The sequence below is a fragment of the Hypanus sabinus genome, chromosome X1, assembly GCF_030144855.1.
Source record: "Hypanus sabinus isolate sHypSab1 chromosome X1, sHypSab1.hap1, whole genome shotgun sequence".
NCBI classification, from domain to species: domain Eukaryota; kingdom Metazoa; phylum Chordata; class Chondrichthyes; order Myliobatiformes; family Dasyatidae; genus Hypanus; species Hypanus sabinus.
The window spans coordinates 43,062,081-43,206,259 of NC_082738.1; the positions used below are offsets into that span (position 1 = coordinate 43,062,081).

Sequence of the window (144,179 nt, forward strand, 5' to 3'; positions counted from 1 at the left end):
GAGCAGTTAAGACCATTCCTCTTCTTCCTCAAGGGAAAGGTTTACATTAACACTTAAACCTATTACTCTTACAGGGGCATAGGCCGCTGACAGCAGCTCATCAGAGTCCTCTGTCCTGGGCCAATCTTCCAAGTTGTCCCCTTTTGTAACCCATCTTTGAAGATCCTTCCCCTCCCAGGGATGAGGTCTTTGGTGTTTCTGTAGCTCTGGGTCTTTATGGGATGGGGTTACTAGCTCCGTGCCCAAATCTTCTCCTTTCACAGCCAGGCTTGGAACCATCCATGGTGAAGTTAAGAGAAGGATTTGCTGTGTTATTATTTGTGACAGCATCCTATCATGTGCGATATGCTTGAATACTTTAAATTTGTTTACAAATAAGGATCAAAGTCCTGAGGTTGATTATTCCTGTCTGGGCAAGGGATAGTTACATTGTCCTCATCGTATGGGCCACCCACACAGTTTGATTTTTGATGGCTTAATCCATGAACAAGGCCTTGGTCTGAGGAATGGAATTTGGAGAGTGGAGCACATCTAAGGACAGCCGGGTAACAAATAATTGGTACAGTGCTGGAAAAAGCATGGGGGTAGAGGGGCCTCAGTTAGCTTTACCTTACTGTTTGTCTCCTGGTGTGAAGGGTCTCAATTCGCCAATCAAATAATTGTCATGGATGTGCCCTCCTTTGAAGGAATACAGTGAGGAAATGATTACCTGAATAAAAAGAAGGTATGAAAAACAGAATTTAGAAGAGATCCCCATTCGAGCAGGATAGACAGGATCAGTACTTCTGAACAGGGGAGATCATTAAAATCAGCAAATGTAGACAGTGTTTCTCTTTGGATGGAAGAAGAACTAGATGCCATCAAGATAAGAAAAGGTCTAAGATTTAGAAAGGTCATTAAAAATTAATTCTTTCCCAGAGAGTGGTGCGGATGAGGGCCTCTGGATAAAGTGAATAGCATTGGTCCACAGAAGGGTGGGCTGGATAGACACTAGAAGTGAAGGCTCATACACACTCAGTGGCCACTTTAATAGATACACCGGTACACCTGCTTATTAATACAAATATCTAATCAGTCATTAATCACCTGGCAGCAACTCAATGCATAAAATCACACAGACGTGGCCAAGAGGTTCAGTTGTTGTTCAGATCAAACATCAGAATGGAGAAGAAATATTATGTAAGTGACCTTGAACGTGGAATGATTGTTGGTACCTGATGGGGTGGCTTGAGTATCCCAGAAACTGCTGAGCTCCTGGGATTTTCATTCACAACAGTTTCTAGAGTTTACAGAGAGTGGTGCAAATAACAATAAACACCCAGTGAGTGGCAGTTCAGTGGGTGAAAATACGTTGTTAACGAGAGAGGTCAGAGGAGAATGGCCAGACTGGTTCAAGCTGACAGGAAGGCAGTAACTCAAATAGCCACACGTTACAACAGTGGTGCACAGAAGAGCATCTCTGTATGCACAACACGTCGAACCTTGAAGTGGATGGGTTATAGCAGCAGAAGATCACAAACATACACTCAGTGGTCACTCTGTTAGGTGCAGGAAGCAGGTGGTGCTGGATGATGAAAGATAGCTAGAGGCTTGAGTTAATTCCAATTATCAGCATGGCCTGGTTCTGTGAGTTCCACCTAAAACTACGACGGCAGAATTTGAAATAGCTTCCTGCTCCTTGCTAGCATAATAATGTTCCTGACACCTTTGCAAGACCAAACTCTGCTCTGTGCATAAAAGTCCCAGAAAAACATACAAGGACAAACAACTGGTATTGCAGGGGGTCATTCATAATGAGGTTATCACTGTTTTACAGAACAATAGCCAATAGATGAGCATCAATAATTAACACTGAGAATGTGTGTTATTACCTCACATTACAAAAAACACTTTTGTTGCTTCTGTGTTTATTTAACATTGATTGCCAATGTCACTGGAAATCAACCTACCCTATCATTTTGCCATTCCTCTGGTCACACCATTTATCAGAGCACACTAAACATGGACGAGCGCTGCAGGGATTTCAAGCCCTTGGAGTGTTGGGAACTGAGATATTTTGCAATTTAAAAAAAATTAAATTAATAGGTTGACTCAACAAATGTTAATCTGTTTCTCTGTTTTCACAGCCGCTCTGACAAGATGTGCTGATGTTGGATGGTGGAAATTTTCCATAGTTTACAGTTGTCAAAAGGGTAATAGTTCCAGAGGAATTCTTCTAATATCGCCAATAAAACTGACATAGTGTCCCCTATAGGTAGTTGATGGAATCAGCAACAGGCAGCTACAGTTATTAACAAAGGGTTGAAAATGATCTATTTCATGATCAGTGTTGCACATCAAAGCTGAGTCAATCAACATGCCAATTCGAAATATAACTAGTGATAAAGACAAGAGATTCTGCAGATGCTGCAAATCTTAAGCAACACACACAGGAACTCAGCAGGTCAGGAATGAGAGCAGAATAAACAGTCAATGTTTTGGGCTGAGGCTTGATGAAGGGTCTCTTAAAATATATTCAAAGCTCGGGTAGATTGTTGTATAGAGGGGAATTAAGGGTTATGGGGAAAAGGCAGGTAGGTGAACCTGAGTCCATGGCCAGATCAGCCATTATCTTATTGAATGGTGGATCAGGCTTCTTTTTGGGCCAAATGGCCTCCTCCTGCTCCTATTTCTTATGTTTTCCTGTACTTGTTGTCTCCACATTTGAAGGCTTCAGTTCTGTTTTACTGTGCTGTTCCTCTTTTTGCAATCATTCTGCTTCTTCAAGTTTGGTCTGTTACTTGAAGAAGCAGAATTATAGGCCTGGTGGGATTTGAGTGAGCGACAGCTCACTACATCTGCATTCTTGCTTGAGCTTCTGACTGGACCGGGTAGAATTGTAAATTCTGATTGTGTCACCTGGGCTTCATTCTTCCACTACTTGTCCATCCTCCATAACGTAGTATTTGATTAAGAAGGGAACAGATTATTTGAGGGAAATTTTAATATATGTAGTTGTTTGCATAATGTCAGGTGTTGGTGGGGATTGCGTGAAAAGGAGGGAAATTCCAAATGCATCAGTGTTTCCAACTCAGCAACTTTGATACTGGCAAGTGGATACGAGTGGGCTGCCAATCTGTGCCCACGAGCCAAGGTAGAAATTTAAAGATGTCAGTAACTTCTGTTTCAACACAAGCCTCAGGAATTCCAGCATATGAAAGGAGGTGAGAATAGTCTAAAGTTGAAGCTAAGTGCCTTTTCAGCTGTGTTTGTGGCTCAGAAAGAGTACGACTCTCTCCTTCCTACTCCCCCAAGCTCTTCTTCATCATAAACCCACCAGAGCTGTCCTGTGGTCCCCCATGAGTCTGGAATTGCAGTCCAATTGAAAATGTTTCTTCCCCTAAGTCACAGACTAGGCCTAAATGGTCCTAAATCTGTACAGGAGTCCTAAACCTGCCAATCATGCTAACTTTCAGCTGGGTTTACCATCTTCACTTCACAACATTTGCGGAAACCTGAAACTTACTCCCCATCCCATCATCCAGATAATTTGGCCCATTGAACCCACCATCCCTCTGCTACCCAAATAAATATCCAGGTCATTGGAGCCCTTGTGGATTAATTGTGACCATTAATGAAGCCCCTCTTTCCTCCACCATCACCAACATGTTTGCAATTGGCCCAAAATAAATTCTCCGAGATTTACTTCCTGAGTCACTCAAAGCAATTTTATTCCCAGAGACTCCAAGATATTTTGCAAAATTCCACATGATCCCACATAACTTGATAAGATACAGTATATGCATGGATGAGGTTTGCTCTTGCTGTGATGACAAGAACCAAGGTTTGCAGACTCAAAATAAGGAGTCAGCCAGTCAGGTCTGAGAAACAAAGACGCTTCTTCGCCGAGAGTGAATTCATGATCTTACTGACTGACCAAACTAGATGAACAGTGCGGACCACTGGCAAAGCTTAGATAAGGCTTGCTAGCTCTTGACCCTTACAAAATATAAAGAGATTGTAAATTCATCTTAAGTGGCTCGTATACTAGAATCCCTGACTACTCAAAGTTCAAAGTGAATATCAAAGTATGTATACACTCATTGTCCACTTTTATTAGGTAGAGGAGGTTCGTGGTCTTCTGCTGTTGTGGCCCATCCACTTCAAGGTTTGCCATATTGTGCACTCACAGATGCTCTTCCACACACCACTGTTGTAAGCTGTGGTTTCTTGAGTTATTGTTCAAATTAAATTTATTATCAAAGTACATATACTGTACATCACCATACACAACCCAGAGATCAATGTAATTGCAGACGTACACAGTAAATCCAAAAGACATAATAGAATCAATGAAAGATCGTACCCAACAGGACAAACAACCGATGTGCAAAAGACAACAAACTGTGTAAATACAAAGGGAAAAAAATAATAATAATAAATAAAAAAGCAATAAATATTGAAAAAATGAGATGAAAAGTCATTGAAAGTGAGTCCATTGGTTGTGGGAACAATTCAATGATGGGGCAAGTGAAATTATCCCCTCTTGATCCTGTTGGCTGAAGGGTAATAACTGTTCCTGAACCTGGTGGTATGAGCCCTGAGGCTCCTGTACTTTCTTCCTGATGGCAGCAGCGAGAAGAGAGTATGTTCTGGGAAGTGGAGTTCCTTAATGATGGATGCTGCTTTCCTGAAACAGCGCCCCATTTCAATGTGCTCAGCTGTTGTCTTCCTGTCAGCTTGAACCAGTCTGACCATTTTCCTCTGACGACTCTCATTAACAGAGCAAATCCAAGGAGATCAGCAATTCCTGAGATAGTCAAACCACCCTGCCTGGCACCAACAATGATTCCACGGTCAAAGTCACTTAGATCACATTCCTTCCTCATTCTGATGTTCGGTCCAAACAATAACTGAACCTCTTGACCATGTCTGTCTGCTTTTATGCATTGAGTTGCTGATGCATGATTGGCTGATTGGATATTTGCTTTGTACAGGCGTACAAGTGTACCTGATAAAGTTGCCACTGAGTATATGTTACCATATACTACCTTGAGATTTATTTTCTTCTAGGTACTTATAGGGGAAAAAAGAATTTATGAAAAGCTATTCATAAACAAAGACTGACAAACAACCAATGTGCAAAAGAAGACAATCTGTGCAAATATATAAAAGATAATACTGAGAACATGAGTTACAAAGAGTTTTTGAAAGCGAATCTGTAGGTTATGGAAGTAGTTCTGTGTAGTGGTGATTGAAGTGATTCACACTGGTTCAGGAACCTGATGGCTATAGGGTAATAACTGTTCCTGAACCTGGTGGTGTGGGGCCTAAGGCTTCCGTATCCCCTTTCCAATGGTGACAGCGAGAAGAAAGCATTGCCTGAATGTTTGGGGTCCTTGATGATGGAAGCAGCTTTCTTGTGGGAGCACTCCTTGTAAATGTAATCAATGGTGGAGAGAGCTTTGCCTGTGATGGAGATGAGCTGTATCTGTCACTTTCTGTAATCTTTTCCATTTCTGGGCATTGGTGTTTCCAGACCAGGCCGTGACCAACCAGTTAGGATATTCTCCACTGTGCAGCTATGGAAGTTTATCAAAGTGTAGCAGCCTGGGAAAGATTTCACTGCTAATGTAATGGTTTTTCTGTAGCAGCAGTGCTTAGGTTATGACTAGAGGTAACGGGGGCTTTGGAATGTGCGCTGTCCAATGAGGGGAGTGTTTTTTTCTTGTTATGTGCCTGCGACCAAGGTGATCTGGGTCTTTTGTTCGGTGGAAGATGGGGAAAGAGGATGCCAGAAAGGAGAGGTCATAGACACCAGAAAGGAGTGGACTTGGAGTGGGGTCGGGAGTCGATGAAGCCTGGGGAAATCGATGGGGGACCAGCGGAAGGGAAACTGTGAGTGCCAACTTGTGCACGTTAGACTGTTTCATTGAAATGGGCCCTTTTCTGTTTGTTTTTCTTTACTAACCCTTTGGTCAAATTAAGAGTTATAAAGTTAAATCATTTAATTGCATATGGTGTACTGTCTGTGACTTTGTGGTACTGTTGTGTAACAGGGTAACACGTCACACAGCATCCACACAGACTGGAGGTTTTGCATCTCAATCTCACACGTTTGGTGAGGCCAGAGATTGCCTTCTCTGGCTTTCCGCAGCTGACAGAACTGTTTACAGAAGTTTTTGATGACATGCCGAATCTATGCAAACTTCTAAGAAAGAAAAAGCACTGTCATGCCTTCTATATGATAACACCTAAGTGCTGGTCCTCGGACAGATCCTCAGATATGATAATACCAAGGAATTTAAAGCTGCCGATCCTCAAACAAGAAGGGGTATATCTGGGAAGGTGCTAAGCATTTTGTGTTTTTTTTTCAATGAGATGAGGATTAAATTAGTACTAATAAGTGCCCAAGTTCTTTTTGCCACACCTGGGGAAAAAGGTCCTACAGACTCCCTGACAGATCTCATCTGTCATCTCAGGTGACTCTTATCAACTCAGCTCTCCTATCAGCTCAGGTGGGAGTAAGTTCAACTTAACCATAAGGGGGTATCAAAGACAGAGAATTAGCTCCACTCATACTCACCTTCAATTTGGTATTATCAGCTTCAGTAAAGGAATGGTAGACCAGCACATAGAGAAAAAATAGTTTTGTAGAGATGAACAAAAGTTTTAAGAAGCATCTTGAAGGAGGAAGGAGAGCTGGACAGGTTGAGAGTTTTAAGAAGGGAATTCCAGAGCTTTGGGCTGTGGCAGCTGAAGGTTTGGCTGCCAGTAGTAGAGACATTAAATACTGGCATCAGTAAGAGGAACGCAGGTATAGGACTGTGCAAAAGGCTTAGGCACATATACTGTATATAGCTAGGGTGCCTAACACTTATGCACAGTACTAAATTTATCAACGTGGAGTAGAACACCAAGTTTGTAAATCTGGCGGAGAAAAGGATGTTGAGAATGACGAGTGTGGGGCAATGTGGGAAAGGTGTAGGAAGGTGGCAGGGAAGGAGTGCCAGGGGCGGCAGTTAGCATGAACACAGACACAGCCCACCACCTCCTCTCTCCCTTTCTCTTTTCCCAATCATGATTCCCCTCTCCCTGCCCCCTTCCCACTCTCAGTCCACAATAGAGACCCATATCAGAATCAAGTTTATCATTACTCACATATGTCTTGAAATTTGTTTTTTTTTGTGTCAGCAGTACAGTGCAATACATAAAATCAGTACAGTACTGTGCAAAATTTTGAATCACCCTTCCTATATGTATGTGCTTGAGACTTTTGCACAGTACTGTATGGGTTAGGGTTAAACTGTGGGCATGCTATGTTGGCACCAGGAGCATGGCGATACTATATCTCAGACTGTCCTAGAAATGGAGGAAGTATTAGGCACAAGAAGCAGAGTAAATCTGAAATGGAGCAGGATCCAGTGAATGGGGCATGTATCTGCTAAGGCTTCACAGCAGAGTTTTGGATACATGGTTTGCTGGAGAGCAGGACAAGGGAGCACAAAAGATACAATATCATATGGGCAAGATTTTTTGCTATCACAAGGTTGCACAACTATGAGCCTTGCTACACAGAGCAATGGACAAAATAGTTACCATTGTGATCAAGGGACTGGTTGGCAGATGACGAAATGAAACAGAATAAATGTCACCCATTCGGGACCGCTAGGTGGGTTCTGATTCGGGTGAATGTATCTGGGAGGATTTGTAGTTAGCTGATCTGGAAAACCCACAGGCCACTGGTTTCAACTTGTCATAAAAGCAAACCACCTCACCAGGTATGCTTGGAGGAGGGCATTGCATCCTTTGAACCTGGAGAGACCTGGAGGTTCAGATCCCCAGAGCTCTGGAGATTATCACAAGAATCCAAGTCAAATCCCAAGCATGTGGCTCATGACCTGGACTTTGGAAGTCTAGTAACGGTGTCACTGCAAAGTATTTCTCTTTTAATTCACAATTACCACATGAATCCAATCTTAAGCAGCAAAATCAAACATTGAATTCATTGGAAAAAAGTTGTATCTTATGGAATGCATCATCAAGCATATCTGACTAATTTTATTTCAGTCAACACTGTCTACAACAGATTCAACAGGCTGTTGAACTAAATATTGTTGCTCTATTTAATTGTGAATCTGAGAAAGGTAGGCATAAGATTTGAAGCTGATTCCATCATCAATATGCTTGCGGTGAATCTATTAGCAATTCTTTGCCTCGTCAACATAACATAGCTTTTATTTTTTAAATTGCTTATACAGCAGGCAGTGGAAACTGATTTCCTCTACTTCCTCTTTGCTGCTGATGGATTAACCTTGGATTAACGTCTCTTCCTGTCCTGAGTTTTGTAGGAAATGTGATCAGCTGTAAAATCATGCTAATCTACAGAACTGACACACAGAGAAAATGATGAAGTAAGTATTTAAAATACTCCCAACAAATGCTAACATTTTAACTGGAACATTTTGCAAAAACTTCCTTGCTGCATTGCACCTCTGTTGAGTAGATTAAGATTTTATTTCCTGGAATGTAGGAAAATGAGGGGAGATTTGATAAAGGAATGCAAAATTACGAGGGGTATAGATAGGGTAAATACAAGTGGTCTTTTCCCAGTGAGGTTGGGTGAGACTAGAACTGGAGGTCATAGGTTAAGGGTGAAAGGTAAAATATTAAAGGGGGACCTGAGGGGAAATTTCTTCACTCAGAGGGTGCTGAAAGTGTGGAATGAGCTGCCAGCACAAGTGGTGGATGTGGATTTGATCTCAATATTTAAGAGAAGGTTGGATAAGTACATTGATGGAAGGGGTATCAAGGGCTATGTCCAGGTGTGGCCTGATGGGATTAGGCAGAATAACAGTTTGGCTCGTCTGAACAACAGAAGATGGGCAGAAGGGCCTGCTTCTGTGTTGTAGTGCTCTATGACTCTGTGACTTTCTGGGTACTCAACTAGGAAATCCAGTTCCAGCAGAGGGTCTAGGACCTGACATGTTCATTGTTTTCTCTCCACAGATGATGCCTGACCTGCTGAGAGTTTCAAACATTTTACGTTCTGGTTTCATATTTTCAGGCTCTTAGTTTTTTATAATATTCATTTACTGCTGGACAGTTTTGCTGTTCTCCCTATCACCAGGAGAGGGAGATTTCACACCTCTATCAGCTGCCATAATTTATAACAAAATGTTTATTTGATTAGGTTTATTACTAGCATTGTAATATATTTCTTTAATCTTCAGATTTTCTTGCATTTGGAAAGTAGTTTCTACTACAATCCAACTCAGTGATGGATAAATAATGTAACAGTTTCTAAATATACTGAGTTAATTATAACCCTAGTGTCAAATTCTGGACTGTGATAGTGATTCTTGGAGTAGTTCAGCTATTAAAATCTTCCACATCATAATGTGAAAAACTAATTTCCTTTGGTTCTTCAGATAGCTCTATTAATTGGCTAACAATTCCTTTGTGGAGGGATTACCCAAGTGGAATAACAAAAGGAAATTAAACAGGTAATTCATGGCCACACAACAGAAGGCGATCACCTTATCTGTGTACAGGCAAAGCCACTTATCATTTGTTTACCTTTCAGTTGACCTGGAAATCTGGACTCAAAGCTCTGTTGTAGTTTGTATTAGTCATCTGAAAATTGATTTCTTCTGGAGTGGAAACTGATTGCATACATTGCTGTTTGAATTGCACCTCTATGGGAACTCAACTGGACATTTTGGAGCAGATTCTCGCTTCTGTATTTGATGTGATTTCTATATCAAACACACATCGAATGATAACATACCCTGAGCAGTGCTCGAGGAAAATTAGTTCTTATTTTTCCAAGAGTGTCCAGTGATGGGCCTTCCCAGGAAAACCTGATTTTACTGACACTCTTCTGGTCTGAGATCTTGTTCAGCGTGGTTGTCCTTTCCACCCTCAGCCTTCATATTTTACAAATCATCCTCTGCCATTCCCAAATTTTCACTGAAAAAAAATTCTTACCACTCCCTAATAAACATCCAGAAGTGGGTGGTTCCTCCAGCTTACTCCGCTAAACTCCTTATTCATCACTGATGACATGGCGCTGATGACATCACAGGTGCAACCCTATTGGTTAAATGTGTGGGGGAGACAGAGTCTGCAGGCAATAGATGTTGTGGAAGAGTAGTCTGTCAACTCAATTTATGACAGACCCCTCCTGTAGACTCCTGCAAATCTCAAGTTGCTTTGCAGTGATCTTTTGCTTCTTCACTTGTTATACTGTTATCTTCTTTGGCCTTGTACTATTAGAACTGAAGTCAGTGGGTATCACTGAAAAAAATAATTCAAATGGTTGGAATCAAACTCCATGCAGAGAAAGGTGGTCTGTGGTTGTCACGGGTCAATTCTCCCAGCCCCAGGACTTCACTGCAGGAGTTCCTCTGCCCAGTATCTCGGGTCTGACCATCTTCAGCCACTTCATTTGTGACCTACCTTCCATCAAGGCCAGAGTTGGGAAATTTACTAATGACTGTACAATTTTAAGTTCAACTCACGATAGGCAGCAGTTAGCATAGTGACCGGGTTTAATTCTGCCACTGTCGGTAAGGAGTTTGTACGTTCTCCCCGTAATCATGTGGGTTTCCTCTGGATACTCTGGTTTCCACTCATATTCCAAAAAACTACAAAAAACTGGTCACATGAGCGTAATTGGGTGACAAGGGCTCATTGGGCCAGAAGGGCCTGCAACTGTTCTGTATTTCTAAAAATAAATAAGTTTCTCACAATTCCTCAGCAAATTAAGTGCCCCATTACTGCATATGGCAAGCCCCTGCAAACATTCGGGCCTGGGCTGAAAAGTGGCAGTAACAACTGCAGGAAATGGACATCTTCAAGGAGGGAAGATCTAACCACCAAACCTTGGCATTCAATGGCTACCATCACTGTGTCCTCCACCATAATATTGTGATGAAAAGAGTAGGTCAGAGGTTGTCTCCTCCTCAGGGCCTCTCACCATCAACTATGCGAGAGCACCCTGGATGAATGCAATACCAATAGCTCTCAAGAAACTGTCACATTATCCACAGCAAAACAGCCTTCTTGATGGGCACCCCATTAATCACCCTAGAATATTTATTCCCTCTGGCTTGGCCACTTGGTGTGCACTGTCTACAAAATGACCTACGGTTACCAGCTCAGACTACTCTGATAGAACCTCCCAAACCTATGACCTCTATCACAATGAAAGGCAATGGCAACAGCCAGATGGGAACATATCTTCCTCCAGGCGCCTCTCCAAATTGCACACCATCCTGACTTGTTGCTAAATCACCTCTCATTTGCCCTTGCACTGTAGGGTACCTTCAGCAAAAAGGAAAACAGCACTTTAAGAAGGCAGCTCTCCATCACCAACTCAAAGGTGATTAGTCTCACAAAAATTATCTTATGCAGTGTTCCACTCCTTACAGACCTCCTTTTATGTTCTCCCATCAACTACCTTCTTCCTTTTCACATTACCACTTGGTTTGTTTCTAACTTTGCCAGGCTTTGAAGAAAAGTAGCTGGCCTGAAATGCTAGGAACGCACACAAAATGCTGGAGGAACTCAGCAGGCCAGAGAGCATCTATGGAAAAGAGTAAACAGTCGATGTTTTGGGCCGTGGTCCTTCATCAGGACCTTCTCAAAGGTGAGAAGTCAGAATAAGAAGGTTGTAGGGGGAGGGGAGGAAAAAACACAAGGTAGTAGGTGATAGGTGAAAATGGGAGGGGTGAAGTACTGAGCGAGAAAGTCAATTGGTAAAAGAGATAAAGGGCTGGAGAAGAGGGAATCTAATAGGAGAGGACAGAAGGCCATGGAAGAAAGGATAGGGGTGGAGCACCAGAGGGCAGTGATGGGTAGGTAAGGAGATAAGGTGAGAGAGAGAAATGGGAATGGTGAAAAAGAAGAGGGGAACCGTTACTGGAAGTTCGAGAATTTGATGTTCATGCCATCAGGTTGGAGGCTACCCACTCAAAATATAAGGTATTGCTCCTCCAACCTGAGTGTGGCCTTATTATGGCAGTAGAGGAGGCCATGGACTGACACGTCGGAATGGGAATGGGAAGTGGAATTAAAATGGGTGGCCACTAGGAAACCCTGCTTTTTCAGGCAGACGGAGCATAGGTGCTCGGTGAAGCGGTCTCCCAATCTATGTTGGGTCTCACTGATAGACAGGAGGCCACACAGGGAGCACCAGATACAGTAGATGACCCCAACAGATTCACAGGTGAAGTGTTGCCTCACCTGGAAGGACTACTTAGGGCCCTGAATGGTAGCGATGGAGGAGCTATAGGGGCAGGCGTAACATTTGTATCGCTTGCAAGGATAAGTGTCAGGAGGGAGATCAGTGGGGAGGGATGAATGGACAAGGGAGTTGCGTAGGGATTGTTCCTCTCCTCACTTTCTGTTAACTCAGTTTACTCTCTCCACAGATGTTGTGTAGTTGAGTATACAAGCTGGGATGTTATGTTGCAGTTGTACAAGATGTTGTTGAGGCTGCATTTTAACTATTATGTTCAGCGTTGGTCATTGTATTAGAGGAAGATGGTATGCTGGAAAAGAGTGTGGAAGAGATTTATAAGGATGTTGCCAGAATTCCAGGGATTGAATTGTGGAGAGAGGTTAAGTAGGTAGGGACATTTCCCACTGGAATGTAGGAGTATGAGGAGTGATTTTATTGAGGTTTATGAGGAGCATAGATCTGGTGAATGTATATAATCTTTTCCCAGGGTTGGAGAATGAAGAGCTAGAGGGCATAAGTTTAAGGTGGGAGGGGAGAGATTTAATTGAACCTGAGGGGCAACTTCATCCAGAGGGTGGTCAATATATGCTGGAGGGAGTGGTTAAAGCAAGTACATTAACAATACTTTATAGATATTTGCATAGATAACGGAATAGGAAAGGATTAGAGCAGTGGTTCCCAAAATACTTAGGATTAACATCCCTTTGGCTCCCAGACCACATCTCCAGTGCCCTCTTCTCCCTTTCTGGCTATTACATAAAAACTAAAGAATTTTGATTTAGGATACACAGAGAAAGAAAATAGGAACTGCAAATTCAAAGCAGCGACAAATACAGGTGATTGTAAAAATTATTTAAATCTATTTAAAGCTGCAAATAAAGTTATTTCTTTATTTAATTACAGTAAAAGCAATTTTCTTCAACAATTTTAGAGCATACATTAGTAGTCCAACTATTCACTACTTTATTGCTTTTTCACCTTTCAATGAGACGGGTGGGCTTGGTGCAGTGATATCAGCTTCTCAACATCAGGCTGAATGTCACTCAGAAGGAGTCTCAGATCCCCACGTTCAGTAGTTTGTAGTCTGTTTCGTTGCTTTGAAAGAAATTGGGTGACTGCCCTGAAAACGCACTCCACTAAATATGATATTGGAAAGACAATAAAGAGCATCTTGACCTTTTGCCACAGCACAGGATAGCGTTCAGAGATCTGTTTGTGCAACCAAAAATCTCAATTTGACTTTTTGAACCTCAGCTTCAGTTCAGTCATTTTATAGCAAGATCAGTTCTTCCTCTATCCTTCCTGTTAATTCCTCATTTCAAGTGTTTAGGAATGCATTTATTACCCAATCTGCAATTTGGATCGAGAGAAGATCCTGAAATCTCTCTGACATATCTTTATGCTGTTCACCCAGATGGACACAGTATACTTGAAGATCATCATCTAGTATTTTTTTCTTGCTCTTTCAACTCAGAGAGGCTTGGAAATTGAAAAAGGTTGTGACAGCTAATTTTGCGCTTAATTGAATTATACAGTGAATGGTAAATATGTTGGGTACAGCTTTTATTCAAGAAAGTAATAACCCAATGGTAGCATCCTGTTGTTGATGATGTCCCATATGTTGCACAAGACCATAAGATATAGGAGCAGCATTAGGCTATTTAGACCATCGAGTCTACTCCATCATTTTGTCATGATCAAGACCATTCAAAAGGGCAGATTCTGAATGTTACCCCATTGAATGCCATAATTCTTTGGAATTACGTCACTGTGTGATTAGAGTGTGGGAGTGTACATACTAGTTAACAATGTACTACATTAGTGAACAGCAATAATGTGCAGGTATTCAGTACAGATTACTTATGTTATGTCAAATACAGAAGAGTCGCATTGATTTTCAGCAACTATAATGTGCCTCGAGCGAGGTCTCAGAGAACAGTGGATTAGCAAGAGATGAGGTAATTACGTGATCATTGTAATCAATTATGAGGCAGAGGATAAGTAATTTATTTCTTAAATTAAGCCTGTAATCCTTCACCTGACTCCCTTGCTACTGAGCGACCCACTACCTCTTTTATCTTTATCTTTTAGAAACTCTCACCGCCCCGGGGGGGCGGTGTGATACCCATTTTGGGAACCACCATTTTTGAGGGATAAGGATCAAACACAGGCAAATGGAACCCTCTTAGATGGGAATCTTGGTCAACATGGACCAATTAGGCTGAAGGGCCTGTTTCCTGTTTCCGTGCTTGCATGCCTCCATGACTCTCTGAGATGACCTGCCAAGTATGTCTGGCACTGTCTGTATTTATATTAGGTTCACAGTATCTGCAGTATTTTGCTTTGGGATGGAGTATTTAAGATGTGTCTCACGATACATGTAATATTTTAAGGACAGTGATGTAAGTAACATGGCAATTAATGACAAGAGTATCTAAATGCTTGACATATTCATCTTGTGAATGAGGAGGCCAGCTGCTCAGCTTGCTTATGAGACAGGTACTAAATTTGGCAAAGAATTATAACACATTCAGTGAGAGAAGCCAACCCCTGCACTGGAGACTTAGCTAGCTAACAGCAGTCATCTGAAATACTTGCTATGCTCTACCACAAACCGTGCTCTCACTACCATACTTCCCTTTTGTTTTTCTCGGCAGTTTAACTAAATGAAACTCATGCCCTTGCTAATCAAAACCAATAAGTAAGTGAACCTCAATCAGCCAGTCAGACCTGAAACAAAACCAATGTCTAGGCAGCCTCATTTCTGACTAATCTTGAACCTATTTTAGAGCTGTGTTCTTAAAGAGGCATTGAGTACGTCATTAACTTCTGAAAGTGACTGGTGAGCTCTTTAAGATCACTGACAGAAGCGCGATAACATCATGTTTTTGTACAGGATATTGCACTGCTAAGTTAGACATTTTCTCTTTCCTTCATAGCCACCACTTCCACCGCTGCATATCAGTTGCACACCTTCATCCTGTTGCCATATGTAAAGTTGGAAAGGTTGGGTACGAGCCAAAACAAGGCAATGTGGTCCAGGCCCAGAGCTATCGATGTGATAGAGCCCAGGTCTTCGAGCAAGGAACGACCCAATGTTTGGATGATTTAAACGCTGGGCCAGATGGATTGAAAAGGCAGGGTGTTAGGGCCAGAGGTGAGGGTCGAGCCAGTTCTTCTCGTTGCTCTGTGACGTTTACTCTGCTCTGAGCTGCACTGAAGCTGAGGCTGAGGCTGTGGCCTGCCATGGCTGCTCTGGGCTTCGTGTCTGAGGACTCACTTTCATTTGTTTACTTTTATTGTTTGCACAATCTTCTTTTCTCTTTGTTCAACTGTTTTCTTTTTATGTGGGTTCTTTTGGGTCTCTTTGTTTTGTGACTGCCTGTAAGGAGACGAATTTCAAGGTTGTATAATGTATACATGCGAAGATAATAAATATACTTTGAACTTTAGTGTAGGTCAAGGGCTGAGATCATCATTGTGATCTGTCCAGACCAAGGACATATCATTTGGTTCATGTCCAGTGTGTCATTTGTGATGTGAGAGAGAAGGGAATGTTGCGCAGTTTATATTAAATTTAGACTTATTGTACCATTTTGTATCATTCATTCACAAAATTTGGAGTAGGAAATCAAAAACACAAGAGATTCTGCAGGTGCTGGACATTTAGAGTAACACATACAAAATGCTGGAGGAACTCAGCAGGTGAGGCAGCATCTATGGAAAGGAATAAACTGTTGATGTTTCGGGCCAAGGCCCTTCAACAGGACTGGCTGAAACATCGACTGCTTATTCATTTCCATACTGGCTGTTTGACCTGCTGAACTCCTCCAGCATTTTGTGTGTGTTACTTGGATTAGGCCCCATTTATTAGCCATTCAGAGCTCAATGTGAACTGACTGACTGTAAGTCATTGCAGAGGGTAGTTAAGAGTCGGTTTGGAGAAGTGGATCGGCCAGACTCTGAGGACACAACACCCGACCTTTTATATTTTCGCTTTTTCCTTTCTCATTAACCAGGGAAGCAGCTATTCACTTGCACGTCTCCCAATCAAATGCATTGGATTCAATGTTCAAGATGAGGTCTTCACTTCATTGGAGAAATCAAATGCAGATTGAGTGACCAGCATGCAGAACACCTTCATTTAGTCTGAAAGGAGAACCCAGAGCTTTCATTCACTTGCAACTTTATTTCTCCACTTTTCTGCCTTCATCCTCCTACGTTCCTCAAGTGGTGTACTACCTAAGCTCAAGGAACAGCATTCCTCTCTCTGCGGCAAATGCTGACATAATACTCTATTTAAAATTGTCAGGTACCACAACTTTAAAAAAAATAATTATTATCGTGACAAATTTGGTCAATGCCCTCTAATGCTAGAGCCATTCTATCTGTTTTCTCACATCCACCATTCTGTATAAAGTAAGCATGCACATTTTGCTCACTTTCCCAGTTCTGATGAAGGGACCTTGACTGAAACATTGACTTTGCTTCTCTTCCAGTGGCTACTGCTTCACCTGTCATATGTTCTCATCATTTTCTGTTTCTCAGCATCTACAGCTTTTTTGCTTCAGCGTGTCTATTAAATGTATATCCTTGTACCTTACTAATAAGGGAAAACGTGATCAGAAAAACAAACCATTTTAGAGCATAAACTCACATGCTAAGAATGCATTCTAACTCCATTGAGATAGCCATAAAATTATTGCTGTACCGTTTGCCATTTTGAACTCTACTTCCTCTGTCACACTGTTTTTAATGGGTCGAGTGGACCTCTGGTTGTGGCTTCAATCAATGTACGGCCTTTGAAGGGCAGAGAAAAGAAAGCATCATACACAATAACCATTGTATTGACATTCAAGCTATAAATCCCACTAATCCAATGAGAATGACTTACACAGCCTTTGTTGGTGTCATTGTGCCACTTGGTCTTGATGTGCACAAATGTAAATTCAATATTATTTCTTTTGTGCCCAATACCTAATACATCTACAGAGATGACTTCTGTATTGTATTTAATATTTCAGCTATATTTGAGTAATATTGTAAATATAGTGTTTGATTAAGCATTCTTTGTTTTCATAATTCATTATGGGTTATATTCATTGGGGTGGAACAGTAGCGTAGACACTTTACAGTACCAGCAACTCGGGTTCAATTGCCTGTAAGGTGTTTGTATGTTTTCCTTATGACCACGTGGGTTTCCTCTGGGTGCTCCGGTTTCCTCCCACTGTCCAAAAGTGTACCGGTTGGTAAGTGATTAGGTTAGGATTGCTGGTGGCTATGGCTCAAAGGGCCAGAAGGGCCTATTCCATACCGTATCTCAATAAATAAATAAATTTGTAAGAATTACATGGATGGCATATGTTATTACACCTTCAGTTACCTTGTTGCCTGTGAGTTTAGCATCTGTTCTTCCTTATTTTGTGGCTCCTCATGGCTTGTTATTTTGCAGTTGGTTAGTAAAGTTATCGCTCATCACTAAATTGTCCCTGCAGTTCCTCATTTGGATCAAGCCTCCTCTACATTTCCTGAAAGGATGAGTGAGCCAATTTGACTGACCCAGCAGAGTATGCTCACCATCTGCTTGCCAATCTCTTCAACTCTCTGTCTCGATACAGCCAACCTGTGACCATCCAACTGCTCCATCAAAGCCCTGGTTTCCGGGGCCCAAACACTTTGATGGATCCCCAAACTGACGGCACAACTTCCCATCATCGTGCATCTTTCACTTCAACCTTCAGCTACCTCTGTATTTTATAGACTGAGCCAAGGTTGCCTTTGTCATCTCTCTTCCTTGATTGGGTGAGCTCTGACCTGGAATGCTGTTAACTGGGACTATAAGACCACCATTTACAATAAATGTGAAGAATTCACCATGGAGGTGCACTGGATTTTCGGCCATCTGGCAAGTGGAAGGGAGGCAGCAGATCAAGGCTTACTCTTGGTGCTGAATTGCACCATGAAATTCAGAACCCTTGTGGTAGAGTACGGCATCTCGGAGACGAATCTCGGCGCTTGTCCCTGAGGAGAGCTGCCAAAGCAACCTGCACCTTAGCCCTCTCTGAGGCTGAAGTATGCAGGTGTTTCCAATGAGTGAATAGTCATAAAGCTGCGAGACTAGACGGCATCCCAGGGCGAGTACTCAGGATGTGTGAGGTACAACTGGCAGGAGTGTTTGCAGACATTTTTAATCTCTCCCTCTCCCAGAATAGAGTGTCTTCATGCTTCAAAACATCCACCATTGTCCCTGTAGCTAAAAAAGACCAAGATAACATGTCTGAATGACTGGCGTCCTGTCGCACTCACCTCAATAATAAGAAAATGCTTTGAGAGGCCAGTCAAGGATTACATCTACAGTTTGCTGCCACTCACACTGGACCCCCTACAATTCGCCTACCGACACAATCGATCGACAGATGACGCAATAGCCACAGCTCTACATACCATCCTTACACATCTGGAGAAGAAGGATGCTTATGTGAGAATGCTGTTCTTGAACTACAGTTCAGCATTCAACACCATAATTCCATCCAGGCTTGACAAGAAGCTCAGAGACCTCAGCCTTCACCCTGCCTGTTTAGTTGGATCCTGGACTTCCTGTCAGCTCGCCAGCAGGTGGAAAGAGTTGGCTCCCTCACCTCTGACCCTCAATACAGGAGCCTCTCAAGGCTGTGTCCTCAGCCCCCTCCTTTGCTCTCTGTATACCCATGACTGCGTTGCTACCCACAGCTCCAATCTGCTAATTAAATTTGCTGATGATACTACACTGATTGGCCTAATCTCAAATAATAATGAGGCAGCCTACAGAGAAGAAGTCATCACCCTGACACAGTGGTGTCAAGAAAACAACCTCTCCCTCAATGTCGCAAAAACAAAGGAGCTAGTTGTGGACTACAGGAGGAATGGAGACAGGCTAACCCCTATTGACATCAATAGATCTGGGGCTGAGAGGGTGAATAACTTTAAGTCCCTCAGCATTCACATCACTGAGGATCTCACGTGGTCTGTACATACCAGCTGTGTGGTGAAAAAAGCACAACAGCACCCCTTTCACTTCAGACAGTTCAAGAAGTTTGGCAAGGACTTTCTACAGGGGCACAATTGAGAGCATCCTGACTGACTGCATCACTGCCTGGTATGGGAACTGTACTTCCCTCAATCGCAGGACTCTGCAGAGTGGTGTGGACAGCCCAGCACATCTGTGGATGTGAATTGAGGACTATATCCACTATTGAGGACATTTACAGAGACAGGGGTGTAAAAAGGGCCCGAAAGATCATTGGGGACCCGAGTCACCCCAACCACAAACTGTTCCAGCTGCTTCCATCTGGGAAACGGTACCGCAGCATAAACACCAGGACCAACAGGCTCCGGGACAGCTTCTTCCACCAGGCCATCAGACTGCTTAATTCACTCTGATACAATTGTATTTCTAAGCTATATTGCACATTCTGACAGAGATGTAATGTAAAGATTTTTACTCCTCATGTATATGAAGGATGTAAGAAATAAAGTCAATTTAATTCAATATACTGCATACATACTTTGGCAATAAATGTACTTTGAAATTTTGAATCATGGCCATTAATGGACATCCCTTGGGGTCTGGGATGGTCGGAGCACACACACGGCCTACGAACAGGAGCATTGGAGAGTACCATGAGTCCTCAACACCCCTCTCATCTTGGGTTACCCCTGGCTCTCCACTCACGGCCCTCACTTCACCTGGTCATCCGGTTCTCTACTAAGTAGGGGACCCATCAGCTAGATCATCTGCCTGCAACCTCATAAATCTGTGGAGACGGAGGAAACTCTTGACCTCAGCAAAATCCCATCGGAATACCACGACTTCAGTAAAAGGGAAGTCACCTCATAGACTACACAACAGCACTACCGACCTCCTCCCACGTATCACCCCTCCCTAAGGTCATCTGTTCACCCGCTCCCTTCCTGAGATTGAGGTCATGAGTAACTATATCACTGAAGCACAGCTTCATTCGATCACCTTGTCCCCAGCCAGTACAGGATTCTTCTATGTCAAAAAGGAGGATGAGGGTTATTGTCCCTGCATTCACTACCATGGACTCAACAAAATCACTATGAAGAACTGCTACCCTCTCTGCTTGATGGATGGTGCATCTGAAACACTTCGTTGGGCCCAGATAATCATCAAACTGGATCTGCAGAGTGCGTACAATCTGATCCACATACGTAAGAGGGATGAATGGATGACGGCATTCAGAACACCCACTGGCCACTACAAATACTTGGTAACACACACAAAATGCTGGAGGAGCTCAGCAGATCAGGCAGCATCTATAGAAATGAATAAACAGTAGGCACTTTGGGCCGAGACCTTTCTTCAGTAGTAAGAAGGAAGGCAGAAGATGCCCGAATAAAAAGGTGCAGGGAGGGGAAGGAGGCTACCTGGAATGTGATAGGTGAAGCCAGGTGGGGTGGGAAAGGTCAGGGGCTGGAAAAGAAATCTGATAGGATAGGAGAGTGGAACATAGGAGAAAGGGAAACATAGAAACATGGAAACATACAAATCTACAGCACATTACAGGCCCTTCGATCCGCAATGCTGTGCCAACCAAGTAACTTACTCTAGAAACTGCCTAGAATTTCCGTAGTGCATAGCCCTCTATTTTTCAGTGCTCCTTGTACCTATCTAAGAGGCCCTTAAAAGACCTATTGTATCCACTTCCACCACCACCGCCGTTAGTGCATTCCACGCACTCTGTGTGAAAAACTTACCCCTGACATCCCCTTGGTACCTGTTTCCAAGCACCTTAAATCTATTCCTCTTCCTGCTAGCCATTTCAGGCCTAGGAAGAAGCGTCTGGTTATCCACGTGATCAATGTCTCTCATCATCTTATACACCTCTATTAGGTCACCTCTCATCCTCCGTCGCTCCAAGGAGAAAAGGCCGAGTTCACTCAACCTGTTCCAATCCAGACAACATTCTTGTAAATCTCCCCTGCATTCATGAGGATTTTTATTCCTCATGTATGTGAAGGATGTAAGTAATAAAGTCAGTTCAATCCAATTCTATAGCCTCCACATCCTTCCTGTACTGAGGTGACTAGACCCGAACAGAAGTCTAACTAAGTCTTATATAGCTGTAACATTACCTCACGGCTCTTGAACTCAATCCCATGGTTGATGAATGCCAAAACACCATATGTCTTCTTAACAACACTGTCAACCTGCGCAGCAGCTTTGAGTGTCCTATGGACACGGACCCCAAGATTTCTCAGATCCTCCACACTGCCAAGATTCTTACCATTAATAATATAAATTTGACCTACTGAAATGAAGCACTTCACACCGATCTGGGTTGAACTCCATCTGCCACTTCTCAGCCCAGTTTTGCGTCCTATCAATGTCCCGCTGTAACCTCTGACAGCCCTCCACACTATCCACAACACCCCCAACCTTTGTGCCATCAGCAAACTTACTAACCCACCCTTCTACTTCTTCATCCAGGTCATTTATAAAAATCAGAAAGCGGAGGGGTCCCCGAAACAGATCTCTGCGGAACACCACTGGTCACCATCCTCCATGCAAAAGGATTAGGGGACTCAGGGGGAAGTGATAGGTAGGTGAGAAGCAGTGGAAGGGGAATAGAGGAAAGGAGGGGTGGGGATATTTTACCGTTTTCCAAGCCTTTGTTAACAAGATCCTCTGAAACATGCTACACAGGTATGTGTTAGTTTACCTCAATGACATCCTCACCTTCTTCAAGGACCCCCAAGATCATGTCCATTCAGTCCTTCAGTGTCTCCTCAAAAACCAATTCTACTGCAAGTTAGAAAATTACCAGTTACACCCCAGTTATTTCCTTCTTTCATTATGTCCTTTCACCCCAAGGCTCAAGAGATGGTTCACTACCACTCCAATTCTCCACTATCTGAACCCCTTTGGACCTTTTGTGGTGGAGGTGGCTGCATCTGACACGGGTGCTGGGGCCATCCTCTCCAGCAAGGACCAGACAATACAGACCCGTGTATCTTCTTCTCACATAAGTTTAACTCAACTCTGTGCTGTTATGGAGTAGGAGACAGGGAGCTACTTGACATCAAATGGGCCTTGGAGGAATTGAGCCTTTCCTGATTTGGACTGGTCACCAGAATTACATATCCATCCAACAGACCTACCAACTCAAGCAACATCAGGCTTATTTGACTGTCTACTATGAGCAATTCAACTTTATCTCCTACTGACCCGGCTCCAAGATCACTAAGGTGGACTCCAGCTCAAATGGAGATCTACCCTCAGCCTATCATTCCATCCTCGCAGATCCTCACTACAATCATCTAAGATCTTGAGAACCAGATCTGCCTAGCCATACAGCAAGTGCCTGCACCAGCCAACACACCTGCCAACTGTACCTGCAGCTGCGCACTCTGAGGCACTCTAGCCGGCTCACTTGTCACCACTCTCTGGCCATCCAGTTGCACAATGGACCCTGGATTTTTTGTGACACCAGTTCTGGTGGCTTACCATGATCACAAATATATGGTAGTTCGTTGATACCTGCTGTCAATTTTCCCAGTTGAATTCCTCCGACCAGCAGCTCTCTGGGTTCCTGTGGCTCCTACTGATCCATCGATGCCCATGGTGCCACATCACCATGGATTTTATCACGGGTTTACCACCTTCCAATGGGGCCACGGTGATTATGACAGTGGTGGACCAGTTCTCCAAAGCGGCCTACATCATTGCCCTCCTCAAACGTCTGTCATCCACTGAGAAGGTGGACCTGGTTCTCCACCCTTTACTTCGCCTTTACGGCTTCCCTCAGGATATTTTCTCTGACTGAAGTCCACAATTCATCTCTCGCTTCTGGTGAGCCTTCTGTTCCCACTTCCGCACCTCAGTGAGTTTGTCCTCTGGCTTTCACACATAGACCAACGGTCAGTCAGAAAGAGCCAATCACCAAGTGGAGATGTTTCTGTGATGTTTCATGGACTCTAACCCTTCCACTTAGAATAAATATTTACTCCGGGCTGAACTGTCCAACAATCTACACACCTCCTCTTCCATGGCTATGGGTATGTCACCCTTAGAAGTGCTCCATGGCTACAAATTCCCATTGTTCCCAACAGAGGAGTCAATGGTGGAGGTCCTCTCCACCAGGGTCCTGGTTCGCCAATGCTGCAATGCTTGGAAGAGGGCACGAAAGCCAACATCCTAGCTGCCAACCATGCCTACTGCCACCAGGCTAACAGCTGTTGGTGCCCAGCCAGACTACTACAGCCTGGGGACCATGTCTGGCTGTCCACCTGAGATCTGCACCTGCACAATGACTCCTAGAAAGCACGTGTCCCAGTTCATTGATTGATTCATTCAAGATTACAAATTGTATCAATCCAGTCACTTACCATCTCCAGCTGCCACCATCTCTCAGGATCACACCTACCTTCCATGTTCCTGCCTCAAGCCTGTTGTCCATGGTCCACTCAACCCACCTGAGCCTGCACCTCTGGATCCTAGGATGGTGGACGGTGGTCCAGTGTACATGGCTTGTCAATTGATGGATTGGCTTCATCCTGGACAGGGTGCACAATACTGGTCAACTGGGAAGGATATGGCCCTGAGGAGAGCTACTGTGTCCCATTCAATTACATCTTGGATCCATCACTCATCCGAGGAGTTTCACTGGACCCATCTGGATCGTCCTGGGCCATTAGGTTCTAGCAGTGAGGGTGGGCAGGGTAGGGGAAAGAGTCCTGTGAGGCCTGCACATGTAGGCTCATCTCAGTTGCTACCCAGTTAACAGGACTCAACTGCCACTTGTTTCCAACTCATCACCTGTAGCCCATTTAAACCCGGCTCTTGTCCACAGTCACTGTTCACTCATATGAACCAGTTGCTCTGAGCCTTCAGTTACCTTGTTGCCTGTGAGTTTACTATCTGCTCGCTCTCATTTTGTGGTCACTTGTGGCTTGTTATTTTGCAGTCGATTATTTCAGTTATCACTCACTACTAAATCATTTCTGGTGTTCTATTTTAGGTGACACCTCCTCTACATTTCCTGACAGTTCAAACATGACTGTTACTCAACATGGGCCCAAAGGAACATGTGAGGACATTAAATAACTGGTCAGAGGACAATATCCATTAGAGTGGCCATTAATGTCTAAGCTATATCCTTACCATAAGGAGGAAACAGTACAGAATCCAGAAAAAGACAATTTTCACTACTAGTCATTATATTTCCAATTTATATTAAGGACTTAGGTGATTGAATTAAAAACAATATACAGCGGCATGTAAAAGTTTGGGCACCCCTGGTCAAAATTTCTGTTACTGTGAATAGCTAAGTGAGTAAAAGATGACCTGATTTCCAAAAGGCATAAAGTTAAAGATGACATATTTCTTTAATATCTTAAGCAAGATTACTTTTTTATTTCCATCTTTTACAGTTTCAAAGAAGGAAAAGGGCCCGAAGCAAAGGTTTGGGCACCCTGCATGGTCAGTACTTAGTAACACCTCCTTTGGTAAGTATCACAGCTTGTAAACGCTTTCTGCAGCCAGTTAAGAGTCTTTCAATTCTTGTTTGGGGGATTTTTGCCCATTCTTCCTTGCAAAAAGCTTCTAGTTCTGTGAGATTCTTGGGCTGTCTTGCATGCACTTCTCTTTTGAGGTCTATCCACAGATTTTCGATGATGTTTAGGTCGGGGGACTGTGAGGGCCATTGCAAAACCTTCAGTTTGCACATCTTGAGGTAGTCCATTGTGGATTTTGAGGTGTGTTTAGGATCATTATCCTGTTACAGAAGCCATCTTCTTTTCATCTACAGCTTTTTTACAGTTGATGTGATGTTTGCTTCCAGAATTTGCTGGTATTTAATTGAATTTATTCTTCCCTCTACCAGTGAAATGTTCCCTGTGCCACTGGCTGCAACACAAGCCCAAAGCATGATCGATCCACCCCCATGCTTAACAGTTGGAGAGGTGTTCTTTTCATGAAATTCTGCACCCTTTTTTCTCATTGTGGCCAAAAAGTTCTATTTTAACTTCATCAGTCCACGGTACTTGTTTCCAAAATGCATCAGGTTTGTTTAGATGTTCCTTTGCAAACTTCTGACGCTGAATTCTGTGGTGAGGACGCAGGAAAGGTTTTCTTCTGATGACTCTTCCATGAAGGTCATATTTGTGCAGGTGTCACTGCATAGTAGAACAGTGCACCACCACTCCAGAGTCTGCTAAATCTTCCTGAAGGTCTTTTGCAGTCAAACAGGGGTTTTGATTTGCCTTTCTAGCAATCCTACGAGCAGTTCTCTCGGAAAGTTTTCTTGGTCTTCCAGACCTTAACTTGACCTCCACCGTTCCTGTTAACTGCCATTTCTTAATTACATTACGAACTGAGGAAATGGCTACCTGAAAAAGCTTTGCTATCTCCTTATAGCCTTCTCCTGCTTTGTGGGCATCATTTATTTTAATTTTCAGAGTGCTAAGCAGTTGCTTAGAGGAGCCCATGGCTGCTGATTGTTGGGACAAGGTTTGAGGAGTCAGGGTATTTATAAAGCTTTGAAATTTGCATCACCTGGCCTTTCCTAACGATGACTGTGAACAAGCCATAGCCCCAACAAGCTAATTAAGGTCTGAGATCTTGGTAAAAGTTATCTGAGAGCTCAAATCTCTTGGGGTGCCCAAGTTTTTGCATGGTGCTCCTTTCTTTTTTTTCCCACTCTAAAATTGTACAAAACAAAAAAAGAATACACTAATCTTGCTTAAAGTGTTGAAAAGAATGTTTCATCTTTAACCTTATGACTTTTGGAGTTCTACTCACTTAACTATTCACAGTAACAGAAATTTTGATCAGGGGTGCACAAACTTTTGCATGCCACTGTATCTAACACTGCAGACAGCACAGAAAATGTGTTATGTGTGGAAGATGCAAAAAAGCTCCAGTGGGATTTGGATAGGCTGAGAGAGTATGACAGATGCAATATCATGTGGATATATGTATGTGAGATTATCCACAATTTTCAATAAGATGGGAAAGCAGATTATCATTCAGGCAGTAGATTAGGGAAGAGGGAGGTAAAGAATGTAAGCGTCCTCATACGTTAGTGGTTTAAAGTCAGTAATCAGGTGCAACAGGCAGTTAAGATAGCAAATTGTATATTGGCTTCCATGGTGAGAAGATACAAAGGAGAATCAATTATACTGGGTCTCAGTGAGATCACACCCAGGGTATTGTCTCTGTATCTGAAGAAGGATGTTATTTCTATGCAGCTTGGCCAGCTAAAGTTTACCACAATGATTTCTGGGATCGATCTATGAAGAGGGATTTCATCAATTAAGACTATGTTGCTGGTGTTTTTAAGAATGCAAGGGTATATCAGAAACACCTAGTAGGACTAGACCAGGGGTCGGCAACCCGTGGCTCCGGAGCCGCATGCGACTCTTTCATCTCTGTGCTGCGGCTCCCCGTGGTTTGTTAGTTTTTGAAATGTAATTCAAAATTTGAAGATTATGGTGATCTTGTACAATCTAAATAAAATGTGGCGACCCCATTTCCTGGCACATCCGAACCGGCTCACAATTAGCCACCGTTCCGGCTAAGGGAGATAGCGAGATAGCCTACGGGGGTTTGTGAGTACGTGTCTTTTGGAGCATCCGCGCCCATGGGGACGGGTTGGGGGAGGCTTTAAAGCAAGGCTGTTTAGTTCAAATAAAGTTATCTTTGACTGCAGTGTCGTTATTTTAGCGCTGCGAGTAGCACACCGCTACAACGTGTTTTTTTATCGCTATTAATATACATCACCACTGCCAATGCCTGACACCGGCCAGTGCGCGCTTTCTTTTAATTCTTCGATCCAAGGTAGGCTAACTATGGAGTAACCTTCAACCCAACGTCTTTTTTTCGGAGTTCAAAATGTTTTTGTTGCATGCAGAAATGTAATTTCGTTTTCTCTGCAGGAGTTCATCAATTTCATAAATGCAACACATTATAGTTTGTTTATACATAGCATAAAGGCAAAAAAAACCGTTGTATGCAGTGTTATTTCATTTTAAATGTCAAACGTGTTTTGTGGCTCCCAGTGTTTTCTTTTCTGTGGGAAATGGGTCCATATGGCTCTTTCAGTGGTAAACGTTGCCGACCCCTGGACTAGACAGACTAGCTGCAGGAGGGATGTTCCTAATGGTGGGACAATCTCTCCTCAAGGATTCATGCTTAGCCCACTGCTCTATTATATCTACACCCATGACTTTGTGGCTAGGCACTACTTAAAAGCCACCTATAAATTTGCTGGTGACAGAACTATCATTGGCAGAATTTCAGGTGGTGATGAGGAAGTGTACAGAAGCGAGATAGATCAGCTGGTTGAGTGGTGTCACTAAAACCTTGCGCTCAAGGTCAGTAAGACCAAGGAACTGATGGTTGCCTTCAGGAAGGGGAACACACACCAGTCCTCATTGAGGGATCAGCGGTGGAAAGAGTGAGCAGTTTCAAGTTCCTGGGTGTTAACATCTCTTAAGATCTATCCTTGGCCTAACATATTGATGCAATTACAAAGACAGAAGCTACTGTATATCTCATCAGGCGTTTGAGGAGATTTGATATGTCACTTAAGACACTCACAATTTTCTACAGATGTACATGGAGAACATTCTGGTTGCATCACCACTGCGCAGGAGTGGAAAAACCTGCAGAAAGTTGTAAGCTCAGCTAGCTCCATCATGGGCACTAACCTCCCCAGCATCAAGGACATCTTCAGGAGGTGAAGCCTCAAAAAGATAGCACCCATTATTAAGGACCTCTATCACCCAGGACATGCCCTTTTCTCACTGCTACCATCAAGGAGGAAGTAGAGGAGTCTGAAGACACACACTCAATGTTTCAGGAACAGCTTCTCCTCTCCACCATCGGTTTCTGAATGGACAATGAACCCATTATTTTTTCTCCTCTCTACCTCACTATTTTTCCTCTCTTTTGCACTACTTAATTAACTTAATTATACACATACTTGTAATTTATAGTTTAAAAAATTATTATGTATTGTAATGTATTGCTGCCGCAAAACAACAAATTTCACGACAGATGCCACTAATAATAAACCTAATTTTGCTTCTGATTCTGATTTTGACTGGGGGTCAGAGTCCAAGGATCAGGGTAAGCCATGTAGGTGAGGAGAAAATTCTTCACCCAGAATGTAGTGAGCAAAAAAACTCTCTACACCAAGAGAGGAAGTTCAAGCAAAATCATTAAATATCTCAAAGAAGTTGTTCTTTGGGCTTCTTAAAATAGGAATAGGGTTTTAAATTTAGATGATCATCTATGATTATATTGAATAGTTGAACAGGCTTGAAAGGCCAACTTTCTACATTATCTAATTTCTATGTTCCTATGTAACCTTAGAATTGGATAATGAAGGTCACATATAATTACGCAAAGGATAACTCACTGTGAGAGTTGTAATTTTAAGTCATCCTGGAACTCTGTGTCTGCGTGATTTCCTTACCTGTGGTGAAAATAAACAGTGAACAAAGGAACTTCAGTTTTAATTGATTGATGCAAGAAATGCAAAGGAAGACTAGACACTTACAACTCTAGGAGTGATAAATTCACTGGTAAAATGCAAGGGAAGGGAAATGTTCATCAGTCTCTTCATCTCCTTGTAATGATTTTTATCCCGTGTGCCAATTATCTCAAAATAAGTTTGAATTTCGAGTATATGTTTATGATAGACCATAAGGCCATAAAACCATAAGATATAGGAAAATAATTAGGCCATTCAGCCCATTGAATCTGCTCCGCCATTCCATCATGACTGATTTAATATCCCTCTCAACCCCATTCTCCTGCCATATCCCCATAACCTTTGATGCCTTAACTAATCTAGAACCTATTAACCTCCACTTTAAATATACTCAATAACTTGGTCTCCCCATTTGTGGCAATGAATTCCACAGATTCACCACTTGTAAAAGACTCAAAACTGCTCACAGATTGCCAAGTGTGGTCTAACCAATGCTTTATAAAGCCTCAGCATTACACCCTTGTTTTTATATTCTAGTCCTCCAGAAACGAATGCTTAACATTGCATTTGCCTTCCTTACCACCGACTCAACCTGCAAGTTAACTTTCAGGGAATCCTGCACAAAGAATTCCAGCTCTTTTTGCATCTCTTTTTTAAAAATTTGCTCCATGTTTAGAAAATAGTCTGCACTTTTATTCCTTCCACCAAAATGCATGACCATATACTTCCCTGTACTATACTTCTTTCTCTCGAAAGAAGTGATCCCAACACTAACTCCCACAGAACACCACTGGTCACTGGTAGCCAACCAGTAAAGGCCCCCTTTATTCCCATTGCTTGCCTCCTGCTTCTATCCATGCGAGCATCTTTCCTGTAATACCATGGGCTCTTATCCTGTTAAACAGCCTCATGTGCAAAATCTTGTCAAGGGCCTTCCAACAATCCAAGTAAACAACATCTACTGACTCTCCTTTGTCTATCCTGCCCATTATTTCCTCAAGAATTCCAACAGGTTTGTCAGGTAAGACAAATAAGTAAACTATGCTGACTTTGGCCTGTTTTGTCTTGTGCCTCCATGTACCCTGAAATCTCATCCTCAATAATGGACTCCAACATCTTCCCTACCACTGAAGTCAGGCTAATTAGCCTATAATTCTTTGCTTCTGCCTCCCTCCCTGCTTAAAGAGTGGAGTGACATTTTCAATTTTCTAGTTCTCCAGAACCATTCCAGAATCTAGTGATTCTTGAAAGATCATTACTAATAGATAGATGAATAGATAATTTATTGATCCCAAAGGAAATTACAGTGTCATAGTAGCATTACAAGGGCACAGATATACAAATATTAGTAAGTAAAGATAAAAGTAGAAGTAAAAACGAATAAAAAAAAGTTACCTCAAGCAGTCTAAAAGGAGGGGGGGAGGGGTCATCACTTCCCTGGCTATAAGTTGACTCAATTTAGTGCCTAATGGCTGAGGGTAAGAATGCCCTCATGTAACGCTCTTTGGAGCAGTGCAGTTGTCTTAGTCTATTACTAAAAGTCCTCCTCTGTTCAGCCAGGGTGGCATGCAAAGGGTGAGAAACATTGCCCAGAATTGCCAGGATTTTCCGTATGGTCTTTTGTTTTACCACAGCCTTCCGTGTGTCCATTTTGACTCCTATAACAGAGCCATCCTTTCTAATCAGTTTATTGAGCTTGTTGGCATCACCCATGTTGATACCATTGCTCCAGCACACCACCGCATAAAAGACTGTACTGGCGACAACAGACTGATAGAACATGTAAAGGAGAGGCCTGTGTACTCCAAAGTACCTCAGCCTCCTCAGGAAGTAGAGGCAACTCAGGCCCATCTTGTACACAGCCTCTGTGTTGGGTGTTCCACTCAAGTCTGTCATCCAGGTGCACCCCCAGGTACTTGTAAGTCCTCACCACATCCACGTCCTCACCATCAATAGTAACAGGGAGCAGTGTAGGTGTAGGGTTCTCAGTACCAGTAACAGTGGTGTTAACTGTTCAGGCTAACAAAATGGCTTCTCTGTATCTTATAATGAAATGGCTTCTTTGTAATGCTGTAATGGGATCCTGTGTCTTATATGTTTGGGTTATGGGTATTGATAAGGGGAAAACTAACCAAATGGAGAAGTGTTATGCTATCTTGTCTGTGTAAGCTGAGCAGGAGTACGCGGTCTTTTTCAGGAGGAAAGCAAGAAGGACGGACGTGTGTGGAGCTGGCAGCGGCTCCCGAGCAATGGATACTGGACATCGACGGTTCGGATGGTGGCCGAAGGCTCGGAAGGTTGTTGTGGAAGGGAACCGGAGGCATGAGCTCCAATGTATTTTACGTTGGGGTCAACTGGGGGCACGAAGGCTACATTGGCTTGGTCTTCCTAAAGTCCATCACCATCTCTTTTGTCTTACTGATGTTGAGCTGCAGATGATTCAGATTGCACCATTCGACAAAATCCGCTACCAGGCTCTCTATTCATCCTTCCATCCTCCCTTTATACACTCAACTATTGCTGAGTCATCAGAGAATTTCTGCAGATGACATGACTCAGTGTTGACTCTAAGGTCTGAAGTATACAGGGTAAACAGGAAGGGAGCCAATACAGTCCCCTGTGGGGCCCCAGTGCTGCTTATAGCCATGTCTGACACACAGCTCTGAAGCTGCACAAACTGTCCCCCATAACCTCTTCAGAGCCCTGGGGTGTAATCCATCTGGTCCAGTTGACTTTCCTACCTTCTGACCTTTCAGCTTCCCAAGCACATTCTCCTTAGTATTAGCAACTTTATTCACTCCAAACAAATCAATTTTCCTTTCTTTTTCATATCCGCCCTAACCAGTTTTGAATGAGGCAGCAAATTAAAACCCAGTGTTCTGGGACCAATCCTTAGAGCTGTTCCTCAGATCTGTCAGTTTTGCAAGGACACAAGCAATGTTGGAAATGTGCTTAAATTGTGTGTGGAATTCAACATGTTCAACATCAAAAATCCGACATAAAGCATAAAAAATTCCTGAACTAATTTAAAGGTGATGAAAATGACCAAAAGCTTATATTGAGAAGCCATATATCATGTCTCAAGTATGTCTACTCTGCCCGTTAGAAATCATAGCCAATATGCTGTAGCAGCAACTAGTCATAACATGGCATTTTCCATCGATAAAATGGAAAAATTGCAGTGTAGAGATTGAGAGCAACAGATAAATGCAAAACAATAATCTAAGGTTGCCTATATTTTATAGGAGACTTCTGATAAGGAGTAACATGGAACAGAAAATAATTTTCAATGGGGAAAACATGTGTGGGCACCTGAGGCAGGGGGACGAAATGGATTAGCAGTGATTATCATTTGTTGAATTTCTTACTGATTTAAGAGTTTGAAGTTCTTTGGAGATTACCCCCTCGAGTGCCTACCAAAACTTTGGTGTCAAGGTCTTGCAGAAACATCAGGAATGGCACCTTCCATTGCTTCTTGCATCAATGTTACAGTGAACATTCAGAACAATCCCTGATGCTTAAAGAATAACTAGTAGGGTTGGACATCAATGGGGAAACAGGAAACTGAATGGCTCTCCATCACTTCCTTCTTGGAGCAGAAGATAGACAGAAAAGAAAATCCTAGTCCTAGAATCATGAGTGCAGAAATGACTATCCACAAGCACCTTTCGATGTGAATTCCCCCTTTTCTGGTTGCATTTCCATCATTAGCCCTCCGTCCTGACTCTCTGGTACTAACTTACACTGCCAATTGACCTCAGGATCAGGATGTCATTTGCTGTGGGAAAAATAAAACAGAGCGGGGAAAGGCTATGAAGTATCAAGGAGAAGGCGCAAATGACACAGACAGCACCCGAGGTCAGGATCAAAGCCAGATCTCTGTAGAGTTGAAGACAATTTCTTATGAAATATAGTCACTTAATATTTTTACCCTTACACCATTTATTGCAGACATAGAGAATGACAGGATAATAAATAAATCATAAATTAATAAATATGTAAAAGACAACTCCGCTCAGTGGGATTTAAAATGGGTGTGTTGTTCCAGCCTTCATCTTGTGCAGAAATCCAGTTCAGACAGTTGGCCTCGTGCCTTTGCATGCAAAAATGGAATGATGTAACTATAACCCTGAAATGTTAAAGGACAAATGCACTGTGCATATTTGGATTGCAAATCCTGGCATTGAGCAATATGATCAGCAGTCCTCAAATATCTTTGACAAAATCAGTCCAGAGTTGTCTCTGGCTGTATACCAATGGAGACAGGAGGAGCAGGAATCCTCTTTTAGTCTGAGATAAGGCTTCAGATTTCGGCCTATCATATGCTTTTGTAGCAACCCTCAAACGGCCTAACTACAGGTTGGCTGGGATTAAAACTCAAACCAGTTTAAGTGACTGTTGTTGACTATAAATGCAAGAGATTTAGTGTATTTTGGAAGTCTTGAGCAACACCCCCAAAATGTTGGAGGACCTCAGCAGGTCAGACAGCATCTATGGAGGGGAATAAACAGCTGACATTTCAGGCTGAGACCCATCATCAGGACTGAAAAGAGGGCAGAAGCCAGAATAAGAAGGTGGGGGTAGGGGAAGGAGTACAAGCTGGCAAGTGATAGGTGAGACCAGGTGAGGTGGGTGAGAGGAGAAATGTGGGTGAGTGAGGGAAGGGGGAGTGAAGTAAGAAACTGGGAGGTTAAAGGTAGAAAAGGTAAAGGGCTGAGATCGTTGTCATGTTCCTTCTGGTGACAGTACAGAAATGTCACTGTCTTGCAACTTCAGTGACCCTGGTTCAATTCTGATATCTGGTACTCTCTGTATGGGGTTTGCCCATTCTCTCTCATCACTGTGTAGGTTTCCTCTGGGTGTTTTACTTCCTCCCTCATCCCAAAAAAATGCATGGGTTAGTAGGTTAATTGGACACTGTAAAATGAGTAGTTGGATCTGAAGGCTATTTTTGGGACTGTGGGTAGAGTAACATAGGTTGGTATAGGATTAGTGTAAATGGGTGCTTGATGGTTGGTGCAGCTGCTTCCATGTTGTATGACTGTTTGATGATATAATTGTAAAAATAAAACTGATTGTTTCAAGCCATGAAACATCTGTGTTTATCAAACATACAAATTATTGATTGCAAGCCCAAAGTCATCTTCCTCCAACAAAGAGCTGCTGTTCAGATTATTTCATGTGCATACCATGTGTCTGAATGCCTGAAGTGTTCCATCAAGATAACAGGAGTGTAACAGTCTTTAGATATTTTCCTTGGAGTGCATTTAGCAACGTGGGAGAGTAACATTAAAATGCATTCATTCAGATCCAGTCTGAGATACAAACTGGACAGTTGCTAACAGACAAGGGTGAATTAACGTGACTGTCGCCTCTGAGTTCATGAGGGTGGATTCAGGTCCCAAGCCCATTGTTGAGTACACAAATCCAGACTGATACTGCAGTGCTGTATTGAGGGAGACATTCTCTTAGATGTGCAGACTTCCGGTGAAATGGCAAACCAAAGCTTGATCTGCCTTCTTACGTGGAAGTCAAAGACTTCAAGGGCTTAATGCTGTTGATGAAAATAATTGTTAACCTTGAGATCCTGATCAATATTGATCATTTAATCAATATCACTAAAAAGGTTTTAACATTTTTACCTGGAAAATCAATTTCATATCTTTGACATTTTTCAGCATTTTGCAATTAAAAGATAATTTGTTATCGATTGAGAAATGTTCATATGACTTCCAGGGGTCATTTAGCACCAGGCATTTACAGCGGCGAATCATCTCAGTGCCATGATGCAATTTCTGTGTCAGGTGTCATGGGATAAAGTACAACGTTCGTAATTTCCCTATGCAATATTCTACTTGGAGAATTGTAGTGGAATTTGGAGCAAGTTGTTGCACAGTTAATCATTATTCCCAGGTAAAGTAAGGCTCACCTGTGCATGCTAGGCTCCTGAGAGGTAAATCTCCAGCTTATCTTTATGTTTTTGGCCACATCAGTACTGCCCTGATCCTCCTTACTCATTACCCACTGATCTCATTCCTGAAGAACAAACTACACAAATTGTAATTCCCCAATTTGCAGACAATGACACCCTAATCCAAAACTTAGTCTACAATGTCCCAACATCCTACACTCTGACTCAGTCTACCAGTGATAACCTACGATCCTTAATGGGCCCTGACTGAATTCTCAATTTCCAAACCCCTTTGCTTTGTCATTTTCTCATCTCCATCTAGTATCCTCCAAAGTGGCTTGCTACGTAATATCTATGAGTAATCATTGGCGTCAACATGGTTGTGATGTGTCTAGTGTGATAGTGTAGTGGGTAGTGCTTGTCGCTCTCACTTTCAGCTTCAACTGTTGGCGAGCAGTCTTGTGAAAAGGAGAGTTGAAGGTGTCAGTTTCTTCCTGCCAGTACATAGCCTCTCTGACAGCAAGCCTCATGTAGTGCCTCCTCACTGGCAACAGATGGAAGCTGTATTCATTTCGGACTCAGGCTGAACTACAGAGGACAGGGAGGAGGTCTGGCCTCTGCACATGTAGCACACAGGCCCACCAGTGTGTGAGCACGCACTGGTGCTCGTGAACCAGATCCCCAGCTATGGATAAATAACCCCACTGCCTTGTGGGCAGCCTTGGGAGAGACAAAGGCTATGGGAGTAAACCCAGACAGCAAATCCAGAGTGGAGTCCCTAAGGCAGCTGAATGTCATTGAACAACCTTCCAGCAGCTCCTGCTGGCAAGCTAGTGCCAAATGTATTGCTTCATTAGCTTTCCTTTTGACCACACTGGTGAGGCTAAGAGAAGGAACTTGATGACTGGGTATCTTAGGATCTCCATACCTTCTGCCCAGGCTTGTGATGATAATGATCATCACCCATTGTTGTTCGAGACACATGGAAACCATTGCACAGGTTTGTCTATCTCCATTCCCTGCTCCAGACTTACAACCACTCCATGACCCAAGGTTTCAATCCCTCTTCCCCCGATCTCTAATCAAGAACAGATTTTAATCTCTGAACCCTCCATCCCAGTGACCACATCACAAGCCTGACTAGACTAACAGCTTCCAGTCATCTCTATCCACCACAAATGCAGCCATGGATCCAGTCACTGAACAGCAGGTTTTCGTATCAATAATATTTGACACCTATTCAGTTATGGAACGATTCTTGATACAACTGGAGTTTGTTTTGGGAAGTAGACTCCTGTTGTGTATTTAATATTCAGTTGCAATCAGGAATGAAAGTGAGAAAGAACAACATTGCAACATCTTAATAGAAATCTACCTGGTCGAACAAATTGTATTGCTGCTGTGACAGGGGCTCACATACACCAGACCAGTTTAGACTTAGAGGCAAAACTTGCAGAAAATGCAACAAAGTAGGTCACATTCAAAGAGCAGTGTGAGGCTGCTTTCCAAAAGGCAAAGGAAATGGTGAAGGCAGACATTGTACTCACACATTCTGATCCACATTGTCCAGTGAAGGTTCCCTGTGAGGCCTCGTGTTATGGTATAGGTGCTGTCACATCACATGTTATGAATGATGGAAGCGAATGCCCCATAGTCTTTGTATCATGTTCCCTTACTGCTGCAGAGAAAAATTACATACAGATTGACAGAGCAACCTTGAGACTGGTTTGGTGTGTAAAACATTTCAACCGGTACCTGTCTGGGAGAGAGTTTACCCTCATTACTGATCATCAACCATTTTCCTTCCACAGAAGGGTGTTCCACTAACAGCAGCACAAATGCAGAGATGGGCTCTGTTTCTTGGAGGATACAATTTCAGCATCAAATTCAAGAGGACAACTAATGATGGAAATGCTGATGGAGTGTTCTGGTTGCCCTTGGAAAAGGAAACACTCCTCTTCACATACTCTCCCAAATACAAATCGAAACTTTCCCTATTACAACAGAGATGATCCAAAGGGAAACCAGAAAAGAACCCACACAGTCGCAGGTCTACATGGCAACCCGAAATAGCTGGAATATGCAGCAGAAATTCCAGCTCCCCCATTTTCACCATTGGCAGGATGAACTTGCCCTTAACGGGGGTTGCCATATGTGGAGATAGAAAGTTGTTGTACCATCCAAGCTGAGAGCTAAAGTGTTGGAAGAGCTACATGCTGGTCAACTAGGCAAGGTTAAAATGAAAGGATTGGCTCAAAGCTTTATCTGATGGTCTGAGATAGATCAGCAGATTGAGCAGCTCACCATGCACTGTTCAGGATGCCAACACATCCAGTACATGCCAAGAGCAGCACCTCTCCATTCCTGGGAGTGGCATGCATAGCCCTGGCAGAAGATTCATGTGGATTTTGCTGGACCATTCATGGACACAAATTTCTTGGTTGTCGTAGATGCAGCTACAAATGGCTTAGCAGAAAGGTTTATCCAGTGTCTAAAGAATGTATTGTGAGCAATGTCAGAAGAATACACAATACTGACACTGAATCAGAAGGTCTTGAATTTCCTCCTTGCGTATCATAATGCAGCACACTCTACAAACAACAACTCACCAGCTGTGCTCTTCCTGGGTCATCCCTTGCACTTACACTTGCATTTCCTCAAATCCACTCTTAGAAGGAATATGCAGGGCAAATAGCTGAGATGAATTGAATTGAAGGCTCTTCAAACAAGGAGGTTTGATATTTTTCGCCTGGACAAGCAGTCCTGGCAAGGTGATCAAAAGTAGGTACTTGGAAAGATTAGGGACAGAACTGGACCACTCTCCTACACAGTGGAAATTACATCTGATGTCATCTGGAGATGACACATCGATCTGCTGATGAGAGTCAATTGTTAGAGAGGAAAGGTGGTCAGAGCTGTCAGAACCACTTCCTGTAGTCCCAGAGTCAACACCTACAACCACTTTGAAGCCTGAAATTGTTTCACAGACACAAGTCTCACCTAACAAGGAGAGTCAACTCCCTTGTCAGGAAAGACATTATCCCACAAGAGTAAGAAATCCTCCACAGAGGATTTGCTAGAGAGCAATACATTACATATTTGAGATGCATTCTATATTGAGTTGGAGTTTATAGCTAAGCAGGGAAGAGTGTTGTGTATTGAATATTTCAGTAATATGTGAGTAATATTGTAAATATAGTGTTTGTTAAGCATTATTTGTTGTTTACATATTTCATTATGGGTTATATGTAAAAGTATATGAATGGCATACGTCATTACACCACCATGTCATAAGTGCGCACTTCCCTGACACATACACGAGTTATCCCTGGCTCCATGTTTTTCTTTCAATTAGTTTTATGTTTTGGAGTTATAAAACATAACACCTCCCACTAAAACAGTTGTGTACATTCCACTGCAATACACATTCCGCACTCCTTCTGGTGTAATGCCATTGATTGGATGGTAAGTATGTTCTAAATTAATCCAGACAAGTATTGACATCTGCATCCATTTACTTACTTAAAATTTTTGATACTTTTTTGCAATTATCCATAAATGTCAATTAGATACACACATGGAGATTCATCGCATTGAAACCTGTTGGAGTAATTAGCTCTTCTCTGCATATGAAGTATCTGTTTAAATGCAAAGTTATAGTTATTTTTAAAGTGATTAACATTGCTGTTAAATGGTGTCAGATGATAAGTACCAATGAAACATATCTATCAAATACCAGTCCTGATGAAAGGTCTCACCCTGAAACATTGACTGTTCATTTACATAAGAGATTCTGCAGATGCTGAAAATCCAGAGTAACACACTCAAAATGCTGGAGAAACTCAGCAGGTCAGGCAGCATCTATGGAGTGGAATAAACAGTCAAACATTTTGGGCTGAGACCCTTCATCGGGAATGGAAAGGAACGGGGAAGAAGCCAGAACAACAAGGTGGGGGGAGTGGAAGGAGTACAAGATAGATGGTGAGAGGTGAAGCCAGATGAGGGGGAAGGTAGGCAGGTTGGGAAGGAGGGGATGAAGTGTGAAGCTGGGAGTTGACAGGTGCTACAGGTAAAGGACTGATGAAGAAGGAATCTGGTAGGAGAGGAGAGTAGACCATGGAATTAAGGGAAGGAGGAGGGGCATGAGAGGGAGGTGGTGGGCAGGTGAAAAGAAGAGAAGCAGTAAGAGGGGAGCCAGAATGGGGAATGGAAAGTGGGGGGGGAGTTGGAGGAATTGCCAAAAGTTAGAGAAATAGATGTTCATTCTGTCAGGTCAGAGGCTATCTCCATACGTGCTGCTTGGCCCATTGAGCTCCTCAAGCTTCTTTGTGTGTTGCCCTATCAAATGCCGAGGAATATGAAGGAAAATGTAGAATTAGGAAGGAAATGGTGAGAGAAAGCAATCGTCAGAATTGCCCACTGCCTTTGTAAAATAAATGTGGAACACAATATCCGTTGCACTTGATGCAAAGGGGTTTATCAAAGCATACTTTGTTTACCAAGTGTTAAATGGATAATAATCAGGTGACTCTCCTTTTCCTATTTCTCTGCATATCCTTATCCCTTACTTCACCCATTCTAGTCTCGCTGTTATTATGGAGACAAGGCAAGTCCCAGCTTTTAAGTGCTAAATTGCAGCATGTAGAGAGAGTCCATTGAACAATTTCCTCTCCTATAAGTGCAGAAAAAAACTCTGTCATAAAATTCAGTTTCAAAAAGGAGTAAGACTATAAATGCCCCATCTATTATTATGAATTATAGAATTAAAAAGACAGCTACCATTATTATAGTGTCTGAGAAGTGGCTGTTTCATTATAAACACTATCTGGTGTTCTAGTAACTTTCAGGGAAGGGAATCAGTCAAGCCATTAGGTGACTCTAGAAACTCACAATAATGTTGATTTTTCTTTGCCTCCTCAGTTCAGAGGCAATTAGAGATAGATGATAAAGATGCTGACATCGCCCATGAAGGCAACATTCTGTGAATGGGCAAATACAACAAAATGCACATTGTGCACACCTTCTAGTTCAATGCCATTTATTGGATGGTAAATATATTCTAAATTTCTCTAGACAAGATTGACATCTGCATCCATTACTTTGATAAAGGAACAATTTCTAAGAACTTCTCAATTTATGCCACATCTACTGCCTACCCACGGGAATTCTGAAAACCAAATGGTAGGCTCTTTTGTTTTGCTGGACACCTGTGTCAATGTTGATTTCATAAAATTAAATTAGGTGAAGAATTTCAAGACTTTCATCTTGTGAAGAAGAAAGAATAGTGGTGTATACTGAATTGTGTGAGCCAGCTGCAGGGGGATTTGAGGGGATAAAGAGGCCTTGCATTGTCTTAGGATGATGGCTGCCATGACATTTTCATTTACAGTATAAATGGAATATGATGCAGTTTTAAGGAAATTCTCTAGTGCCGGTCTGGCAACAGGGGGAAGGTGAATGAAAGTGTTTAACTGGAGGTTCAGTTCTGAGAAAATTCTCCAGTGACATTTTGCAGTTCAAGCAAGAAGGTGGGCCGCCATCACCTTCTGAAGGGCAATTATGACTGGACTGTGCAAGTGCCCAATTTGTCAATAAGAAATTAAGAAGAAAATATTACCTTTGAACAGTCACAGTTGCCTTTCTGTGTGTAGGTTTGAATGCACTCAGTCTCAGTTCTGCTCACTTCTTGTTTTGCTTGGATTTCTCGCTGCCATCCTCAATTGCACACCTCCACCAGATCTCCTCCTGCAGTTACATAAGAGAAACTAATCAAAAATGTTAAAATAATACATCATTTAGCACACTAAACTTACTCTAAATTAACCTTAGATAACAGACAGCACAACAACACAACTGGAAGAACCTGTGCTAGAGATACTGGTTCATTCCTTATTTTGGGTGCTGTATGTGTGGAGTTTGCATGTCATCCCTAAGACCATGTGATTCAGTTTACTCCCAAATCCAAAAGACTTGTAAGTTGGTGTCTTCATTGGATATTGTAAATTATACACAGTAGAATCTGGGGAAGTTGAGGAAGATGTGAGAGAAATTAAAAATGAGACTAATGTAGGACTTGAGTAAATGGGTGGTTGATGGATGGTGCAGACACAATGGACAAGCAGTTGTTTTCCCATGTTGTATCTCTCTATGATTCTCTTTCAAACTACTGTATATCAGTTCTTTGCAAATATTTACCTGTTTCTGACTTGATATTTCCATCAGGTTTCAATTAAGTCTGCTGTATCTGCACATTATGTTTCATAGCAGCACATTTCATTTAGGGGAACAGAAACTACCTTTGTGCATGTAACATGTGAAGGCCAACTCCAGAAATTCTGAAACAGATGCAGCTCTGATATTGCAGGAAATTTTACCGAAGCTTAGTAATTTCATACATTCTTGAGACCATAAACATAAGCTCATTTAAAATCTGTGCACTCATAAGGAACATATAAAATAATTAGGTGAATACAGTGAATGTGGGAAAATACTTATTTCTACACAAATCAATGCATGGTGTGCCTGAACAGTGCAGAGAAGGGATAATTTAAATTTAAACATTGGAAAATAGTTTTAAAACTGGTTGTCAAAGAACAAATTCCCATTTTGAGTTTCATTTCTGCTAAGCTCTTTAAGCCTTTTTGTTATTGTTTTGCTGTCTTGCTTGTGTGGTTAAGTAAACGACTAAGTTACACGAAATTGTTCGAGTTTCAGTAAGAGATATGCAGTTTACCTTTAGGAATGGACAGAGTGTTCTCTGTTTATCTACACGACGTTGGGTAGGAAAGTCATGTAATGTACTTGCTTTATAACTGATAGTGTATTGTATGAGCATAACGACTCAACATTAAATAGTTTAAATACTTTGCCTTGCAAATAAAATGTTATCTCAATGCATTTTAAAAAAATATTTATTTATTAAATTTTAGAAAATTACAAAGAATAAATGTGATGATAAATAGTGAGAAAAATAATATTAACCCTCCCCCCCTTAACCCTTATCTAAAGAAAGAAAAAAAAGAGAAAGATTGCCTGGATATCGGAGGATCCCCACATGCTCCACGGAGTTCAAAATAATTTTAATATTTATTTTTACTTTCCCCAAATACTTTATATATTTATCTTCAAAGGACCTATGTATTTAATCCTATCTTTTGTAGGTATGGGAGCCAAATTTTCAAAAATATATCATATTCATTTCTTAGATTGTATGTAATTTTTTCAAATGGAATACAACTATGTATTTCATTATTCCAACGATCCATAGTTAAATATAAATCAGATTTCCAAGTAACTGTGATAACTTTTTTGGCTACTGCCAATGTAATTTTTATAAATTTTTTCTGATACTTATTCAATTTAAGTTTCGGTATTGTCCCTTCAATGTCTCCTAATAAAAATAATACTGGACTATGTGGGAGTTGTACTCCAGTAATTTGTTCCAATAAAAGTCTTAGATTTATCCAAAATGGTTGAATTTTAAAACAAGACCAAGTAAGAATGTAAAAAAGTACCAATTTCTTGATTACATCGAAAACATTGGTCAGACATATTTGAATTTAATCTATTTATTTTCTGTGGTGTTATATATAATTGATGTAAAAATTATATTGTATTAATCTAAGTTGAACATTTATTGTATTTCTCATACTATCAGAACATAATCTTGACCAGTTTTTTCCATCAATTTTAACATCCAAATCAAATTCGCATTTTTGTCTTGATTTATGAATTCCTGATTTAATTGTCTGTTTTTGAATCAAATTATACATACAAGATGTAAATTTTTTAATTTTTCCCTTTCGAATTAATATTTCTATTTCACTGGGTTTTGGTATCAACATTGTTTGACCCAGCTTTTCTTGTAAATAAGCCTTTAATTGAAAATAACAGAAAAGAGTGTCATTTGATATTTTATATTTATTTTTTAATTGATCAAACGACATCAATATACCTCCTTCAAAACAATCACCTATATATTTAATTCCCTTTTGGAACCAATTATGTAAAAGTTTATTATCCATTGTAAAAGGAATAAGCCTATTTTGAATTAAAGTACTTTTTGCTAATAAAGATTTCCTTATCTCATCGTCCATATTTACCTTATTCCATAAATCAATCAAGTGTCTTAATATAGGAGATTCTTTTTTTTCCCTTATCCATTTGGATTCCCATTTATATATAAAATCTTCTGGTATGTTTTCTCCTATCTTATCTAATTCTATTCGAATCCATGCCGGTTTTTCTTCATCAAAAAAAGACGCAATAAATCTAAGTTGATTTGCTTTATAATAATTCTTAAAATTTGGAAGTTGTAACCCTCCTAAATCAAATTTACATGTCAATTTTTCCAATGATATTCTTGACATCTTTCCTTTCCAAAGAAATTTCCTTACATATGTACAATGTCCTGTGTATGTTACTCAAAATGGCTTCTTTGGTTTGTTACGAGTAGGAATGCTTCTTTGTCGGATAAGTGTTTCTCTCACCGTTGTTTCGCTTTAGAATGGCTGATATGGTATTTGTATTCATTTGTTAATCAATGGGGAATGTTATTGTGTCTTGTGAGGCTGGGAACTTGGGGGAGGGGTTTTCGAGGGTTTTTGGTGTGAGGCGAGTTTTTTTCCATATATATATATTGTATTGCCTAATATTCTTTTAATTTTAGTAAACTCTTTAAAGTGTATTTCATAACGGTATTTGTTGTGGGTTTGATACTGTTGGCGGGCGGGAGGCATAAACTTGATTCTCACAGCACCTGCGTGTAACGGGAGGTGGGTTGGTGAGTGGCTGGATCTCCGTTTCCCCTAGACATATACCAGCCTTTTGGGTAGGTGTTATATATATTTATTCAGTTCTTGAAAAAACTTCTGAGGTAATTGTTTTGGTAAAGTTTGAAATAAATATTGCAATCTAGGAAATATATTCATTTTTACAGCATTAACTCTACCTATTAATGTTATTGGTAACATCATCCATTTATCAAGATCCTCTTTTATTTTTTTTAATAATGGCAAATAATTTTGTTTATATAAATTTTTTACATCATTATCAACTCTAATACCTAAATATTTTATCCCATTTATTGACCATCAAAATTGAGTTACTAATCGACATTGATTATAATTTCCTTTGGTAAGGGGTAAAATTTCACTTTTATCCCAATTTACTTTATACCCTGATATTTTCCCATATTCTTCCAATCTAAAAGATAATACTTGCAAAGATTGCAATGGGTTTGTTAAATAAATCAAAACATCATCAGCAAGTAAATTAATCTTATATTCTTCTTGATTAACTCTAAAGCCCACAATGTCTGAATCTGTTCTAATTAATTCAGCTAATGGTTCTATTGCCAATACAAATAAAGCAGGTGATAATGGGCAGCCTTGTCTGGTTGACCTCAAGCAAAATGGTGTTGAAATCTGACCATTTGTAACTACTTTAGCTTGAGGATTAGTATTTAAGGTTTTAATCCATTGTATAAAAGATTTTCCTAACTCATATTTTTCCAATACCTTAAATAAAAAATCCCATTCCAATCTATCAAATGCTTTTTCTGCATCCAAAGCAACTGCCACACTCATTTCCTCTCTTTTTGTGTGCCAAATGAATTATACTAAGTAACCGGGTTATATTATCCATTGATTGTCTGTTTTTAATAAAACCTGTTTGATCCATATGTATTAATTTTGGTAAATATTTAGATATTCTATTAGATAAAATTTTTGCTATTATTTTATAATCTGTATTTAACAAAGAAATAGGCCTATATGATGTTGGTTTTAAAGGATCTCTATCTTTTTTTGGCAATACAGTTATGATCGCTGTTAAAAAAGATTGTGGGAGTTTATGCATTCTTTCCACTTGGTATATTAATTCCATAAAAGGAGGAATTAATAAATCTTTAAATTTTTTATAAAATTCCGGAGGAAAACCATCTTCTCCTGGGGATTTATTACTCTGAAGTGATCCTAAAGCTTCTTCAACCTCTTTTGATGTAAAGGGCCTATCTAATCCTTTCTGTTCTTCCAAATTTAATTTTGGAAGGGTTATTTGTGATAAAAATTTATCTATCTCAGCAATCTTATTTTGTGATTCTGATTGATATAGTTCAGTATAAAATTTTTTAAAAGTTTCATTAATTTCTAAAGGTTTATAAGTAACCTTATTTACGCTTGTTCTAATTGCATTTATTGTTTTAGAAGCCTGTTCTGTTTTCAACTGCCAAGCAAGAATTTTATGTGATCTTTCACCTAATTTGTAATATTTCTGTTTAGTTCTCATAATTACTTTTTCTGTATATGTCTGGAGTGTATTATATTGTAGTTTTTTTTAACAAGTCATATTCTCAAGTTTGTTCATCTTACTGTGAGGAAGTACTGCTTACTTAGGGGAAGCAGGCCTGATAGCCTAACTCAGGGATGGCTAACCTATGGCACATTGGATGATTCGAAGTGGCACATTGCACCCCAGTGATAATAATAAAAAAGTAAGCCTACTCTTGCAAAAAGTATTAACCAAAAACCGATTTGTAGAAAAAAAATCTATAACAGAAATTCCAGTAGCTTAGAGCTAGAAATGGGTTTTTACTGAGAGTAAATCTAAAACTTAGCAATTACTTTGTGATTTTATTATTTCGTGCACATCTTTTGGCGAATGTTATCTTTTTTCACATTAATCTGTTTTCAATTAAAAAAAAGTTCAATGAGTCAAACTAGGAAAGAAAGTCTTCTGTTCTGCAGTCGTTCCATAACTGTTCAATACACGTTTGATACTTGTTTGATCCTGAGGCGCCAGGCGTTTGCACCAGCGGTGCGTCGCATGTTTTTGTCAGTCAGTTTACAATTGACACTCGTATGCTATGGAGTTGTGCTTCGTTCGTCCTTTGTGAACATTTGCAGTTTTGTACTTTTTCAAAAATTAAGCCTTGTTTTTACATTCAGTTACCCATCACAGTGCAAAAGAAAAGCAGAAAGTGATAGTAAGTGTGAATTCAATGAACAGTGGGAAATGAGTTCTTATTTATAGCAGGTCAGTCAGGAAAACTGTTATGCATTGTTTGTGAAAACATTTTCTCACATAATAGAGGACATGATCTTAATAGACACTATAAAACACAACATCAGACTGAAATAGAAGGAAAACTAAAGCTAGTGCTTGGGTCTGAGATACTGAAAGAATATGTGATTAAGAAAAAGGAAGAAATCAAAAGAAGATTGTAACGTTCTCCTTCGCGTGTAACGAAACGCCGAATTAAACGTCGAGATAAACCACAGTCAATAAGAACCAGATCGCAGTAAGATTAACCATTTACTGTTCACTCTTCACATTAACATATGGTGAAAACTGTTGATAAAACAATACAAGATTGATACAGTATTTGTTCCTTCCTTAATATCACATTTCAATTGTAAATACTTGCAAAGGTGACTATAACTACATTACACTAAGGTGCAGTATACAGGCAGAGTTTACCTGCTCCATTGACTACTTTAAATACACTTCCATACAAACTATCCGCAACTCTTTAACTAACGAAAGCATAAACATTATCGACCGTCGTTACTTCTAACAGGATCGGCATTAACATCTTAGTTCAATATATCGATTATCTATTAACTTACAGCGTTGCTCTCACTGTGATTTCTCATGCCTGCAAAACAACTTCTGCTCAGGTGTGTCTCGTGGTGAGCCCCCACCCTCGCGCTAATTTCAAACCGGTACTTTCCCACAAGACGCGGCGAAACCGGATGTGACGTCATCGCATGCCGATATATTTTACATGCAATGAATATACTTTAAACACTTCTAATTCTAACTAGAAAATACTATTGAATGAATTACTAAGCAGAAATATTATAAACTAAATAACTGTCGTAAAGACAGCACACTCCCCACTTGACCTTCGTAAGGTCACAATGAGCAGAGTACAAAACTTAGTCTCTTAATCAGTCATTGGGAAGAAGTAGAATAACTTCTGTAACTGGCCTTTGGTAAATTTTCACATCGCCTTGGTCGGTAGTCTTCAATTCGATCTTCCTGACATGTCCATCCCCGCTAGGGAATGTAGCAGTGATTCTGGCCGTTGGCCAGCTGTTTCGGGGATTTGTTTGTCCCTGAGCAGGACTAAGTCTCCAACTTGAAGATTCCTGTGGGGTTCTGTCCACTTTCGTCTCTGTTGCAACCAAGGTAGATATTTTTGTCTCCAGCGAGGCCAGAACTGATTTGCCAGAGCCTGGACTTGTCTCCATTGCTTTGTGTACAAATCCTTGTCTGAGAAGTCTCCTGGTGGAGGAGGTGCTCCTGCCTTCTGTGTAAGGAGCATTGATGGCGAAAGTATGAAGGGGTTTTCTGGGTCAGAAGACACAGGTAGGAGTGATTGTGTGTTTATAATGGCTGTGACCTCTGCCATTAGGGTGCACAGTACCTCGTGGGCCAATCGGGTGCGTTGCTGCATCTCAGGTTTCCTTTTCCGGGTTTTCCGTAAGGACGTGAACCGTTTGACTGCCTGCTCTTTATCTGGTGAGCGCTGGCGTGGTTCTCTGAAAGGCAATGGGGCAACCCCATTATTTGCTTCATCTCTGAAGACCTTGGTGTCTTTGGTTTTTAAAGAAATGGTATCTTGAGCTGATTGTGCAAGTTTGTTTCCGTGCTCGGTTTGAACGAAAACTGACTGACCTAGCGTCTCATCGGTTACTTTACGCTTGGTAATGTCTTGTTGTGCTTCTTTAGGGTACACCTTAGTGAGGTAGATCTTGGAACAAGAACGGTTTGACTGAGTTTGACCGCAAACTTCTGTACAGTTCGAGCTGACAATTGTTGTCCTGGAGTGAACCTCTCCCTCCCCGCCGTCCTGTTGTGGGGATGAAGGAGCGTTGTCAGTTCTTTCATTCTTGACTTCATCACGGAGCCGTGAGGGTAAATTTCCTTCCTCGTATGGATGTGACGCAATCGTGACTCTCTGAGGTTCCTCGTAGCTGGGGAAGTTATCGAATACGTATGGAGAGGGGAGACGAGCCTGCCTGTCTATTTGATATTGTACATAGTCGCTTGTGCGTTCCAGTCTGGTCCTTTCTAAAGTAGATCTTACTTCGGTCAGATCACGCGACCCTTCAGGTTCTTCTGTGTACCCTGCTTCCGCCATGGCAGCTTCTTCTTCTCTTTCTAGCTGCAGCACTTGCAACTCTGTCGATATTTTTGCCATTTCCAACTGGGTTTCGGCTTCTCTGGCGGCCCTTTCTTTCTGGATTTCGGCTTCTCTGGCGGCCCTTTCTTTCTGGATTTCGGCTTCTCTGGCAGCCTTTTCTTTCTGGATTTCGGCTTCTCTGGTGGCCTGTTTCATTTTCAAAACTGCTTCTTGTCTGGCGTAACGCAGTCGCACCTTGGCGGCTTCTGCCTTGGCTCTTGCCTGGGTGGACTTACTTGATGTCGCTCTACTGCCCTTGTCGCTGGGCGCCATCGACTTGATCCCGGATCGAGCTGACATTGCAGCACTTGGAACACCTGATAACGCCTGGGTGGGCTTACTTGATGTCGGTTTACTGCCCTTGTCGCTGGGCGGCGTCGACTTGATGCTGGATTGAGCTGACATTGCAGCACTTGAAACACCTGATAATGCCGCTTTTTCACTGTAACGTTCTCCTTCGCGTGTAACGAAACGCCGAATTAAACGTCGAGATAAACCACAGTCAATAAGAACCAGATTACAGTAAGATTAACCATTTACTGTTCACTCTTCAAATTAACATATGGTGAAAACTGTTAATAAAACAATACAAGATTGATACAGTATTTGTTCCTTCCTTATTATCACATTTCAATTGTAAATACTTGCAAAGGTGACTATAACTACATTACACTAAGGTGCAGTATACAGGCAGAGTTTACCTGCTCCACTGACTACTTTAAATACACTTCCATACAAACTATCCACAACTCTTTAACTAACGAAAGCATAAACATTATTGACCGTCGTTACTTCTAACAGGATCGGCATTAACATCTTAGTTCAATATATTGATTATCTATTAACTTACAGCGTTGCTCTCACTGTGATTTCTCATGCCTGCAAAACAACTTCTGCTCAGGTGTGCCTCGTGGTGAGCCCCCACCCTCGCGCTAATTTCAAACCGGTACTTTCCCACAAGACGCGGCGAAACCGGATGTGACATCATCGCATGCCGATATATTTTACATGCAATGAATATACTTTAAACACTTCTAATTCTAACTAGAAAATACTATTGGATGAATTACTAAGCAGAAATATTATAAACTAAATAACTGTCGTAAAGACAGCACAAAGATAAAATATATTAAAAGTCTCATTAAGGTAAGTAATGTTTATCTTGTTTTTATATTAAATCAATATATCATGCAAAAATGCTAAATATGTCTATATTAACATATTTTTACAAGAATTGAATGGGGGTACAAGAGTTGTATGATGCATCTGAACTCGTGCGTGAAAACAATTGACGCATGGAATGTAAAAGGTTGGCCACCTCTGGCCTAACTGGTCCATGCTGACCAAGATGCCCATCTAACTTAATCCCATTTTCCTTAGCCCATATCCATCTAAACCTTTCCTATCCAAGTATCTGTCCAACTCCCTTCTAAAAGTTGTTATTGTATGTACCCCAACCACTTCCTCTGGCAGCATGTTCCATATATGTCAAACCCTCTTTCTCTCAAGTTCTAATTAAATCTCTCCCCTTTCACCATAAACCTATGTTCTCTAGTTTTTGATTCCTCAACCCTGAGTGTTCACCCTATCTATACCCCTCATGATTTTATACACTCATAGGATTAAGTGGTATGTTGAGTAGGAAGGAGGACATTAAGATACTTTGTGGAGACTTCAAGACAAGCTGACTGAGTGGGCAAGAATATGGTGCAATGCAGATTATTTACTAAACAGTGAGAGATTTGTTGGTTGTGTTGATGATCACAAGAATATGGGTGTATACAGGTCCTGAAAGCCAACATGAGGTATAGCAAGTGATAAGGAAGGCAAATGGAAAGTTGGCCTTTATTCTGAGAGGATCGGAATAAAGGAAAGGTACTTTAATATATTCATGTCAGGCCTTAATGGGACCACATTTAGAATATTGGTCGCCTTAAACAAAAATGACATACTTGTGATAGAAAGAATGAGATTGGATCCAGAAAGTATTGATAGATGAGGAGAGATTGAGTAGGATCAGTCTGCATTCTCTAGTTTAGAATGAACAAGAGAATATCTCATTGAAACTTACAAAATTCGTATAAGGTTTAGCAAGCTGGATGTAGGGAAAATGTTTTCCTGGTTGAGGAGCCTAAGGCCAGGCATGACAGTTTCAGAATAAGTTATAAGTCATCTATGACTGAGATGGGGAGAAACTACTTCACTTTGAGTCCTTGGAGTTGTTTACCCTGGAGGCAGTGAAGGCTCAATCACTGTGTTCGTAGACAAACAGAGCACAATAAATATTAAGGGAATCAACAGATATGGGATAATAGCTGAAAATGGCATTGAAGTAAAAGAGCATTCATATTCATAATCAAGGCCCACTTTATATAAATATGATGGGATATATAATTGAGGGTGTCTACTTAAACATGATGAAGTAAGTTGAATTCATTTAAATTATATTCCTTTGTTTTCAGATTTATGCTTTGAATCCACACATCAGTTATTTTTTCTGTGAATTCAACCCTAATAGCTTTAAAAAGGATCAGAATCAGAATCAGGTTTAATATCACCAGCATTTATCGTGAAATTTGTGAACTTTGCAGCAGCAGTACAATGCAATGCATGATAAATAGAAAAAACAACTGAATTACAGTAAATATACAGTGCCTATAAAAAGTATTCAACCCCTTGGAAGTCTTCATGCTTTATTGTTTACAACATTGAATCACAGTGGATTTAATTTGGCTTTTTCTGACACTGCTCAACAGAAAATATTTTGTGTCAAAGTGAAAACAGATCTCTACAGATAAATTAATTACAAATATAAAACACAAAATAATTGATTGCATAATTACTCAACCCCTTCAAGTCAGTATTTAGTAGGTGCACCTTTGGCAGCAAATACAGCCTTGAGTCTGTGTGGATAGGTCTCTATCAGCTTTGCACATCTGGACACTGCTACTTTTCCCCATTCTTCTTTACAAAACTGCTCAAGGTCTGTCAGTTTGCATGGGGATCGTGAGTGAACAGCCCTTTTCAAGTCCAACCACAAATTCTCAATTGGATTGTGATCTGGACTTTGACTTGGCTACTCCAGGACATTAACTTTGTTGTTTCTAAGCCATTCCCGTATAACTTTGGCTTTATGCATCTTGTACCTTTAAAAAAAAATAAATCCATCATGAGTTCATGGGTTCAATGTGCATTCAGAAATAGGATGGCAGAGAGGAGAAAGCTGTTCCTAAATCGCTGAGTGTGTGCCTAAAGGTTTCTGTACCTCCTACTTGATGGTAACAATGAGAAGAAGGCACGTCCTCTGCAATGGAAATCCAGTGAAACATAGTGTAGATGCAGACTGCAGTTAAAATACCACTTCTATACATTCCGATAGCAAAGTACAGCAATCTTTTTTAGTGGTGGATTTAATTTTTTTAAAGGTACAAGTAAAGTAAGCCAACTAACATGACTAAATGTAGCTGCTTTAGCTGCACTGCAACATTTTATGTACTTTATTGGCTTTAAAGAGCTTTGTGAAGGCCTGAGGGCTGAAAGATGATAGACAAATATAACTTTTTGTTCTTGATACTTATCACACTCTGCTACAATAATCCAAATCCTGTGACATTTGGTGAATGTCTTGTTTTTCTCAATGCTACTTTTATGTCCTGAAAACAATGATTTTTTTTCTTACTTCTGTATACATAAAACAGCTGCACTGGTGTTTTGCTTGAAGGCCCTGGAATCAAATGTACCAGTATATAGTGATAGAAGGATTGCCCATCTTTGCATCCCTGAAGCCATATTAATATTTTGCTGATTTGAGTCTTCAATCAAGTGGGGATAATTGCTATTGATTGCACAGTGTATAATTTCATTTACAACTCCTTAGCAAATTAAGCAGTCAATACCTGAGTGCAGCAAGAGCTAGACAACATTCAGGCAATGAAAATCAAACACTGTAGATACCTGCCAGTCTGAAAACATTAAGACATTGCCTGATAACTGGCAAGTAACATTCATGCTGCAAACCTGTCAGGTGATGTCTATCTTCAACAAGAGAGAGAGAGTTTAACCACATAATATTCAATAGCGTTATAATTTGAAAGTCTTCTCTTCATCAATATGCTGGGATCATCATTGACCAGAAGCCTAAGTGATCCAGTCACATGAAAGCATTGGCTACACAAGCATGGAGGCTGGGAATCCTGTGATAAATGGCACGGCATACCCAGTTTGATGCCTTAAATCCTTAGAAACATCAACAAGGCGCCAATAAGGAATGTGATGGAATATTCTCCACTTGCCTGGTTGAACGTAGCACGAACAGCACTCAGGAAACTTGACCCCATTCAGAACAATGTGATCTGCCTGTTGGTAAATTAATTTATTGTCACTGCTTTCTTCAAATCAGCAGATGTTATAGGACCTGAACATTGCTAAAACCACGATAAATACTTTTAAGTGTTTGATCACAAAGGAAAAATATAAATTTTCAGAACCTTTTTGTTTCACATCAGCTTATGAATTCTGTTGGCTGGAAATTGATTCCACTGTTCATTCTTATATATGCAATAACTTCACATCTACTTTGTTTCATGCTATATTATTCAACAAAATATTTTGTTCCATAATAAGACTGTGGTATAATGGATAACTCTCGAAGAAAAACAGGATTGCTAATAAACATGATGGTTACTGCAGTTATTAATGAAAATGACATATGTTTTTCAACATGTAGAAAGATGTGTTCTTTTAGAGCTAACCCTTCCTGTTTTACAAACTTTCAAGGTTCCAGCACCTCTTCTGCAAGTTTCGTTGACGAGGCTTTTGTTTCTATTCTGCAAATGCTCCAATTTAGTCTTGCGTAATTTGCAAGTTAAGATAGCCAAAGATAAATCAATTCATGTTAGTGCAGGAAAGCAACAAAATCTAGAAACTAAACTTTATGTTAGTAAGTTAATGATGAATGAATTTAAATAGTTTCCTGATCGATAGGGTGTAACTCTTTGCTAATTTACAAGAGCTACTCAGCCTTATCTCTTTCCAACTACAGCAACACAAGAAGTGGTGATTTGCAGAACTGATCACGTAAACTCGATATGCAGCTACTGTAATTGGACAAAAAACAAGTTCATGTTCAGATCAAGTAGAGAATTGAAGACTAGGCCACAGGGGAATTTTTGCTGAACTACCTCACTGTTTTTCACAGCAAAAAGTTTAAAACATCTTTTGTTTTCAAAATAGTGCTAAATATTTTATGTTTCAAGAAATAGTTTCAGGGTTAGGCTGAACAGGGACCAAGGACTGAGAAGGTTTTTGTACAACAATTCGACTGTTATGAAATGGGTTTTATATTGGGGTGACAACGTTTCCTCGCGCATTAGAAGCCGTTGTAGATGCTGTGAATCCTCTAGAGCTGTTAATAAAACTTTTGGTCAGCTCCACTTAGTACGTTAGCATGCTATTGCATATAATTTTATTTGAAACAGTGCCCATCATTATCATTGTAAGCATACACACAAGTTCAATGACAGTGAGAGTAGGACAAATGTTGAAGCACAACATAATGTCTATAAGCACAAGCTCTCCCTAGGGCTGTGTTATTTCACCTTTTCTGTTCTCACTTTATACAAATGTCTGTACTTCCGCAGACAAATCCATTCAAATCCTAAAGTTTGCGGATGACACGACTGTAGTTGGTCTCATGTGTAATATTGATGTGACCTGCTACCAAACAAAGGTAGACTGTCTTGCAACATGGTGTGCTTGTAACAACTTGGAGCTTAATACTATCAAGACAGTGGGAATAAGGATTGACCTCTGCCCCCCTTTGGAATTAATGATCAGTTGTGCCTGTAGTCGAGTTATGCAAACTCCTGGGGGCCACCATTACCACCATTGAACAAACATGTTACGTTCATCACTAGGAAAGCCCAGCAGATATTGTTCTTCCTATGCCAGTTTAGGATGTATCCTGATGAATTTTTACTCACCCATCATTGAGAGTGTTGTTACCACCTCTATCAACATTTGGTTTCTCGCCGCCTCCTCCTCCCTCTCCAAGCCCAGGTTGCAGTGAGTGGTCCACTCACCAGCAAAGATCATTGGATGTAAGTACCTGACGTGAAAGGACCTGTTCATCACCAGGGCGAAGAAGAGAGCTGAAGAAATTACTGCTAACTCCACCCACCCTAGCAGTCACCTATTCACCTATTCTCAACAAACTCACTCAGGTGTAATACCTTAAATATCCCATGCACAGCATCCATTAAATGGTCTTTCCTGCTCTCTTTGTTCTACATATGTAATTATTATGTAGTCTGTTCATATGTTCATATTTATTTTTGTTTGATTATTGATGTTTGTGCTAATTGTTGATTGCTAATGACTGTTTGCACTATTGTCTTGTAAATTGTTGGTTGCTATTGTGTTGTCTGTTCTAGTATTGTCCTGTATTTTATGCTTGGTACTTAACCACAATCAATAAAGTAATTCTGATCAACACACACACAATGCTGGAAGGACTCATCAGGCCAGGCAGCATCTATGAAAAAGAGTGCAGTTGATGTTTTAGACTGAGACCCTTCATCAGGACTGAAGTAAATAAAGTGAGGAGTCAGATTAAGAAGGAGGTGATAGGTGAAACCAGGAGGGGTTAAGTGAAGAGCTAGGAAAAGATAAAGAGCTGGAGAGGACAGAATGCCATGGAATAAAGAAAAGGGGGAGGAGTGCCAGAGGGAGGTGATGGGCTGTTGAGGAGATAAGGTGAGAGAGGGAAACAGGATTAGGGAATGGTGAAGGGGGGGGGGGGTGGGGAACATTACCGGAAGTTCAAGAAATTGATGTTTATGCCATTAGTTTGGAGGCTACCCATATGGAATATAAGGTGTTGCTCCTCCAACCTGAGAATGGCTTCATCATGACAGCAGAGGAGGCCATGGACTGACATGTCAAAATGGGAATGGGAAGTGGAATTAAAATGGGTGGCCACTCAACTTCATCTATTTTGTCTCCAACTTCCACCCTGCCCTCAAATTTACCTGATCCATTTCCAACACCTCCCTCCCCTTTCTCAGTCTCTCTGTCTGTATCTCTGGTGACAGTTTATCTACTGCTGTCTATTATAAACCCACTGACTCTCACAGCTACCTGGACTACAACTCTTCCCACCCTGTTATTGATAGGTTTGTGGCCTAAGGTAGAAGGAGATGAGTTATACAGCTGTCGTTACATGCACATGCAGGTCCTTTGAGTGATTATGCAGAAAGTTTGAAGTTAATACCTCATTTCCTTCTACCTTAGGCCACGAACTTATCAATCACCCCTCGTACTTGTAAAAATGCCAACCTCTTCTCTCAACTCCTCCATCTCCACTGCAGCTGCTCTCAGGATTAAGCTTTTTATTCCAGAATGAAGGAGATGTCCTCCTTCAAAGAAAGAGGCCTCCCTTCCTCCACCATCAATGCTGCTCTCAACTGCATCTCTTCCATTTCACGTACGTCGGCCCTCACTCCATCCTCCCGCTACCCTACTAGGGATAGGGTGCCTCTTGTCCTCACCAACCATTCCAACAGCTTCCACATCCAGCACATAATTCTTTGCAACTTCTGCCACCTCCAACAGGATCCCACCACCAAGCACATATTTCCCTCCCCCCCCCAACTTTCTGCTTTCCGCAGGGATTACTCCCTACATGACACCCTTTGTCCATTCGTCCCTCCCCACTCATTTCCCTCCTGGCACATATCCTTGCAAGTGGAACAAGTGCTACACCTGCCTCTACGCCACCTCCATCACTACCATTCAGGGCCCCAAACAGTCCTTCCAGGTGAGGCAACACTTCACCTGTGAGCCTATAGGGATCATCTGCAGAATCCGGTGCCCCCAGTGTAGACTCCAATATATCGGTGAGACCCGGCAGATTGGGAGATTGCTTCACTGAACACCTATGCTCCATCCATCAGAAAAAAGTGGGATCTCCTAGTGGCCGCCCATTTTAATTCAACTTCCATTTCCTATTCCGACATGTCAGTCTCCTTTTGTTCTCTCCAATCAGACTCTCTCCTCTCCAGCCCTGTATCACTTTCACCAATCGCCTTCCCAGCTCTTTACTTCATCCCTCCCCTCCCAGTTTCACCTTTCACTTTGTGTTTCTCCCTCTCCTCCCCTCCCCCCATCTTCTTACTCTGACTCATCTTCTTTTCTCCAGTTCTGATACAGCGCCTCAGCGTCGACTGTTTACTCTTTTCCCATAGATGCTGCCTGGCCTGGTGAGTTCCTCCAGTACTCGATGTGCGTTGCTTGGATTTCCTCCAACTGCTGATTTTCTCGTGTTTGTGAAAGTGATTCTGATTGAGGGTTCCTCAATTAACCGACACTTTTTCCCAAGCCAATTTCTTAGAAGAGCAATCATGGCTGCAAAGTCACAGTCACACATTATCACCATTGGAAGCTTTGCTGCATTAACATTGTAGTTTTTCTTTATAAATTCTTTATTTAGGGAATCCTTATTCATACGCCTGTGTTAATGACTTCGAGAAATACCGTCGACGCAAAGACTGACTGATTCATGCACTCAACCATTACCGTTCGGGCGCGGAGCGACCGATGACATTTTTTTTATTGCGCATGCGTATAACCGAAAACCCGGAGGGGCGAGAAAGCCCCCTCCCTCGGTGTTATCACGTGATCGTACATGCGCACAGGGCTCTGCTGGGACAATTCGGTAGGGCAATCAGGTGATGTTGCGGCAGCAGAAACTGAGGGGAAGGTAAATCTTTTCTCCACTTATCCAGCTAAAAGTTAGCTTCGAATTGACGACTACTAACGTTGTCGGGGTGATCCTAAAGGGTGTGTGGAAGCCTGCGACGTTTTGGGGGTAAGGTCGGGTTTAAGGCGAACCAAGGGCTCTGGGGAGGTGATAGGCTCGGGCCCGGCTGGGTCGTGGAGTGGGAGGCTTTACCTGTCCACCCCCTCTTCTCAATCACCTCTGCTCTCCACTGTGGCACCCTCCTTTACTCGTTTTATTTTTTTTCTGCGATCCATCTGTTAAATTAGACAGGAGACAATGTGTAAAACGAAAAGTCATTGTTCTATGAATTATAAATGCGCAGTTGAGCTGGTTGGTGGTTAAATTGGTTATCTAGTCTGCGTATAATTGGTTATGTAATTTTATATAGTCTAGGTTAGACAGTTCTGTTTTGCATTTGAAGATCCGATGACAAGTTAACACAGAAAAGAGCTGGTTACATAAATATTCCATCTAAACGCATGAAATTCTCCACGCATTGAATATGAAATAAAATCAGAGATAATCATCGAGCTGAGAATAAAATAGCTAAGGTTGTATGTCCGTGACCTTTCATCAGAATTTGAAGCATTTTTGGTTGTCAGAAGGAAGGGTGAAAAAAAACCAAAAGGAATGTCAGTGAAAGGGTGGGGACGCAAATGGGTTGGTATCTGCAGAGAGAGAGTGTTGGGGTTATGCTAATTGCAGCCAGTTGTTGGAGGTGTAAATGGAGGCCTGAAATGAAAAGAGAGTTAATGCTTTATCTTTACTTGGCTTAATGTTAGGTCCGATATCATTGGCTTTCATTAGCTATCCTTGGAATTGTGTGTGAGATCTTAATAGTGGCTACGGTTCTGGGAAAATAGTGTAGAAATTTCACCCTTGGAATTTCCTAATCAGCTTTAATAGAAAGCAAAGCTGGGGATAGAGAAAATCTGCAGATGCTGGAAATCTTGAGCAAATCATGCAAAATGCTGGAGGAGCTCAGCAGGTCAGGCAGCATCTATGAAGGGAATGAACAGTTGAAGTTTTGGGCTGAAATGTCAACTTTGGCTTGATGTTCCACCAGGTTTTAAAATGTGTCAGATGACCAGGGACATTTATGAAAACATCTTGGTCAAATGCAGTGATGCAAATCAAAGCATGCCCGTTTATAAACCATTTGAATCAAACTAAATGGTTGAAATATAGTTCGGAAACCTACATAACAAATACATAAAATATATATATAACCTTCCCCTTGGTCTACCTAATCGTTAGGTTTGCAGATCATTTGAACTTAATACATTGTCTAATCTGATTGCCATATCTGAGCTGTAGTGGAATCTGAACAGCTATTTTTCCCAGTGAAACATAAGACAATATGTGCAAATAGTCGAGACTTTTTAAATATTCAATAGTTGAAAATTACCGGTTACATGTGCAATCCCTAATTCTGATTTGTCCTGTTATCTCTTGACTTGATTATTCCAGTTGTTGTTTGGCTGTCCACACGATTTCATTTAAGTTCATTCAAATCTGTTATATACTAGTATATAACATGTTCTCTTCATCCATCGGTCTTGAGTTGTTTTGTCTACTTTGGCTCTTGGACTTTAAATGCCTTAGTTATCCAGCCCTCAATTTTCCAGGCTTCTAGTTTTGGCATTATGTGCATCCTCCAATTTTAATCACTACATTTGACTAACCTTTTAATTGCTTATCCCTCCCCCAAGCCCTGCAGTTTTCTCCTGAAATGTCACTGCCATTCTACTTTTTTCTGGTACTTCAATTTCCTTCCATGTCTCGAAGATATGGAGATTGGGAGATGAATTTGCTGCTGTAATTTGCCCTTAATGTGTAGGTGTTGAATGAGTGGTTGAATCTGTGGAAAATTGATAAACTAGAATAAGATTGATATAAAAGTGGGTGTTTGATAGTCAGCATGGCTTTAGTAGGCTGAAGGGCCTGTTTCTGTACTGTATCTCTCTGATTAAGATGCTCCTTAAAACCATCTTTTTGATAAAGCCATTGGCCACCTGTTTCAAATGTTATTTTGATGTGTAATTACCTTTTTAGTAGATTAAGACATTTGTACAATGCATATTGTTGTATGACTTGCTGTGAAATAACCTATGTAGAATACTTTCATATTTATTATTTGCATTAATACAGTGCAGAGGTCAAATATGTCAATTCCTTTGCAATTATTTTTAACAGAGCTTTCTCTTTAAACACCATGAACAATTAAGTATTCCATCAAACTGAATTAAGAATGGAAATTGTACATTCTACTCCATTGCTTTGTGGTTACAAATCTTTTCAAGATAAAACTTGATACTAAATCAAGTAATTTACAAAAAGGTAAAATAAATTTTGTGCAATGTATGAAAAATATTAATTTTTAAGCAAGTACTGAAATGTGAAGATTTATAAGGTATTAAAACTGTTGTAGCAATCAATAGTGAGGAACAGGAACTTGTTTCAATTATGAGAATATAATCTATATGAATTATATAATCAAGTCTCATATATAAAGTATCTGAATACAGCAGTAGCATTGACTGAAATCTAATAGTACCTAAGTGTTTTTGTAAGTTTGTAGGTAAATAGTAATTTTTCCATAATTTTCTTTAGAAAGAACGAGGATATCACTTATTGAAAATACTTGGTAGCACTGCAGTGGTCCACCATGGGAGAGCTTTTCCGGAGTGAGGAGATGACACTGGCACAGCTTTTCTTGCAGTCAGAAGCTGCTTACTGTTGTGTCAGTGAGCTCGGAGAGCTTGGAATGGTCCAGTTTCGAGATGTAAGTTGATTGATTTCATTTCCTTAAGTGATTATATAACATGACTGTGAGTACCACCTAATTGTCTTTGAGAGCCTGATGTAGCCTTCCTGCTAATGGAAATAACTGTTTACTCTTGGTTTCATATCTTGTGTGCTTTATATTTAATGGGTTTGGATGCTTGTTTGCTTTATATTTGTATGCTGTCTTCTGTTGCCTAGAGTTTCTGAACTGGCTATTTCAGTCTTCCGACACTGAGAAAATAAATATTAAGTTGGACTGCCTTTGTTATACATACAGTAGATCAACTGGATTCCCGTTTGCTTTCAGCAAACTGAAATGGAGGTTTATTTCAAAATTCCTAGTATTTCTTTCATTTTGATATCCAGTGCTATAAAATGTTTATCACTGGAAGGATTTATTTAGTGCCTCTTCGGCAATTGACAACTATCAATTTGGGTGCTTTGACACATTCTGTGTTTTTAGTTTGGTACATCCACCCTAATGGTCACATCAGTAATCTTTGCTGCAGGGAATTACGAATACATTAATAAATCCTGCTCTTTTTTGGTTTGTTCCATTTATGTAGAACCTGCATTCATTGTATTCCACAGATATTTCCTGGTATTGACTAGCAGAATTTTAACATGTAAATCTCGGCTTTATAAATCAAACAACCTTTAAAATTGTAATTTGTAAGCGTCTTACAGAAATTCGCTCAGTTAATTTAGTTTATCTTTTTCCTTGTGCAGTTAAATCCAGATGTGAATGTATTTCAACGCAAATTTGTAAATGAAGTTCGTCGTTGTGAAGAAATGGATCGCAAACTCCGTTAGTATCTGTAATGAATTTGACAGGGACCTTTACCACTTAGTTACAATCCTTGAGGTATAATATTGGGGAAGTAGCTATGTTGTTCCATTTTTCATATTTGAAATCACTTCTGTAATAAGTGTTGAAAGCAGTGCACAAATCTTAACATTCATTTGTATTTAAAATACTAAGGCACCAAAATGTTTTTTGAGGAAACTTTTCTTACAGCCTGAAATGAGTTTGAGAATAAAGAGTTACTAAAGTATTTGTTTACTGGTGTATCATCTATCTTTTGAATAAAAAATGATGATGCAAATCAAGCAATTGGTTTTTAAAAAAAATCCTTTTAATTGGTTTCAGGTTTTGTTGAAAAGGAAATTCGAAAAGCCAACCTTACAATTTTGGACACTGGAGAGAATCCAGAGGTTCCTTTTCCTCGTGACATGATTGATTTAGAGGTAAGCAGATCTAGATTGTCTTGGATACAATCTGTTCAGAAGTTTGACTTTAGTATAGGAAATAAATTTTGTTTCCTGATGGACTTGAAAGAAGAGATTGGTTATGCTTGTCTTCACAATAAGTAGATCATGGTGATGGGAGACTTCTATATTATGAAGCAAAATGCTTTGCTTTATTTGTGCCATTCACCCCCATTTCCATTTGAGTTTGAGATTTGAGGTTCTTGTTAAAATAATTGTGATACTGGAGTAGTGATGTATGTTCTTAAAGCTAAAAATTTTGTGTAATAACTTTCAACTTTGATGGGATCCTTACAGTTGGTGGGGTTCCTAATATAGGTTTCCAGGGTGCCATAGATGAATCCTGGATGAGTAATTGAAGTTCATTTTGTAGATGATGCACTCTACTACCACTAATGGTAAATTGGTTGATAGGATGCCTGTGAAGTGGGCTGCTATGTACTGGATAACATCAAACTTCTTGATGTTGGCACAACATTTGATCCAGGTCGAGAATATTCCATTATGTCCTTGATTTGTGCCTTGTAGATAGTAGGAAGGCCTTGGCATCTCCTGAAATGAGTTACTGACTAGAATAAAGAGCCCCTCTAGTTTTTGTGGCCACAGTATTAACATTAACATAGTATGATTGGCCCACTACTAGTCATTGGTGATCCCAGGATGTTGATGGTGGGAGACCTGGTGATAAACCAATTGTATTAGGTGGGTGTTTGGAGATTGTCATTGGCAGTTTGATGGATCAGATGATACTTCTCACTCTAGCTCTTGGCATATGCAGGTGTGAGCTGCTTCATTTACTGGGGAGCTGTAAATAGAATTGAAATAGAAGTTAAATAATGAATAAGTAATATAAATCTATTGTATTTGGCTATCAATCTGTTTGAAGCATGCATGATAGATTAATTTTCATAAAGATATGTTTAAATTCAACTCGTTGCTAAGTTTATTTTCAGTTAGGATTATAAATTATTTAGTAGTGTTCTTGAGTTGAATAATTTACTTCCAGTATCTACTTGATGGTTTTCTCCCTGCATGCACTAGAATGTGCTCAAATAACACTTGAATAACAATTCGAAAGAACTGTGTTGATAATTTATTAGAAAATCTCTCTTTTAAAACATTGTTTGCAAAATCAGTGAAATGTGTAGGGGTTTCATAATCTCCATGAGGTGACAACAAATTTAGGTTGAGCCCTGGAATGAATTTTCACTTAGTTTTACATTGTTGATTGATCCATGTTGACAATAGCATTTACAATAACCTTAGTAGAAAAAATCTTTGGACCTTGATCTTGAGTCTATTTCCATTATCATTTGTGATAAGGTGTTAATTGCAATTTGGCAAACAGTGAAGTTTTGCATTCAGGAAATTTTTTTCTATCTCGACCACCTCCAACCAAGTATAACTATAAATTTTGACTGACTTTTGAGATTTTTAACAAAGTTTTAAGTGAATTTGTGCTAGGTTAACGTTATTGAAGGTTGAAAGATTCAATCTTTCTCTATATTTATTATGTATGTGGAAGGTCATAATTAACCAACTTACTTCATTATCTACTCCAAAATGTTTAAAACAAAGTTGAAGGCTTTGTGGTGCATGGGATCTGCTGGACTTTGAGGGCTTTCTGTTGTATTGCTTTCATGGAATATCCTGTCAGGGTCACAGTGTGTGGAGCTAGGGTCAGATAGAATGGCTGTGAAATAGAAACCAAAAGGTAAGTCTTTTTAGAATTAAAAGGAAAAAGGTAATTAAATTTCAGGGATAAGTTTTGGGACAGTTGTGAGGCATAATACAGTAACACTGCTGTCCCAGTTGGCACTTGGATATGGTGTCAAGGTATTAAACATCATTTCTGAAAGTTTTAGTGAAATGTTAAGCTATGCAGTAGCAGCAAATTTAATGATAGTTTAACATTTCACTAATAAACTCTCAGAAATGATGCTTAACACCTGGACCCATATCAAAGTGGCAAGGGGGACATTAGTACTATTGAGCAGATTATCTCCAATATATACTGGTTTTAATTTGTGCCCACACTTTGCTTAAACCACCCAGTTTTCTGCTATACAGTACTGAAAAGATATTGAAATCTGGAAATGGGTGAAGATGTTTAGTGGGATACTAAAAGGTCTTGCTGAAATTAGGAATATTTGAACTATCTTAGACATTAACAGTTATCTTTTTGTTGAATGGATAAAATATCATCGATGAACAACCTTAAATAATGGAGCAGCTTGCTTGGATAATCACCTTAGAGCAAATAAACATAATTAAAGTCAAATTTATTGTGATATGCTCAAGTCAAATCGCTTTTTATTGTCATTTCGACCATAAACTGCTGGTACAGTACACAGTAAAATCGAAACAACGTTCCTCCAGGACCATGGTGCTACGTGAAACAACACAAAACTACACTAGACTATATGAGACAACTCAAGGCCACACTAGATTATGTAAAAACAACACACCAACTAGACTAGACTAGACTACAGACCTACACAGGATTACATAAAGTGCACAAAACAGTGCAGGGCAGTATAATAATAAATAATTAATAAACAAGACACCAGGCACAGTAGAGTGCAATGAGAACTTACTTTCAGCAGTCTTGTGGATGGATGGCAAAAAAGAAACTAAATAAATTAAAGCAGGGGTTCCCAACCTTTTTATGCCATGGATCCCTCCCATTAACTTGAGGTGGGGAACCCCTGGCTTAGAGAAATTCCTTTTTATAGAAGATAATGAAAATGTGAAATTTACTGCCACATGGAACGGTTGAAGTAGACAGCATTAGCATTTGACAGGAGGTTGTTCAGTAGGGGATGCAAAGAGTAGGTGTATATGTCATAAATGTAGTAAGATTAGGAACCCACTGATGTGAGCAAATTAACAGCAAACTCAGACAATGGTCAGATCCTCTGATTACTTTTTTCCCTAAATAGGTACATTAGTCGTATTGGATTCTAGGAGGCAATGGCAGGGCAGTCATATAGATAGCATTCCTTATTTTTTTATAATGTCATATGATTAGATGCTTATCTGTAGATGTATCATGTAAAATGCAAACTTTACTGGGTATTTTACAATTCAACATCAATTGAACTCATCAAATATTTATAACTTACTGTGCAGGATGTAGTGAAATAAAACTTATTATTTCTTCTCATGCACACTTTTGTATGCAACTAGATTAGTGGTTGATCTTTGAGACTTTCCTAGTAGATCCCGAAAGGAAAAAAAAGGAAGAAAAATGCTCACCAGGCAGAAAAGACCGGAAGGAAAACCCCGCAACCCCGGAAGCAATCTCTTTTTTTCAAACAGCTTTCTGTAGCGGGAGTATTACTATATTACCATTATCCTCATTTGTATTAACTTATCTTCATAATGCTCACATTACAACACTTCTCCCCCTTTAAATTCCAACATTCCCCAAAGGTAAAAGAACTGGGAAACAAAAAACAGTGGTGTCATTAGCTTGCGTACCTCTGAAACTTATACTAGTGTCTCAGTAACAGTTTACTAATGTAAAACACTTGAAAAACATGGCAGATTCAACATTCAGTCTAACAAAGGAAACTGTCCATTCAAATATTCAGTCTGTCAGGAGGTTTGTAAGGGCGCTGTGCTGCAATAGATGAAAATTATTAAATCTAAGTACAGGAGCTGTCTTACTGACAGACACCTCACAGACTGTCTCAGACTGGCTGTCTGTAGTTATGAGCCACATTTCAGGGAACTAGCAGAAAGTATTCAGTCCCAGTCATCACACTGAGTGCAACAGTCGATATTTATTCATTTATTTTTCATGTTGAAATAAAATTAAATAATGAAATATAGAATTAAAGGTGTTGTGCGCATTATAAAAATAAGTATACTAATTAGGATAATGGTAATATAGCAATGCTCCCGCTACGGAAAGCTGTTAGTAAAGAGAGATTCTTTCCAGGGTTGAGGGGTTTTATTGCCAGTCCCTTCTGCCCGGTGCACATGCGTGTGTCTAAATGATTTAGTAGGTTGATCTTGCCTTTCATTAAGGCCGAGGTAGGGGATCTTGGGCTTAAAAAGGTTGGCGACTACTAAACTAGATGATAAATCCCACTATAGGTCTGGTGCAGTGGCTCTTAAAAATAAAAGCCTGGTTGTCATCTACCAAATTGGGTGCATTATGGTATTCGGGTGATGTTAACAGTAGTAATAGAACTTGCAGATTTTGTTATTTTTCACCCTTCAGTGTATTACTGGAATATAGTTCAATTTAAATGGTGCATTGCTACTGGGCAACGTTATCTCCAATGTAAAATGGTTTAATTTGAATTAACACTGACATTTTTGTCATGTTTTTCAGGCAACCTTTGAGAAACTGGAAAATGAACTGAAGGAAATTAATACTAACCAGGAAGCATTAAAACGTAATTTTCTAGAGCTGACTGAACTGAAGTACATCCTTCGTAGAACCCAGCAGTTCTTTGACGAGGTCGGATTATTGTACATCTTTCCAATTATATCCCATGCCTCCTTGAGGATTAGTTTAAGCTTGCAATGCATGTATACATCACGGTTGGCCTTCAGTCCATGTTTCTAGTTTGCAGGGTCACTTTAAGAATGCCCATTGCAAAAAGACGTAATATTCCATACCAAGTACATCAAAGAATTCCTAAAATTCATTTGTATGCTGATTTGCCTTCAGCACAAAAGTGCATGATTTTATATTTAGCTTATTTGCTTCTCAGCCTAATTACCTTTAATCAAAAATCACTTTTAATACTATTTTGAATTGGTAATTATACTGTACTTAAGAGAAATTGATGGGGTAAGAATTAATGCTGTTCTAAGCTCTTCAACTGTTCAATGTCCAAGTCTAAACTTGCGTGTTACCTGTGCTGAATGGGCAAGTGTACTGATTATTGCTTAAATTGTTAGAAAATTTGGATCAAATGTATACTGTACCTATTGCTGCACTTCTTTAAAACAAAAGCAACTATCTTCACTCTCTGTACGTCACCAAAAGCAGGATGATGGTTGATGACTTTCTTCATACTGTCTGTAGAGTGAGCAACTCAGCAGGTTGCTGGCTGTTTATGGGAGCAAAAGAGTTGTCAACATTTTGGGTCGAAATTCTACATCAGTCCCGATGGAGGGCTTCATGCTGGGACATCAGTAATTCCTTTCCTCTTACAGATGCTACTTGACCTTCTGAGTTCCTCCAGCAGACTGTTTATTGTTGCAGATCCTGGTATCTGCAGTCTCTTGTGTCTGCCTGTAGATCAACATTTTTCAGAGTGGGACTAGCTCTTCTCCCCCAACCCCCCCCCCCCCCCCCCCATTCCTTTTGAACTTGTTATCTCTGAATGTGAAGGCTGGTCTCACAAGCCCAGATGATCCTGAAGCTAAACACTAAAGCCTTGAGTGAAGCAGTGGGGTAAAATTGTGAGAGGTCAGAGCCCATGAGAACATTCTGGGAATGTTGAACTGGCCCTGTCCCCAACTTGCTGTCAGAACATTCAGAAACATTGAAGGCATATTAAAATTCAACCAATCAATATATATTTTTTGCATGCAGCTAATTATAATCTCTATCCATAATGATTGTAATTTGCATTCTTTTTATCCCTGTAGCTATATAAACTGTTTCTTAAAGTGAATAGTCTCAAGGTCCTGCACTAGCTGTGTGCTGCAATACACTTTTGCTTTTGGAGCCCATTGGGTGTCCAGTAGTAGTTAACAGTGGAGAATTTGCTGACAGAGCTCAGCCAGTCAGTTATGGATTTCAGTATCAGCACAAGAATCCTGATAATTGGGAGAACTCAACCTGAGGAATACTGAATGTTTGATGTAGGGCTACTGGCTTTTACCAGCAAAATCCTGGCCGTTATTTCTCTGAATTATATCTTGTCATATTGAGTGGCTAGATGTTCCCACCTGAATATTATTGCCACCCCTTTGTCCAAGAATTTATGAACAGTTATTATGTAATCAAAATTATCACAAAATTTGTCACAAAAGGAGGTTATTGTTGGCTGGTTTGAAGAACATGAACTATGAAAAAGTGTGAATGAAAATCAAAAAATTGCAGATGCTGCAATCTGAAATAAGAGAAAATGTTGGCAACTTTCAGCAGATCAGGTAGCATCTAGAAAAAGAATATTTCTGATGAATGACCCTTCATCAGCACTTGTTTTTGCACATCTCCAGTCATTGATTTAAAATATTAAATGCTTCTCTCTCCACAGAATGCTGTCTGACCTGCTGAGTATTCCCTCCACTTCCTTTGGTTAGAAGTAATGACCATTTGATCTGTTGTTTGCATTAAACTGGCATACTGTTTTGTCAGGGTGTTTCTCAGTGCATTGGTGCATTAATTTTCTGGATCCTCTACAGTATAAAATGCAGTCTACTGGATTTTCATTGATCATGGATTCTAGCTAATATTATTGATCAAGTAACTCAAAAAAAGAGCAGCTAAATTAATACTGTAGAAACAGGTCATTATCAAGCAATTGCCATCTTAAGTATTCTGTTGTGAAATTTTAAAAATGGGAAAGCTAAATGACATTTTACATGTTATAAATTAGTTAAAAACAAACCTACACTTGGTCTCCCACTCAGCTTTGTATGTTGCTCACTGCTTTTTGTAGCTTTGAAATGTAGTGCATAAGACTGACATGCACATTTGAAGAGTTTAACATCCTAATGTCACGGAGTTCACCTATGATTAAGATAAATACTGACATAGATCTTCACAGTAATATGCAGCTGCTAATTTAAAATTTTTTAATATATATCGTGGCTCAATGTTTTTGTTTTTAACTGAAAATCCTGAAAATAGATTGGAAATTACAAATTACAGATTTTCAAACTGTGAAATTACCTTTAAGGAAGCAGGTATTTTTCCTCTGTGTAAAAATGTGATAGATCTGGTGGTTGTTTTGGAAAATTTCCATTTTTCAGCCGTTCAGAGTGTTTTTAACTGCAGTTGTTTCTGGCTATAAATTTTGATAGATTCTGGAAAACCATTTGTGAGTGAGTGCAAAATAGTTTACTTGTTATGCAGCATTCCATCTACCATGGGGTAAGGCTGAAGGAAGAAGCCAGGACCTATGAATATAGACCAGGAAGGCTATTTGGGTTGGGGTGGGAACAACTAGTATAATAATTGTTGCCCAGGTAGAAATATAAAGATCACAAATGAGAAAATCTGCAGATGCTGAAAATTGAAGCAACACATGCAAAATGCTGAGGAACTCAACAGATCAGGCAGCATCTGGTGAAAAGAGTAGTTGACGTTACAGGCCAGGACCCTTCCTCAGGAAGATTTTTTGGCAATTTTCCAAGTCACCTGAAGACTGGTTTCCAAAGCAGAACTTTTTCAGCTCTCAGCTAACATCTTATTTTGCTTTTTAGTGTAGTCTCAAAGATGTATGCATAATGAAATCCTGGTTCTAGTTTGCCTTCCTGTGGATTAAACTGTAGTTAGTACATTCTTTATGTTGTTTGCATATCATGTTCACAGATCAACCTGCTCATTACAATCTTTGGATGTGATAGCATCAAAATGCATTTTATTTCCTAATGTTAGCTTGTAGGATTTGATACTGGCATCTTTGTTCCTAATATACATCCTCCTTTGAATATTTCAACTGCAGAGCCCTACTATACTTTGAAACAGTGTTTGAAGTAAAACTTCTGATTTTTTTTTCTTTTTGAAAATGTTCTGTCTTTGTGGAGCAATCAAATAGAGTCTTCTCTAAAACTGGGTAGCAATATTGAACTTCCAAAAGACATGTGAGGAAAAATGCCTGTGAAGAATTTTATCATTGTGATCAGTGAATACCATAATTTATTGATTTAATTGAGCAGTACATGTTTTCAATTGACTTTTGGGATGATCCTTCAACAAAAAAAATTGTATTGTATATACTCCTTGTAACAACTGTAAAGCCAGTTTAGCTGGCCGGTGAAGGATCAAGAATATGTTAATCATGTTTGTCCTTTTCCCAGTCTTCTCTCTTAAAAATAGGCAGAGCAGTAACAACGGAAGAGCTAAGTTTTGAATCATTCAGCGTAAGCAGCATTAAGTGCAGGAATCTAAGGAAGACTGGAAAAGTAACAGTTAATGGCATGCAGATTCCCATCCCTCCCTCCCATCTCCAAGTTTCCTGTGAATTTATTTTTCTTTTGCTTTGCTGTTCTGCTTATTGTTTTGAGTGAACTGTTGCAAACTTAATTTGTTTTTTTTTTCTTGGTCATTTTGAAAAAATTCAGGACTGTTTCATGGTTGGTCTCCAATAAAGAGCCATGCATCAAAATGTTTTTTGTTAACAGACATCTCCATTCCTGCACTTTGTAAGCTAGTTATTAATTTGCATTTAAAGAGAAATCAATAATTGGCTAATTACAATCCTTTTTTGGTATAACTATATTGGAACATGGGGCTTAATGGTGGAGATCAATCTCAGAATGGGGATTGTGATGTACTCTGCAAAGGTATTTTAAAAACTTCATGGAATGATTTACTGTGCCTTTCAAATTGGCAGTTTGAGACTGAATCCCGTATGCATGTCCATTGCAAAGTCCTTAAGTAGATTTGAATATCTTTACCAAATGGTCTAAAGTAAATGAGTATTCTCTCATGATTATACCTGCCTAAATCTGTTTTCCAACTTTGCATCAAATAGCTCTTTTCAGCCATTTTTTTTACATTTCTTCCAGTTAAAGGACAAAGCTGTTCCTCTGGCCTAATGACTTTAAATACAATCATTTTGTAAAAATGCAGCAGGGATTTAATAATCATATCAACATGTAGTTAGTTGTACAGTCTTCGCTATTTAGTTGTAAAACTGCAGTTTATGAAGTGCCTCTAGCATTTGTTGAGCACTTGCCATAAGATGGATTCTCACCCCCCAGGAAAAAATATGTATGGTAAACAGTGCCTATTTTACTGAGTATTACAGAAACATATGTTAGTGGATTTAACAAATCTATACCAATGGAAAAACTTAAGCAAGGCTTATAATCTGCAATATGAGGAGCATAATGTTATCTTTAGAATATTTCAGCTAAGGTTCTAATGTAACATGACGTTGTTACTGCATTTGCTTTCTATTTTCTCAAGTGCTTTTTGAAGTAAATTGTCTAGGTGAACTAATGTCTTTTTTTCTAAACACCTAGATCTTCAAAAAGGATTAATTTATCTATGCAACAGAGGTATTGAAATTTGTCATTCAAAATCTAGTGCACAGTGCTAACACTGCACTGTTTGCATTTCAGATACATGGGCACAATAGCTTATATATACTTGCTTTAAGGGTCAAAAGATCCAAGATCAACTCGGGCACTTTTTAGTTGTATTGAATTACATATCGAAAGAATAATATTAGCTGCCTCTGCTCTTTGCTGGTATTTTGGAGAAGACCAATTCAGGAATTTGAGATCTGTTGTATTTTGGGGACCAATTGAAGAACTGCCACTTTACCTTGGGCATTAACCTGCATTAATTTGTAAACTTTGCTAATTGGCACACGCTGGTGGATGTGGTATTCTCTAAACATCTGAGGTAGTTTTAATTGACTTTATGATGTCAACTTCTAGACTAACAGGCTTATGTTATGGTTGTCTCAATTTAGAATTAATCCTTAATTAAGTTTTCATAGAATGCGCATGCATATGAGAGGCACTTGCTCTGCATTAGTTTGATCTAAAGAAACACCTGTTTTACGGTATAAGGCAATCCTTTTCTTGCCTGTAAGCTTGTTTTGAAGATTTTGTTGTCATGAATTTAGAAGTTGCATTCCGCACCTTTTGTAAGTTTGTTGTACATTTATTAACAAGTCATATGTCATTCAATATTAAACTTTCAAAATAACAGCCATTGAATTCCTACCTCCAGATTCTCATAAACATTTTTTGAAAGCTTGTCAGGCTTTCCTGAATGCTCTTGTGACTAGTTGGTAGAGAGACTGGCCAAATCATCTTTATCTCCTGTGTTTTCATCCAGCTATAATTGTTGGAATGAGAGTCCTTCTGTTCAGAAATGCAAGATCCATATTGAAAATCATTGCCTTAGGAAGTGGTGGTTGTATGGATGTTGACAGATAGTTTCTCTGAGATTAGAATTGAGGCTGATATTCAACTTCAAATTTGGATGTAAAAATTGGGATTGATGATTGGGAACTCTATAAAGAAGTAGCTTAACATTTGGTTGTATTAGTTAACAGGATTCACTATTAACCTGTGCTTTGATAATCATAACATTTTACTGGTTACATGTATTGGACCTTCAAGTACCTTTTTCACAAATTTTTAAATAGTCACAATTTTAAAACACCAAGTAAAACAATGAAATACACCAGAAATATGGGGGGAAAAAAATCACTGATTTCTAAGAGCTAACACGAGGAAATCTGCAGATGCTGGAAATTCAAACAACATACACAAAATGCTGGTGGAAAACAGCAGGCCAGGCAGCATCTATAAGGAGAAGCACTGATGAGGGTCTCGGCCCAAAACGTCAACAGTGCTTCTCCTTATAAATGCTGCCTGGCCTGCTGTGTTCCACCAGCATTTTGTGTGTGTTACTGATTTCTAAATCATTTCTTTGCATGCCAAGAACACCTTGTCATATTTTTCCTCTGGCTCAGGGTGGACCTCAACATTTTTGTCAACAGTTTAAAGGCTAAAATTAATTTCCCATTATATTTGTTAAGTCATCAGTGCTGCTCGTGGCATAGTGACAGATAAAAACTGTATAGACGATTATAGTTGTCCCATTCATTGCCGAAATCTAGTTATCATCGGTATTATAAACGCTGTTCCCTTTCCATTAGTCTTACTCTTTTCCTGTATTTTAGACATAATGACCAGTAGTTGAACACTTTTAGTTGAATTAGTTGAAAGCGTTCTTGAAATCAACTATGCTAAGATACCAGTGCAATTAACTAATGAGTTTGATGCTAATAGTTGCAAATCAGGAAGATATGTGTACTGTTTTTAAAAAAAAGATTTTGTTTTTCTTTTTTAATCTTATGGGCATCACAAACAGAATTGGAAACCTTAAATTACTGTTCTGATTGTGCAGAGGCATAAGTAACCCATCTTAGTGACTTCCTTTGCTTAAGTGGTTAGAAAAGGGGCAGCATAGTAGCTTAGTGCTTAGTGTACAGTGCCAGTCACCCGGGTCCGATTCTGCCACTGTAAGGAGTTTGTACGTTCTCTTCATAACTGTGTGGGTTTCTTTTGGGTGCTCCAGATTCCTCCATATTCCAAAGATGTACAGGTCAGGGTTTGTAAGTTGTGGGCATGCTATGTTGGCATCAGAAGCATGGCGACACTTGCAGGCTGCACCCAGCACAATCCTCAGACTGTGGATGGTCATTGATGTAGGTGACACATTTTACTATAAGCAACATGTACAACAAGCTGGAGGAACTCAGCAGGTCGGGCAGCATCCGTGGAAATGAGCAGTCAACGTTTTAGGCCAAGACCCTCCGCCCGAAATGTTGACTGCTCGTTTTCATGGATGCTGCCTGACCTGCTGAGTTCTTCCAGCTTGTTGTACATGTTGCTTTGACCCCAGCATCTGCAGTGTACTTTGTGTTTACATTTCACTATATGTTTTGATGTATGTGTGACAAGTAAAGCTAATCTCTATTCGTTAAAATCAATTGGGATGATCATCGAAGTACCTGGACACTTTCAAATTAGGCTTTTTGCCAGTTTTTGAACAAAGATCTATTTTAGCTTTCAGTTTAACACTATTTGCAGTATTTATTTTTCTAATTATATTTGTCAAATATTTTCAAAAAGATAACCACAAATCTTTTGCATTTAATGGTAACAAATATAATTATCTGTGATTACTTTAATTGTGTTTTTGCAGTGGTGGAAATTTAGAAATAGGAAGCTTGTTATTGACAAAATGGAATTATTCAAAAGTAGAATCTAAGCTTTAAACTGAAGTTTCAGGTCAAAAGATTTTGAGAGGGATGCAAGATCTGCTTCATGCTTTTTTCGAGATATAGTTCCTTTTTTAAAAAAAAATACAACCACCAAGATTTGAGAACATTTAGATCATCAATGTTTAATGGCCAAATGCAGTGATTCATAATTTACCTTGGTTCATAAGAAATTTCCTGTTGACAGCTTTAATTTTATTATTAAACTCTTTTGGGGTTCAGGTCTGATGATTCAGTTGTGATTTGATAGTGTAGGTCACACTAGCAAAGTAAAAAGAATTTACTCTGCAGACAAGATGCTCATCTTTCTCTGATCCAAGAAAGACTTCTTGATAACAGAGCATAGCTTTTATATATTTTTTTTAAAAACGGACTGAGTGTAGACCATATGCCCCTGCCCTTCCCCTCCCTGAGCCTTCTCCTTTTATCAAGGTCATGGCTTTACTTCTAATTTTGCCATTTTCCTTTACTGTTCCCATCTTCCTTGGTCCCTTGATATCCATTTAAAAATTGAATATAATTTTAACAAATATTGTAATTATTGTGGATTCTACTTTATATCATTGTTTTCTGATTTTTTTAAAATTATGGATTAATGATATGCACATGACTTTACTGGTAATCCTTTAAAAATCTACACTTAATATTTATTATATCTAAGTATGCTGCAAAGCCTCAATTACAGTTAAAGTGTAAATTAGTAAAGTTGACCTTAGTAGAGAAATTAGAACATGCACAATAAAGCAGGTGAGAGATAAAGCATGTTGTGAGGACAGAGTTGAAGATGTTTCCTAATACATTTTGTGATGCTGTACTAAGCAGTAGCAGTGTACATGTGATCCAGAAGTGCTAGAGGGAGAACTTGAATCTCTAATTCATTGTTTTTCAGTACTTTAATTATTAACAAACATCTGTATTTGGACTTCACGCAAACAATTTCAGATTACTTATAAAGTTTGGCCAGGACAGTTGCAGCTACATGTCTCAACCCATATTTATATCAGTTTTATCATCAATAGGTTTGCCCTATGTTTTAAATAATAGGAAAGAGAGAATTAGAACTCTAAAATGTACTTGTATTGACGCCAAAATATTAGAAAGAAGTGTTATCATAACGATATTTATTAATGGTCTTTTTCCTTAGATTGCTATATTTAATATTTTGACTGATCTCTACACTGCTATAGAAATGGGATTGTAGGGGATTCCTTCAATAGGTGGCTTCAACTACATAAAATAAAGGCACAGATAAATGGACATTTTTTGTAAAATGTCTTCCACAACGGCATTGTAGGCATTTTCCTATGCAGGATACATGTTTTTTTTTAATCTGAAGTATTGCTTTCACAAAGTGCAGCAAAAACATTAAAATACTTTCAATAACTATCAAGCAGTTGATACTATGTCAGTATCTTTTTGAAATAAGTAAAACAAATTTCCACTTCTGTGGCTGTCTCTAGCATGCACATCTTGGCGATGGCATTTTGATCTTTCTGATATTCTCATTTGAGATCTTCAGAAATATCCAACTTGCTTGAATGAACTTGCTCTTCATCTGTATTCATCAGCTTCCTTGTTCATCTTTGCTTTTCTCTGTATTCTCTGTATCTTCAAAGTTTAATGTATATTGTTTAAATTTTAAGTTATGTTTTTTAATTTAATTTTCACCTTTTCCCTTTCTCCTGGTTCCTGGTTCCCCTGCATGCCACTAACTGATTTCATAGTATGTTAATTGATTTGTGAATTCAGGCTGAATTGCATCATCAGCAGATGTCTGATCCAGACCTACTTGAAGAATCATCTTCTCTGCTGGAGCCAAGTGAACTGGGACGTGGTGCCCCCCTCAGACTTGGGTAACTTAGCTTGCTATCTAAATATTTTGTCTTTCTAACTAGTTCCAGTCCTGTGAAGAAAAAAAATGTATGTTAGAATTATTTATTTAAGAAACATGAATAATAGCAAATGGTGATTAGTATTTTGGTTGTAGAAGAATTTAGACTGCAAGTAAGAATTTCAAGTGATTTGAATCAGAAATAATGGTTAAATAACTAAAATAGTTGGCCATTTTGCTCTTAATTCTAGCTCCTTTTTTTGCTCAAAATAAACTTCAGAAGTTAAAACCATTAAGTCATTTTTTATGACACAAGTATGTTCAAATATAATATCTGCAGCATTGCCAAATGTGCCTTAAAACTGAATGTTTTCCCAGCTACTTCTTGGGTTAAAGCAAAATAAGTCAAAGCTAGTGATATTTAGGGATTGGCAGATAATTGTTTTAAGATATTTAGCAATGTCCATAGCTTAAGATAAGCAATTAACTTATTTAAGTTGCATCATCACCTTTCCACCTTTGCTTCATCTCTGTAACTTTCCTAGCCTTAGTTTTTGTGTATTGCTCTACGCTTATCTGGTCATGAGCTGGGCATTCTGCCCACATGCAGTAGAATTTCCTCTTTTCAGACAAACATTTGATCACTTTGCTGATATCGCCTATGGTTTTTCAAAAATCATGATGCAGCATATTCTCTAACTTAGAAACACTCTTTGATGTAATCGATTTTGTGAAGCCCTTTAAGGTGATTATAAATAAGGAAATAAGCCATATTTGACTGTTAATTTTCTTCTAGGTTCTGCAGTGGGTAGGTGTGTGTCAGGTTCGGTAGTTAATGTAGTCTAACCAAACTTGGGGGTTGACATGCAAACAGGTAGTGTGCAGGATGCAGATAAATGTATACTTGTTCTTGAGGAAATAAAACGGAACTACCAGATTGAGACAAGGAAGGCTTTACTTGGGATCAAGCATCAGTATTAAAGTTAAGAAGTTGAACAAGTTAGTGGTTTTCAGGCTATTTTGAACAGGGGCCAAATACTAGGCAGTTCAAATGTATTTTCCTGGGCAAATGTAGAAAAAATTGGTGTTGGGTGCACAAATGAAGGAAGCACAAATTAAATTTGTCAACTTTCAGAAGAGCTGTGGATCTGTACTTTATGCTTTGGCGCACGAATATGCATTCACAGTTTTAAATTGTGTAGATTTTGTAGATAATTGAGTGGACCTATTGCTTTTTGTGGCTTGGTAGCTCATTCCACCCTAACCCTCATGCATTTCCCTACTCAAAGTTATGTGAAAATAGTGAACTGTTTGAATGGAGGGAGAAGCGCAGGATGAGGATAACTGCAGAGGAGTAAAGAAGCTGTACTGGAAATCAAAATTATTGTGGGTTGGGTGGGGGAATGTTGATCGAGAAGGAGAGCGAATAGAGAAATGAGGCTAGTGCCTCATTGGATTTATACCTTTCTAGGTGGCATGATGTGTATTTTTCCCTCATTTCTTTCCTCCTCCTCCCTTTCCTCCACCATCCATCTCCTCAATAGTCTTTTACATTAAGTTGCTTGGAGTTTGAATTGGGAAGCAGCTATTACTTTTCTAATCTATCAGCTGGTGCATTCCAATTGTTCACCAATTTCATTTTTACTACAACTTTAGTATTATTTTGTTTTGGAAAGTTCATTGCTTTCGAAGAAGCCTGCTTAAGCACATGAGTAAGATTTTGTAAACATCCACATATATGCAAGAATTAAGTACCACATTATAAAACAAATTTCATGAGATTTGTTCAAAATAAGATGTGTTCATCAATTGGCAAAGCTGAACTATTCAATATAATGTTCTTAAAGAAGCCAAAGATAGAAAAAAAATAGAAGCTAACATTAGGAAAAATAGATATGATTTGTTAGATATAGATAGTTCACCATGAATTACTGTTTATATTTTGCAAATGTATGTTATGTAGCTTGTGACCATACATATTCCTATGTATAGCTTTGTTGCTGGTGTGATAAACCGAGAAAGAATCCCTACTTTTGAAAGGATGTTATGGCGAGTATGCAGAGGAAATGTTTTTCTTCGTCAAGCTGAAATTGAAAATCCCTTGGAAGATCCTTTAGCTGTAAGTAATAATTTTAAAAAATGACTGGTTCCATAACAGACTATAGAATTGATATTGAATTCAAATAATTGTCATTGCAGCATATATTTAGAGATACAGCCTGTGTGACCAGTTAACCTGCTAATCCATACGTCTTTGGAATATGGGAGGAAACGAGCACCTGGAGGAACCCACACTGTCACAGGGAGAACTTACAGACTCCTTGCAGACAGTGGCGGATATTGAACCTGAGTTGCTGGTGCTGTAATAATGTGCTCACCAGTATGCTACTGTACTCCACCCAGTTTTAGTTCCAATAGGATTGACATTTCACTCCTAGGAATATTGAATTTTGATGCATGTTGTCTTGAGGGCACGCACAAGCGTTATGTTGACAACCAGTAGTTTAACTGTATCTAATAAAAGGATCTTTGCTGATTGATAGCTACAAGTTGTTTTGAGTGTAAAAGCAGATAAATGATATGTTGTGTATGTTATCAGATAGTGGAAACTGTAATCTGTTTTATACACATTTCACATTTTATCAGCTTATGGTTTTATTTATAATTTTGATAGATCAGTCTTTGTCACATGTACAGTGGCATGCAAAGGTTTGGGCACCCCGGTCAAAATTTCTGTTACTGTTGTTACACCTGTGCCCCAACTCGAAGGGTACAAAGTAGCCCCCTCCTTTTTGAGAATCGCAAGATCGCTATTAACTCAGGTCAGGAGTCCCAGGAAATGAGAGAAAGACATGCAGAATCCACAAAGGGGTTTGGAATGTCCTGGCTCCTCAGCGATACAAAGCCACGGGAAACGGCCATTGTCTCTTGGAGACGGAATTGTGTATTGAGTACTGTACTTCATGGAAGCCCTCAGGGAATGAGCAATGTGGGCTGGTTGGGGGATGGCATCATTCCAACCTGATTGACATCTGAGACCCCGTGAGTAAGGATAAAAGAAGGTCTGGGGAACCACCCCTTTAGATGCACCCGGAGAAATGCTAGAAATCCCGTGACAGGATTTAATAGCGATAGCCGGTGGGGCTCGCGTGCATCCTTTTCCTTGGCCTAGGAATTGGCGGGCTCGCCACGGAACAGCTTAGCTAAAAGGACCGACTACAAAAAACGGAACTGTCGAAGGATCGACATCATAAAAAGGAAAAGCTGGCAAGTTTAAACATCTGTCTCTCTTGACTCCAACCAAAGGCTGCAGCCTGAATGAGCTAATGACTTTTATATTTCCATCGGACAATACATTATCCCCTAGACAACGATAGAGCTAATTTCTTATTGATTATTATCATACCCGCACTTTTAGAGTTAGTATTGATGACGTATATTGTCTGTATGTTTGCATTGATATTTTTGTGTATTTTCACCAATAAATACTGTTAAAAATAGTACCATCAGACTTCAACGGACCTCTCTATCTTTGCTAGTAAGTGACCCAGTTACGGGGTGTGTAACAATTGGGGTTCTCGTCTCGGGATTTGACACCAAATTGGGAGGCCAGTGAATCGGGCTTGTAAGTCCAAACTTAGATCTGGTACGCGGGTAGCCAGACGGGAAACCAGCAAAAATGGACGTGGATGAATTTATAGAAAACCTGGAGGTGCTAGAGGCGGCCACCAAATCGGACTTGATAAATATGGCAAAGGGACTAAACCTCGCAGAGGTGAGGTTGTCAATGAAAAAGCGGGAGGTGCAAAGGGCAATAACTCGGTATTATATTGGGAAGAATGTGTTTGCAGCTGAGGTATTGGAAAATATCCCTGAAAAGGTACCAGCTAGTGGGATGGCTCAGTTAGAGTTGGAGAAATTAAGGTTGGAACATGCAATTAAGTTAAAGCAGCTGAGAAGGAGAAAGAAAGAGCTGAGAGAGAAAAAGAAAGGGCTAACAAACAAAGGGAGCATGAAATTCAGTTAAAACAGCTGGAAGCAGCTGAAAAGGAGAGAGAATATGAGGAGAAAGAGAAACAGAGGCAACATGACTTGGATATGGGGAAGTTAAGGCAAGAGCGAAGAGTTCAAGGGTCAGACCGAGAGGAGTGGTTTTATGTTAGTAGGGAGTTTAGGTTAGTACCTCAGTTCGAGGAGACGGATGTTGATAGTTATTTCTTGCATTTTGAAAAGGTGGCAGTGAATCAGAAGTGGCCCAGAGATCAGTGGGTGGCATTGTTACAAAGTGGGTTAAAAGGGAAGGCAAAATGGGCATATGTGGCGTTGTCTATGAAGGAGTCTGAGAATTATGACAAAGGAAAGGAGGCCATTCTCCGAACTTACGAATTGATACCTGAAGCGTATAGACAAAAGTTCAGAAATCTAAAGAAAGGGTGGAATTAGACGTATACCGAGTTTGCCTATGAGAAGGGTATGCTCTTGGTGTGCAGCAGAAATAGTGGACGAAGATTTTTGGCGTCTCAGGGAGTTAATTCTGATTGAGGAATTTAAAGGTTGTGTTTCGGATGATACCCGGATGTACTTGAGTGAGAAGCCGAATAAGTCCATCTCAGAATTTGCTAGGTTCACAGATGAATATGCCCTAACCCACAAGACAAAGTTTTCCTCGAATAAAAGTTACCAGAGAGACCGTGGGAATGGTAGAGAAAGCCCGCTGGCTGAGGCAGAGGTCCCGCCGGGAGCTAGTGGTAAGATTGAGGGGGAGAGACAAGACGGCCAGAGATTTCTGGGCTTGACCTGTTTTAATTGTGGAAAGGGGGAACATATCGCATCTAGGTGCTTTGCTCTGAGGAAGGAGACAGGAAAAGGGAAAGCAACAGTCCCTATAGGATGTGCCGTGGTAATCAGTCAATTGACAAGAGAACCCCGGGTAGACAGAGTATGAGAAGGGTCTGAGACTTGTATGTTAAATGGAACCGTGTCTGTAAGAGAGGGAGACCCACCAGTTCCGTGCGGATCTGGAGAGACACGGACGCTGAACTGTCATTGATTGGCAGTAAGGTACTGGATTTTGGTCGCAAGACGGGAATGGTAGCTGTGAAAGGAATAGGAAAAGAAACGGAAACGGTGCCCTTGTATAGGATCATTATGAATTGTGAGCTGGTATCTGGATCAGTTGAAATGGGGGTGCGATCAGAATTCCCGAGAACTGACGTGGATGTCCTTCTGGGTAATGATTTAGCCGGTGGTAAGGTTTGGTTAGCAATGACGCTGACGAGACAGCCGGTGGAGGTCCCGCCCCTAGATTCCAAGATCTATCCCGCATGCGCGATCACTCGCAGCATGTCGAGAAAGGCAGCTGAGAAAGGGAGCAGTTTAAATCCGGCCAGTATCGATTTGGCCAAGACGTTTTTACCGACCCTGTACCATGAGGGTTTAGAGGGTGGTAAAACAAAGAGTAGTAAAGTGAAAGAGAGTAAGGGAGAGGAGGTAGACCTGCCCTTAGCGAGGAGAAAAGTTCTAGAGGCACGACGTAAAGATGAGAAACAGAAAAAGCTGTTAAAAGGTCCAGAGTTGGACATGGATGATCTGTCTGGTTTGGCAGATCTGTTTGAAGAAGTTGAAAATTCTAAAGGTGTTCCCGATAATGAGATGAGGGCTGTCCTAGATGAAAAGGATGCCATTACCTTGAAGAAGTCTGCTGGGTTGGCAGATGAGGTTGTTTCAGCCCACGGGGTTGAGTTTACTCCGGAAGGGAGTTGCCCAGAGAGTAGCTGGGAGGATCAGGGGAATTTAGAATTTGAACAGGGTACGGGTATTGAAAGCCTGGAAGAGGCAAATGTCCCATTTGAGTGTGTCCAAGATGTGGATGCATGTGGTACTGAACCTAGTAATGGAGCTCAGAAAAAGTCTGAGGTATTTGATTCAGTTGAAAAGGAATGCAGTCCTTGTGGGTCAGATGGACTTGGTTCAGTGAAGAAAGGGTTAACCTTGGTAATAGTGGGAAGTGAGAGTTCCCAGGTGTTTGTGCTGGAAGGTGTGTTAAAAGTTAGTGAGGAGATCAAAGGTGGTGAGGTGAATATTATTATTGAAGGAAAAGGGAAATGTGTAGTTCCCAAGTTGAATGAAAAAAATTTAAAGGCTGGACTGATATCAGAAGCAGCAACCAGGCTATAGAGACAATGGCTTGGTACCACCAAGCTTGTGAATCAATTACAGGTTGAGTTGGAAGGTAAAGGTGCCTCACACGCTATTGTTATTCCAGAGTGTGGTGTGAAAAAGCAGAATTCGAAATGCTGTTTGAACAAAGAGGGATTGCTGGCATTGAGACCTAATAGCCTGAAGGGTCCTGAAGAGAAAACTAGCACCTTGCATAAAATTAAAGAATTGAGTGGAAATTCGGAAAATGGTCTGAGTTTGGAATACATTGTTGATAAAATAACTCCTATGAAAGGAGCGGGCGAAAGCCTATTTCGCCAGGGTGCTCAAGCTCACCACGAGGGAATTAACCAGAAAAGAGTTGAGGGTTAATGGGACGCCATTTTTAAATAGCAGAAGCCGGTTTTAAGGGATTTCAACAAAACATGTGAATAATAAAGACAACTCTTTAGTTTTTGTTTGCTAAAGAAAATAAGAAATAAAAATAGGTTATTATTAAATTGGAGTCTGCTGCTACAAGACTTCAGTAAGGTACAAGATGTTAAGATATTAAAGGAAGTGACAATGTAATCGGTAACTAGATGCTGAATTGAATGTATAACTGTATTACTCTGTAGTAAAAAAAACTTTTGTATTGTGTTAGATTCTAAAATCCTGTAAGACTCTGTATTACTTCGTTTTTAACAATGGTAAAAACGCATTGAAGAAAGGGGGTGTTACGCCTGTGCCCCAACTCGAAGGGTACAAAGTAGCCCCCTCCTTTTTGAGAATCGCAAGATCGCTATTAATTCAGGTCAGGAGACCCAGGAAATGAGAGAAAGACGTGCAGAATCCACAAAGGGGTTTGGAATGTCCTGGCCCCTCAGCGATACAAAGCCATGGGAAACGGCCATTGTCTCTTGGAGACGGAATTGTGTATTGAGTACTGTACTTCATGGAAGCCCTCAGGGAATGAGCAACATGGGCTGGTTGGGGGATGGCATCATTCCAACCTGATTGACATCTGAGACCCCGTGAGTAAGGATAAAAAAATGGTCTGGGGAACCACCCCTTTAGATGCACCCGGAGAAACGCTAGAAATCCCATGACAGGATTTAATAGTGACAGCCGGTGGGGCTCGCGTGTGTCCTTTTCCTCGGCCTAGGAATTGGCGGGCATCCACGAAACGGCTTAGCTAAAAGGACCGACTACAAAAAACGGAACTCTCGAAGGATCGACATCATAAAAAGGAAAAACTGGCAAGTTTAAACATATGTCTCTCTTGACTCCAACCAAAGGCTGCAGCCTGAATGAGCTAATGACTTCTACATTTCCATCGGACAATACATTATCCCCTAGACAACGATAGAGCTAATTTCTTATTGATTATTATCATACCCACACTTTTAGAGTTAGTATTGACGACGTGTATTGTCTGTATGTTTGCATTGATATTTTTGTGTATTTTTACCAATAAATACTGTTAAAAATAGTACCATCAGACTTCAGCGGACCTCTCTATCTTTGCTGGTAAGTGACCCAGTTACGGGGTACGTAACACTGTGAATAGCTAAGCGAGTAAAAGGTGACCTGATTTCCAAAAGGCATAAAGTTAAAGATTCTTAACTATTCTAAGTTCTTTACTATTTTATGCAAGATTACTTTTCTATTATCATCTTTTACAGTTTCCAAATAACAAAAAAGAAAAGGGCCCGAAGCAAAAGCTTGGGCACCCTGCACGGTCAGTACTTAGTAACACCCCCTTTGGCAAGTATCACAGCTTGTAAACGCTTTCTGCAGCCAGCTAAGAATCTTTCAATTCTTGTTTGGGGGACTTTCGCCCATTTTTCCTTGCAAATGGCTTCCAGTTCTGTGAGATTCTTGGGCCGTCTTGCATGCACTGCTCTTTTGAGGTCTATCCACAGATTTTCGATGATGTTTTGGTCGGGGGACTGTGAGGGCCATGGCAAAACCTTCAGCTTGCGCCTCTTGAGGTAGTCCCTTGTGGATTAGGATCATTATCCTGTTGTAGAAGCCATCCTCTTTTCATCTTCAGCTTTTTTTACAGGCTGTGTGATGTTTGCTTCCAGAATTTGCTGGTATTTAATTGAATTGATTCTTCCTTCTATCAGTGAAATGTTTCCCGTGCCACTGGCTGCAACACAAGCCCAAAGCATGATCGATCCACCCCCGTGCTTAACAGTTGGAGTGGTGTTCTTTTCAAGAAATTCTGCACCCTTTTTTCTCCAAACATACCTTTGCTCATTGTGGCCAAGAAGTTCTATTTTAACTTCATCAGTCCGCAGGACGTTTCCAAAATGCATCAGGTTTGTTTAGATGTTCCTTTGTAAGCTTCTGACACTGAATTTTGTGGTGAGGGCGCAGGAAAGGTTTTCTTCTGATGACTCTTCCATGAAGGTCATATTTGTGCAGGTGTTGCTGCACAGTAGATAAGTGCACCACCACTCCAGAGTCTGCTAAATCTTCCTGAAGGTGTTTTGCAGTCAAACGGGGGTTTTGATTTGCCTGTCTAGCAATCCTACGAGCAGATCTCTCGGAAAGTTTTCTTGGTCTTCCAAACCTCAGCTTGACCTCCACAGTTCCTGTTAACTGCCATTTCTTAATTACAGTATGAATTGAGGAAACAGCTACCTGAAAACACTTTGCTATCTTCTTATAGCTTTTTCCTGCTTTGTGGGCATCATTTATTTTAATTTTCAGAGTACTAAGTAGTTGCTTAGAGAAGCCCATGGCTGCTGATTGTTGGGACAAGGTTTGAGGAGTCAGGGTATTTATAAAGCTTTGAAATTTGCATTACCTGGCCTTTCCTAACGATGACTGTGAACAAGCCATAGCCCTAACAAGCTAATCAAGGTCTGAGACCTTGGTAAAAGTTATCTGAGGACTCAAATGTCTTGGGGTGCTCAAACTTTTGCATGGTGCTCCTTGCCTTTTTTCACTCTAAAATTGTACAAAACAAAAATAATACACTAATCTTGCTTAAAATGTTGAAAAGAATGTTTCACCTTGAACTTTATGGCTTTTGGAGATCAGTTCATCTTCTACTCACTTAACTATTCACAGTAACAGAAATTTTGACTGGGGTACCCAAACTTTTGCATGCCACTGTACATTGAAACATAAAATGAAATGTGTCTTTTATGTCAATGACCAGCACAATCCAAAGCTGTTGCTCATGGTTATTTTGAATATTTGAAGAAATAATATTTTGAATGTATGTCTGTAGATTCGAGGAATGAATGTAGTCCACAGAATTAAGTTTGGTTTTGTGTTCGATAATCTACTTTGTGTTTAAGCACTATCTTTATATTAATTTTCTAACGTTGGGTAATAAACATGGCTTTTTTACTTGTATTGCCAGTTGTTTTATTATAAAAAGCTTATAGAATTAGTAACTACCCTAATGTATAAAGAGGACAGATAATACAAGTTTTCTGCTTGTCTTTTACTGTAAAGGTGTTTAAATGTCCCCACATAATTTATCAACATATTATTCCAGTAAATGAGATGTGCAATAATTTAAATATTTTGTAATTCTAGTACAAGAGATTTCAGCTGAATGTGTTTACCATCTTTTTTAGGGTGGTCAGGTGGACAAGTCTGTTTTCATCATTTTCTTTCAAGGTGACCAACTGAAAAACAGGGTGAAGAAAATTTGTGAAGGGTGAGAATAGTAACTTGGTTGATTATATTTTGCATATGTTTAATTCCTGTTGCTTGTACATATGGCACTATATCAGTTATGCTGTAATGACATCTAATTACTTTAATGCCTGACATTTGTCAGTAGTTGTCCTGAAGGTTGCCAAATTCATGATTTGTAGGTCTCAGTTAATGACTTTTAAAATCATCAACCTCCTTAATTTACCAAGTGAGGTCATAAAACTGGTTCTTTGTAGCTTCACTGTAAGATAATTTGTTATTAAGCTAAAATGTACTTGACCCCTCTCAGTGGTTTTTACTTGCTTACTATCCTTTATGCCCTGGCATTTAAGGCAGCAATGAAGGTCTTCCATCTGTCTGTCCTCCGCCACTCAGATGTAGAAGGATTCTTCATTGCTGTTTCCATAACAGTTTTGTTTTACTAATCAGGGTTGTTAGCTCTGAGCTAAACTCCCGAACCTGGAGGACCGGTGGACCACTCTTAGTCAGGCCTCTACCCTTTGACCTGTTTGGCGTGGGTGACACTACCAAGAGATAAAGCATAAAGCTGTGACTTCAGTCGGCATGGTTCTCTGGGTCATCGAGGCATACAAGCCTCCAAACCATGGCAAGGTTGTAGTCCTCTTGGAGGTCTCTGGTTCAGAAGAGGAATATTTTTGATATCCTCCTTGCTGGTCAGTATGTGCGTGACTTGTGTGTCTGTACAGTGCAGTGTGGTTGACAGAATGTGTTGGAGTTCAGATGCTGGTGCATCTGATCTCCTGCTCTACTCCTGCACTGATTTTAGGGAATTCCAGATTGCACTGAGCTGATAAACTGAGAACACTTTGTATCAGAAATCTTAACTGGTCTGGTACAGACCCATTCATTTAAATTGGGTTGGAAGAAAAGAGTAAATTATGCAGCTGTGTTTTTAAGTAATTTGAATAACTTAACCTTTTAGATAAATACACTTCTCAACATTCTAAAAATCTAAATTCTAAGGCATTTATTTTTAAATATTATTGGTCATTGGAGATGTTTGGAAATAATTGAAAACAGATTCAGACTATTGAGATAGAACGGGACAGGGCCATTGGTTCTATCTCAGGAGATCAAAGATGAAGCTGGTAGATCTGTGCTTTATGGCACAGCTCTGATAGTGAGACCTCTAGTTTAATCAATACAGTTAGTATAGGTCAGTATGATTGGGTGGGAATTTAAGGCATGAGCCTAGTTAAGCAAAATTTGATCCATTATCAATGCTTGTGTTAACAAGAGCCTTAATCTTGTAGGTTCAGAGCGTCCCTCTATCCCTGCCCAGAAACTCCTCAAGAACGAAAGGAAATGTTAGCTGGTGTAAACACACGAATTGATGATCTTCAAATGGTATTGTATTCAATTGTTGGGATAGTCAAGTCTCAGTTTTTGTACGATTTCTGCATGATTTGAAGGCATTTTACAACATAAATTGACAAATACTACTTATTGCCTTTATGTGCTGAATGTCTTTGGCTTTCTAAATATGTATCAGCATAACTTTTCTATGATAGCCTTATGCTATTTTCTATATTGTTCCATTGACCAGAATTTAATTGTTGCTCCATTTTTTACTTCTGCAGGTCAATTCATTGACCCAGAATTTAAAATGCCCTTAATTCCATTACAAATTTGAGTCAGTTTTACATGTTTGAAGACTGCAAGCGCATTTATAATATGCCTGACTTTACATTCAGTGATGTATTCAGTATTAAAAGAGCATTTAAAACTACAGGCCATCCCCCAATTAAGAACACCCGACTTATGGACACCCCCTCAAATGACTCTGAGTTTGTTCCTACAAACTAAAGTATGTATGTCTGTGTAAGTGACAAAACAACTTCCCCTTTTCTCTCCTCCTTTACTAATTGTTCTTGTGTTTTTAGTGCCATTTATTACAATACTATAAAGGTCTAGTTACTATATCGACTGACTTTTGTGTATTTTTCAACTTTCTGACAAAATCTATGGATGAATATCTGTAAAAGTAGAATTGATTCATTATTGGGGATGTCCTGTACTGTTTTCTTCAGCTAATGACACAAGGCTATGATTTTCTGTTTCAGAAAGGGTTGTTTGTTTTGAGAATTAAATTACAACTCTTGTGTTTTCATCTTTTTCACGTGTTTTTAGCTTCTTTTGCTCCCTTAGCTTTGTCATTTCTTATCATTAGCTAGATGGGTTCTTCAATGCAATGTAGAGTGAGTAGTTACAGATCTACTGTTTCAGCAAAGGTTATCAGTTCAGGATATTCAAAAATGTATTTTTGTCATCTCCAGGTTTTAAATCAGACAGAGGATCATCGTCAGAGGGTACTGCAGGCAGCTTCGAAGAGTATTCGTGTATGGTTTATTAAAGTACGGAAAATGAAGGCAATTTACCATACCCTGAATCTCTGCAACATTGATGTCACACAAAAATGTTTAATTGCAGAGGTCTGGTGTCCAGTTTCTGATTTGGATTCAATTCAGTTTGCCCTTCGAAGGGGTACAGTAAGTCGCTGTTAATGCTAATTCAAGTTCAGAAATATACATTGCTCATTAGATCTATTAAACTTACCTGCTTCCTAGACACAAGGATTTGTAGTGATTCTGAGATTCATGGCAAAAATGCTGAAATGGTTTCTGAAAGAAGGAGCTTAATTTTGTTGATTTATTTTTTTCTTCCTGGAATATACTCACACTGATTAATAACTACAATTAATGTAGGTCTAAATTGTGATTGTGTAATTACAGTCTGTGGTCTGCTCATGTCCACACTTTCTTAGACAGGAAGTGAAATATGGATCCTGCCGACTCTGCATCACGGTGTGCTCTAGTTGCCAACTGGGCCTCAGTGCAATATGGAGTCCTCTCCTCTGAAAATTTGGGGCAAAGTTTACCAGCTTGGAACACTTGGAGACATTAAAACTGAAATACATTTTTTAAGAAGCATAAAATAATATTAAAATTGTTAAACATTGACTAATAATTTGACTTTTCTGTTGCCTAAATTATATGCTTGGAACCAATAGAATTAGGGATTATCCAAAATACTCTGTTTTGGGAAACAGAAGATTGCATTTGAGGGGAGCATGAAATAATATAAGAGAATGCTGGAAATGTTTTTCAGATCAGACAACATGCTGCTTGGCTGATGAGTAATTTCAGCATTTTTTACATTTCAGTAACTTTTGGGTCTCTGTGCTTCACACTATTAAAACTGGAGAAATTGCTGGATCTCCATCCATGTGCTGTGAAATTCAGACACTCAACATTGGTCTGATATTATTTTTAAATGTTTTTTCTATTTAGTCTTTTTGTTTCAACCAATTGAGCCCTTCTGGAGTTGAATGGTTTTTTTTAACAAGCTTGTTCTGAGCAGTGATGAGTAAAAAGCACTTTGTAATTAATCCTTTGTGGTAAGTTATTTTGAAATCTTATTTTGCTAATTCCAGTTATGGCTCTCTGCTTATTCAAGGGAGGTTCATACCTTCAGATGCTTTGTCTGTTAGTTATTATACATGGACTATTTGCCACAGTAACGGGAACAAACAAATGGGAGCAAAACAAAAACCTTTTGAAAATGGATGTTTGTGCAATTTTACTTTTCATTACAGCTTCGGTTCTCTTCTTTCTCCTCCATTCTTTTGGCAGAAAAACTGTTGGCACCACAGAGGAGTTTAGAAACTTCACTGTGTATTCTTAGCTTGAATGTATTCAGTTCTATATACAGTTGGCCCTCCTTATCTGCGAATTTCGCATCCGTGAATTCAACCAACTGCGAATCGCGAAAACCCGGAAGTGTTCTTCCAGCACTTGTTGTTCGAGTGTGTACAGACCTTTTTTCCTTGTCATTATTCCCTAAACAATGCAGTATAACAACAATTTTACATAGCATTTACATTGTATTAGATACTATAAGTAACCTAGAGATGATTTAAAGTATACAGGAGGATGTGCGTGGGTTATCGTGGATCGGGATAAAAAAAATCGGAAATTCTCTTACTAAGTAAGTCGGAACAGGTACATCCGGTATTATTTAGCATTAGTTAGTCAAACGTTTGTCTTAGTATATAGATAGAAAGGTAAAATATACCTTTTTATGCATATAAAACACTTAAGAATGTATGTTTCAGCGCCGGACTCGGGAACGGAAGTTCCTGAGTTGGATCTAGTGACAGACCGCTCCCGAGTGCGCTCTCCACCTTGCTGGGTTGATGTGGAGGATCAAAAACCCAAAACCCAATAATTAAACCACTGCGTTGCTTCGTAATAATTGTAGCTTTCATCGGGGCAGAGCCTTTCTCACTTTATCCTTTAAAATTGTTCCGATCGTTAACTGACGTAGCCTAATGCTTTTCCAGTGACTGATGGCGTTTCACCTCTTTCTGATTGCTTTATTATTTCCATTTTATTTTCAATCGTGATTATTTTCGTGAACAGAAACACTGCGGATTCAGAGCTCTGCCGCCGGGTCCTACTGTCCACTGCATTAAGCCAGGAACCAATCCCTCACGGATAAGGAGGGCCAACTGTATTCAATTAATTACCTTAATAAACTAAAAGTCACTTTGTTTTAACCTTGTGTTCAAACTTGGCTTGTGTTTATAATGGCACTGAAGTAGCTATACAATCCATATCTTGCCTATTGATTTATAGAGAATTCCTTAACATTGTGGTTTTAAGCAATGTTTTCTTTCCATTCAGGAGCGCAGTGGATCTACAGTTCCATCCATCTTAAACAGGATGCAAGCCAGCCAGACACCACCAACTTATAACAAGACAAACAAATTTACTTACGGCTTTCAAAACATTGTGGATGCATATGGAATTGGAACTTACAGGGAAATTAATCCTGGTAAGAAACTGCATTGAGCTGTCGATGTTTCAGATCGGAATGTTTTTCAAGTTTTTTTATTTAGTAAAGCCTACTTTTGTTGTCTTTTTTTCCCCACAGCTCCATATACAATTATAACCTTTCCTTTCCTATTTGCTGTTATGTTTGGGGATTTTGGCCATGGTGTTCTGCTGACTTTATTTGCTGTGTGGATGGTTTTGAGAGAAAGCCGAATATTGTCACAGAAGATTGAAAATGAGGTATTCTTTGTACCAATAGTAACTGAATCAAGAATTGTAATTTTCTGATGTTTTCTGGGGACTTGAAGATGATAGTAATTACTTAAATGTTTTGTGATTTTTGTTGAGTCGTAGGGTGCAGAAACAGGCCCTTTGACTCGCCACATCCATGGTGAACTTTTGCTCATCTACACTAATCCCATTTGCTTGCATAAGGACCTTATCCTTTTTTGTTTCTTGCCTATTTAAGTGCCTGTCTCAATGTCTCAAACATAATGACTAGATCTGACTCCACTATCACCTCCAGCCACAAAATCCAGATATCAACCACACTATATTTAAGAAAAACATAACTCTCAAAGTTGTATATATGTACTGAATAATTACCAGCATGATTTTTGTTCATCGTTACATATAGAAAGAAGATAGAAATATTAATTCATTGGTAATTTATACCAATAGTAAGATGTTCAAGCTGTTTTCAGTTGTGTTGTGGGTAACAACAATTGATGTGGTTACTGTTGTTCCAGTTTTAAATTGAGCTTCATTCCTGACAGATCTTCAGCACCATTTTCAGTGGACGCTACATTATTTTACTGATGGGAATTTTCTCTGTGTATACGGGGCTCATATATAATGACTGCTTTGCAAAGACTCTCAATATGTTTGGTTCAGCATGGAGTGTTAGATCGATGTTTCACCCATATGGAAATTGGACGTAAGTATTGCAAAAAGACCTTCAAGGTTGTTTTTTTTTACATTGCTTCATTATGAGTTCTTTGTGCTTACACCACAAAACAAATTTGTACTGGGAAAATATTACATAGCAATATAAAGTTTTAACATTAAACAGTGAAGTGGGTATTATACTAGGATCCAGAAACTTAAGAGAAATATATAATTTAAGTTTGGTGAAACTAGATTAAAGGTTTATTTTAATTGACAGTTGTTCAAGCCATCAATAGACTATTCTAACATTTCTATAATTAGAAAGCTATTAGCGGAAACCTGAAGGTCAATAACCAATTTGTTTAATTGTTTAAATAATACATGGCCCAACTGACAAAGAAAATATATTAAAATGTCTTTACAATTCAGAGCTGACATATTTTGCATGATTCAAAAAAAACCCACAATGCTTTCTGCAAGTTGTACTCTGTATAAAATATTTAAAATTAACATTTTAATTGCTCTAACTGCCCAGTAGTATTACCACAATTACTCATTGATGTTCATTTACCACAATTACTCATTGATGTTCATAAGTATATCTTGAGATTGTGAAAGATTCCATATAAATGCAAGTATTTTTAATTTGATTTAATGCCATGAATTTTAACACTCCGGCTTCACCATTAGTGAAACAAAAATGCAGTTTTAGATGATGTTTCATAACTGTAATCTTTTGTAGAGAGGAAACCCTTCAAGGCAATCAAAATCTTCAGCTAGACCCTGCCCATCCCAATGTCTTCAAAGGGCCATATCCATTTGGAATAGATCCTGTAAGTTGTATTTTTATTGAAATTTAATCATAAATGGAAAATGAATTTGGTCTGCCATTTGACTGCTTTGGAAGTGTTGGACTAGTGACTTTATGTAGTGAACTATCTTGAATTGTTGTTCAGTAAATAAACTGGATAAGCTACCTTAATGTAGATGGTACAAGAAATGGTAAAATTTAAAGTCTCCTGTCGCAGGCACCTAGCCCTCTGACTCTTGAAAACCTTTCTGCCATTTGCAAGGTTGAGAGAAAAATGCAGTGCTCTTAATTTGCCTGGATGAATGCATTTCCAACAGTATTTAAGAGCCTTGATGCCATACTTAACAAAGCATTTCACTTAATTTGCACCTCATTCAACACTAAATGTGTACTACCTTCAGCTCCTGTGGAAGTATTCGGCATTTACAAAATAAATTGCAGTTACTTGTCTCCACTACCTGCAGTCTTGTTTACTAAGAAAGTCAAAGGGAGTACATGCAGTGGGACATCTTGATTTTAAATTTTCCTTTCAAATTACACGATGCTGATTTGGATGTATATTGCAGCGAGGCTTCATTGCAGGGGCTGAAGCATTTCTCAAGGGTATTTATGGATTGGCCTTTCCTGTCATGCCCACACCCCATAAATGAATAAAAATCACTTAAATCTTTCAAATTTACCTTTGACTTGGAACCCTAAATTAGTTTGTCTGGACAAATCTAGAGAATAGGTTGAGTTAACTTGGTCTTTTCTTCTTAGAGTGATGGAGGATGAGAGGTGACCTGATAAAGGTGTACAACATAATGAGGTTAGTCAGAGGCTTTTCCCCAGAGCTGAAATAGCTAGCATGAGAGGCCATAGTTTTAAGGGGCTTGGAGGTGGGTACAGAGGAGATGTCAGGGGTAAGTTTTTTTTTACACAGAGTGTTGAGTGCATGGAATGGACTGCCAGCGACGGTGGTGGAGGTGGAAACGATAGGATCTTTTAAGAGACTACTGGATGGCTACATGGAACTTAGAAAAATAGAGAGCTATGGGTAAACCCTAGGTAGTTCTAAGGTAGGGACATGTTCAGCACAGTTTTGTGGGCTGAAGGGCCTGTATTCTGTATGTTTTCTATGTTTCTAAATCATGAAGGTTCTGGAAGGAAATGTAACAGTAAACATATTGGATAGATCTGCTTACAAAGTCAAGGAGGTTTAACTGTGCAAATGCAATTCTTTGCTGTACAGCATGAAAACCAATAATTTGCAAACTCTGCTATGCACGAAAAAATGGATGTTTTTAATGCCATTGCTCACTTGAGAGAAAACTCCGATTCAGCAGTATTTTAATTAACATCGACTAATGAATAAATACAATTTTTTTTAGATCATAAACAGAAAATACAGGTGATGAATGGGTAGAGAATGATTCAGATTAAGGTCCCATCATCAGAACTAAGAGGGAAAGGAAATGGATGTTTTCAGTCCTATGCAAAGACTAGAAGAGGAAAGGACTTAAGGATAACATTTTACCTGTTAGACTTTTTGGGCAGTTCATTTCGTGTTAATTCTTCTAGCCAAGTCTATTAGAAAATTCATTGTTTTCTCATAAAATTATTTTTGTGCATAAAGCAGAATCATACAAGATAGATTCCGATGAATTTGTTTCTTCACTGCTTTAGACCTCACCCTTCCAGAATAAATGATTTCCATGTCCTGGCTTTAGCCACTTTTTTTAAACCTGATGACCAGTTCCACCTCTTCTGAATTTTGGGTCTAAGGGAAAGAAAATAGTTAGCCAAATATTTGGTCTTAACCCTGAAGATTAATAGATTTTATATTTTATTTAGATATGGAATATTGCTACAAACAAACTTACATTTCTGAACTCCTTCAAGATGAAGATGTCTGTGATTTTGGGTGTCATCCATATGGCCTTTGGAGTGTCTCTCAGCCTTCTCAATTATATGTGAGTCTGAATACGTAAGGAATAGAAAAGAAGTTTGATCTGTTGACGTGATTTTCAAGCAGATTTTGAAGTGTCACTTCATTAAATGTTTAATAATGAAGATTGACATTTCCAAATACTCAATGTATGGGACAGAATTTCTTAAAACTGATATTTGGACCCTGTATGGAGTTCTGGCAACCAAAGGATCAAATGAAGCTAATCATCTGATTTATTATTATAAAACTAATGTCAGTCCTGGGGGTTTACAACATTGATCTTTCTGTGGGGTGGGAAGGGAGGTAGAGGTTGTTGGTGGTAGTGATTCATGGTGGATTTGAATTCTTTTTGTCAAGTTTAAGTAAGCTTTTAATTGTCAATTCAAATTTGAACCATCATTTAGGTTGACTTCCATAGTTTACTAATCTATTTAAATGGCTCAATAAGGTACAAATTTGACCAACCAAAGCTACGACTTGAAACTTATGACTTTATTCCATCTCTGCACCCTCTTGGGATGGACTACAGTTATTATCACTGGCATGTTAAGTATTGATTTATTTTTCAGTAAGACCATCAGCTATGGGAGCAGAATTGCATCATTTGGTCCAATGAGTCTGCTACACCTTTGCATTATGTTATTATCCCTTTCAATCCCAGTACATTCTATTTATGTTAATACACCAAAGTATGGCTACACATAATTTATAAGCTCATTGATTTCAGTGTTTGCAATTAGCTGTTAAATAATGTAAAAGTACAAACTTACTGAATATTTCTAATTTTTCATGTTATTTGTTTTCTCTGCTTTATTCTTAGATATTTTAAAAAACCACTGAACATCTATTTTGGCTTTATCCCTGAAATGGTGTTTATGCTGTCTTTGTTTGGCTATCTTGTTATTCTCATCTTCTACAAGTGGACTGCTTATGATGCCAGCACTTCAAGAGATGCTCCCAGTCTTCTCATTCACTTCATCAATATGTTCCTCTTCAGCTATAATGATAAAACAATGAAATATCTATACAAGGGTCAGGTATGGAATTATGGAAATGTACTTATGCAATATTTCTGTATAGCAGTTTGAAATCAATAGCTTCCAGTTTTGAATATAAAATACTGTGGCGACCCACTTTGTTGTCTCCCCTGCAATAGCCTGCGCGCGGGGGAGACTTTTGTAATGCACCTCCGATGTCATTTCCGCCCGGAGAGGGCGGGCGCTAGGGATTTAAATACCAGCACCACGAAATTTGAATAAACTAGTCTCGAAACGACTTACCGACTGCGTGTTGTTATTTCAGCACTGTGTGTAGCACATCGCTACATTGGTGACCCCGACGGTCCAAACAGGATTTGGACCAAAGATGACTGACTCTTCATCTGTTCGCGCAGTTTCGCTCAAACTGCCGACTTTCTGGACGCTGCGACCACGCGTGTGGTTTAGCCAAGCAGAAGCCCAGTTCCAGATTCGGCAGATATCCTCTGATTCCACGCGTTACTACCACGTGGTGAGCGCCCTTGACCAGCAGACGGCCGCCCAGGTTGCGGATTTCATACAGTCGCCCCTGGAGGAAGGCAAATATGAAGCATTCAAAGTGCTGCTCATTGGGACCTTTGGCTTCTCACGGCGTGAGCGGGGTGCCCGCCTGCTTCACCTGGACGGTTTGGGAGACAGACTGCCGTCAGCATTGATGAACAAGATGCTGTTCCTGGCTGACAGACACAAGCCCTGCCTCATGTTCGAGCAAGCGTACCTGGAGCAACTGCTCGGGGACATACATCTGCTGCTAGCCGACGCAGATTTCAGCGACCCCTGGAAGGTGGCGGCCCGGGCAGACGTGCTGTGGAAAACCAAGAGGGAGAGTGTGGCGTCTGTCGGTCAGATTACCAGGCCACGCGGCCAACAGCAGACCAGACCAGGCCCGGTAAGGGAGCGCACACAACACAGAGGCAGGAGTGAGGAGGACAGTGAACAGTGGTTTTTCTACCACCAGAGGTGGGGCACAAAAGCCCGCCGTTGTCGCCCGCCCTGCAAGGGCCAGGGCCAGCTGCCGCTAATGACTATGGCGGCTGGCCAGCAGGACAGCCTCTTGTACATCTGGGACAAACAGTCGGGATGCTGCTTCTTGGTTGACACCGGAGCGGAGATCAGCGTCTTGCCCCCGACGGGGTACGACACCCGCAACAAGAAGCCAGGACCCACCCTGAGGGCCGCAAATGGCAGCACAATACGGACCTATGGCACCCGCACAGTGCAGCTGCAGTTCGGCGCCAGCCGGTTCACGTGGGTCTTCACACTGGCTGCCGTGGCCCAACCACTCCTGGGGGCAGACTTCTTGCGAGCTCACAGCCTGCTGGTCGACTTGCAAGGGAGAAGACTGGTACATGCTGAGACTTTCCAGACGTTCTCCCTGGGTGAGGCCAAGTTGCCGGCCCCACACCTGGATTCCATCACGCTGTCGGACAACGAATCACCAGAATCCTGGCGGACTTCCCACAGATTCTGGCTCCGCGGTTCACGGTAGCCATGCCCAGACATGGGGTACAGCACCACATTCCGACCCAGGGACCACCCCTCCACGCCCGCGCATGAAGGCTCCCCCCGGAAAAAGCTCCGCCTGGCAAAGGAGAAGGTCAAGAGGATGGAAGAATTGGGGATCGTACGGAGGTCCGATAGTCCATGGGCTTTCCCCCCCCCCCCCCCCCCCCTGCACATGGTGCCCAAAGCAGCTGGGGGTTGGAGACCATGTGGCAACTACCGCAGACTGAACGAGGCTACCATTCCAGACCGCTACCCCGTGCCGCACATACAGGACTTTGCAGCAAACCTGCACGGGGCAAGAATCTTTTCCAAAGTAGACCTCGTCCGGGGATACCATCAAATCCCGGTGCACCCTGAAGACATCCCCAAAACAGCACTCATCACCCCATTCGGCCTGTTCAAGTTCCTCTGAATGCCGTTCGGCCTGAAGAATGCCGCACAGACGTTCCAGCGGCTAATGGATGCGGTGGGATGCGACCTGGACTTTGCGTTCATCTATTTGGACGACATCCTTATAGCCAGCAGTAGTTGTCAGGATCATCTGTCCCACCTCCGCCAGCTCTATTCCCGCCTCACAATCAACCCGGCCAAATGCCAGTTCGGTATCGATACCATCGACTTCCTGGGCCACAGGATTACCAAAGACGGGGCAACACCTCTGCCCGCCAAGGTAGACGCGATCCGCCACTTTGCCCGGCCGAACACGGTCAAAGGTCTGCAGGAGTTCGTTGGTATGGTGAACTTCTATCACCGTTTCCTCCCCTCAGCAACCCGTATCATGCGCCCTTTGTACACCCTGATGTTGAGTAAAGGCAAAGACATTACTTGGGACGAGGAGGCCGCGGCTGCTTTCGTTAAAGCCAAGGAAGCCTCGGCAGATGCCGCGATGCTGGTGCACCCCAGAACGGACGTTCCAACCGCCCTCACGGTGGATGCATCCGACACAGCAGTTGGTGGGGTGCTGGAGCAGCTCATCGAGGGGCGCTGGCAACCCCTGGCATTCTTCAGCAAGCACCTACGACCACCCGAACTCAAGTACAGTGCTTTTGACCGGGAGCTATTGACACCGTATCTGGCAATCCGGCATTTCAGGTACTTCTTGGAAGGCAGGCCGTTCGCCGCGTTCACGGACCACAAACCGTTGACCTTCGCGTTCACGAAGGTGTCCGATCCCTGGTCGGCTCGCCAGCAGCGACATCTGCCCTACATCTCCGAGTACACAACGGACATCCAGCATGTCTCGGGGAAGGGCAACGTCGTGGCGGACGCACTCTCCAGACCAGCTGTCCAGGCCCTGTCCCTCGGGGTGGACTATGCAGCACTGGCGGAGGCGCAGCAGGCAGACGACGAGATGCCCAGCTACAGGACCACAGTCTCGGGTTTGCAGCTGCAGGACTTTCTCGTAGGCCCAGGTGATAGGACCCTCCTGTGCGACGTGGCTACCGGCTAACCTCGCCCCATCGTCCCGGCAGCCTGGAGGCGGCGGGTTTTCGACTCCATACACGGTTTGGCGCAGCCTCCTATCAGGACAACAGTCCGGCTGGTCTCCAGCAAGTTCGCGTGGCACGGACTTCGCAAGCAGGTCAGTGAATGGGCCAGAACGTGCGCGCAGTGCCATATAGCCAAGGTGCAGCGGCACACTAAAGCCCCGCCGCAGCAGTTCGAACCCACTCACCGGAGGTTCGACCACATTCATGTGGATGTCGTGGGCCCCCTACCAGTGTCCCGAGGAGCGCGGTACCTCCTAACTATGGTGGATCGGTTCACGAGGTGGCCAGAGGCGGTCCCGCTCACCGACACATCTGCCGATTCCTGCGCCCAAGCACTGATCGCAACCTAGGTAGCACGCTTCGGGGTACCGGCCCACATTACCTCCGACAGGCGCCCAGTTCACCTCCAGCCTGTGGGGAACGCAGCTGCACCACTCAACTGCCTACCACCCACAGTCGAACGGACTGGTGGAACGCTTCCACCGTCACTTGAAGTCGGCTCTCATGACCCGCCTGAGAGGACCTAACTGGGTGGACGAGCTTCCCTGGGTCCTGCTTGGAATTCGCACAGCGCCCAAAGAGGATCTGCACGCCTCGTCGGCTGAGTTGGTGTACGGCATGCCCCTGGTCGTCCCGGGAGAGTTCATACCAGCCCCAAGGGGGCAAGAGGAAGAACCTGCAGCAGTCCTGGACAGGCTATGTGAAAGGCTTGGCAACCTGGCCCCCGTACCAACTTCACAGCACGGACTGACCCTGACCCATGTACCCAAAGAACTGCAAAACTGTAAGTTTGTGTTTGTACGAAGGGGCGGACACTGGGTGCCGCTACAGCGGCCCTACGAGGGGCCGTTCGGGGTAATCAACAACAACGGGTCCACATACGTTCTGGACATTGGGGGGGAAAGAGGAGGTTTTCACGGTGGACCGACTCAAACCAGCCCATGTGGACTTGGCGCAGCCGGTCGAGGTTCAGGAACCGCGGCGCAGAGGCAGACCTCTCAAACAGAGGCTGATCCAGACTGTGGACATTTGGGGGGTGTATCGCCAGTTCTGGGGGGGGGTGGGTTATGTGGCGACCCACTTGCTGCGCAGATGAACCGGGCTCACAAATAGCCAGCGTGCGGGGGGGGGGGGAGACTTTGGTAATGCACCTCTGATGTCATTTCCGCCCGGAGAGGGCGGGCGCTAGGGATTTAAATACCAGCACCGCGAAGTTTGAATAAACTAGTCTCAAAACGACTTACCGACTGCATGTCGTTATTTCAGCGCTGTGTGTAGCACATTGCTACAATACATTCTTACAAATGTATTTCTTGCTTACAAAGTTAAATTGACATGCCTGTGCAAAAAGTTGAAACAAACTGATACTTTCTCTACTGCACTCACTATCTTCTAATTGGGAAAAACTAAGGTTTAACAGACAAATAATTAATCAGAGTTTCTGTTTTGTCCACAGCAAGGTTTGCAGTCCTTTTTGGTAATCGTAGCTCTGCTGTGTGTTCCATGTATGCTTGTGGTGAAACCATTGGTGCTGCGTCATCAGTATTTGAGAAAAAAGAACTTGGTAAGCATTCATGTTTCCAAGTTCAAATTGTTTTTGACCATGGGATAGTAGTAACTGTACTTTAGTATTGTATTTAATTTCCTGTTCTGGGGCGGATTGGCACTTAGAAAATAAATCTCTTTCTCTATATTTTAATATTCCAACATTAAATTACTGATATTAGTGCAACTGAGTTAAACTAATATATAGTTAATGTGCAAATGTTGTAGTGGTGAAACAGATTAAGTTTATCTCAAATGTATTGGCTAAGACTGGTAAGAAAAAGATCATTTATTAGGTTGTGTACCCATTGTCCACAATAGGGGAAATACTACTTTTCCCACATTAATGGTATGTTCTTGACTTAGTGGGTGAGTAATGTTCCATTTTTCAAAATGACTTATTTCAATACTGAATGCAAAATCAAATTCCATTTGAAGTATGGATTCGCATTCCTCTATTCAATTTTGTTATTTAATACACTTTTGTTATTATTTTACTTTTTTGCATTTTTCAATTTGTGGTTAATATTTGCATGTTAATGTAAATGTATGCAGATGTTTACATAGAGAATATTTTTCTGTTGTGAACAACAGCATTTGGCATCACAGCTTTTTTTTACTTGGTAAAAATAATTTCCGTTGAATAGTATATATTATTGCAAAGTGTAGCGCTTTGCCTTAATTAGGCTTTAATCTCATTACTCGTCCAAAGGTTTGTTGGATTATATAGCGAACAAGGGAATGGGAAGTAAAAAGCTGAGGTGTTCAGCATGATAAAGTTTGGGTAGGGCATTTTGAAAAGTGAGTGTGATTAGAAAATACTTGAAGTACTCAGGGCAGAGAACATAAGCTGAGAAAGTTAACATATTAGCAGTTCCCTAGAACTTGGGGGAGGGTGTGAGATGGAGTGATGGAGGTTTATTGGATGAAACTGAGCCCACTGCTGAAAAGTTAATTTGGATCTTAATGTCGAAATACAATTGTGGAAAGATTATTTAATCATTATATCTCATTTGTGTTTGACATATTATTTGGCGATTGTGGTTTTATCACTGTACAGGGAACACACAATTTTGGTGGAATCAGAGTTGGGAATGGACCAACTGAGGAAGATGCTGAGATAATTCAACATGACCAACTTGATACCCACTCAGAAGATGGTGAGGAGGTAAGTAAAGAATTTGCTTTGTTCATTAAGTTTTATAATGCTGAACAGTAGCTGTGCTGTTCATTATCCAGAACATTCCTGCATCTTATGGTTCTTCCTTTAAAAAAAAGCAAAAAGAGGATTGCCAGTATAAACTAATGAAGAGCAGAGGGAGCAAAGGATTGAGTATCAACACAATCAACTGCCAGTTGAGTTTATTTTCTTTGCATTACTGGTTGTGTTTTATCTCCATGGAGGGCAGGCTGAGTCTTCTCTGGAAAAGTTGGAAGGATCTGGCAAGCTCCAACAGTCTCCAGTACTAAGATATCATTTGTTTGGTTGTGTAATCATTTTGGAAGCTTAACCTAATCAAAGTCCAGAATATTGAAAATTAAAGTATATTGTAATTCATTACTGTGTGTGTGTGTGCCTATCATTTTTGATTTCTTGTTAGCTTTTTGTAAATTTCTTGGTTAGATATAGTCAGGGTATTAAGAATTGCATTCAATTATGAATGCCATAATCCTTGCCTTTTTGGTTTTTCATGATGCGATGTCATGATCACTTGTTGCAGGTTTAAACTAGCTTCTTCCTCTGCTGTTGAAAGGTCTTGTGCCTTTATTGGCAGATTTAATGCATCTTGATATTTGCATGATTTCTTTATTTTATTTTAATTGAGGAACAGTTCATAATTTTACACTCAAAGGTCTGGTAAAAATCTAGGTACTACACAAATGATTATGAATAAATCTTGAAGTATAACTTCAAGTTAAATGTGTTCCCTTGTTTTCCAAATAAAAAGATGAGATATTCTTGAAAATGGTACATGTATTTAAGAATTTAACATTTACTAACAAGGCATTCATATTTTCATTGCATTTAACTAAAATATACACTTTTTTTCCAAGCCAACTGAGGAACAATTGGTAAGGCTGTGTTCTTGACATGTTTATTTCATCATTCTTCACGACGTTTTAATTGTGAAAATTCTGGAATACAGTGGATTTCAGTTAATTGGGCCAGCAGCTTATCTAGGACAAATAAAGAACAAAAACTAATTGAGAAAATAGCCTGGATTCCCTCCGTTTATTTAGAACACTATGCTGCTTATTTGGGGCAGGAGGCTGTTGCATGCACTTGTGTGGCTGTTAGACACTATACCATTTTTAAAGCGAACAGTTTTTAAATGGCATCATTTGTGTATGTGTTCAAAAATCAGTGATTTTTGTCACTGATAGTTGGTGAGAAATACAGAAGACAATTCCAAACTGTTTTGCTGACTCCGGTGTCAAATATTCAGGCTTAGAAATGGCAGAAACAGCTGGGAGTGAAAATTAAACATTTTCAATACTTTAACAAGTTAGGAACCATGAAGAATTTGAAGAAATGACAATCATCTTGAATGTTGCGATGAAAACGAAGATTTGGAGGATGCAATTGTCAAAAGCATTGTATGGAAACAGTTCATTATCTGCATTGATTTTGTTTATCTACAGTCAATCAAAGAACACGGCAGTGCACTCTGGATGAATTCCTCTTATAATTTTTAGGAACTAATAAAAGATTTATAGTACTGTAGTGCTATTGGGAGTGTTCTAATTTTTTCTGTATTTCATTTAAATACAAAATTTGTTACTCAAGCGGTAGTTTGTCTTTATACTTTAATATCTATTTCCATGATTCTTCAGTCAATTGGGGCAGCTGCTTAATTGGGCCTAAACGTACTGGTCCCAATGTCTTAACTGGAATCCACTGTATATCTTGTGTGTGACATTCAACACACTTCTATATGCTTTGTGGATGAGATACTTCTATCCAGTATTGCTTTGTTTCAGAAATAACCACTGACTGAGGTTCAAAGCTTTTTTTTGACTTGAGAATGTCAAAAACATTCTCAGCTCTGTTCAACTAAAGTTTAGACACTCAATTTATTTTTTTTTTAACTGACCCTAAAATAAAACAGTGCTTGGATGCTAGACCTAGCTGTTGCCTTTCCTTGCTCAACAGAAACTTGTTTGAATCCAACCAGAAATCACTGGTAGTACAAGGGTGTCCACAGCTGTAGCCTTGCCATAGCTTTATGCATACGAGTCCACAGTTTATAAGCCTGCATAACTTATTCTTGCTTCTGCAAAAAATCTACATCAATTGCTATAAAAATTGTTGCTCAAGGATAATATTGGTGGACAGGTGAGAAGAGCAGTTGCTCAGGGACTTGGATCAATTCCATCATTTAATTAGATCATGGGCAACCTAACCGAACACCAAATATTTCACTTATTTCCCATATTTGCCAGTGGGCCTGTGGTGCCATGAAGTCATTAAGCCTGGGAATGGGTCGTTTGGGTCAACTGGTCCATGCCGACCAAAATGGCCATTCAAGCTAGTCTCATTTGCCCATATCCTTCTAAACCTTTCTTACTCATTGTACCTGTACAACAGTCTCTTAAAAGTTGTTATTGTACCTGCATCAACCATTTTCTCTGGCAGCTCATTCCAGATATATATCACCCTCTGTATACATTTAAAAAAAAATGCATCTCAAGTTCCTATTCGATCTTTCCCCTCTCACATTAAACCGCTAGTTCTTGATTCCCCAACTCTAGAGGAAGCTCTTATTTGCCCTTTCTATGCCCGTCATTATTTTATATACTACTTAAGATCACCCCATCTTCCTATAGTTCATGGAAAATATATTCTTAGCCTGCCCAGCCTTTTCCTATAACTCATTTCCTTATGTCCTGGCAACATCCCTTGTAAATCATTTCAGCACTCTACACTTTACTTAACATCTTTTTTTATATAGCAGAGTGACCAAAACTGAACACAATACAAAGTGGCCTCACCAACACCTTGTTCAAATGTCACTTAACCTTCTAACTTCCATACCCATTCTAACTGGTGGCAAATTAAGGGAATTGTGCACCTGAATTCCAAGCTCCCTGTTCTATAATGCTTCCCAGAGCCCTGTTGTTCTCTAGTGATTCAAGAATTGATGTCATCACCTTAAACATCTTGAGATGAGCACTAAATCCTTGTCTTGTTAAAGAATTTTAAAAATAAGTAAAATTTCAGTTAATGAAAATCTTTCTTGTATTTTCAGTTCAGTTTAACAATTGTTGTAGTGTTCGTGCCATTCGAGCCAAAATACTCCCATCCTTTGTAGAATTGTTTCCGAAGTTTTCTTAGATCTAATTTTAATTCTCAGGCTCTGCTTTCTCATGTTAAATTCCACATTTTCAGAATTAGTTTTTCTTTATTAAGTCAGTTTCCCTTTTATCTTGAAAACTTAATTGACTAATATTTTAGTTTCCATGGAATGAGGTCCTAGTTTGTTGATTTAAAAAAAAATTATTTACTTAACCCTAATGTAGTGTATGTGTGGTGCGTGGCCAAGTATTTAAGGCGTTGGACTAGCGATCTGAAGGTCGTGAGTTTGAGCCACAGCCGAGGCTGCATGTTGTATCCTTGAGCAAGACACTTAACCACACACTGCTCCAGTCCACCCAGCTGAAAATGGGTAGTGGCAAAATGCTGGGGGTTAACCTCGCGATAGATTGGCGTCCTATCCAGGGGTGAGTCTCGTACACTCAGTCGCTTCACGCCACAGAAACTGGCATAAGCACTGGCCTGATGAGCCTATAAGGCTCGGGACAGACTTTAACTTAATATAGTGTATGAAATATATTTGGGGGGTGGGGTAGAAAGAATTCAATTTTCACTTAGCACTTTTATTTTTACATTCATCTCAGAGATCATTTCACTTTCATTGTTGATTTCCTCTTTCTCTTCAAAGACTTTGAATATTTTAGGTTATGCATATTTGAAAATATTTTTTCAAGTAATGGTTTGAGATAGCTTATGTCTTGCATTTACATTATGTTATGTGTTTAATCTGTTGTTTGTAGTTTAACTTTGGCGATGTTGCAGTACATCAGGCCATCCATACAATTGAGTACTGCTTGGGATGTGTTTCTAATACTGCCTCCTACTTGCGATTGTGGGCACTCAGCTTGGCTCATGCACGTAAGTACAACATGCATTCATACTTCATAGGAGTAGTTCCTACAGTATACATTTGTAGATGAGAATTTCTAAACATGAGTATGATGTTTAGATATAGTCAGAAAAGTAGGGCACAGAAACAGACACTTAATCTCATCTAGTCTGTGCCAAACCATTTTAAATTGTTTACGCCCAATGACCTGCACCTGAACCATAAACCTCTATACCCCTACCATCCATGTATCCAAAATTATTTTAAACATTGAGGTCAAGTTTGCATACATGATTTGGGCAGGCAGCTTGTTCCAATCTCACTACTTTCTGAGTGAAGAAGTTTCCAATGTTCCCCTTAAAACTTTTTACCTTTCACCCTTAACCTATACATTTTAGTTGTAGACTTACCCAACCTCAGTGGAAAAAGCCTGCTTGCATTTGCCCTATCTATACCACTCATAATTTTGTATACCTCTTATCAAATCTCCCTTCATTGTCCTACATTCCAAAGAATAATGTGATAACCTATTCAATGTTTTCTTAGAATTCTGGTATTCTGGTCCAAATAACATTATTATAATTTTTTTTTGTATACTTTCAACCTTATTTACATCTTTCCTGTAGGCAGGTGACCAAAACTGCACATAATACTCCCAATTAGGCCTCATCAATGTCTTACACAACTTCAGTATAACATCCCATCTCCTGTACTCAATACATGGGCATGGGCATATTGGCCTTCATAAATCAAAAGCTTTCTTTACAACCCTATCTACTTGTGCCAACACTTTCAATGAGTTATGGACCTGTATTCCCAGATCCCTTTGTTCTACCACACTCATCAGTGCCCTACTCTTCAGTGTATAAGACCTACCTTGATTGGTCCTTCTGAAGTGCAACACCTCACTCTTGTCTGCAGTAAGCTCTGTCTGCCATTTCTCAGCCCATTTTTCCACCTGGTCCAGATCCTGTTGCAAGCTCTAGTAGTCTTCCTTGCTGATTCCACTACACACCCAGTCTTGGTGTCGTTAGCAAATTTGCTGATCCGGTTAACCACATTATCATCGAGGTCAAGTACCATGTTAAACTGTAAAATCTTTCTATTTCTGGCCTCACTAGCACATGGCATAGGTAGCAATCCTGAGATGACAACCTTGGAAGTCCTGTCCTTCAACTTAACACCTAACTCCCTGAACCTGCAGAATCTTGTCACTCTTCCCAACTGTGTCATTGGTGTTTACATGGACCACAACCCCTGGCTGCTCACCTTCCCACTTAAGAATGTTGAGGACTTCATCTAAGATGTCCCAGACCATGACATCCAGGAAGCAACATACTATCTAGGAGTCTCATTTTTGTCCGAAGAACCTCTTTTCAGTTCCTCTAACTAATGAATTCCCTATCACCACAGCTTTCCTCTTCTTCACACCCTCCCCCTTCCCTTCTGTGTCACAGAGACAGACTCAGTGTCAGAGACCTGTTTGCTGTGACTTTCCACTGCTAGGTTATCACCTGCAACAGAATTCAAAGTGATACACCTGTTGTTCAAGGGGAGTGGTCACAGCGGGTACCCTGCACTGGCTTCTCAAACACCTATCCCTTTTCTGACTGTAACCCAGTCTCCTGTGTCCTGCACCTTGGGTATAACTGCCTCTCTATATGTCCTGTCAATCACCCCTCAGACTCCCAAATGATTCAAATTTCATCCAATTCCAGCTCCAACTCCTTAATGTGATTTGTTAGAAGCTGTAGCTGGATGCACTCCTTGCCAGTGTAGTCTTCAAGTACACTGGAGGTCACCTTGCCTTCCCACATTCCGCAAGAGGAGCATTCAACTATCCTGCCCTGTTCTAACTGGGCAAATAAAGAAAGGAAAACAAATGACTGGGGGGGGGGGGGGGGGGCGGCGGGGGAGGAGAGGAGAATTCTGCCTACAGCTTTTTTCTCTCTCTCAAGCATCTCCTCACTGAAGCTAAAGCCTCAAAATCTCCACTCTAACACTGTCCATTTTAACATGGGTCACTCTGCTTGCCCTTGTCTCATTGCCAATCAATCCTGATTGCTGATCGGCTGCTGCTCAAAGCACCAAATTGCTGCTAATTGACGCCTTATGTACTCAATTGGTGAACCTGAGTGAGCTACGCCTTCTCATGTTCCAATTGCTGATTGGCCGCTGCTCAAAGCACCAAACTGTCGCAAATTGACGCCTTGTGTACTCAATCGGTGAACCTGAGTGAGCTACGCCTTCTCATGTTCCAATTGCTGATTGGCCGCTGCTCAAAGCACCAAATTGCTGCTAATTGACGCCTTATGTACTCAATTGGTGAACCTGAGTGAGCTACGCCTTCTCATGTTCCAATTGCTGATTGGCCGCTGCTCAAAGCACCAAATTGCTGCTAATTGACGCCTTATGTACTCAATTGGTGAACCTGAGTGAGCTACGCCTTCTCGTGTTCCAATTGCTGATTGGCCGCTGCTCAAAGCACCAAACTGTCGCAAATTGACGCCATGTGTACTCAATCGGTGAACCTGAGTGAGCTACGCCTTCTCGTGTTCCAATTGCTGATTGGTCGCTGCTCAAAACACCAAACTGCCGCAAATAAATGCCTTATGTACTCAGTTGGCGAACCTGAGTAAGCTATATCTTCTCGTACTTCCAATCGCTGCTCAAAAAAAAACTTGCTTTTTGTGGTTAGTTTTATTCCAGGTTACAAACAATGAGTAAGATTCCAAGTGAAAGTATTTCTCACATCTTAAGTATATCATTAGCTTTTAGTATCTGTTTCTAATAGCACATAATACTCGAATATTAAACAAAATTAAGGAAGATTGTGCCTTTAGCTACAAGGGCAGTAGAAGTTTGGAACATGGCCACATGAACCTTGTATCCACCAAGCCACACACCATCTTGACTTGGAAACATTGTATTTTCTTCACTGTTGCTGACACAAAGTTCTGGATGTCCTTAATAGCCTTGTGGGATACCAAGGACTGCACTTGTTCAAGAAGACACCACCGCCACCCCCACCACCTCAAGTGCAACTTGGGATAGGCTTTTAAATGCTGGCTCACCATGTGAAATCCCATCCCCAGAATGAACAAAAAATACATTGAAGTACTCTTACAGCTGCGCCATTTTGCCTCTGAGATAATAATGTAACAAATGCAAAGGCTGACTTTTTAATGAGCTGTGGAGGTTGGAGCTTGCTAAAAAGAGTAATATTAAAGATAGACATACTGGCTTATCAATTACAAATAAGAAATTTTTTAGAATTTATCCCCCATGCCAAGTTCCTTGACCTTGTATTATAAAGTGACATTGTACTATAATTACTTTTTAAAAATTTTGTTGGTGAAATGAAGATTGTCAGCAATCATTAATATTTGTGTCTTTGGTTTGCAAAATGCATTGACCATAAGACACGAGCAGAGTTAAGCCTCTTGGCCCATCGATCGTAGCTGATTTATTATCCCATCCCTTTCAACTCCATTTTTGTCCCTACTCCCCATAGCCTTTGTTGTTCTTACTAATCAAGAATGCATTAATCTCTGCTTTAAATATACCCAATGACTTGACTTTCACAGTCATTTGTGGCAATGAGACCCACAGATTCACCACTCTCTGCCTAAAGATATTCCACCTCATCTCTGTTCTAAAGGGACATCCTTGTATTCTGAGGCTGTGCCCTCTGGTCCTAGACTACCCTCTAAACATTCACTCTATCGAGGCCTTTCAAGATTCAATAGATTTCAATAAGACCCCTCATTCTTCCAAACTCCAGTGAGTACAGACCCAGAGTCATCAAATGTTTCTCACATTGTTAACCCTTTCATTTCTGGGATAATTCTCATGAACCACCTTTGGGTTGTCTCCAGTGCCGACACATCCTTTCTTAGATAAGGGCCCAAAATGGCTCACAATACTTCAAATGACCAAATGGGCAATAATTGGGTTGATAAAAATAATTCCCATTTGCAATACTTAACCTTCTAAGAAAGTAACTATACTGGCACATATTTTTTTGTGATTGCACATGTATGCTGTGCCCAGGACAAGTCATCTGATACGGTAACACCCAGGAATGTAAAATGTGTGTAATATCTAGGAATTCAGGTCAAGACTTTATTCAATTCCTAACAGTTGTATCTGGTTTAAGATTTTTATTTTCTTTAATCCAATCATTTGCGCGCATAGAACAAGATATAAAGTTAGAGCAATGGGAATGGCGTTTAAACTGAGTAGCAGATCTCCCTCTTAAGATCTCCAATAAATAGAAGATGCAAAAAAAAAGTCAATTTGTTCAGTGGACTATACCAAATGCCTTTTAGGCCATAGAGACAGTAGCTGCCCAGACATCAATCTTTTTCATAAGTGCTTTCATTTAAACTGGAAGCTGATTACATATGTCACAATTCTGACATTTCAATTTGCTAACCATAGCAAAAGATCTTAACAACTCTTTAACGAAAATCCTTAACAGAACCAGATTAGGCCGCGTTGTAAAAAGGTAATTATTTTTATGAACCTAACTGTTGCCTAGTTACTGGACTGAAAATCTGCCAGTCCAATTTACAGAGCAAAGAGGCAAGCATTTAAAGTTTGCTGTGAGAAACTAATGTACCAAGTGTTTTAATTGATTGGGTAGGATTTTAAGTTAATTTTGCTTAATTTTTTTTTGATTTAAATTAATTTTAGTTTTATTAAGACAGTCATATAGACAGGATTATGTATTTCTCAGTTAAGTTATTTAAAGCCAAATTTCAATAGTCTTGCACTAATTCATTTGACTGAATTTCACCTCAGAAAGAACCATTGCATCAAAGTGAAAGATACACTTCTAAGAAAATTTCATATTTGAGGTGAATTTAGTGTTGATTCTGGGATGTTGGCCAGGGAGAGGATGCTGATGTTGGTTTGCATATTCTTTCAGCAGTTTGACGGAATTTTCAGAGGCTGCTTTTAGGTGCCAGCTGTAAGTAATCAGAGATTGCTGCTGCCTGCTAGACCATGAATATTGTGCTGGATTTGAAGTCTTGATCTTCCAACACCCTTTATTGCTGTCTAAAGGCAAAGCAAAATCCATCATCATTGTCTTCCTTCCTTCTTTAAGAACTGGCTTCTGTGATACTGGAAGTTGTCCATGTTTTCAGAGTTAACGTGAGCCATTTTAGTAAGAAGGCAAATGTAAATTGGGAGCAGGTCAGTACTGCACCTCTTATGGACATTAAGAACCATCTACAGTATCTACAGTTCATTGATGGAATCAACAGTGATTTGGATCTGAGTGTTGTGGAAAAAAAAATCTCAGCAGAAACAGACAGAATAGATCAGGCCGACTCAAAATTGTTTCGGACTAAAGGGTATTATTTACATGATATCATGGAGAGCCCAGACACCTATAGGGGAATTCTGAAACTGCTCAACAATGGATTAGACTTTTATTTATACCTCAGGCGTACATGACAAGAAGCACTAAAATCTGAAAAAGGAGGGAATTTCAACTACAACTCGTTAGAATAGTGAAGTTGCACTATATGTCCTTGAGCGGTTATACATTTTATCATCTCAGGACAGTATATCAGGCTTTCCCAAGGACAGACATGTGCTGATTCTTAGAACAAGGAAGCAAAGACAGTTATTTTCCTATCCCATCTACAAAACACATTTCAGTCACACAGTGTACATTAGTCGCAGATAAGTGATTAGAGACTTTGAATTCACATACTAGAAGAAGGTCACTAACCCCTTAATGTTTGTCACAATGTCTTACTATTTTTCTTCCACACTGAGTCTCCAAATTTGTGCAAATATAAATGTCATCTGAGTACTGCCTTCAAATACTAAGGTTGTGTGACCTTGGTTTTGGAGTATAAGCTGCATAGATTGAACAGTTCCTCGTTTATCCAGTTGATTAGTTCTACTCAGCCAAGTACACCTGCTTCTGCAGCATCAGCCATTCACTTTCAGCAAGTGATTGGGTACGGTATCCTTGCACCTCTGGTAGAACATGGTTGGGAACATGTCTGGGAATATGGCCAGATATGTCAAATATTCAATGGGGAGAAGAGTGAAAGGGCTGAAGGAGTGGGATCTTTCAGAGTGGAAGGAAGGTGGGGACAATAATAAAAAAAAATTAAGGAACAAGAAGGATTAAGGGTCATACAAGAAGGTGGGATAGAGAAGCGAAGATTATGATAGCAAATTCCATATACAATTCAGATGTGACCAGTTGAATATTTTTAGATGTATCAGTTAAAAGATGTTTTAATAAACCGCAGCATGAGGTGATTGACATTTTCCTGAGTAATTGGAACAGATGTTAAAGCTACAGCTTTCTGTCCTATGGCTGATGTCTTTGGCAGTGATGCATTCCCTTTAATTTGCCTAAACTTCTCTTTTTCCAACATGGGTGTTTGTTTTAAAGTGTACTGAGAATCTCAGTCATCAGCAAAGTAATGGGGTCATCAAGAGTGCTATCATACAGCACCTATTCGGGATGCTCAGTTTGGGTTCCGTCAAGACCACTCCGTTCCTGACTGCATCACTTCCTTGGTCCAAACATGGACCAAAGAGCTAAATACCAGAGCTGAGATGAGAGTGATAGTCCTCGACATCAAGGCCACATTTGACTGAGTATAGCAGCAAGGTGCTCGAGCTAAAATGGAGTCATTGGGAATTGGGGGGAAACCCTCCACTGGTTGGAATCATACCTGACACAAAGCAAGATGGTTGGGGTGATTGGAGGTCAATCATCTGATCCTCAGGACACCACGACAGGACTTCCTCAGGGAGGTGTCCTAGGACAACCATTTTCAGCTGTTTCATCGATGACCTTCCTTCCGTCATAAGTGGGGATGCTCGCAGGTAACTGCACTATTTGTGACTCCTCAGATAGTGAAGCAGTTCATGCCTAAATGCAGCAGGACCTGGACAATATCCAGGCTTGAGCTGATAAATGGCAAGTAACATTCGAACTACTTAAGGTCAGGCATTGACCATCTCAAACATGAAAGGCTCTAACCATCGTTCCTTGACATACAGTGCCATCACTATCACTGAATCCTCTACCATCAACATCCTGGGGGTTACCATTGACAGGAAACTGAACTGGTCTAGTAATATAAACACTGTGGCTACCAGAGCAGGTCAAAGGCTAGGAATCCTGTGGTGTGTAGCTCACCTGCTGACCCCCCCAAAGCCTGTTCACCATCTGCAAGGCTCAGATCAGGAGTGTAATGGAATATTCACCACTCGCCTGGGTGAGTGCAGCTCCATCAACGCTCAAGAAGCTTGACACCATCCAGTACAAGGCAGTCCACTTGATCGTTACCCCTTCCACAAGCATCCAATCCCTCCACCATCGATGAACAGTTCCAACACCTTCCAGCACAGTTTACAAGATGCACTGCAACAGCACACCAAAGTTCCTAAGGCAGCACCCTCCAGACCCACAACCACTGCCATCCAGAAGGATGAGAACAGCAGATACTTGAGAACACCACCACTAGGAAATCCCCCTCCAAGTCACTCACCATTCTGTCTTGGAAACATTTTGCTGTTCCATCATTGTCACTGGGTCAAAATTATAGAATTCCCTCCCTAACAGCACTGTGGGTGTACCTACACCTCAGGGACTGCAGTGGACTGAAGGCAGCACAACACCACCTTCTCAAGGGCAACTTGAAAGGGGCAATAAATGCTGGCTTCGCTGGCGACCCCCATATCCCATAAGTGAATTTTTAAAAATGCATCTGATTTTCACTATATAATGGTGTAAAAGTTGCTAATGTTCACAGACTATTTAAAAATAAATTAATTAAACTGTTTCTCTCTTTCAGAGCTCTCTGAAGTATTGTGGACTATGATTATGCACATTGGACTGTCAGTAAACAGCTTTGGTGGATCTTTTCTCCTTTTCTTCATTTTTGCTGGTTTTGCTGTGTTGACAGTCGCAATTCTCCTTGTCATGGAGGGTCTTTCTGCATTTCTGCATGCCCTTCGTTTGCACTGGTAAGATCGAGAATTCTAAATTCATTCCTCCTGACTGGAGTTAGCATATTCAAAACCTATTTTCTTTTAATCTGCTTAAACTTCTATTGGCTGAATGAATAAATACAATGGATGGTCAAATGTTGAACCATGCTCATCAATGAGGTTTCATGATGTAGCCCCTGGACATCCCTTTAGAACAGATGAAGAGGAATTTCTTTAGTCAGGGGAAAGTGAATCTGTGGAATTCAGTGCCACAGACTGCTACAGAGGCCAAGTCAATGGGTACATTTAAAGCAGAGGTTGATAGGTTTTGATTTCTAAGGGCATCAAAGGTTACAAGGTGGTTGCAGGAGAACAGAGTTCAGGGGGAAAATAAATCAGGATCGAATGGTAGAGCAGACTTGATAGGCTGAATGGCCTACTTCTGCTCCTGTGTCTTATGGACTGTATTGAATTCCAGCCTGTTGTCTGTGACTACCCTGTAATTCTGCACAGATATAGGTCACCTTCGCAGCTCTTTGATATCAGTTGGCCACAGGTCCTGATGCCTGTCTATGTCACTGTGGAGTGGGCGGTAAGTAGTTATGTGGACTTGGTGTAAGTCCTGTGGCTCGGCCCTGTTGTTTCCTGATAGGCTTACCTGGCTTTTGTCAAGTCTTCACACTTTTTTAGATATGTGATAATAGCTATTTAAAAATGAGAACTAATTAAATTCTTATTCAAAATGATTAAAAATAAATTGTTTAGAAACCTTAAACTCCTAGAAATTTAACTACAAATAAAGATAAACCTAGATAGAAAAAAAACTAAACTTGTGTGCATAAGCGTTCTTAATCAAGTTCAGCAAACCCATTCAAATGAATGGAGTTGTCCTACTGACACCAGCCATCTCTGTAATAAAGCTGAAGATCCAAATGTCTGCATTGTAATGCTCAGGTGTTGAAGTCCGATGCGTTGTAGTCAGAAGTTCTCCGTGGAAGTGCTGTTATGGATGAGCATGACTCTAGCCCACGGTATCTTTTGTAGGGGAAAAGCATGATTGCTGTTTTTGGCTTGTATGTTCCTCTAAGGGGAAGATAACTACAAATCGTGCCACAACCTGAAATCACTTCTATTTTAAAGCTTAAAAATAATCATGGAGAATTAGTTAAAGAAAATAAAACCAGATGCATTATTCACTCGGAGTGTTGAGGATTGAGCCCTACTTGGTTGTGGTGTTCTGCATTTGAATAGCCTGATGCAACAGAAGCACTGGATTCATCAGTTAATATGCCACCATTTGATAATCAATACACCCAGGATACTGACCTGCATATACTTCCAAATTGTCCTTCAGAAATGGGTAGTGTACCACACGTTGAACCATTTCAGTTAGTATGGTATAGATATTTCCATTTTGTTGCAAGATAGAAAGTTCTTCTAAAACCCTCTTAAATGTTGCTAGCATATCTGCTTCTCTCACCTTCAAGGCAGCTACCACTTTGTGCGTAAAACAGAAACTTCCCTCAAACTTCCTCTGAGCGTTTACCACTCCTGACCTTAAACTTTTGCCCAAAAGTATTTGACATTTCCACCCTTGGAAAGGGACTCAAGCTATCTATCTTATTGATGCTCCTCATTATTTTATATACTATCAGATTACTCCTTGGCCTCCAATGTTTCATTCCAGGATTGTTTAACCCCTCCATGGAATGCACTGCAATCCATGCAGCCTCCTGGTGAGTCTCTTTTGCATGCTCTCGAAAGCCTCCATATTCTTACTGCAGTGCGATTACCAGAACTACACATAATATTCAATGTAGTCTGATGACATAACTTGCCAGCATTTATATTCAACGCCCCAATTAATGAAGGCAAGCATGCCTTGTACTTTCTTTGCCCACCTTATATACTTCTCTCTACACTTTCAGGAAGTTATAGTCTTGTACCGTCAGATCCCTTTGTAGATCAATGTTTCTAAGGCTCCTGCATTTTACTTTATATTTTCCTCAAACAGTTAATCTCTCAAAGTGAATTAGCTCACTGTTCTCTGTATTAAGTTCCATCTGTCATCTCTCTGCCCAAATTTCCAGCTATTCTATATCCTGCTTATCCTTTGACAACCTTCCTTGCTGTCTGCAACTCCCATCAATTTTCGTGTTTGTGTGAGTTGTTGCAGCGAAGAGCGCTGGTAAGGGGAGGGGTAGAATAAATAACTAACTTGAATACTCAGGCCTGCCCTGAACCTTGCCAGTTGGTTTTCGATCTTGTATAGATGGTGCATCTCCAACAAAAATATTTTATTAATCTTTCCTCATTCACGTATTGCAAACAAATTATTACAAATCCCTTGTACAAATAGAGCAGATGCATGTTGCAGCTTGATACGGATTTCACAGTGCTTTGAAAGTGGAAAATACAATTATGTAAAAAGAAGTGGGTAATTAGGTGTTATGATGTTACACTCTGAGTCCTCCTGGACAACTAAATCTCAACAGTGCCACTCAACCCAGTGAAAATTAATTCCTTGAGTATCTTATTGCAAAAATAAGCCCACCGAATAGAAATCCTGGATGCTCAGTGTGATTTGCCAAGCAGTGATTTGAATGTTGAAAATACTGATTGAGTTTAAGCATTGCACTGACAATAGCACTGGAAGTTAAAATGTATTGGTTCAAAAATGGTGGTTCAAATTGCCACTTAATAGAAGGTAGGTGAGGTATATATTTGTGTGTACATGATGTAGTTTTTTGGATAATTCTAACCATTCCAAGCATATTAACAAGATGTAATCAAAGTATTCAGGGTCATATTAATAATCTGGTTGGATTTTCCCATATTCCTGGTTCTTCCCTCAACTGATCAAATGTTTCACGACTGAAGTCCTGTTTTCTCTTTTTATTTACAGTTTATACTAAGTCCATAATATTTTCCCTATGTTTGCTGTACAACAGGTTTTTAAAAATTATACTCCACTGATTGCAAAGTATATTTAAGAAGCTAAGCAAATCCTTAACTGATTCAAATTTCCTTCTCCCAGTTCTTATGAGAAGTCTCTTTACAGATCCAACCCAGCATTAATATTTGTACTTTTAGCATTTCCTTTTATTAAATATTCCTTTTTGGACTGCAAATCAAGAGTTTCATACATTTCCCAGACTTGACCATGAAGTCTAGGCTAACATTTGCACACTCACAGTGCTCTAAGTTTCATAGGTTTCCAAATGCGATTAGGTGTTTGTTAAACTCAGCCCCTCTCTGATGTAGACACCTTCTTGGCACTGTTCAAAGAGGAACTGTGTGTTTTCATTGACTCTTCACAGCAGTACCTTGCCCCTATTCCCCACCTTAAGGAACCTTCAATTGCATTTAAAGCCAGTATTGCTGATCTTCATGTGGGGGCGGGGGGAATAATTTGTTTGCTGTGTGGCACAGCATATCTAGTGAATGCACTAATTCTACTTTTTTTAAAAAAAGTTCATTTTAGAGTAGTTCTGCAACTATATTTTAAAATGAGATTATCCATTATGACCTCAAAGAATTAACCATTGGTTGTGCAATAATGATGATTCTGAGTATTGCAGAGGAATTGCTCTCGTCTTTGGAATTGTTTGTTTATAGCCTGGATTACTTTCTACATTCACACACATTTTGGATGTTGCACAAATTTAATCATATCCTGCATAAGGTAGTGTGTAGGATATTAGTGAGACAGCTGGCTATCAGTAAAGGTTCCAATAATCCAAAGAACTTTGACTTAAACGTCATCTATTAAAATATGGCATCAATAAAAGATGTATATAAAATCTTAATTTTTTGATAACAATGAGGGAGACAAAAACTATGCATGAACCTTTTTAGTGTAACTAAATATATTTGTATACTAATTTTTTAAAATTCCACTGCTCATTATGATGTGCTTAATAGTTGGCCATGTGCGCATGTTAGTAGCTAATGTTGACAGTTGATCCAGTTGTTCATGATAAATCCACTTAATTATGGTAACAAAGTTCAGATGACAAGTATCAGTCATATCCGTAAGTAGTATCCAGAAGTGTGACAAAAGTACTATACCAGCATGCTTTGTTAGGGTGTGGCCTAAATGTTTCAAGTTGTAAGTGCAATGTCTGTTCTGCAAGATATAAAGGCTAGTCATCATGTCTAGCTTGCCCACTTGACCACTTTATGTGGATGCTTTTGTCAGATAACAAGTTAAAATGGCTGTCCAATATAGCATTTCACTTTGACTGCTGTTTCTTTTTTTTTGGTTCTGTATGTTGTACCTGTGGCTGTAATGCAAACTGGTTGGACATTTTATGCACAATATATTCAGAAAAAATGCATGTAAATTCAAATCTCCTTTCTATAATTTTTAATACTTGATGTTTTATGAAGGCTAAATTGATTTCTGCTTTTAGTGTATAATATGTAGTACAACTAAATTGGGGTTGTCTAGTCCAAATTCAGACTCGCTCAATATTTTATTTTACCTTCACCTTAGACCACTTTGTCTATCATCACTCTGGCTGCTGACAAGGACCGATCTACCTGTCATTCTGCCATGGACACAACCAAATGGAGCTGAACGAGGATTATATTAAATCAGTTTCACTGATTATCCTCAGCTGCCAGAAAAGCAATTCTTAGCACCCCATTCATTACTGTATTGAGGCTGATCCAAGAACATTTGCTAGTTTCTGGTGCCCCCTGCTGTCCATGATGCAGGCTTTTCCTGTTGAACTATCATATCCAGTATATTTCTCTATGATCTAGATAGTTGTAAGCATGAAGGTACAAAACTCAGAAAAATAGAGTTGAGGCCAAAGATCATATCAGCCTTGGATAGAAGAATGACCAGTTGATGTACTGTTACTTTTTTTCATGTTCTTATTAATTTTATCCAGAATTGTGAACAAAGTCACTAAGATGTTTCAAAAGTGGAAAATCTACACACGTTAGCATCTTAAAGTTTATTTTTAATATTATCATTGCTCTGTCAATCAGTATGATTACTTAGTTTTGTGCAAAAATGTAAATTATATCAAAAGTGTGAAGCTGGTATCTAAGGACAGGGTGAAATCAATTCCATTTTTCATCGTATTAGGTAATTCAAAGGTTCAATGCAGGATCTTGCTGTTGAGACCATGTAACTATCGTGAAGTTATGTTCTTGATAATCAGCATTCATAGTACATTGGTATGCTGAAGCAGTATTGTGACCTTGTGCAGTATATTAGCATAGTATAGTTTTCTTAGATGACATTGCCATATGTCAAAAATCCAACATTTTTTTTCTCTTGTTTTCACAGGGTTGAGTTCCAGAATAAGTTCTACTCTGGTTCTGGTTACAAGTTTGTTCCCTTCTCCTTTGAAAGCATTCTCGAAGGGCGGTTTGAAGAGTAAATGGCATTTATGTTAAATTTAGCTGTGTTGTCAATGTATAAATAGTGATGCTCATGTGGATCATTTAGTCCTTCTGTTTCTCAGCACAATGTTGTATTGTAGTTTTGATGTATTTCTGCATGCACTAAAACCAAATGGTTTTCTGATGTTCATGAATGCAGTTGTCAATTGTGACTTTTATAACTGAACGTCTGATACTACGTGGTATTCACTTAATGGTTTCCTGCAGTATAATTATCCCTTTTGGCAAACATGTTCATATGGAAAAGCTGCTCACTTTTTGGAAGGTTAAGACTAATCAACAGTATTGCTGTATTATGGCTCCCAGTAACTTGTCTTTTGTTCCAGTCTTCCAGCTATCTGATTTATTTATTTTATTTTATATTTGGAAGTGACGGGCAGACAGTCGAATTTCAAAATGAAGTGCAAAGACGCATCTGTAAAATGTAGCATGTGGAAGCAATTATTGCCTTTCAGATTATTGCAGTCACTATAAAATCTGTAATTTGTGTGTGTGTATATATACGATGTAGGAAACCTGAAGTGGAGTATGAATGAAGAAGTGAAAGTTGAGTGCATCAAGCAGGATGGTTTAGAAAATGTCAGGAAAGTGAATTTCACTTGTTTCTAAAGTTGTGTTTAGGATACTCTCTGTTTAGAAGAATTACTCTGGCCTTTATACATTGAAATTCCAAAAAATAACTTTTTAAATTCTCACAATTTCTGTAGCTCAAGGAAAATAGTTCTGGACACTATATGTTTAATACCTGTTAGTTTCTTTGTTAAGAAGAGAAAAGCATCAAAGTTAATAAGTGTCCATACTGCTTGCTCTCCCACCCAATCAGATTTGTGTCTCTGTGACTTTACTCAACTGGTTAACTGACTTGTTTTATTTTCAATCATTGACCAAGTGACCCCATTTTCTGATGCAGCCCATGTTTCTGCTTCATTTTTTTCCCTCTTTGCCCAATATAATGAGAACACTTATACACTTAAAGGTGTCAATAATCTTTTGTTACTTTGGTCTAAAGGGAACAATATGACGAGTAAAGGAGCCATATACTTTTGGTTTTTCTAAGCTTTATCACAGTTGATTTTAATTGCTGTGGAGATCTTAGTTTTCTTGGAAAACTGAGAAAACAAACATCATTCAATGGAAAATTGGTTTAGTTTAAAATTGCAGAATTTCACAGAAAACATTTTGTAACAAAAGGTTTCTTTGATTAGTGATTGATGTCACATTCATAAATATTTGCCAAATTTGAATTGGCACTATGACAACCCAAGCCATTAGTGTGGCCCTAGATTTCCAAGGAACAGTGAATATTGTGATGTCCCATTACTGCCGTTTTTTAATGCAATTGTTAGATCCTCAATGTATATGTTGCATCGTTTATAAACCATACAGGACTGTAATGAAACATTGTTAGAATGTGACGCTTTTAATGCATCAATTCATATAAATCTCCTGTGACCATTTGAAGTCATGATTTGGATTAAGAAATTATTTGGGGAAAAAAGTCCTATCTATAATATCATGCCCACAAAATGTTCTGCTCATTGAGGTCATTAATTTGATGTACATCTTACTCCAGAGTACAGCAGGATGAAACAGCATAGATCTTATTCTGGGATGTGTAAGATGACAGCTGCCTGATTTTGTCATTTTTATTCAAGTTAATGTAAATCTTTTGCTTCTCTTCCCTGACCTTGCACCATGATTAAGAGACTTTAAAAGGCAGCTGTCTGTTTTTGTTCAATGGGTGATTTGATCTAAGCAAGTGAGCAGTCTTTTATAAGTATCTGGAAAGTAAACATCTTTTTTAAACCCCAATGGCAGCTGAATATGGAGTTTGTCTTTTCCTGTAGATGAATGTTAGTTAGGTGACAGTTTTAAGTGACTGTCTTTATCTACGTGCATAGTTTTTTGTGTGTGAACGAATATTAAACATGCTTTTGCAGTACATGTATTGTAACATTTAGGATGTTTCTTAGTGCTGTGTAGAAAATGCTGAATGATTGCCCAAATTAAGGCTACATGCCCTCACATATTTTTAATTGATTTGCACTAAAATTTTGCATATCCTTAACTATTTGGACCAACATAACTTTCTTTTCACTTTTCACTACCATATCTAACTTTAAAATTAATTTGTTACTTTTTCCTGATGTACTCCTTTGTCCACAATTAATGCATTAATACACTTCCATTGTGACTCTTGATCAGTTGCACAATGATCATGTGTGTAATAATGAAGTGAGGCACAGAATTATTAGCAATTTCAAAAAAATATACTTCATTTTATATTTAGGGATTTTCTCATCTGTGCAAATTTATCTTTTTATTTATCAGTGTTTTCCAATCTAGACATTGTGCTTCAACAGACTTTTACAATAATGCATTCAAATGTTTGATTTGTACTAGCTAATGTCTATTTTGATTTAGGTTGACTGTGTAACATTTGACATCAAGCGTCAATGTTCTAAATCGCTACCCCATTCTCTAGTAAAGATGTTAAATTACATCTTTAAAATGTTGCATTAATTTTATGCATCTCACAGTGACAGAGGTGTCCTGATTGTCTGCTAATGCTTCTTTGCTGTTGAGACATTTGTTTACAGGTTTTGACTGTTTACAGCTTGTGAATGTGCACCCAGCTGAAGCTTTTTTTTGGTCATTTTTGAAATACTCTTGTATGGTTACTTTGTAAAAATTCAGTGTGTATAATTTCAATGTATATTTAAATATAGAATAAAAGTCTGGTGAAGTGTGTATTTTAGAAGTCTGGAGACATTTGATTGATCTTTGTATCTACATGATACATATTTGCTGATTGCTTGCCTGACTATTCCTTATATCAGTGGGAACTACTTGGATTTAATGAAGAAGTTCATAATTGTGAAGTACAAAATGCCACCTTCCCTGCTTGCCAGAACTAGAGTACAGTCAAAATAAACCTCCTGAGGAGTATTAAATGGCCAGAAGCCATAAGGACAGTACAATTTTTGTTTTGTTTAGCTGTTGAATAGTTTAATAGTTTTAATTTAATTTAAATATTAAACCTGCTTTTGCAGTACATGTATTGTAACATGTAGGATGTTTCTTAGTGCTGTGTAGAAAATGCTGAATGATTGCCCAAATTAAGGCTACATGCCCTCACATATTTTTAATTGATTTGCAATTAATTTAATTGATAAATTAATTTAATTAATAAACTATTAATTTAATAGTTGAATCATCTAGCATTAAAGCAACTAAAATTAAAACAATATAAAATTAATGTATCTAGGGGAAAACTACCATAGCATTGTATTTTTTTTGTTCTAATATATTTTACTGGCATACCAAGGTTTTGAAGGAGTCTGTGTATGACACGGGATGTCTTGTGCCACTGAGGTTCTTAATAGGCAGAGGTTAACTTCACAAAGTCTAAAATTCCAAAATACCAATTCATGGGGAAATTATGTTCTTTGCACGGAATACAAGATAAGTCTTGAAATTTGTATGCAGTATCATTTCCTGTGGGGAAAATATATTTGTTTTTTGATGATTTAATTTGGTTTATGGGGTTTTTATAAATGGATTGTCCTTTTTGTAGGAAATGAAATGTCTCACTTGGGTATGAGCTTTAAAATAGCTTTGGTGCAGATCTATATTTAATAGCAAATAGCAATTCCCTTGTGTCACATTCTTCATTGTACAGAAATTACTAAAAGGGTTACCAGAAAAAGGATCTAATGCTTTCCTGGCATATATGACGAATAAACTTTTCTTGGGCTTCCAGCCGGGTACAGATATAGATTTTAATTGACGTTTCAATGACAAACTCTGCCACCTTCATCGGCAATGATGCCTGGGCATGTCTAGTCCAGAGGTTTTAGACCCCCATCATCTGTCCCTCCTGATTGGTTAGTCCTCATCCAATCAGGTTTCCACTGTCCCACCTTATTTACGTACTTAAATCCTGATTTACAGGAAAATATGTAATTAACTATTTGCAATAAGATCCCGGATCCTCCTCAGGCAACTGTTCCTGAACAGTTTGTATGTTGGAAATGCGGCTGTGAACATCTCTGGCAGTGCAGAAGATGCCTGTGGAAGTAACTTGTCCCATATTGAATAGATAATTTGTTGAAGCATTTAAATCTCATTTTATCATTCTTATTAATAAAGTTGATATTAACAAATTTAGCATGAGACTCTGATACTTTGAAAGCTTTTACTACTACAGTTGGGGTTTTAAGTGCTATAGGTGGTGTTGAAAAGGACACTGCTGCAAGGCTGGACAACATGTTTTTTTACAGGATTCGCAAAATGGATATCAACGTGTTCACTGAAGTGTATTCTTGAGTTTGATGTGGCAACATTCCAGCTAATCAATTGCGGTTGCCTGCAATTCTGTAGCAGCCAGCAAATCCATTCTTCTGGTCCTCCAAACACTCATTTATATGTATGGGTTTGTACGTAAGCCAGGTGTTTGTAATCTGGGAAGGACCTTTAATAGCAGGTCAATTGTACTTGCTGGCAGTTAGGTAAGCCAATATTGGAACCAACATCATATGAACTGTTTCACGTGTGTTTACTCCAGGGAAGCAAATTATTTTATTTATGCTTGGGAAATATTTCTAATAGCTGTGTTGGGTATACTGTATATTTACAATGAATTATATATAGCCAAATTGAAGAAATAGCAAGCAGGATAGACAAAGGAGAATCAGTGGATGTTTATTTGTATTTTCAGAAGGCCTTTGACAAGGTGCCACACATGAGGCTGCTTAACAAGCTACAAGCCCATTGATATAGGACAAAGTAACAGCTGATTGGCAGGAAACAGTGTGGGAATAAAGGAAGCCTTTTCTGACTGGCTGCTGGTGACTAGGAGTGTTCCACTAGTAGGGGTCAGTGTTGGGACTGATTCTTGTGTTGTATCAATGAATTGGATGATGGAATTGATGGCTTTGTTGCAAAGTTTGCAGACGACATGAAGGTAGGTGGAGGGGCAGTTAGTTTTGAGGAAGTAGAGAGGCTACAGAAGGACTTTGACATATTAAGAGAATGGGCAAAGAAATAGATGGAATAGAATTTTGAAGTGCATGATCATGTATGTTGATAGAAGAAATGAAAGGGTTAACTATTTTCTAAATGGAGAGAACATACAAACAAACAGAGGCACAAAGGGACTTGCGAGTCCTTGTGCAGGATTCCCTAAAGGTTAATTTGCAGGTTGAGTCTGTGATGAGGAAGGCAAATACAATGTTAGCATTCATTTCAAGACGACTAAACATAAAACCAAGGATGTAGTATTGAAACCTTATAAAGCTATGGTGGAGCCTCTTGGGAGTATTGTGAACAGGTTTGGGCACCCTATTTTAGAAAGGATGTGTTGAAACTGGTGGGTTCAAAGGAGGTTCACAAAAATAATTCCAGGATTGAATAGCTTGTCGTATGAAAATTATTTGAAGGCTCTGGGTCTGTATTCACTAGAATTCAGAAGAATGAGGGGTGACGTCATTGAAACTTACTAAATGATGAAAGGCTTTGCTAGAGTGGATGTGAATAGTATATTTCCTATGATAGGAGAGTGTAAGACCAGAGGACACAACCTCAGAATAGAGGGGCATTGAGTTAGAATGATGAGGAATTTCTTCAGCCAGAGTGGTGAATCTGGAATTCTTTGCCACAAGCAGGTGTGGAGACCAAGTCTTTATGTATATCTAAGGCAGAGGTTAATTGATTAGTGTAGAAATAGCAGGGGCTCTGACAGAAATATTTCAAATGTCATTAGAAACAGGGATGATGCCGGAGGATTGGCATATTGCTCATGTGGTTCCATTGTTTAAAAAGGGTTCTAAGAGTAAACCTAGCAATTATAGGCCTGTCAGTTTGATGTCAGTGGTGGGTAAATTAATGGAGAGTATTCTTAGAGATGGTATATATAATTATCTGGATAGACAGGGTCTGATTAGGAACAATCAACATGGATTTGTGCGTGGAAGGTCATGTGTGACAAAACTTACTAAATTTTTTGAAGAGGTTACGAGGAAAGTTGACGAGGGTAAAGCAGTGGATGTTGTCTATATGGACTTCAGTAAGGCCTTTGACATGGTTCCGCACGGAAGGCTAGTTAGGAAGGTTCAATCGTTTGGTATTAATATTGAAGTAGTAAAATGGATTCAACAGTGGCTGGATGGGAGATGCCAGAGAGTAGTGGTGGATAACTGTTTGTCAGGTTGGAAGCTGGTGACTAGTGGTGTGCTTAGGGATCTGTACTGGGTCCAATGTTGTTTGTCATATACAGTAATGATCTGGATGATGGGGTGGTAAATTGGATTAGTAAGTATGCAGATGATACTAAGGTAGGTGGTGTTGTGGATAATGAAGTAGGTTTTCAAAACTTGCAGAGAGATTTAGAAGAGTGGGCTGAACGATGGCAGATGGACTTAATGCTGATAAGTGTGAGGTGCTACATTTTGGTAGGAATAATCCAAATAGGACACACATGGTAAATGGTAGGGCATTGAAGAATGCAGTAGAACAGTGATATAGGAAGAATGGTGCATAGTTCTCTGAAGGTGGAATCTCATGTGGATAGGGTGGTGAAAAAAGCTTTTGGTATGTTGGCCCTTATAAATCAGAGCACTGAGTAAGGAGTTGGGATGTAATGTTAAAATTGTACAAGGCAATGGTAAGGCTGAATTTGGAGTATTGTGTACAGTTCTGGTCACTGAATTATAGGAAAGATATCAACAAAACAGTACAGGGAAGATTTACTAGAATGTTACCTGGGTTTCAGCACCTAAGTTACAGGGAAAGATTGAACAAGTTAGGTCTTTATTCTTTGGAGCATAGAAGGGGAGACTTGATAGAGGTATTTAAAATTATGAGGGGGATATATAGAGTTGACGTGGATAGGCCTTTTCCATTGAGAGTAGGGGAGATTCAAACAAGAAGACAGGAGTTGAGAGTTAGGGGGCAAAAGTTTAAGGGTAACATGAGGGGGAATTTCTTTACTCAGAGAGTGGTAGCTGTGTGGAACGAGCTTCCAGTAGAAGTGGCAGAGGCAGGTTCAATATTGTCATTAAAAAAAAAATTGAATAGGTATATGGACAGGAGAGGAATGGAGGGTGATGAGCTGAGTGCGGGTCAGTGGGACTAGGTGAGAGTAAGCGTTCGGCATGGACTAGAAGGGCTGAGGTGGCCAGTTTCCATGATGTAATTGTTATATGGTTATATGATTCTTGATTGTTCAGGCAGTGAAGGGATACGGGGAAGAAGGCAGGAGATTTGGACTGAGGGGAAATGGATCAGCCGTGATGAAATGGCAAAACAGACTTGATGGGCCAAATTGCCTAATTCTGCTCCGATATTTTATGGTCTTATGATCAAATTGTATTTCCAAAAACACTTTTTGTTCTCCTTTCATTTAAGGGCCTATTAAAGTGAATAAATTTAGTTACATAATACTTCTTGTAGATAATTTAATCATTGAATTCCGAGTTAGGAAAAGGTTAATGTACCACACTGCATAATTAAAAATATATTTAAAGTGGGGTGCAGTGTATATATAACCCATACTGTGATGCACATGCTGGAAAAGGATATCGAATCTCAAAGAATGGTGGTATGAATTAAGATGAGGAATTTAGAAAAATGGAGGGGGGGGGGAGTCTTAATGAAACCTGTCAATTATTAAACGGCCTAGATAGAGTGGTTGTGGAGAGGATGTTTCCTATAGTGGTGACTCTAGGGCCAGAGGGCACAGCCTCAAATTCAAGAGACATCCATTTAGAACAGAGATGAGAAGGAATTTCTTTAGCCAGAAGGTGGTGAATCTGTGGAATTCATTGCCACATATGGCTGTAGAAGCCAAGTCATTCAGTATATTTAAAGCGGAGATTGATAGGTTCTTGATTAGTCGGCATCAAAGGTTATAGGGAGATGGCAAGAAAATGGGTTGAGGGGGATAATAAATCAGCCATAATTGAAGGTGGAGCTTTCAATTATTGCTCTATTGCTAATTTATCCTTGTCATAAGGGAAACGGACAAAGCCTGATCACTGATTTTTCCATTTCCCAAGAAAATTAAATAGATCTTTTATTTTAATTCTAGATTCTAATCTGTGAAATCTTTTCTTTTTATAGTATGTAGAATTTTTTAATGATTTTTGTTCTAGCTCTAGTGATTTACCTTTATTCCAGGACTCCTTTTAACCTTGTAGTTCAAGGTTAATTCATTTGGAGTTTGCAAAATAAGCTGGAGAAGAGTGACCAACTAGTTAGACGGAAACTTATTCCATTGTTTGGGAATGTAGGAGGAAGCTGGACAAAGATACTTTAAGACTATAATTAGAAGATACCTACATGTAAAGAATGGTAGAACTTTGGAACTCTGTTTTTATAAAGTTAATTTTAACCTGAGACTTTTGTTAACCAAGGGTCAAGGCACTGGAAAGCATAACAGCTTTCTTGAACAGACTTGAAGCTCTAAGTGTTTATTCTTGCTCCAGCAGTATTAAAGGCAGGTTATTTTGTCTGGGAATCCAAAGGTGTAGTCCCATTTACCTAGGTTGAAAATACATAATCTTCAATATCAGCCAAAATGGAATTTTCCTTTAAAAGGGAGTTCGGGGAAGGAGGTGGATTGGCCCTGACCAAGTATGCCCTTTAGAATGGAAAACATAGAAAACCTACACACAATACAGGCCCTTTGGCCCACAAAGTTGTGCCGAACATGTCCCTACCTTAGAAATTACTAGGTTTCCCTATAGCCCTCAATTTTACTAAGCTCCATGTACCTATCTAAAAGCATCTTAAAAGACCCTATCGTATCCGCCTCCACCACCGTTGCCTACAGCCCATTCCACGCACTCACCACTCTCTGAGTCAAAAATTTACCCCTGACATATCCTCTGTACCTACACCCCAGCACCTTAAACCTGTATTCTCTTGTGGCAACCATTTCAGCCCTGGGAAAAAGCCTCTGACTATCCACACAATCAATGCCTCTCATCATCTCGTACACCTCTATCAGGTCACCTCTCATCCTCCTTTGCTCCAAGGAGAAAAGGCTGAGTTCACTCAGCCTATTCTCATAAGTTGTGCTCCCCAATCCAGGCAACATCCTTGTAAATCTCCTCTGCACCCTTTCTATGGTTTCCATGTCCTTCCTGTAGTGAGGCGATCAGAAATGAGCACAGTACTCCAAGTGGGCTCTGACCAGGGTCCTATATAGCTGCAACATTACCTCTCAGCTCCTAAACTCAATTCCACAATTGCTGAAGGCCAGTACACCATACACCGCCTTAACCACAGAGTCAACCTGCGCAGCTGCTTTGAGCGTCCTATGGACTCAGACCCCAAGATCCCTCTGATCCTCCAGACTGCTAAGAGTCTTACCATTAATACTATATTCTGCCATCATATTTGACCTAACAAAATGAACCACCTCACACTTATCTGGGTTGAACTCCATCTGCCACTTCTCAGCCCAGTTTTGCATCCTATCAATATCCCACTGTAACCTCTGACAGCCCTCCACACTATCCACAACACCCCCAACCATTGTGTCATCAGCAAACTTACTAACCCATCCCTCCACTTCCTCATCCAGGTCATTTATAAAAATCACAAAGAGTAAGGGTCCCAGAACGGGTCCCAGAATAGATCCCTGAGGCACTCCACTGGTGCCTGACCTCCAGGCAGAATATAACCCATCTACAACCACTCTTTGCCTTGTGTGGGCAAGCCAGTTCTGGATGCACAAAGCAATGTCCCCTTTGATCCCATGCCTCCTTACTTTCTCAATAAGCCTTGCATGGGGTACCTTATCAAATGCCTTGCTGAAATCCATATACACTACATCTACTGCTCTACCTTTATCAATGTGTTTAGTCACATCCTCAAAAAATTCAATCAGGCTCATAAGGCTTGACCTGCCGTGCTGACTACTCCTGATCATATTATGCCTCTCCAAATGTTCATAAATCCTGCCTCTCAGGATCTTCTCTATCAACTTACCAACCACTGAGGTGAGACTCACTGGTCTATAATTTCCTGGGCTATCTCTACTCCCTTTCTTGTATAAAGGAACATCATCTGCAACTGTCCAATCCTCGAGAACCTCTCCCGTCCCCATTGTTGATGCAAAGATCATCGCCAGAGGCTCAGCAATCTCCTCCCTTGCCTCCCACAGTAGCCTGGGGTACATTTCTTCCGGTCCCGGCAACTTATCCAACTTGATACTTTCCAAAAGCTCCAGCACATTCTCTTTCTTAATAGCTACGTGCTCAAGCTTTTCAGTCTGCTGTGAGTCATCACTACAATCACCAAGATCCTTTTCCATAGTGAATACTGAAGTAAAGTATTCATTAAGTATCTCTGCCATTTCCTCCGGTTCCATACACACTTCCCCACTGTCACACTTGATAGGTCCTATTCTTTCACATCTTATCCTCTTGCTCTTCACATACTTGTAGAATGCCTTGGGGGTTTTCCTTAATTCTGCCCGCAAGGCCTTCTCATGGCCCCTTCTGGCTCTCCTAATTTCCTTCTTAAGTTCCTTTCTGTTAGCCTTATAATCTTCTAGATTTCTAACATTACCTAGCTCTCTGAACCTTTTGTAAGCTTTTCTTTTCTTGACTAGATTTATCACAGCCTTTGTACACCACGGTTCCTGTACACTACCATAACTTCCCTGTCTCATTGGAACGTACCTATACAGAACTCTACACAAATATCCCCTGAATATTTGCCACATTTCTTCCGTACTTTTCCCTGAGAACATCTGTTGCCAATTTAAGCCTCCATTTTCTTCCTGATAGTTTCGTAATTCCCCTTATTCCCCTAATTGGAACAGGTTGAAGCCATAAGGGTTCTTAAGCTGTTCTGCCATTCAACAAAATCAATTTTTTCAGAATCAACTCTACCAGTCGACCAAATTCCCAGTCTTTGACTCCACTGCAGAGTACAATATTTCAACTTCAACCTTGAATACACTTAGCGAGTTAACATTCGCCTCTCTCTTGGAGGGGGAATACCAAATAGTGTCAATCCACCAGGAGATGAAATTTCTCATCTCTTGTAAATGCACAAAACCGTATTCTGAAGCAAAACTCCTTAGTTCTTGTGTGCCCTGATAAGAAGAAATGTCCACCCTATTAAGTCCCCTTGGAACCCTACATGATAAATGGTATTGACCCCATGTTAGAGATGCCCGCTGCAGGTAGTCTTGTTCTCATAACAACATGGACATTAAGGGCAGAATTAGACCATTTAGCCCTTCAAACTTGCTCGGCCCTTCAGTAGCTGTTTCTACATCTTTATAACATACCTTCACACTCTTAATCCTTTTATGTCCAGAAATATAACTATTTAATAGCACCTTGGCTGCAAATGATCCAGTGACCTTGGTTCTGCAGAGTAGTTTCTGTAGATTGAATAACTTCCTTTTATTTCTGAAAATTGTCTTCATTCTTGTGGAAAGCTTGAAGGTAAAAGTAACAGTGAAAATGATTGAAACAATTGTCAAGATAATGACAGCCATATTTGAGATAAACTATGTTGAAGACCCTTTGGTTGGGATCATGGCTTGCATACCATCATGAAGCCAATATAAAATGGTGATGGATTTCTGTGTGCTTCTGAAATCAAAAAGGGTTTTCCATTGTCTGTCCTGATGGAAAGAGGCCAATAAATGCCTTTTTCTTTGAGTTGTTGCATTGTTTTCCTCTGCTTCTGGATGGGGATAATTGCAATTCAATTCAGGGAGCTCCTCTTTGGACACAAGAGGGGAGATGGCATTCCACCTTCCTTCTCTATTATAAACTTCCCACTCAGAAATGAACTTCAGACTCTACTTGGTGACAACCAGGTGACTGCTGAGTCTGGTTTTGATAATCCAAGTCAGCAATTCTGTTGGAACTCCTGTTCTGGTTTCTTTTTCTGTAATTGAAGCAATTACTTACACAGGGTGGCAGAATGTTAAACAGTTAAGCATTTTTGTGACCTTCCTCTCAATATCTCTGATAAATATTTCAGATGGAACAGGAATATCACAGAAGGCAAGAAAATTGTCTCCTGGGGTACGTCTCTAGTGAGTATCCAAAGTAATCCCAGTTGCTAACATGTTTTAACACTTGGATTTCCTTTCAAATAACAGATCTTATTATGAATAAGCCCATTCCCTTTACTTTAGAATTAGTGGCAACACAAAGAGCACTGCAAAATGGGACAAAGGGGAAATAATTGTGTTGAATCCTATATCGAATAGGAAATCCAGTCTTCGGTGGAGAAAAAAAAAGTCAAATGACATTAAATTACATATGTTGTAATTGCTCACTTCATGGGTATTTAGACAGGCTAGTTTCGTACTATTCTTCACTGAGATTGATTCTGCAGTTGGTCTGTTGATTCAGTTGTAAAGCAAAAGGTAAAATGGTGATAAGTTTCCGTGGGCAGCTGATTTGAAGAGGCTGTTCTAATGTCCATCTTGAGTAAAGGAGTCAAGGACTTTGGTCACGTTGAAAGAGGCCAAGTGTAGTTTAATAAAGTCCCTACAATTTTCTTGGTTGTATTCTGTTATGCCTCTGGGTTAATGTAATCCACACTGTGAATTTGGGGAGTAATTCTTTGTCCACTGGGGAAAATTGGTTGAGAAGGACTCCAGTGCTGACTTTTATTTATTTTTAGTTTTATTTGGAGTTACAGCATGGTAACAGGCCCTGCCTGCCCAATGAGCCCATGCTGCCCAGATACATCTGTGTGCCCAATTAACCTAGTAACCCATATGCCTTTGGAATGCTGGAGGAAACCCATGTGACCACAGGGAGAACATACAAATTCCTTACAGACGGCAGTAGAAATTGAACCTGGGTCATTGGTGCTGTAAAATCTTATGCTAACAACCATGCTATTGACTTCACCTATGGCATGAAGGCCCCCTCTGTAGTAATCATGATTGAAACACTTCCTGAGGTCCCCTAGAATAACTTCATCTTCCCTTATGTGAACAATGAGATTTGGATTCATGACTAGAGCTTTTCATCATCATCTCTGGAACTTTAAAAAAGGTTTGTCTCAGTTCTCAAGGTGTTTTATTTTTACTTGTGATGTGGCCTTTTTGACTTCACATCAGTCGGGAGCAGAACAGATGTTGTTAAAGGTACTCGTGTTAAGGGTCAAGTCAAGGGTGGGGATGTCTTTGGCATGTCCCTTTCAGTGGCTGCTGACAATCTTTCTGAAGCTAAGGAGTTCACCTCTCTGAGACTTTGAGTCACAGAGTTATATAACACGGATAGGTTCTTCAGCACAATGCATCCATGCTACCCAAGGTTCTTACCAAGCCATGCTAATCCCATTTGCCTGTATTCAGCCCATACCCTGCTCAGCTTTTCCTGCCCATGTACCTGTCCAAATGTCTTTAAAAAGTAGTAATTGTCCCTTCCTCTGCCTTTTCCTTGGTTGCTCCTTTCTGTGTGGGGGAAAAAATGTCCCTATGACTGTCACTTAAGCACATGAGAGGGGTAGTAGGCCTTACATTTAATGTGCATGTGAAAATGCTCCTCCTCCAACCAGCCTTACTGTACAAAGCAACCTTCCCACATTAAAGTTTCGAGGTGAGACCCTGGAGGTGTGGACTTCTCCCCACCTCTCAGCAAAAGCATATGCTGATGCCATTACATTAGATATAGCCTATGGTTGAGTGAGGAAGAGGATATCTGAAAATCAAAACCTTTGATCTATCCCAAATCTCATGGTTTATTAGACAGCTGCCTGCCTTCCCATGTGCAACTGAGATCTGCAGTCACTAGAGCAGGCACTGTGACTAATTTAGAAAGGCACCATCAATATTTACCCCCAAACGTGGTAGGATAAATTAACCGATGTCAGTTCCTTTCTCACGCAGTCATCACAGGCAAATAATAATGTTCTGAGGTCTGTCATAGGTGCAGATTACCAGGCAGACAAAAAATGAGATTCAAGAATACGATCAAGATTTGAAAAGAAAAAAAAAGAAAAAAAAGAATACAATCAAAGACTCTTTGGAAAAACTGAACACTTTTTGGTAATCCCTGACCTACAATTGTTCAAAGAGGAGAGAAGCATTTGGGATGGCATTGGAAGACTTGAATCCGTACACTTTGAATCCCTGTACAAACAAATGAAGCTGCTGCCCCATTAGAAGAAATGTCAATGGATCCTACAATGACTTTTGTCATTTAAGATTCCTCAGGACCAGAGTAGAAGCAAGTCCATAAGACATATGAACTGAATTAGGCCATTTGGCCCATTGAGTCTGTTCCACCATTTCATCATGGTTGATTTAGTTTCCCTTTCAACCTCATTCTCCTGTCTTTTCCCTGTAACCTTTGATGCCCTGACTAATGAAGGATCCATCAACCTCTACATTAAATACATCCAATGGGTTGCCCCCCACAACTGTATATTGCAATTAATTCCACAGATTCAGCACCCTCTGGTTAAAGAAATTCTTCCTTATCTCTGTTCTATAGGGACATCCTTCTATTCTGATGCTGTGCTCTCTGGAACTTGACTCTCCCACTATAGGAAACATCCTCTTCACATCCACTCTTTCAATATTTGATAGGTTTCAATGAACTTCCTCCCTCATTCTCCTAAACGACAGTGAGTAATGCGCAGAGTCTGAAACATTCCTCATGAGAATGATCCTTTCATTTCTGGGATCATTCTCATGAACCTTCTCCGGATCCTCTCCAAAGCTAACACATTCTTTCTTAAATAAATTGTCCAAACCTGCTCACAATATTTCAAGTGTCGTCTGACCAATGCCTTATAATGCTCACCAATTCCTCCTGGATCATGAAAGCAAGTGGAGGAAGGAGAAGAGGGAGAGAATACATTTGTGTTCGGGTTGGTAACCTGCATTTAAATTCCCTAAGTGTCCACTAGATGGTGCAAGAGACCAGGATTAAACCAGGATTAAACAATGTGTTCAGCCATTTGTGTAAGAATATACGTACGCAAATGATATGCATTAAGTGGTGGTTTGCTCTGTAAATTGTTGAAGCTAGGGGTTAAAACAGGTGGGTCCAACAGGACTTTGCATGAATTGCACTGAAATAAGTGATCATTTACAGAGAACCGTTTGTTGAGTTACGGCTGCACATTTACCTGGATGACAAAATTATGGAACACGCTTGGGCTTGTCTTCCCACCCAACGACATACACCTAATCGTCCTGTTTTTATGGACCAAGTCAATCATATCCATGGATTAGAGCAGAGAAATGCAGTACACAAGAATAAACTACAGCTGCTAAATTAAAATGATCTATGTATGTGACATGAAGATATGATATAAATGATTTACATACTTCATATAGTTTAAGTTATCTTCTATACCTTAGGAAGAGTTGCAGGTCTGGGTTTTATACATTACAATTAGTATTTCTTGTCCATAATTTTGTCCAATTGTCATTGATTCAGCTGCAACTTCTCAAAGTACATCCCGCAACTCACTTAGGATCTCATATGTGTCCGTTTTAACAATAAGTTAAAACAGTGCATTAAGACTGTGGGTTCATACATTGGCTTCAAATAAAGGAACACTTCTACTGCTACAGCCTTGATTAGGTCAAGAATTTGTGATACAAACCAAAAAGGCCCTGCAGATTGGAGGGTGGCAAAAGTGAAATAACTTTGAAGAAAGGAGCAAATGAAAATCAGGAAAATACCAGTCATGGGAAAACTTCTGGAATTTATAATAAAAGATGTAATCTGAATCAGGTTTATTACTACAGACGTATGTCATGAAATTTGCTGTTTAGCAGCAGCAGTGCTGTGCAAGACATAAAAATAATACCATAATTTATGATAAGAAATATAAAAAATAAATAGTGCAACAAGAGAGCAAAATAATGAGGTAGTGTTCACAGGCTTTTGGACTGTTCAGAAATCTGATGGCGGAGGGGATGAAGCTGTTCCTAAAGAGTTGAGTGTGTGTCTTCAGGCTCCTGTACCTCCTCCCTCATGATAGTAATGAGAAGAGGGAATGTCCTGGAATGGTGAGGCTACTTCATAACAGCTGCTGCCTTCCTTCTTGAGGCATTGTCTTTTGAAGATGTCCTTGATGGTGGGGAGGCTACTGCCTGTGATGGAGTGGCTAAGCAGCTTTTTCCAACCTTGTGCATTGGCAGGACACCAGACGGTGACTCTCTTCATGGTACATCTGCAGAGATTTGCTAGAGTCTTTGGTGACATACTAAATCTCAACTGAAATAAGGCCATTGGCATGTCTTCTTAGTAACTGCATCAAAATATCTTGGGCACAGGAAAGTACTTCAGAGATGCTGACGCTAGGAACTTGAAGCTACAAATAACAGAACACCTGGCAACGAGTAATAGGATTAAGCAAAGCCAGTATGGATTTATGAAAAGCTATCATATTTGTATCATTGGCACTCAACAGTGAAGACATGACCAGTAGGGAGGAGAAGGAAGAACTAGACGATTTTAATGCATTTAGGGTTTCCGGTGGTTTCAATAGGGTCCCCAAAAAAAATGCAGGTCAACAAAGTTGGAGCAGATGAAACTGGGTGCAATGTAATGCCATGGATTGAAAACGGATTATAACAGAAAAGAATGGGAATCAATGGGTATTTGTCAGATTGCCTGTGATGAACAGATACTGACAATATCAGCATTTGGGCCACTTTTATTCACTATCCATTTTAATGATTTACCAATGGGACCACAAACCTGAGGTCCAAATTCGCTGGTGAAAGTGGGTGGGATGGTAAATACAGGGGAAACAAGGGGCTTCAAGAGGACAGTGAATGTGTTGGCAAAAATTTAGCAGAGGGAATGAAAAAAGTGAGGTCATCCATATTGGTGCAAAAGAAGTGTTATTAAAATAGAGGATGACAATATCCACAAGGATCCTGGTGGATTGTCCACATGTCACTGAAAGCTAACTGCCCAAAGCAATTAGGAAGGCAACTCATATGTTGGTCATCAATATGTGAGGATCAGCATCTTACTGCAATTATATAGGACCTTAGTGAGGCTGCATCTGGGAATTTTGTACAATTTTATTCTCTTCACCTAAGAAAGAATATGCTTGCCATGCAGGGAGTTCAACAAAGATTTACTAAGCAGGTTCTCAGATGTCAGGTTTGTTTTATGAGGAGAGATTCAGTATATTAGGCCAATGTTGACTGGTAATTGGTTTATTTGTGTCTCGTGCTCTGAGGTACAATGGAAAAGTTTGTTTTACATGCCATCCATACCGGCTATTTCATAACATCATACAGAGAAAGGGCAGTGCAGGCAGACAATAAGGTGTAAGGACATGATGAGGTAGATTGTTAGGTCAAGAGTAGAAGATCCTCATCAAGGGATCAAAGGCAGAGAGGGTCAGCAACTTTAAATTCTTTGGTGCCATCATTCCAGATGATCTGTGTTCTACTTCCTTAGGAGTTGGCAAAGATACAGCATTGTTTCTAAAACTCTGATACACTTCTATAGATGTGTGGTGGAGAGTACATTGACTGGTTGCATCACGGCCTGGCACGGAAACACCAAATGCCCTTGAACAGAAAATCCTACAAAAAGCAGTGGATGTGATCCAGTCCATCTTCACTCCCAAAAATTGTGTACATCTACACAGAATGCAGGAAGAGCAGCATCCAGCATCAGGGACCCCCACCATGCTCTCTCCTCACTGCTACCATCAGGAAGAAGGTACAGGAGCCTCAGGACTCACACCACCAGGTTCAGGAACAGTTATTAACCCCTCAACCAACAGACTCTTGAACCAGAGGGGACAACTTCACTTGCTCAATCACTGAACTGCTTCCACAACCTATGGACACATTTTTAAGGACTCTTCATCTCATGTTCTCACTATTTATTGTTTATTTATTTGTTTTTTTTGTGTATTTGGACAATTTGTTGTCTTTTGTACATTGCTTATTTGTCCGGCCCGATGGTGCAGTCTTGTGTTTCTTGGATTCTATTGTGTATGCCCACAAAAGTGAATCTCAGGGTGGTATATGGTGATATATATGTACTTTGATAATAAATTTACTTTGAATTTTGATCTTAGATGATGTCAGTTCAATCAAGAGGTGACTTCATTGAAGCTGCAAAATTCTTAGAGTGCTCATCATGGATGTGGATGTGGATGGGGAGGGAGGGGGGTCCCCCATGGCTGAAGAGTCTAGGAATACAGTTCAAGTTCGCGGACCAAGTAGTAGGGAAGGAAACAAGGAGAATTTTCATCATTCAGAAGGTGGTGAATGTTTGGAATTCTCTATCCTGGATGGGTGTGGCTATTCAGTCACTAGGTTCATTCAAAACAGTGCTCAACAAATTTCTGGATATTAAGAATATAGAGACAATGCAGGAAAATGGCTGTGATCTTTCAGAAACTCAAAGAAGGCTTGCAGTCCTAGATGGCCTGCTCTCCTAAGACATACATTCAAATATTTATAGTCTGATTGGTGTAACAACAACTACTAAGCTAATGTTTTCTCTCAATTCCCATTTTTGCAGCAGGAATTTGCACTTATTTGGGCCTGCTCAAAGCTCCAAAGTTTGACTATGGGGATGTAAATACCACCAAACTAGACATGCCCGGGCATCATCCCTGATGAATGTGGCAGAGTTTGTCATCAAAACATCAGTTGTAATCGATACCTGTACCTGCCTGGAAGCTCAAGAGGAGTATACTCAACACTATCAGTTTGTTTTATATCTAAACCTCTTAGAGATATTTAGCTGATACAATGGTTACAGACGAGTCTTTGAGTTTTGGCTTAAGTTGATTGGAGATATGGGGAGTCTTACTTTGTAATTTCCCACATAAGAGATTTGGTTATAAATGTAGCGTCAAACAACAGACTTCCCCATAAGGATGGATGGAAAATCAAAAGATGAATTGCCTTTAAATTTGAGAACTGATATATTCTGCAGATGTGATTTGGAAACTAGACACTGGGGTCTTATTAAACCACTTTCCAGGAATTTTTAACACATTAGACATTGGAATGCCTTATCCTTTTGATCTCTGCAGAATCTAAGCTTCCTGGAACTCTCTCAGGATGATATTCAGTGTAATTATCAGCTCTGATAGGCAACCCCTAGGTAGAGAATAGAGTCAAAGGTTGCGGCTCAAACATCTTGTCTGCTGGAAGCACAAAGCCAACAGCCAGAGGTCAGCAGGTTAAGTATCAGAGGTCAGTGTGGACGAGCTGGTGTGGAAAGGTTGTAAATTGAAAGTAAAGCCATTGGAGCTCAGCAAGGGCTGCTGCAATGGATAAACACGTGTTCATATCCCAGGCCATCACAACATGCTCTGTTTTGTTTGCATGATTGTGTTGCTGCATGACTTGATCAGTAAATCAAAGACTAATGGTCTAGAGAGAGAACTTTAAGTGCCACAAAGGATATATCTTGAGATATAAGCAAACTGCTGGAAGGATGGGGTGGAACTGTTGGTAAAAAATAAAATAAAATCCTCAGGAAGAGGTGACTGCAAGGGTAAAAAGACCCTGATGGGAGTTATATACAGGCCTCCAAATAGTAACCAAATACAAATTACAGTGGGAGATAGAAAAGGAGTGTAAAAAAGGGCAATGTTACGACAATAATAGCAGATTTCAATATGCAAGTAAATTGAGAAAACTGGGTAGGTGCTGGATCCCAAGAGAGGGAATTTGTAAAATGCCTACATCATGGCTTTTTAGTGCAGCTTGTGGTTGAGCCCACTAGGGGAAAGGCAATTCTGGACTGGGTGTTGTGTAATGAACCAGATTTGATTAGGGAGCTTAAGGTAAACTCTTAGGAGACAATGATCATAGTACGATAGAATTCACCCTGCAACTTGAGAGGGAAAAGTTAGAGTCAGATGTATCAGTATTACAGTGGAATAAAGGGAATTACAGAGGCCTGAGAGAGGAGCTGGCCAAAGTTGATTGGAAGGAGACACTAGCAGGGATGATGGTAAAACAGCAGTGGCTAGAGTTTCTAGGGGCAATAAGGAAGGCGCTTGATAGATATATTTCAAAGATGAAGAAGTACCTTCTCAAAAGATGAAGTCAAAGACAGCATAAAGTGAGAAGAGAGGGCATACAATATAGCAAAAATTAGTGGGAGGTTAGAGGATTGGGAAGCTTTAAAAATCCAACAGAGGGCAACTAAAAAGCCATAAGGAGAGAAAAGATGAAATAGGAAGCTAAACTAGCCAATAACATAAAAGAGGATGCCAGAAGTTTTCTCAAATATATAAAGAGTGAAAGAGACGTGAGAGTGGATATTGGACATCAGTAAAATTATGGTGGAGAGGTAGTAATGGCAGATAACAACATGGCAAATGAACTTAATAAGTACTGTATTCTGCGTCTGTCTTCACTGTGGAATTCACTAGCAGTATGTCAGCAATTCGAGAGTGTTAAGGGATGGAAGTGAGTGTTGATTCTGGAATGGTTCGGAAGGATTAGAAATTGCAAATGTCACTCCACTCTTTAAGAAGGAGGGAGATAGAAGAAAGGAAATTATAGAACCGTTAGCCTGACTTCAGTGATTAGGAAGATGTTGGAGTCCATTTTTAAGGATGAGGTTTCAGGGTACTTGGAGGCACATGATAAAATAGGATATAATAACAAGATTTCCCTTAAGGAAACAAAGTCAGCATAGCTTCCTGAAGGGAAAATCCTGCCAGACAAACCTTTTTGGAATTCTTTGACAAAGGAGAGTCAGTGAATGTTGCTTACTTGCATTTTCAGGCCTCTGACAAGGTTGCTATGAGGTTGCTAAACAAGAGCCCATGGTATTACAGGAAAGATGTTAGCATGGATAGAAGATTGGCTGACTGGCAGGAGGCAAAGAGTGGGAATAAGGGGGGGGGGGCTTTTCTGTTTGGCTGCCACTGGCCAGTTGTTGGTATTGGGATCGCTTCTTTTCATGTTCTATGTCAACGATTTGGATGATGGGATTGATGGTTTTGTGGCCAAGTTTGCAACAATACGAAGATAGGTAGAAGGGCAGGTAGTGTTGAGGAGGCAGGGAATCTGCCAAAGAACTTAGACAGATTTGGAAAATGGGCAAAGAAGTGGCAGGTGGAATATAGTGTAGAGAAATATATGATCATACACTTTCGTCGAAGGAATAAAAGTGTAGACTATTTCCTAAATGGAGAAAATTTTAAAAAAGCAGAGGTGCAAAGGGACTTGGGAGTCCTTGTGCAGGATTCCCTAAAGGTTAACTTGCAGCTTGAGTCAGTAGTAAGGAAGGCAAATGCAATGTTAGCATTCATTTCAAGAGGACTAAACATGAATGAATGAATGAAATTTTATTTATTTTGGTCAGTACAAACATTAAAAAAAGCATAATTTTCAGCAATGATTTCATAAGACCAATTTAAATAAAAATCTTTAGAACAGACCGAAAGGGTGTAGGCCGAAGCTACAGTTTATTACGCCTACCCCTCTTACTTATACAAAAACATAAGACCAAGGATGTGATGCTGAGGCTTTATAAGGCATTGATCAGACCACACAGAGTATTGTGTGCAGATTTGGGCTTCTTATCTAAGAAAGTATGTGTTGGCATTGGAGATGGTCTAGAGGAAGTTTACAGGAATGATTCCGAAAATGAAAGGGGTAACATATGAGGAGCGTTTGATGCCTCTGGGCCTGTACTCGCGGGAGTTCAGAAGAATGAAGGGGGATCTCAATGAAACCCATGGAATATTGAAAGTCTGGATAGTGTGCGTGTGGAGATGATGTTTCCTATAGTAGGTGAGTCTAGGACCAGAGGGCACTGACTCAGAATAGAAGGACATCCAGTTAGAACAGAGATGAGAAAGAATTTCTTTAGCCAAAGGGTGGTGAATCTGTGGAATTCATTGCTACAGACAGCTGTGGAGGCCAAGCCATTGGGTATATTTAAAGCAGAGGTTGAAATGTTCTTGATTAGTCACAGTGTCAAAGGTTTCAGGGAGAAGGCATGAGAATGGGATTGAGAAGGATAATAAATCAGCCGTGATGGAATGGCAGAGCTGACTCGATGAGCCAAATTGCTTAATTCTGCTCCTATGCTTTATGGTCTTATGATCAGAGGACTGTCCATGAAATAAATGCTTCCTTCATTGGTGAGGTCTGGAACTTGCTGCTTAAATAGGTGGTGGAAGTAGAAACCCTCAGTATATTTAAAAAAAAGACTTGGATGAGCATATGAATGACCTGCAGGGTTGTGGACTAAGTGTTCGATTAAACTCAAGTGCACTCTTGACTAGACTTCCATCTCTGTGATAAATTTTCATAAATATTCTTAATCTTGTTACTTGGTTTTGATAAATGTTGATTTTGATAAAATCCTTCCAACTCACAGGTCATGAAGGAAGAATAGGTTAAGGATAAAGAATGATGGGAAATTCTGAGAGGCATGAATTTCCATTACTGTAGATAGGCAATCTGTTTCCAATGAGAGGGGATCTAAAAATAGAGGGCATAGTTTTAAAGTGAGAGGGAGGATGTTTAAAGGGGTTCTGATGGGTAAATTTTTCACACATACATCAGTTGGTGTCTGGAACAAGCTGCCAGAGGAGGTGGCGGAGACAGGAACAGCAACGACATTTAAGAGGCTTATTGACAAGTTCATGAATAAGCAAGACATAGAGGGATATGGATTTAATGCAGGCAAGCATTATCTTGTAAGGAGTTTGTACCTTCTCCCCGTGACAACATGTGCTTCCTCCAGATGCTAGAGAACACAGCCTCAGAATAGAGGGGCGTCCTTTTAAATGGAAATAGGAATTTCTTTAGCTGGAGGGTGGTGAATCTGTGGAAGTTGTTGCCAAGGGCAGCTGTGAAGGCTAAGTCATTGGATATATTTAAGACAGACATTGTTAGATTTTTGATTAGTCAGAGCATGAAGAGATACGGGGAGAATGCAGGAGATCGGGGCTGAGAGTGAAAATGATTCAGCCATGATGAAATGGTGGAGCAGACTCGATGGGCTAATTCTACTCCTATGTCTAATGGTCTCATTATTTAAAGGGTAGCTGCACCACTTGGCGTGGTATCAACTTATACCTATCAGAAAGCATTACCTTGGATTTCTGGTCTAAAATAGGGTGGTAATGGTAGCTCAACTTGCCAGAAAAATCCTGTACATCTAATAATTTGCTATTTGAATATAGAAACCAAATCTTGTTTGCTGGCTGTTGACTCCTTTAGTGAAGAGTAGATGTGTGATTTCAAGTGAGCATGGAATTGAAATTCTTTGGGATCAGACATAAAAATAAAGCTCTTTAGGTGGAGGAGGAAAAGTCCTCAACAAGACTGAACAAAACTCAACAAAAGTGAATGCGGGCTCACTTTTAACAATTAAGAAAAACTGGGACAGGTACATGGATGAGAGGTGTATGGAGGGATATGGTCTGGGTGCAGGTCAGTGGGACTAGGCAGAAAAATGGTTCGGCACAGCCAAGAAGGGCCAAAAGGCCTGTTTCTGTTCTATGGTTCTAAGCTCTGGTTTTCTCCCACATGTACGATTTGTAGGTTGATTGATCACATGGGTGTAATTGGGTGGTGCGGGCTCATCGGGCCGGAAAGCCTGTTACTGTGCTGTATCTCTAAATAAAGTGGGATTAGTATAGGACTGCATGTTTGTAGGCATGGGCTTGGTGGATTGAAGGGTTTGTTTCTATGCTGTACAACTCTAGAACTCAATGAATAGAAGCTTAAGCGAAGGTAAGAAGCTTGTCACAAAAGTAACTGCAAAGTAAAGCAGCTTGATCTCTTGTTTCTGGCCCCCTCTCACCAAAGTGTTAATCATTTAGGTGGAAAATGTGATATTATCCTTATACCTAGTGCACAAAGAAGTCTTATTATTAACACCTCTGAGGTAATGTCCTAATGCATCCAGACATTTGGAGGCAATATTAGGTTCCTGATTGTGAGGTAAGCACAATCTTGCCAATCTAACACCTCAGATTTGTAAGAACTGTGAACATATTTACCCTGTGGACTGCAGGATATTCAGCTAGTGCAGGTAATTTTTTAATTTATTGAGATATAGCGCAGAATAGGCCCTTCCAGCTGCACCACCCAACAACCCTCAATTTAACCCTAGCCTAATCATGGGAAAATTTACAATGACCAATTAACCTACTAATCGGTACATCTTTGGACCGTGGGAGGAAACCTGCGCAGTCACGGGGAGAATACAGTATGTTCTCTTCTCTATAAAGTCTTTTTCCCTGATCTCTGTTCACTGTGGTGCTTGCATATGCTTTTTTTTATTGTTCAAAAGCTTCAGCCAATCATGGAGACAAATTATCCCAGGATTTATATGGGCATGAAAGTATTCTATTAAAATGATAGGGTTTCAAATGCTGTAGATGGCTCAGAATGCAGAAGACTGCCAATTTCAATATTCTTGTTAAATTTCGTAGGATAGACTGTCCTGCTGCAGATGCAGATTCAGTGACTGGTTAGACATATACTGTATATGTATGCAATTCATTGTTATAGGATCACAGTCATTCAGCAGAAAACTGGGCCCTTTGGCCCACAATGACTGTGCCACCATCAAATGCCTTTCTACACTAATTCCATTTGCTGGTACTTGACCAATAGCCTTTGATGCTGAGGCAATCAATTGCTTTTCCGACATTGAACAGAGAACAGTATGGCACAGTATAGACCCTTTGACCCACAATGTTGTGTCAGCCTTCTAACTTACTTTAAGATCAGTCTAACCCTTCCCTCCTACATAGGCCTCCATTTTTCTATCATCCATGTGCCTATTTTAGAGCTTCTAGATACTTCTTAAATATTATTAGAATCTCCGCCTCCAGCACCTCCTCTGACAGTGTGTTCCAGATTCCAGCCACCCTCTGAATCAAAATAATCTTCTTCAAAGCCCCTCTAAACTTTCTGACTCTTAACTTAAACCTGCATACCCTCTAGTTTTCGATATCTCTGCTCTGGGGAAATGTTTATTACAATCTCCCTATCTATGCCTCTCGCAATTTTGTATCTGTCAGGCCCACCATTGCCAGCCCCCCCCCTTCCACCCGCAACCCCTGTCCTCCTCTGCTCCAAGTAAAACAAGCCCAGTCCCTGCAGTCTCTCCTCATCACTGAAATGTTCTATCCCAGGCAGCATATGAGTGAATTTCCACTGCTCCCCTCTCCAAGAAATCCTCCTGATGGTGTGCTGACCAGAACTGAATGCATGGGGTTAGCTGACTCCTAACGAATATTTTATGAAGTATTGCCATATCTGCCCTGCTCTCATCAGTAGGTTAATAGGGCGGGACAAGTGTGACAAACTGAGATGAGGAAAATACAAAGGAACTTAAAAAAAAAATTCTAATAGGTAGCTCTATTATTCTGGTCTCCCCAAGGTGACGAAACCAGTGTACATACAGGAAAGTATACTCTTTCAAGAAAATAAGCTTTTATTTATATAGTTCCTTCCATTCCCTTATGTTATCCTAATGTGCTTTACAGCCAGGACTTGAGAAATGGTATTGGATTGTATTGCTGGTGCAAGGTCTGAAGAAACACACTCAATGTTTTAAGAACAGCTTCTGCCTCTCCACCATCGGATTTCCAACCCATAAACACTACCAGACTATTTTTGCTCTCTTTTTGCATCACTTATTTCATTCTTGTTGTTCTTTGTAGTGTTTCTATGTCTTGCACTGTTACGCTCTCACAAAACAACAAATTTCATGACATATGAGGGATGATTGATATGTTTGTGGCCTAAGGTAGAAGGAGTCAATTTTAGAAAACCTAGCACATTTATTTTTCAACATAATCCCCTCCTACATTTACACACTTAGTCCAGTGGTCGTGGAGCATACGGATCTTGGACCTCCAGAAAGTGTCCACAGCGGGGTGATTGATAAGTTTGTGGCCTAAGGTAGAAGGAGATGAGTTATACAGTTCTTGTTACATGCACATGCAGGTTAACTCTTTGAGTGATTATGCAGAAAGTTTGAAGTTAATAACTCATCGGGGTGATTGATAAGTTTGTGGCCTAAGGTAGAAGGAGATGAGTTATTAACTTCAAACTTTCTGCATAATCACTCAAAGAGTTGAACTGCATGTGCATGTAACGAGAGCTGTATAACTCATCTCCTTCTACCTTAGGTCACAAACTTATCAATCACCCCTGCTGTGGACACTTTCCGGAGGTCCAAGATCCATATGCTCCACAACTGCTGGACTAAGTGTATAAATGTAGGAGGGGACTATAGTGAAAAATAAATGTCCCGGGTTTTCTAAAATTGACTCCTTCTACCTTATATCAATCACCCCTCGTATGTCAGTGATATTAAACTAGATTCTGATTCTGATATGATTTTATACTACTTACTGCCTTTATCAGGCCCCCTCACTTGTCTGCAGTTCTTGAAAAGCACCATACATAAGCAAGGCCTAACTTTCTAAAGCAAATATTTCAGTGGGATTCCGCAGGCGTTCCTAATGTGATGTGCTTCCTGTGTTAACTTAACTATCCGTTATCCTGTTATAACTAAAATCAGACAAGAAATGAGTTATGAATGTGTGTCATTTTTCAATGTCTATACTAGAATGAATTGACCAATAATAAAAAAAACAAAATGAGTCAAAACAAATCGGATTACAACTCCGGATTTAAGAGTTTGGCAGTAAATTGATTTAGTTTTAATCTCTGAAAATATAATTTATTGTTTTACTTTTGCTGTGAGACCATGAGTCTTTTTAACATTAAACAAATTGGCTTATTATCATTGATTACAAGGATATTGGTAAAGTATTGTCTGTGGAGGAAATACTCGCTTGAAAGAAGTAGAATTCAGAGGTTTACAATTATCAACTGTTTCTGCTGCTAAGAGAAAAAATATGGATTTTCACATATGATCTTGAAAGGAATATCAAGAAAGAAAATGTATGTGATCCAGCAGTTAAACATTAGTCCTAAATAGCTGTATGCTGCTGATACATTTTTACAATTTCCTTTTCCTGAATATTTTAATATGACGCAGGTAAGGCCATGATAGTTGTACTTGACTATTTGGCATTTCCATGACTTGAAGCACATGCATCAGTGCTGAGAGCTGGAAGTAAGACCGGTTATCTCAGATGTACCAATGTGCTGTCTTTAATGGAAAATATCAGTGTAACTTTAATGTTAGTGTATTTAGCCTCTACTAATGAGATAGTAGGGAGTTATTGTATTTATGTTTAGTGCAAGCTCAGCTCCACAGCTATCTGAGTGAGTTTGATTTTGCTTTGTTTCTTAAAATAAACTCTTGAATACTCTCTATGTATATTGGGGGAATTTAGAAAT

General features: G+C 40.0%; 1 protein-coding gene and 2 long non-coding RNA genes across 7 annotated transcripts; 2 read left to right on the forward strand and 1 right to left on the reverse strand.

Moving 5' to 3' along the window:
• The first annotated feature begins 8,346 nt into the window (after positions 1 to 8,346).
• LOC132384488 (uncharacterized) lies at positions 8,347 to 30,941 on the forward strand. The gene is made up of 3 exons (XR_009508910.1): positions 8,347 to 8,393; positions 24,659 to 24,733; positions 30,923 to 30,941. It is a non-coding gene; the product is annotated as an uncharacterized LOC132384488 (long non-coding RNA).
• Positions 30,942 to 33,942: 3,001 nt separating this feature from the next.
• Positions 33,943 to 54,934, reverse strand: LOC132384875 (uncharacterized). The gene is made up of 4 exons (XR_009509026.1): positions 53,807 to 54,934; positions 40,254 to 40,381; positions 36,184 to 36,311; positions 33,943 to 34,279 (listed from the first exon to the last, which is right to left on the reverse strand). It is a non-coding gene; the product is annotated as an uncharacterized LOC132384875 (long non-coding RNA).
• Positions 54,935 to 55,985: 1,051 nt separating this feature from the next.
• LOC132384874 (V-type proton ATPase 116 kDa subunit a 1) lies at positions 55,986 to 119,620 on the forward strand. 5 transcript variants are annotated; one of them, XM_059956486.1, is made up of 21 exons: positions 55,986 to 56,083; positions 59,218 to 59,389; positions 60,121 to 60,199; positions 60,542 to 60,639; positions 65,006 to 65,134; positions 74,361 to 74,464; positions 76,435 to 76,561; positions 84,183 to 84,265; positions 85,539 to 85,632; positions 86,562 to 86,774; positions 88,971 to 89,121; positions 89,221 to 89,360; positions 89,897 to 90,057; positions 90,751 to 90,841; positions 92,653 to 92,771; positions 93,570 to 93,786; positions 98,239 to 98,346; positions 99,388 to 99,495; positions 103,383 to 103,500; positions 111,313 to 111,484; positions 116,754 to 119,620. In XM_059956486.1, exons 2-21 carry the CDS (start codon positions 59,273 to 59,275, stop codon positions 116,845 to 116,847), a joined length of 2,523 nt encoding a protein of 840 aa, XP_059812469.1. In that variant the 5' UTR covers positions 55,986 to 56,083; positions 59,218 to 59,272; the 3' UTR covers positions 116,848 to 119,620. The 5 variants fall into 5 exon arrangements, with proteins under 5 accessions (XP_059812469.1, XP_059812467.1, XP_059812470.1 ...); XM_059956484.1 differs by lacking the exon at positions 55,986 to 56,083 and adding an exon at positions 56,504 to 56,583; XM_059956487.1 differs by lacking the exon at positions 55,986 to 56,083 and adding an exon at positions 56,504 to 56,583 and having other exon boundaries at positions 74,382 to 74,464.
• Positions 119,621 to 144,179: the final 24,559 nt, after the last annotated feature.

Bases quoted from the DNA above. Each gene is read 5' to 3' on its own strand.
- LOC132384874 (XM_059956486.1), top strand. From the start codon at position 59,273: ATGGGAGAGCTTTTCCGGAGTGAGGAGATGACACTGGCACAGCTTTTC. The intron at 60,200-60,541 runs GTTAGTATCTGT...AATTGGTTTCAG, and splicing joins AGAAATGGATCGCAAACTCC to GTTTTGTTGAAAAGGAAATT. The intron at 111,485-116,753 runs GTAAGATCGAGA...TTGTTTTCACAG, and splicing joins CATGCCCTTCGTTTGCACTG to GGTTGAGTTCCAGAATAAGT.